The sequence below is a fragment of the Notamacropus eugenii genome, chromosome 2, assembly GCF_028372415.1.
Source record: "Notamacropus eugenii isolate mMacEug1 chromosome 2, mMacEug1.pri_v2, whole genome shotgun sequence".
Lineage (NCBI taxonomy): Eukaryota > Metazoa > Chordata > Mammalia > Diprotodontia > Macropodidae > Notamacropus > Notamacropus eugenii.
In genome coordinates this window covers 425,154,472-425,289,333 of record NC_092873.1, presented here as the reverse complement: position 1 = coordinate 425,289,333, position 134,862 = coordinate 425,154,472, and the positions used below count along the sequence as shown (strand labels likewise).

At 40.2% G+C, this 134,862-nt stretch overlaps 2 protein-coding genes across 13 annotated transcripts; one reads left to right on the top strand and one right to left on the bottom strand.

The window, feature by feature from the left end:
- The first annotated feature begins 54,347 nt into the window (after positions 1–54,347).
- VASH2 (vasohibin 2) lies at positions 54,348–105,844 on the top strand. Of its 4 annotated transcripts, none has more exons than XM_072647869.1 (9): positions 54,426–54,513; positions 55,143–55,622; positions 75,171–75,259; positions 80,860–80,916; positions 81,545–81,619; positions 89,620–90,001; positions 91,697–91,812; positions 96,640–96,693; positions 102,636–105,844. In XM_072647869.1, the coding sequence occupies exons 2-9, from the start codon at positions 55,347–55,349 to the stop codon at positions 102,703–102,705; spliced, it is 1,119 nt and encodes a 372-aa protein (XP_072503970.1). In that variant the 5' UTR covers positions 54,426–54,513; positions 55,143–55,346; the 3' UTR covers positions 102,706–105,844. The 4 variants fall into 4 exon arrangements, with proteins under 4 accessions (XP_072503973.1, XP_072503970.1, XP_072503971.1 ...); XM_072647870.1 differs by lacking the exon at positions 102,636–105,844 and adding an exon at positions 98,956–102,554; XM_072647872.1 differs by lacking the exon at positions 55,143–55,622 and having other exon boundaries at positions 54,348–54,513.
- A 2,623-nt stretch (positions 105,845–108,467) lies between these two features.
- On the bottom strand, positions 108,468–133,789 carry ANGEL2 (angel homolog 2). Of its 9 annotated transcripts, none has more exons than XM_072647862.1 (10): positions 133,575–133,781; positions 129,927–130,138; positions 126,806–127,134; positions 122,209–122,465; positions 118,438–118,507; positions 117,725–118,143; positions 112,063–112,189; positions 111,672–111,732; positions 111,008–111,171; positions 108,468–109,201 (listed from the first exon to the last, which is right to left on the bottom strand). In XM_072647862.1, exons 3-10 carry the CDS (start codon positions 127,125–127,127, stop codon positions 109,050–109,052), a joined length of 1,572 nt encoding a protein of 523 aa, XP_072503963.1. In that variant the 5' UTR covers positions 127,128–127,134; positions 129,927–130,138; positions 133,575–133,781; the 3' UTR covers positions 108,468–109,049. The 9 variants fall into 9 exon arrangements, 8 of the variants coding, with proteins under 8 accessions (XP_072503963.1, XP_072503968.1, XP_072503965.1 ...); XM_072647867.1 differs by having other exon boundaries at positions 126,806–126,861; positions 133,575–133,779; XM_072647864.1 differs by lacking the exon at positions 133,575–133,781 and adding an exon at positions 133,409–133,470.
- Between the last annotated feature and the right edge of the window lie 1,073 nt (positions 133,790–134,862).

Here is a 134,862-nt window from a genome sequence, read left to right as displayed (position 1 = left end):
TCTGCATTTTGAATAAATATTAAATATTTTGTTAAATATTCTCCAGTTACATTTTAACATGGCTCAGGCCATGCTGGCCACAGGTTACGTGCTAACACCTCACAGCCTCTCACTGAATCTCACCTTCATACATTCAGTTCAGTGCTCTCACTTGCCAAGATCCTTTTGGGTTCTGTCACCTAGGGTTAGCTGTCCCTCCAGCTTTATATTAATTGCCAATTTGATTCCATACCACCTATAGCTTTATCTCAGTCATTGATAAGAAATGTTAAACCATTAAGGTCTGAGCACAACCCCCTTGGAGTCTCCACTGCAGACCTACTACCTTGACATTGAACCATTAACTCGCTGTTCCCCAACCAGCTCTGAGCCCACTTACAATAACTGAGTGTTTATATAACACTTGAAGATTTGAAAGGCACTTTACAAACATTTTATCTTCCCAACAGCCCTGAGTGGTGGTTGCAATTATTTTCCCCATTTTACAAATGAGGAAACTGAGGCAGGGTTAAGTGGCTAGCCCTGGGTTACATGTAAGTGTTTGGGGCTAGATTTGAACTCAGATTATCTTAACTCCTGGTCTAGCACTCAGTTTGTCACCTAGCTGCATCATGCGTAATGTGAATGATAACCATAGCATTCCATTGATCTACCAGGTTACTAACCCTCTCTGAAAACGGAAAAGAGGTTAGTCTGTCATGAGTGGTTTTGGAGGAAGACAGGCTAATTGTCATTACCGCTTTTCTTTCTAGGTGTTCATCAACCTTCTCTAGTGATCCATCGCAGACTTTTCCCATGAATTGAAGACAAATTTACTGGTCTATAGTTTACAGAGTCTGTTTTCTTTTAAAATTGGGGCATTTAAGAATCAAAACCACTTGGTATTGGCTAAGAAACAGAGAGGTAGACAAGTGGAATAGACTTGGCACTCAAGACTCAGTAGGCAAGGAATATAGCAACCTCCTGTTTGATAAACCCAAGGACCCCAGCTTCTGGGATAAGAACTCACTGTTTGACAAAAATTGCTGGGAAAACTGGATAACAGTGTGGTGGAAATTAGGCATAGACCCATACACCGTACACAAGAATAAAGTCCAAATGGGTACATGATTTAAGTATAAAGATTGATACCATGAATAAACTGGAGAAGCAAGGAATAGTGTATTTATCAGATTTATGGAGAAGGGAAGAATTTTTTACTAAAGAAGAGACAGAAAGCATTATGAAATGCAAAATGGATAATTTTGATTACATTAAACTGAGAAGCTTTTGCACAACCAAACCCAATGCAACCAAAATCCGGAGGGATGTAGTAAATTGGGAAATAATTTTTACAGCTAAGCTCGGGGATAAAGGCCTCATTTCTAGAATATATAGAGAACTGTCTCAAATGTATAATCATACAAGTCATTCCCCAATTGATAAATGGTCAAAGGATATGAACAGGCAATTTTCAGAGGAAGAAATTAAAGATATCTATAATCATATGAAAAAATGCTCTAAATCACTTTTGATTAGAGAGATGCAAATCAAAACAACTCTGAGGTACCACATCACACCTATAAGATTGGCAAACATGACAGAACAAGAAAATGATAAATGCTAGAGAGGATGTGAGAGAGTTGGAACACTAATTCATTGTTGGTGGAGCTGCGAGCGCATCCAACCATTCTGGAGAGCAATTTGGAACTATGCCCAAAGGGCTACAAAAATGTGCATACCCTTTGACCCAGCAATAGCGCTACTAGGACTGTATCCACAAGAGATCATAAAAATGGGGAAGGGTCCCACATGTACAAAAATATTTATAGCAGCACTCTTTGTAGTTGCCAAAAACTGGAAGTCAAGGGGATGCCCATCAATTGGGGAATGGCTGAATAAATTATGGTATATGAATGTAATGGAGTACTATTGTGCCATAAGAAATGATGAACAAGAAGACTTCAGAGAGGCCTGGAAGGACTTATATGACCTGATGCTGAGTGAAAGGAGCAGAACCAGGAGAACTTTGTGCACAGCAACGACCACAGTGTGCGAGAGTTTTTTCTGGTAGACTTGGAATTTTGTAATAATGCAAGAACTTCTTAAAAAAAAAAAAATCCCAGTGGTGGTTCTCTAAGGCAAAATGCCTTCCACACTCAGAGAAAGAAATATGGAAGTCATTTGCAGAATGTAGCAGATCATGTTTGTGTGTGTGTGTGTTTTTGTGTATCATGTTTTGATTTGTTATATGATTTCTTCCATTTATTTTAGTTTGACTACATAGCATGACTATAGTGAAAATATACTCAATAGGAAAGTATATGTAGAACCTATACAGAATTGTATGCAGTTGTGGGGAGGGAGGGGGGTAGTGGGGGGTAGGTGTGGGGGGGATAAAATCTCAATTGTATGGCAGTGATTGTTAAACATTAAAAAATAATAATAATAAAAATGTTCAGTCACTTAAATAAAATAAAATAAATTAGTTAAAAAGAGAAAAAATAAATAAAAAATAAAATTGGGGCATTTGCCTTTCTCCAGTCTTGAAGTACAGATATCTTTTCTGTTCTCCATGATCTTTCAGGCATCACTGATAATGGCTCAGCAGTCACATCTGCCAACTCTTTCAGTACTTGAGAAATTAATTTTTGTAGGGTGGATTAATCTTTGAAACAGAAAATCTCGGATTTGGAAGGAACCTTGGAGGTTATTTAGTCAAGCTTTCACCAGACACATGAATCCTATGTATAATGCCCTTGACCAGAGGCATTCAGCCTCTATTTAAAGATTTCTAGTGATAAGAAAACCACTGCTGAAATAGCATGGTTCACTTTTGAACATCTCTAATTCCTAGGGAGTTTTAAGTTATACTGAACTGAAATCTATTTCCCTGTGCTTTTCTAATTTTTGTTGTTCAGTCACGTCCGACTCTTCATGATCCCATCTGGGATTTTCTTGGCAAAGATACTTGAGTGGTTTGCCATGTTCTTCTCCAGCTCTTTTTACAGATGAGGAAACTGAGGTAAATGAAGGTTAGGTGAATTGCCCAGGGTCACACAGCTAGTAACTGGTCTTTGGCCAATTTTGAATTCAGTCCTTCCAGACTCCAGGCCTGAGCTCTATCCACTGCACCACCTCATTGCCCCAATTTTCTAATTACCAATCTTAATTCCCTCCAGTGCCAAGCAGAACAGATGTGATCCCTCTCCAACCAGGTAACTCTGAAAAGCATTTGAAGAGATTTATGCACCTTCTAAGTCTTCTGCAAGCTAGATATTCTCTTGTTCTTTGCTTTCTGCAATTCATCCTGCAGGAGTCACTGAAAGAATTGGCAGGTCGGATTGCTGAGCCATTATCAGTGGTCTCTGAAAGATCATGAAACAGGCTACCCAGTGCTCACACTTATTGACTCATCACCCCCACCTTAGCTTCCAGAGGAAAGCTGCAAATTAAAGTTACAGTTAAGTGGGCCAGGTTGTGGGCTTGTGTGCCCCACAGCAAAGGGGCTGCTACCCACTAAATAGCATAGGGTTGTGATTACTATTAGTACACACTGTTGGGAGGTTAATCTTCAAGCTTCATTGGGACAAGCACTTTTGGCAAGGCTGCTAATTACCCATTTTGCATCTTGCCTCCACTGAGCACAGTCTAATCAAATGCCCAACAGGATCTTCTCTCTGATGCTAATTCTTTCCTCACCATCGGTCCACCGTCATGGGTGCCACAACCACAACCTCTCTAAAGGCTGCTTTTGCTGCTACCTTACTTTTGGCAGATACCTCTGCTGAGATAGATAGTCTCCAGACCTTTGTAGTAATCACAAGGCCATCTTCCAAAGGAAAGAAGTTAGGAAAGAAGGTAGTAACATCTCAGGCACAAACTTGCCTAGCTGGGACATGTTCTCAGGCTTGCAGTTGGATAGAGAAAAGGGCACCCCACCCTCTTCAGAAAGCTCATTCTTTAAAAAAAAAAAAACAACTATTTTTAACATTCATTAAAAATATTTTTTGAGTTCTAACTTCCCTCCCTCCTGGCTCTCCCCCACATTTTGAGAAAGGCAAGCAATATACCAATGATATATGTGAATTATATGTGTGAAGTCATGGAAAATGTATTTCCATATTAGCCATGTAACAAAAACGAAAACAATAAAAAAGCAGGAAACTAAAAAAAAAAAATATGCTTCAAGTTTATCAGTTCTCTCTCTGGAGGTAGATAGCAATTTTCACCATGGGTCCTTTCGAATTGTCTTGGATCACTGTCTTGATCAGAGTAGCTAAGTCTTTCATAGTTGATCATCATTACAATATGGCTGTTAACTATGTACAATTATCTGACTGCTCACTTTGCATCAGTTCATATAGGTCTTCCCATGTTTTTCTGAACCCATCCTTCTCATCATTTCTTAATACAACTTGTTCCGCCATTCCCCAATTGATGGGCATCCCCTCAATTTCAAATTCTTTTTCACCACAAAAAGTAACTGAGTCATTCCTACACTTTGGAGCCAGGTAGAAGAGGTGCCGGCTGAAGAGTTGAGTCCCCGCCCTCCATTAGTAGATCTGTGGAATTCTAGTTCAACAGCTAATCAAAACAACTCTAACCAGTAATAAGTCATCTATGCTGGAGGCCAGCCTCAATGCATGTTTCCGTATGATTACCAAGAATGGCTACCTCAGATATGCTCCAAGAGATGGGAAAAGGTCAGTTAAAGAACTTTTGCCTCAGTATAAATACAGGGACTCTCTGAACTAAACGGTGCCTGGAAGTGCCTTTCACAGCACAAGGATTGGAGGAGGGACTAGATTGGTCAATTTTATGATCCAGTAGGTGGCAATATGGTGCAGAAGTGTTGCAAACATAATAAAATCACCACAAAGCCCAATTTATGGCAACCTATCCCTATATATAATAATGTAAAATAATTTTGATCATCATCAAAATAGATTTCGATTCATTAAATAGGAATTTTCTTAAATAAACCCTTCCTTTTCAAAGCTGTTATTATAAAATGTTGACTCATAATACCCTAGAGAGGAGTCCAAGTTCATAGATTTAAATCTCCCCAGGACTCACTGATCTCTTTCTGTTCCTTGGTCACGGATTGTACCCCTATCCTTATCTAGCCCTATGTGAATGTATGCCCCACATCAGAGGGAAGACTGGTAAGAAGTCCTGGAAGAAGTCTAAAATAAAAGCACCTCAAACTCAACCTGTCCAAAACCAAAATTCATTTGTTATCTTTCCCTCAAACCACTGCACCCCCACTTTGTAACCTATTTCTGTTGAAGGTTCCACTCTATCCTTTCAATCCTCCAAGTTTGCAACCCTGAAACATTCCTGATTTTTCTTTTTTCTTTAGTATCTGTATTCAGTCAGTTGCTAAATACCATCAATGCTCCCATAACAATGTGTCTCATTCCCTTTCTAATATGATTTCTAACCCCCCAAGTCCCTTGCCTTCCTCATTCAGATTCTTGTCATCTCTCAGGCAGACCTCCTGGCTATGATGAATTGGAAATGAAAACATTTGACTCTAATAATCTGACAAAAAAATAACAAGATGGTTAGGAAGAAAAAAAACTTCTCAGTAATACTGAGAATACTCTGTTTCTACTCTGTCAGTTTCACAGGGCAGCTGGGGCTTTGTTCCAGGGTGCCAAATTCACTTGGTACTGATAGTACTTACAGTCCATCAGCAACCAAAAATAACATACTTTAGCATTTAGTAAGCAAGAATGATAAATAGAATTTTATGCCTGGTAAGGTACCTTAGCAAGCATTTAAGTCTAACTCTCATAAAGATGAGAAAACAATTTTTTTCCCATCTTGTTTTCTTTATATCATATCTATATAGGAAAAATGAAGATAAATATTTAATATTAAAATTTTATTTATTAAAATTAAATGTCAATACATAAATATACAATTTATATAAACATATTTAATTTATTGATATAAATATCTTATATTTATATAAACACTAAAATAGAAATAATTTATATATATTTATATAGATATATCGATTATAAAATTTATATACATATAAAATATAAATCTAAAAAATAAAAAATTTTAAGGCTCCCAACAGAACATGTCACCCTCCTACTCAATAGACTGATGACTCCAAGATCAAATGAAAAATCCTGTTTGGCATCCAAAGGCCTTCATAACCTTTTCTGTCCCTGACCTTCAGTCTTCCCAATCTTCTCAACACCTTACTACCCACTGTGTACCCTCTGATCCAGTGACACTGACCTCCTTGCTATTCCTCCACTCCAGGCATTTTCTCTGACTGTCCCCCATGCCTGAAATGCTCTCTCCCCACATCTCTGTGTCCTGGCTTCCTTTAAGTCTCCATTAAAACCTCATCTTCTATAGGAAGTTTTTCCCATCCCCTCTTAATTCTAAAGCGATCCCTCAGTTAATTACCTCCTAGTTATCTTGTACATAGTTTGTATGTACCTATCGGGTTGGTCATCGTCTCTCACATTAAATTGTGAGCTTCTTGGGAGCAGAGATTGTTTTTTACCTCTCCTTGTATCCCCAGTGCTCAGCATTAGTACCTGGAACATAGTAGGTGCTCAATAAATGTTTATTGAATGACTGATGGACTGAAATATATTGTGTCATAGACACTATACAAATCCTTTTAGTCAAAATGGTTCTGGACCTCTGACCAATATATATAACCACATAAAACAGAAACAGAAAAATTACCAAACTTCCTTGTCTCAATCTGCTCCTTTTCCCTGAGTTCAAGCAAGGTATAGTTTGTGATACTTTCCACCGTGTAAAACTCCCCAGTTACAGCTTTAGCTGTCAAAACCTGCTCCCAGGTCCTTCATCACATCAAGATACAAAGGACTGAACTCTCAAAGCCTCATCTCTTCCAGGAGAGTGGCATTTTCACAAGGGTTATGACCTTAAGGTAAAAGGGTATCAGCCAATGGAAAGGAGGTAATTGGGCAAGGCAAAGAGCCCTCCTGTTCGCAGTCACTGACTTCATCTAAGTGCAAGGGCCGGGCTGCCCAAGAGTGTAGTGACTTCATTCTCTAGGGCACTATAATCCTTGGAACCAAATGACAAGTATTAGAACTTAATAAAATACAAGGCTTAATATCCTAATGAAATGTGTCAGTTTAAAAGAGACTAAAATGAAATGGATTATAGTAATCTGAATAGGCCAAGTGAAACTGACTCTCGGAGCTCTATCTTCAATGGTGGAACTGTGAACCAGGCTGTGGCAAATAAAGACAGGTGCAGGTCAGCAGCTGTGAGCGGCAACAAATGTGAACTGTGTGTGGTGGTGAGACTATGGTTTTTAGGAAGATAGCTCTCTAAGATCTCGAGATGAGAAGTTGTTTCCTCTCTGAGGGGGCTGCTAAAAGCTAGCTAGCTCATTTCAGAGGAGAACTGGTCTTCACCCTGGCAGAGGGGAATTGACAATAGGCTGGGGTCCAGGCATAGGAGCTGAGTTCAGGCACCCATGAAGGAGCTCGGAGGCCAAGGTCAAACCATTTCTAATGTCAATTTTACATTTAATTTGGAACCTTCATGCTGAAGGGAGCTAGGCCCTCAAATGGACACAGCCACCAAGTGCATGATCTACAGGGTCTGAAACTGTTTTCCTGTCAGTTTTGATTCCATCTGTCCACAGGAAAGGACATTTTTACATATAGAAAATTTTTATACACACACAGATGTTTACGTATATATATGCATGGGGTGGGAGTACCTAAGTGGTGCAGTGAATAAAGCATTAGGAGTGGAATCAGGAAAACATCTTCCTGAGTTCAAATTCAGCCTCAAACACTAGCTGTGTGACCCTGGGAAACCCACTTGAACCTAACTGCTCAGTTTCTTATCTGTAAAAATGAGCTGGAGAAGGAAATGGCAAACCATTCCAGGATCTCAAGAAAACCCCAAAATAGGGTCATGAAGAGTCAGACACAACTGAAAACACCAAAAACCATATATATACATAATGAACCCTTCGATAAACACTAGCTATGAAAACTAAAAAACAAAACCCTCATCTAGAATAAATGAATGAATGAATGAACTAGTGAATGAATTAACAAACAAGCCAATAAATGGATGAATAGATTAATAAAAGAAATGCAGGTTTTTTAGCCTTCTTGGTTAAAAAAAATGGGCAAAGGGCCCCATCTGCTGGTCATTTCATATATTCATTTATCTGTTGATGACACCATCATGCTCTTACCCTATAATTGGTTGCACCAGTGGGAGTTAGTGTGTCTAGAGGAATTACCTTCAGTTGTAGACCTTAGAGAGGCATCATGGAATAAATAGAGAACTAGTCTTGGAGTCAGGAAGATTTGGGCTCAAATTCCACCTTGGACACAACTAACTGATCCTGGGCAAATCATGTCATTTCTCAGTGACCCAGGCAACTCTGTAAATTGGAAAGAAAGTGCCAGTCTGCATTGGTAGAGGAAATCTCTCAGCCAGAACTTTTCACCAATGGAACTGCAAGTCTGGTACCACCCCCATAGATCTTTATACCTCCCATTTACATTGAACTGATCTTGTATGTACATAGCTATCTGCATATTATCTCTCCCATTAGAATGTAAGCTGACTGTCGCTCTCCCTACTTCTCATGGCTTCCAGTTCAGTGCTTTTTGGTTTTATTTAAAGGACACCTTCCATATGACTCCTTATTTGGGGCCTTTCTTCACAAGTTACTTTACATCCTCTTCAGCTAGCACTCACAGTCTTAGCATATGGTTAACTTTGGGCAAGTCATTTAACCTCTCTAAGATCTCAGTCTCACTTCTAAAATGAAGGGGCAGGTCCAGGTAAATATTGGCAAATATTGTTGGTAAATATTCAACAATCAGATCTCACAGGGGTGTGTGGGAGGGGGTGTATATACAACACATTTTGAAATTTAATCTCCATTATTAACATTTTCTCCATCACTTTCTTAAGTCCAAATAATCAATAAGACAATATCAAGCCCTGATTTTGTTTGAGTATTTCTGAGATATAAAAGCTTCCAATGAAATCTTAGCAATCAATTGTCCTGATCAGGTTCAAGGTAGCCCACACCCCTGGGTAGGAATAGATCATCTCCCATAGCTCTATATTTGCCACTCAGAGAATATAATCAGAGTTGATCCCCATTTCAGTCCTATATACAGAATGTAGCAGTAAGCTCAGAGCGCATATAATATGTGTGATGGATACAATTCCCACCTGGAAGAAGTAGGGGAGCTGGCTTCCAGAAAAGCATGATAACACGTAACAGAAGTGTCTTGCTCTGCAGACCTTCTGTAACTGGTTCCCATCTGCTAACGATGTGATAAAGAGATAAATCTCTTGATTGGCTGCATAGCCAGAACTGGGGTGCATTTAGAAGGCCCTCACTGGACAAAACCAAGGGCAGTCCTCATTCCTGCCTGGGTATGTCCCAGTGAAGAAGCAAGAAATGTTGAAAGTCCTTGATGCTCCCGAGAGAGAAACCTCAGGCTTTCATCTCCCTACTGGGATTGCTACAATGTTGCCCACGAGTGCAGAGCATAGTCCAGATGCTGCATCTTTCTGTTTTATGTCCATTTTTCCAAATTTAAATGAACTTTTGGAGACAGCTATGATTTTGTGAGCTTTGAAAGGTCAGAAGGACAAGCCACCAGACACCTGGGAATCAATGTCCATGTTAGGATTTATCAGATGTCAAAAGGTAGAGTGAAATACTGAACATCCTACTTGACCCCATCCAGTAATAGTAGCCAAGATGCAAGATCCAGTGGCTGTGCTATATTTCATATTTTGAAGAGAACATGGTAGCGTAAATGCTTTGGAGACACCGTTTTATGTTTGAGCCCACTCTCCCAGGTGGCACAGAGGACAATGTGCCCCCAAGTCTTGGAGAAAATGGTTCTACTTATTATCTTGTTATATTTTTAAAGTAATTATCCCTTGGTAAGAATGAATTCATGTTAATTAGTTAAATCGAAGTGGCATGCTAATTACCTGCAGCTAACAGTGAAGGGAATATATTAGAATGAGGACTTGAGCTGCTAACATTAGAGAAAGAGTATTCCCTAGAATTCTGAGGGAGGAGATGTAGCCAGCCTAACTGGGAACTCAACCAGCCAGAGTACAAACCAATGTGGGAGAATTGTGGGAGAGTCCAGAGACTTGCTATGAAAATATCAAAGAATCACAGCTCGAAAGCTGGAAGAGACCTTAGAGATCATTCAGTCCAACACTCATTTAGTAGATGAGAAACTAAGGAATGGTGAGGGAAAATGATTTGTTAAAAGTTGCATGGTTAATAAGTAGCAAAACCAAGATTTGAACTTAAAATTTCTGATACCAAAACTAGTGTTCACCCTACCATACCATGTGGTTATAGGAATACTCAATCCATTCCCAAATAGCAGACATCAGCAGACATTTGTGTTCTTAAGCCAAGCTTGCAAACTGGACTCCCACCCAAATGCTTCTATTCAACAGGACTGTTCTTACCTGAGAAATCTCTGCCATTGAAATTGATCTGCTATATGGTAGTGATTGTAGAACACTGAAAATTTTTTAAAAAAAAGAAAAGAAAATGTTAATAGCTGCCTTAAGAGGACGAAAAAAAAAAAAAAGAAAGAAAGAAATTGATTTGCTCAGGATCAACAGGGCTCAGAGCTATTCCCCCTCTAAAATGGAAATGACCATGGTGATTCATCACTGATCTCAGAGGTGCTGAGTGGATTCATGAGTAATGGATCTGAATCTGCCAAGGAGAAGAGTGTTAACTCTTTCTTTAGAATTGTATTAACCAAGCACACTTTCTAGGTTCTCTTCTCACCTTGTCTTCCTCCATTGCCCTAAACATTTCTTTGTTGTTCAGATATGGTATCCCTTCATAAAAATTAACCATCTATGACAGACACTTTCATTCTCCATTCCTACTTGTGAAATAAAAAGAAGAAATGGTCATTAATTGCCCATTTAGGTTAGATATTCTTCTGTTCAGGATTGAAAGCTCTTTATAACCTATTCCCTTTCTCCCTTTCCAGTCTTCTTCTACTCTATGATCTGACTGCACTGGCTTACTTGGGATTCCTCAAACATGACACTCCTCCCAATTCCATGTATTTGTACTGGCTGTCCTTTACACATGGAATGTTCTTCCCCCTTTTGGTTTCCTTAGCTTCCTTTAAGACTCAACTTAGGTCCTATCTTCTTCACGAAGCCCCTTCTAATCTCCCTGGCTGCTATTGCCTTCCCCTCTCAGATTATCTTCCATCTGCTCTGAATATATTTTGTCTTTTCTTTTGAAAAAAAAATTGTTTGCTTTAATCAGCCAAGATTCACCTTCTTCCTCACTCTAACCCCCACCATTGAGGGCATAAGACAATGAAACCTATTATAAATATGTATAGCCAAACAAAACAAATTTCCACTTGGGCTATGTCCAAAAGAAAGAAAATGTTTCATTTTGCATTCTGAATCCTTCACTTCTCAACTAGGAGGTGGGGTAGGATAATCTTCTGGAACTCTGGCTGGTCACTATGATAAGAGAGTTCAGTATAATAGTATTCTATCTTACTTATGTACCATAACTTGTTCATCCATCCCCCAATTTATAGGCATCCCCTCAGATTTCCATTCTTTGCCATCTCAAAAATGATAATTTTGTACATCCTTAGTTTGTTTTGCTCAGGACCAATCCCTCCCTTAATTTGTCCTTCTCCCCTTCTCTCTTTCCCCTTCTGTTCCCCTATTGAGTACTAAGTATTTTCTCTTCCTAACTCTCTGTGCACTTGATCAATCAAACAGTAAATTTTAAGTGCCTACTATGTGCCAATCACTGTGCATACAAAAAGAAGCAAAAGACAATTCCCGTCCTCAAAAAGGTTACAATCCAGTGAGGGAGACGCAGTGGAAACAAATATATACAAAACAAGCTGTTAACAAGATAAGTAGGAAATCATTAACAAAGGGAAAGCAACAGGATTAAGAAGGGTTGGGGAAGGCTTGAAATAAAAGATGGGATTTTATTTGGGACTCAGGAGGCCCGGTCAGCTTGTTGGTTGTTGTCCTTCGTCTTTGAAGAGCACCAAAATGACATCACCATTGTAAAGTAAAATTTCAGCGTGTCCGACTGTGGCTGATCAGACCAATACAAACTCGGAATGCTCTACCACAGGTTGGGCACAGATAGTCTGTATGAATATTTGGGGTGGATATCCTAAATCCATCCTGCATTTCCTTTGTGCTGTCTCAATTCTGCTTTCCTCAAAGAGCACAGCACCTTTTCTTATGTGGGCACACCATGCTGAGCAGTCCTGTGCCAGTGTCTCTCATGTTGCACAGACAAATCCAAAGTTCTTGAAAGAGACCTTAAAAATGTCCTTGTATCGTTTCTTCTGACCACCATGTAATCTCTTGCCCCACGCAAGTTCTCCATAAAATAGTCTTTTGGGCAAGCGTATATTTTGCATTTGAACAACGTGGCCAGCCCATTGGAGTTGCGCTCTCTGAAGCATAGTTTGAAAATTTGGCAGTTCAGCTCGAGCAAGGACTTCAGTATCTGGTACCTTATGCTGCCAGGTGATCCTCAGAATCTTCCTAAGACAGTTCAAATGGAAGCGATTCAGTTTCTTGGCATGGCGCTGGTAGACTGTCCATGTTTCACAAGCATATAACAATGAGTTCAGCACAATGGCTCTGTAGACCTTCAATCTGGTAGTCAGTCTAATACCTCTTCTCTCCCAAACCTTTCTTCGGAGCCTCCCAAACACTAAGCTAGTTCTGGCAATGCATGCATCAGCCTCATTGTTAACATGTACATCCTGGAAAGTACACTACCAAGGTAAGTGAACTTATCCACAGCATTCAAAACTTCTCCATTTGTTGTAACCGATGGCACATGGAACATGAGCACGCTAATAGACAACGCAAAATCCAATAGACATGAAAGAAGAACTGCTCTTGTTAAAAGAGAACTCAACAAGTATCGAATCCAAATAGCAGCCCTGGGTGAAACAAGGTTGGCAAAAGAAGGTCAGCTTACTGAACGTGGAGCTGGATACACCTTTTTCTGGAGTGGGCACAGTGAAGGGGAGTGCCGTGAAGCTGGCATGGGTTTTGCAATCAAAACTAATCTAATCAGCAATCTGGTTTGCCTGACAAAAGGAGTGAATGACAGGCTCATGATAATGCTATTGCCACTTGCAGGAAAATGCCATGCCACCATCATCAGTGCCTATGCTCCCACCACGACAAACCCTGATGAAGTCAAAGAAAAATTGTATGAGGACCTAGAGACTATTGCCGATGTGCCAAAAGAGGACAAACTTATTTTATGAAAGTAAGCTTGTAGGTGAGATGAGAAGGCAGAACATTCCAGGAATGGGAGATAACCAGAGAAAATACCTGGAAGTCAAAATATGGAATGTCTTATTCATGGAATAGTGAAAATGTCAGTGTTTCTGGGGAGTAAAGGTATAAGAACAGTGGAAAGATAGGAAGGGGCTAGGTTATGAAGGATTTTGAATGCTAAACAGCATTTTGTGCTGGGATCTTGGATCAGTAAGAAGCCACTGGAGTATTCTTCCTTCTTTTGACTAGTTCAAATGAAAGACACTTCTCACAACCCCTTTCTCCTTGTTTGTATAGATGTCTGCTAGTATACTCAAATTATGTGAGATAATTTTCCCTAACATCTCCTTCTTTCCTACAAATGTGTTCCTCTTCCCCCTCTCTTTCCATATTTTTCTTGACATCATTAAGATATAACAGAACCACTGCCAGGCCTTATCCAATTGGACTGTCTCAATGAATGCTGAAGATTTTAGGGATCAGAAGGGACACGTATATCATTTCCTTGAATATAAGCAGTTTATGCTTGTTTAGTTTTTGATCATTGTTTGTCATTCATAGTCTTTTATCATTCATCTTTACCTTTACGTATTCTTCTTCACTCCTATGTTTCAAATTTAAAGTTTCTCTCCTGCTCTGGTCTTTTCATCAGGAATACTCGGAGTCCTCCATTTTACTAAAGATTCGTTTTCCCTCCAATAGAATTATACTCAGTTTCACTGGGTAAGTTAATCTTGGTTATAAACCCCATATCCTTTGCCTTCTGGAATATTATACTAGAAACTCTCCATTTCTTTATGGTAAAAGCTGCTAAATAGTGTATGATCCTGATTGTGGTTCCTTGGTACTTGAATTCTTTCTCTCTAGCAATATTTTAACTTTGACTTGGAAATTCTAAATTTGATATATAATGTTCCTGGTAGTTTTCATGTTGCACTTTCTTTCAGGAGGTGACCAGTAGATTTTTTTCTGTTTCCTTTTTGCCCTCTCATTCTAAGAGATCTAGGCAATTTTCTCATAAAATTTCTTGAAATATAATGTCTCAGCTTGATTTTGGTCATGATCTTCAGATATGATTCTTCAATTTTGTTTCTCTTCAATCTGTTTTCCAACTCAGTAGTTTTTGCTATGAGGTAACCACACATTTTCTTCTAATTCCTCAGTCTTTGAACTTTTTTTTTTTGTTTAATATTTCTTGTTGCCTCATAGAGGCATTGGGTTCTATTTGGTCCATTCTAATTTTCAGGGAGTTTGTAGCTTGCACAAGGTTTTATATTTCTTGTACCATACGGTTAATTCCCTTTCTGTTTCTTTCTTCCATAGCTCCCATTTCTCTTCCAATTTTCCCCTTAGGTGTTCTCATTACATTTATAAAAATATTTTTTGACTCTTTTTAAACTTTTGCTCCATTTCTTCCAGAAATTCTAGTTGAATTTGTTCCCAGACTGTGTTTTCCTCTGAGGCTTTGCTTGTAGATGTTTTGGAGCCATTCTCCTTTACTGGGTTTGTTTAGAGCATATCTGTACCATAATGGTTCTTTATGATAGGGTTGTTTTTCTATTTGTCCATTCTTCCAGTCTATTTCTTGTCTTTGGATTTTATGTTAGCGTTAGGTTCTCCCCTAACAACTTCCCTTCCTAGAGGGAAAGTCTGGACTGGTTCTATTGTTGTTTTCTTGGGATGCTAAGTATTGTATTATTCCAGGATCTCAGGGACAGGTTGGAGGTCTGCAAGCTTTCACTGCTTCCCAAGTGATCTGGTCCAGGGCAAAATCTAATTGCTGTCTCCTGTTAAGAATTTTGCAAATTCCTGACCTGGGTTTGGGGTTAAGCAAGAATAGATTGCTGCTGGATTCTGCCCCTATTAGTCAGCTGGAAAGCTCTATTAGTTCAGAGTAGCAGAGGTGTAAACTACCCTTTGGTCTGGGATTCCTGCCCCAGTTATTCCTCAGCAGAAGAGCAAGATATAACAAGTGAGACCCTGCTCTAAGCTTGCCATCTAAACTACATCACTGCTGTTGCTGCAGGCTTCTGAACCTCCTTTCTCAACACTGCCGAAGTCTTGCTACCCTGAATGCCGTCTCTGTGCACAGGTTCCCTTCTCCCTCGCTGACCCTGAATCACGTAGTGAGCAACAAAGCTGCCACTGGTGTTTATCCCCATAATAGTGTTCCAGCATGGGTCTGATGGATTTCCAGTATGTTCTGGAACTTCATCTTGTACTGGTACAAAACCTCTCGCTAGGCACTGGAGTGTTCTGCACAGCGTGCTTCTACTCCAATCCAGTCCACAGTGTCCATAGATTTCTCTGTCTGCCTCTCTATACCAAGCTAATCTAGAAAAATGACTCATTGTTATTTTTTTTCTGGATGCCCCTCCACCTCAGGATATAGTCTGGTGCGTTTTCTAGATCTGTTTGGAGGAGTTTGTAGAGGAAAGCTCACTTTAACATTTCCTGTCACTCTGCCATCTTGGTCCTGCCTTTCTCTCTCTCTCTCTCATTCTCTCTCCGTATATGTGCATGCCTACATGTATGTAGTATGTAATGTGTGTAAAATGTATGCATAAACATACACATATACATAACTAGAATGTACCTAGGTATTTTCATGTGGTTGCCTCCATTAGAATGTAGAGGCTGTTTCTGCCTTTATTGGTATCTCCAGCACTGTCCGGGTATTCCAGGCCACACCTAGCTCAGGCCAGCCCAATGATTCAGGCTAGAGATTAGAATACAATGAAATCCTCCTAACCCATAAAATTCAGTTAAAATTAAAATTGTCTTATAAGATAAAAAATGAAACAGTTTCTGTTTAAATTCAAATAAAGCTACTGCACTCTGAATTCATCGCTATGTGACAATCTGCAATACTATGAAGAAAGATTTTCTCTTAGGGTACTAGATAATTCCATAAAGATAATAATTCCTTCCACCCCGTGCTGAGCCTTTTATACTTCAATCATCCAAGAAGCCAAACCAATGATGCTCCTGAGAAGGACTTACCAATCTCATTAAAGGGAAACCAGGCAGCCTTCTTATAACACGTCCCGACAACACTTTAAACGTATTAGTTGCAAGAAGATGATGACCTGAATTTGTAGAAGAAATCTTGCACCAGAAATATCAGCTGAAGAAATTATATATCTACTGGAAAGGAATTATTAAGCTGTAGGACAGATTTCTGAGGAATACGATAGACTCTTTGTAAATGAGATGGTTTAAAAGTAATCCTTTTTTTGAAGGCATGACTATGTATGACCTCTCAAAGTCCCCTCCTGCCCTATGACTATGAATATCTGTAGGCCTGTTTGCAACTCTTACCTTGACTTTAAGAACGATGTATCTTTAACATGATGACCAACCACAATTCCAAAGGACTTGTGATGAAACATGCTATCCACCCCCAGAGTGAGAGAGGATAGACCCAGAGTGAGGACAAAAGCGTGTTTTCATCTCTCTCTCACTCTCTCTTTTTCCCTTGGCTAATTTGGTTATTTGTTTTGAATGACCACATATTTGTAATGTGTTTGTTTTTCTTGCTTTTTCCATGAGTGGAGGAGAATAATGAAGGAGAGAGAGAATTCAGAAAATAAAATCAAATTGAATTTTTTAGAAAGACTATTAAGAATAATGATGTATCATTTAAATTACTTCTGAGTTGTTCGATATCATTAATGTTAATTAGTCCCCGCATACAAATCTGTAGGAATGAGAAGGAGCCAGACAATGGGCAGAAGCAAATGAGGAGGTCCATTCTACTCCCTCTTAAATATCCCTGCGATTCTTCAGTCCCCTGCCACTTTGGCTTCTGACTTTCCTGACTTTAAATCCATGATTCATCTGCCTTCCTCAGTGTCTGGGGACTCCTCACCCTGGACCATCCATCAACATCTATGACCTCACTCTAAACCATCCTTCCACCATGCCAGCCTCCTTTTCCCATCGATAAGCTCTTCTCAGAGCCTCCATTTTGAGGAGGTGCATAGGTCAGGGCATCCTTAATTCCTTCCAAGCTTTGCTTCTGACTTTCCAGAGCTTAACACCATGCACCCACCTACCCCACCACCCACACTGTCCAGCTCCCCTTTGTGTGTTGTCTTCTTCCATTGGGGTATAATCTCCTTGTGGACAGAGATTGTCTTTTTTCTGGTACTTGTATCCCTAGTGCTTAGCATAATGTCTGGTGCATAAGCATTTACAGAATGCTGGTTTCATTTCTTCTTTCCTAATAGGATCCTCTCCAGCATTCTCTGTTCTCATCTCTCTAAGAGAATCAAATGGTCTCCATGTCCCTTTCTGTCCCACATTCACTGCACTCCAAATTCACTCACCCACACCCAAGACAGAAGCTCTTGTAGCAACCAAAAATGAATGTCAAATAAGAGAAGTAGAGGGATTGGACTTTCTACCTGCCAGAGACCTGTTCCTGCACCCCAGTCACCCTATAATTGGATTCCTGCTATGCCCACTTCACACACTATGTTTAAGCCAAATCTGTCCACTTGGGATGTTCCTTCTCTTGTCTCCATGCTTTTCCAAAGGGCCTGTGCACAATGCTTACTGTCTCTATTGCATTATTTCTATTGCTGGAATTCTCTCCCTCTTCACCTTTACCTCTTGTCATCTCTAACTCCTTTTTAGGCTCAGCTCAAATGTCAACTCCTACATAAGAACTTTCCTGATACCCCAAATTGGTAGTACACTTCCTTCCTCCCTGGAAACTTTTATTTGTAACCAGTATCCAGAGCCACAATCTCTAGACTCACATTGACCAAGCCCAGTCAGTCCTCTAAAATCAACTCTGACTCACTTTGTTTCCACCTAGATGGACTTCTGGAAAGTCTTAGAATATGGTCCAAATACAACCCCTATCTTGATCAGTCATGTCAAACCCAGCTTGCAACACTCCAGAGTATAGCCCCAAGCAAATTAAAATGTAATTGGGAAATTAACAAAAATAACAACGTGAATACAAATGCAATAGAACATAGATAATGTTAATGTGTGATTTTCTAAATATGCTATCCTGCCTGCAAGGAGGCATTTCTATTTGAGTTGAATATCACTGTTCTAGGTCTCTTTAGATGCACATCATTCCAAAGAAGAGTTAAAGGAGTCCTCAGATCCTGTGTCAGCACTGAAATGAATGAATTTTATAAGAAAAATTTGCCAGGTACAGTGCTTAGTTCTGGGGATACAAGTACAAAGCAAGACTGCTCCTGCCCTCGAGCAGAATCTTTTCAGGAATTTTTCAGGAATTCATTTAATTACTATTCAAGCAGTTACATGATACAGCAGATAGAGAGGTGAGCCTATAAGTCAGGAAGATATTTACTAACTATATGATATCATGCAAGACACAACCTGTTTGCCTCAGTTTCCTCAACTGCAAAATGGGGACAATAATAGCATCTATCTCACAGAGGTGTTTTGAAGATCATATGAGATAATATCTATAAAGCACTTAGTGTGGTGCCTGGAACATTAGTAGGCACTTGTTCCCTTCCTTTTCTTCTGTTCTGAGAGCAAGAGGTAGAAAGGTAGGAGAGTGAGGAGTACTGAGGAGAGGTATTTATATGATGAATATAGAAAGCTGGCCAGAGTAAGTGGGATTGTTCTGGCACCACTAGATATGGTGATGAACTCTCACCCATTAGGAGAGCATGATCCCAGAGCAGAATTAGGAGGACTTGGTCAAAGGCAGATAGAACAGGGGCAATGTTAACGTGGGAAGTACAATTACTCAAACTTGTAATACACGCCAAGTACAGGGCAGTTTTTACCCCTCCTCCCCCATGGGAAATACAGAAAACATGTAACAGACTCATAGTAACCCCAAAATGATCAGTCTAATTCTCCTTCCTCTCTGAGGAGTCCCATTTTGACCTCCCTCAATTAGTGTCTTTCTTCTTTCTCCCCTTCCTGAGGCCACAGGGTCCTATACAGTCCCTAAGACTCATTGTACCACCCCCATGGTTTAGACATCCCTCAGAAGGGAGACTGAGTTAGGGTTGCTAGAGAAGCAATATTCCAATATTCTCTGCATTTCACTCTAAAAATTTCTATCTTTTGGTACTGCCCTAAGGATTTATACTACTCTGCAAGGAAAACTAACTTAAGGTTAGCACAGAGGGATCTCCCTCTTTGCATCAGACCTGCGCTCTCCAAATGACTCACATTAATAATGGAGGGTAAATCCCAGTTTTTTGTTCCCTCATATCAAGATCTATCTGGTCCCTTACTGTTCCCCTATCTCTGGAAGCCATGGGAGTAATTCTCTTCTATCCTTTTCTCTCCCAAGAGGCTGATGGGGAACTTGCCTTCTTCCCCACTTTTTCTTCAGAAGTTTGGAATCTCTAACTACTGAACTTGGAACTACTAGAGAATCAAGTCCAAGCTAGTAGCCAGGTGGCACTGGAGAGAAAGTACAGGACTAAGAATTAGGAAGACCTGAGTTCAAATCTAGCTCAGACACTAGCTATATGACCCTGGGCACTTAAATCTCAATTTCCCCAACTGTAAAATGAGATAATAATAGAACCAGAGTTGTTATGAGAATTAAATTAAATAATATTTGTAAAAATTGCTTAGCAAAGTACCTCGCACATAGTAGCTGATATATAAATGCTTATTCCCATTTCCCTGAGATACAAGCTGTGTGACTTTAGGAAAGTTACTTTTTAACCTCTCTGACCTCAGTTTCCCCATCTGTAAAATGAGAATAGCACCTATAGCACAGGATTGTTGTGAGGATCAAATAAGTTGACATGTAAAACGTTTTATAAATGCTAAAAGTGCTAACTAGCACTTCCCAGGAAATCTGACTTCTCTGGCTGTGGAAGGCTGGATTTTGCAACTTGAGATCCAAGGACTCCCTTCTTAGGGTTCATAGAAGACAGTGTATGCAAGTCTGATTCATGTTTGTCCCAAGGCAGCCATTAAACTGTTTGACCCCACTTGATGAGAAGTCCCCAAAGCTCCCAACCCAGTAAGCTGGTCAGATCAGTCAGAATCAGCAAAGAAGTCATCTCTTGGGGAGAGAGAAGGAAATCAAACATCATGATCAAGGCCCGTAACATATTTGCTTCATGGACATTAGTTATTTACTTATCTGTGCCCGAGTTGTTTGTTCCTATAGCCTGCAAGTTCCTTGAATGCAGGGACTATTTCATTTCAGTGTTTGAATTCCCACTGTCTAGTACTGTGCCAAGCCTGAGGTAAGCATTTCATACATGATGAATAAACTTAAAGAATTTAATTGAATTGACAAATTTCTCCTGCTTATCTGCCTGAGTCTCAGTTAATTGCCTTCCCTGTCTCAGATTTGAGAAATAGCCTAGATCCTGCAGTTTTGACTTTTAACTAACCCTCTTCACAGACCAACTTCTCACTCTCATTCCCCATATTCAAGCTGTTGCCACAGCCTGGAGATTTCACCTTTACAACATCTCTTGAACCTCTGAGAGTACCATGCTTCTAAGTGCAGGCCCTGATCACCTCACGTCAGAAGTACCACAATAGGATGCTGGTGGATCTAGCTACCTGGAGTCTCTCCCCACTCCGATCCATTTCTATTCTGCCACCAAAGTGATTTTCCTATAGCTCAGGTCTGACCTTATCACCCTCCTACTTGATAAATTCCAGTGGTTCCCTGTCACCCCGGAATCAAATGCAAAATTCTCTGGCATTCAAAGTCCTTTATAACCTACCCTTTTCCAGTCTTTTTATACCATCCTCCCTAACAGGTACTTTTCCAGTGACAGTGGACATTTGCATGGACAAGGCACTCCACCTCTCAGCTCCAGGTATTATCTCTGACTGGTCCCCATGACAAGAATGCTCTGCCTCCTCCACTCCAATTACTGACCTTGCTGACCTCCTCTAAGTCCCAACAAAAATTCCACCTCAATTGAGGGGATGCCCATCAATTGGAGAATGACTGAACAAGTTGTGATATATGAATGTAATGGAATACTGTTGTGCTATAAGAAATGATGAACAGGAAGACTTCAGAGAGGCCTGGAAGGACTTATATGAACTGATGCTGAGTGAAAGGAGCAGAACCAGGAGAACACTGTACACACTAATAGCCACAGTGTGCGAGGCATTTTTCTGGTAGACTTAGCCCTTCACAGCAATACAAGGACTTAAAACATTCCCAAAGGACTGTTGAGGCAAAATGCCTTCCACATTCAAAGAAAGAACTATGGAACTTGAATGCAGAATGAAACAGAATATTTTTCTTGTACTATGTTTTGTTTTGTTTGGGTTTTTTCTCATGGCTTCTCCCACTCATTTTAATTCTTCTATGCAACATGACTAATGTGAAAATGTGTTTAATAAGAATGTATGTGTAGAACTCATATAAGATTGCATGCCTTCTCAGGGATGGAGGGGAGGGAGGAGGAGAAAATCTAAGACTTATAGACGTGATTATAGAAAACTGAAAACAAATAAATTAATAATAAAAAAATCATAAAACTACTTAACAAAAAATTCCACCGCCAACAAAAAGACTTTCCCAACCCATCTTAATTCTAGTGACTTCTTTTTGTTAACTATTTCCTATTTATCTGATATATTTATCTCATATGCTTGTTTGCATATATTTGTTTGCTTATTGTGTCTCCCACATGAGCTCCTTGAGAGCAGGGACTGTAATTATTGCCTCTCTTTTTATCCCCTGAACTCAGCACAGGGTCTGGCACATGACAGGTGCTTAATAAATGCTACTGATTGACTAACGTCCTTTTCCTTGCTGAATGCTCTCCTGGTTGTCCACATGCCCATACCTAGAATGACTGACTCCAGGTCTTGTTCTAATGTTTAGATCCTAGCCTTTTTTCAGCTCTGTTATTTTCCTAGCACCGTCCATCCTGGCCTGGGGTCCACTCTGTCACAACTTGAGCCCTGATTATGACATTTCCAATCAGACAGAACAGCAACATAAATTTATCATGGCTGATAACAGGGAAATGCCCTGGGACTCTCAGATGCAGAAATCCAGTGGGAAGTAAACACATCTTTTTTGGTTTAGCAGGAGCCATTCTCTAATCATAGGCACTGCAACTAGTTAGCTTCCTCTAAAGACAGGTGGAAGGTTTAGACACCTAGCATGGAAAGGGCAGCCTTGCTGTTGGTATAGCTGTAACCATTTCCTCATCAGCTGTTACTCTTACTGGAACCTGATAACATACATACACGTACTCATGTCAGGGACTTCCCAGATGACTGTGATCTGGTTGACTTTGTTCCTCAGATTACTAAAAGAAGTATTTTCAGAACAGAAACTATGAGTTTTAAAGTTAGAACATTTGTTCAAGCACTCTGCTCTTGGAAATTCCCATTCTATAGTGTGTCTGGGATCCTTCCTTCAACTGACCTAGTTTGAGTTTTCATATCTCTCTGGGTCAGTTCATTTGGGATTGACACAAAGGATACTTATTTCCAGAACAAGGACCTTATCCCTATCACCCTGATCTTCACCTTTGAGGAATGAGAAGAAACTGGAGAATGAGCCTGAGATAATCAGATTTCTAAGGAGCATGGCCACTGATGAGACCCAACTCCGATACTAGACTTCTGACTGAGAGTAATGAAGTTCCTCTTGCCTTATTCCTAAAGGACAACACTCAGTGAAGAAGGTGGTCACCCTTTCACTGCATCTCAGTCTGGGTGTTCTCATTGTATGAATAGGTCATCTTTACTTTTCCCCATGAAAGAGAAACGATATCCAGATACCCTGGATAGATGAAGTTTCTTAGATCCACTGAAAGTTAAAATGCCAAAGGAAAAGCCCTTTGGGCTGATCTTCCACTTTGATATAGAAAAGAATTCAGACAACAGCTCTGATTGTTTCTGTCTACTAGAGGAACCTAATACCTGGGCAGTTGCTTCTGTGGAAAAAACAAATTAGAAATGAATTTCTAAAGCTTGTAAAAGCCTAAAAGACATATGAGGCTGAATTCTAAAAGGATGCTCTGGTCTGTCTGAGTTTGAGGATCCCCCTGAGACCATCCCTTTTCTTCCTCTCCTGTTTTCTCATGAATTGTTGCAGGGATAGTCCTTAGAAAAGGAAAACTGAGTGGAGTTTGGGAAGGAAGCCGAGGAGTCAGCCAGTCATTTGGGAGACTGGGGAGAACCAGCACCTAGAAACAACACCTTTCTTCTCAGTAAAATCAGTTTCTAAAGAGGGAAACAGACAACATTAACACCTACCTGTCTGACAGTGGCAGCAACATGTCTGTCACCCAAGAGGGGAAAAGCAACACAGTGGTTCAGGAGTCAGAGACAACAGCTGGCTGAAGGGGAGAAGATTCCTCATCCAGAAATTAAGCTGGAAAGTCATGAAGCCTCACAGGGACCTGAGGTAGGGCCCTGAGCACCCTTACCTTTGGGTAGTGGGAAGAAACTGGAGCATGAGCATGAAATGATCAGATTGCTAAGGGTCATGGACATTGACGAAATCTGATCCTAAAATAGGCAAACTAGACTTCTGACTGACAGTACCATTCTTTTTTTTCCCTTAATGGTATTTTATTTTTTCTTATTGCATGTAAAGACAGTTTTCAACATTCAACATTTTTGTAAAATTTTGAGTTCCAAATTTTTCTTCTCTCCCTTCCCTCCCCACTCCCCAAGATGGCAAGTAATCTGATATAGGCCATATATACTAAATAGAAATTGTTTCTCTTTTACCCAGGAATCCTTCCTGATGAATATCAGACTACTGGACTCAGATGGTTCAGGAGAAGAAAGCGAAGTTAATGACCTTGCACTGCCCTCCCTCACTCAAATCAGCCAACTGCAAGTCATGTCATCATCTTGATGTCATGGTCCTCTTTGAGAGCAAAGGACAAACACAACCTGTGAGTGAATGGCAGCTCTCCTCCTCTTCCTCCTCTGTTCCACCCCCAAAAGCTACCTTTTTTCCTCTGGGTTTACTGGCTACATCTCTGGCTCAAAGATCAAGCCTCAACCCAATTCACTCTGGAGCTCATGGACTGTACAACAAGTCCCCTCCCACTCAGCACAGAGTGGATTTAAATACTAAATAGTAATTGTTTCTCTTTTACCCAGGAACCTGAGGGTCTTCCCCTCCCAGTGTGATTTTTTTTTTTATTAAAGGCACCATCCCTTGAGTAATTACTTAAAGAAGCCTATTCATTGAATGAGTGTATCTCACTCAAAGTAAGAATATGATAAGACCTTAGCCTGAAAGGGCCAAGGTTTCACATTGTGTCCTTGGCCATCTCCAGCCTTCCTGATGAATATCTGGTCACTGGATCCAGATGGCTCAGGAGAAGAAAGTGAGGTTGGTGACTTTGCACAGCCCTCCCTCACTCAAATCAAAATCAGCTGCAAGTCATGCCATCATCTTGATGTCATGGTGCTCTTCGAGAGCTAAGGAGAAACACAACACAGTATGTACAACTGATTAAACATATTTCCACATTAATCATATTGTGAAAGAAAAATCAGAAAAAAAGGGAAAAACCGTAAGAAAGGGGAAAAAAGTGAAAACTGGATGCTTCGATCTACATTCAGACTCCATAGTTCTTTCTCTGGATGTGGTTAGTATTTTCCATCATGAGTCTTTTGGAATTGTCTTGGATCATTATATTGGGGAGAAGAGCTAAATCTATCATAGTTAATCATCCCACAATGTTACTGTTGCTGTATACAATGTTCTCTGAGTTCCTCTCACTTCATTCAGCCAGCATCAGTTCATATAAGTCTTTCCAGATTTTTCTGAAATCTGCATGCCCATCATTTCTTATGGAACAATAGTATTCCATTCTTAAATTCTTCTTGACCTATTTATTCCTACATGACAACACTCAGTGAAGAAGGTGGGTACCCTTTCCATTGTATCTCAATCTGGGTGCAGCCTTAGTCAGAGAAAAATCTCTCAAATCCAAATATTTCTTCCCTTCCTGAGGTTGTCAGAAAGGCACTTTCTCCTTCTGTTGACTGCTTTCATTTTCTAGAAATTATGAACATGTCATGTCAGAAATGTCACACTGAGTTAGGTATTCATTTAGCTTGTCATTATGTCTTTGACAGTGAGCCCTGGGGAGATACTCCAGACATCTCTAACTTCCAACAATTATTCATTCATGGGGCTAACTTTCTCAAAGTAATCTAGGCCCTTTCAAATACTTGTTTATATTTTTAAGCCTGCATTGTCTCAGAGGATACTGGATTTGTTTATTTTACCTGCTAGATAAAGTTAAACTATACTGCATTGATCCTAAAATTCCAATCTTAAAATTTAGGAAGTTAGGACAAAACCCCTAAGTCCAGTATCCTGGGATTTGATTAAGTTTATAGTCAACTTATTCTGAATTTTATATGCTTGATTCTATTTGACTTTATGAACTAGAGACTTCATCCTTCTAATCTCTCCCACATGGCAGCTTCTCCAACGCCCTGAGTTAGCTGTTTACCCTTCCCTGGGTCATGCTTCATTATGTCTCAGGTTGGAGATACATGAGATACATGTCTGATGTTGGATACCTGGAAAAGGACTTTTTTCACTTATCTTTCCCAAACACAATACGCCTTTGAAATGCACATTTCCTTAGCCCTCCCAAAAAGAAGGAACTTGATCATCCTCTATTGTCCTGTTGCTCCAAACAGTGAAGGTCCTCTTTCCAAAGGGATAAAGAGGGTGAATTCTTGTTTTTTTCCATTTTCACCATAGTCATATTGTATAGAAGAATTAAAATGAATGGGAGAAATCATATAACAAATTAAAACATAATACAAAAGAAAATAATCTGCTACAATCTGCGATTGAATTCCATAGTTCTTTCTCTGGATATGGAAGGCATTTTGCCTTAAAAGTCCATTGGGAATTTTTTAAGTCCTTGCATTGCAATGAAGTTCTAAGTCTACCAGAAAAAGTCCTCGCATACTATGGTTGTTGCTGTGTACAAAGTTCTCCTGGTTCTGCTCTTTTTGCTCGGCATCAGATCATGTAAGTCTTTCCAGGACTCTCTGAAGTCTTCCTGTTCATCATTTCTCATAGCACAATAGTATTCCATTACATTCGTATACCATAATTTATTCAGTCATTCCCCAATTGATGGGCATCCCTTTGATTTCCAGTTTTTGGCCACCACAAAATGTGCTGCTACAAATATTTTTGTACATGTGGGACCTGAATTCTTTAAAAGTAGAAAATGCTATTCTATTCCTCACCTGAGATGGTTCAGATAAAGCTTGCCTAGAGGCAGGGGTGATATTTCTGATCTCCTTCTAGTCCTGGGTGTCAAAGTCAGGATGGAATACAACTGGAGTGCCATGACAGAAGGAACATTAACCTTGGAGTCAGAGAGAGTCATGGGAATATCTGATCATTAGTTGGAAAGAACCTCAGAACCATCTAGTCCAATCTGTTTATTTTACAGATGAGGAAAATGGGGCATAGAAAAGGTTAAACCATTTGCCCAAAAGCATACAGGTAGTTAGGAGAAGAGCCAGGATCAGTCAGAAAACCGAGATTTGAGTCTGCCATTTTCCCATCTCTGTAACATTGGGTTAGTCACTTAACAAGTCAACAAGTCAAGTTAACTAGAACTTATTGAGTGTTTACTATGTTTCAGTCATAGTGGTAAGTGCTGGGAATATAAATATAAACAGAGAAAAAGACAGACCCTGCCTTCAAGAAGTTTACATTCTAATGGAGGAAGATAATACATAAAAGGAAGTTGAAAATGATGAAGGTGTCCAGTGTAGGGATGTAATAGAGAAAGTCCAGACAATCAGGAATGTAGCTTGGAGAGAAATGAAGATGTGGTTGGTCTGGGAGTCCTTCCAAAGATATGGAAAGGCACCAGGAGAGGAGGCTACCTCCAATTTAAGAAGTCCAGGGATAGAGTGAAAGTTCCAGGGTAAAGAGATTTCTGGGGTGTGGTAGAAAAAAATCTGAAGAGTTAACCTAGCTCCCTCCTACCTTTCCAGGCTACACCTTGCTTCCAAACATATTTTCTGCCATCTAGTGACACTGGCATCCTACCTGTTCCACAACCAAGGCACTCCACCTCTCAGTTCCAGGTATTCTCTCTGGCTGGTCTCCCTCTTCTACTTTGACTACTGACCTTTCTGGCTTCCTTTAAGTTCCAGCTAAAATGTCACCTTCTACAAGAAGCTTTCCCCAACTCCTCTTAATTTCAATGCCTTGCCTCTGTTAATTATTTCCTATTTATCCTGTATCTAACTTTCTTTGAATATATTTGCTTGCCTATTGCTTCCTATATTTGATTATAAGCTCCTCTAGGACAAGAACTGTCTTTTGCCTCTTTTTGTACCCTAGCACTTAGCAGTGTCTGGCACTTGGTAGGTGCTTAATGAATTTTTATTGAATTGAATTGAGAGTTAGGAGTGAAACCTGAAAGGAATGTCACTGGGTCTGAAGTCTGGGTGACTGGGTAGATGGGGATGCCCCTGATAGTAATTGAAAGAAAGAATATTCTCAGGCAGAGTGGTAGGATTGGGAGGGGAATGTATATGAGGAGGGAGGAAAGGTAATGAGTTTGCTTTTGGATCCAGTTTAAGATGTCTAAAAAGAGTTGATGATGCAGCTCTAGACCTCAGAAGAGATATTTGTGCTGGATATACTGATCTGGGGAATCATCCTAACATGTCGTAGATTTGTTTCATTAACTTGATTGCCATAAAATTGTCAAACTGCCAAAAAAATAATCTTTTTGTTAACAATTTTCTATTTATCCTGTATATAACTTATTTGTATATATCTGTTTGCTTATTGTCTCTCCCACATGACCTCCTTGAGAGCAGGGAGTGTTATTACTGCCTCTTTTTTATCCCCTGTTCTCAGCACAGGGGCTGGCACATAGTAGGTGCTTAATAAATGCTTCTTGACTGGCTTGACTTCTTGACTTATCCTTTCCTTTGTAGAATGCTCTCCTGGTTGCCCATATACCCATCCCTAGAAAGACTGACACCTGTATTGTTCCCATGTTTAGATCCTAGCTTTTGTCAGCCCTGTTAATTTGCCAGTACTGTCCATCCTGGCCTGAGATCCACTCTACTACAATCATTACTATCTTGGACAACTATTGCTATCTTCAAGTATTGAATTATGCAAGTCTTGGAAAAGGTAACTTCTTTAGGCTTCCTCCTATTGTTTCTTCCTATGTAAAACAAAGGAGTTGGACCAGCCAGCCTCTAAGGTCCTTTCTTCTAAACCATTGGTGGGGAACCTTCAACCTCAAGGCCACATGTGGCCCTCTAGGTCCTTAAGTGCCACCCTTTGAATGAATCCAAATTTCACAGAGCAAATTGGTTCTGTAAAGTTTGGATTCATTCAAAGGGCTGCACTTTAGGACCTAAAGGGCCACATATAGCCATGAGGCCACAGATTCCCCACCCCACCTAAACCCATGACAAGTAAGAGAAGGGAACACGATTATAACTCCCCTGTCTAAATAGAAGTTACAGCTACATTGAAGACGAATTTGTAAAACCCTTGCTTCTGACTCCTGTGATTTCATGGGTCCTTTCTGCCTCTATTTGATTCCTCCTTAATCTAGTTAATTCTCCTGTAGCCTCTTCCTAGATATCCCTCTTTGCTCCTAGATTTTCCTTATTGATACCACTGTTTTATAAGCCCAAATGCTTTGCCCATCTTGCCTCTAGCTGGGAAGTCTATGGATTATCTCACCTCCCTGAACCAGACTTTCTTTATCTCCCTCCTGGTCTCAACTTCTCTAAGACCTTTCTCTCACCTCTTGCCTCAGAGGACATTGTGATTACATCACCGTCAAATCAGTCATCACCATCAGCAAACATATCAAAATTGCTGAAGTCGGACAGGACTGGAACAACTGAATAAAAAACCCCATATTTTAGGATAATTAACAACAATAACAACAGTGACATTAATAAATGGCTAACACATATAATGCTTTAGGATTTGTAAAACACTTTACAAATTATCATCTCATTTTATTATCTTGACAACTCTGTGAGGTAGGTGCTGTCATTATCACCAAGGAAACTGAGGTAGATAGAGGTTAACAGCTGGTGTCTGAGGCAGGATTTGAATTCATGTCTTGACAACTAAATTTGGATGTTTTTCCACTTTGGGAAGTAACAGTTGAAGGGGAAAAAGAGGGGAAAATGCTATTTCTTTGGTCAGTTTGAGCATCCTCCTCAACAGGGATAGAAACTACGTAGGTAGGAATGAAAGGCAGAATTTCTGGTTGCTTCATAGTGGGTACCTCCAAAAGAGATCACTACCAATGGACTCATATAGTGGCAGTAATTAGGAAGTCTCATGGGGAGATATCAGATTGAAGAGTCTGGGCTCATCCTTAAGGATCTTGAGGATGGGTGAGGACTTAAGAACAAATCCAGAGAAAAGGCTTGGAGGACACTGGTGCCCAAGAGAAAGAGGTCATTCATGGGAGTATGAACAACTCAAGTGGCATGTTCCCTTAATGCAGAGGAAAATGACTAATAAAAACCAGATGATCATTAGCCATGAGGGATATTAGCTGATCAAATCTCTTGAAAATCATGAGAATAATAAGAATAACACATAATGCCAAGCTTTCATCCCAATAATTCTGTGAGGTAGGATATTATGGGTTTTTGTAATGAGACCTTCCATACCTCTTCCAAGAGGTGATTGTTAGCTAGGGTCCCTGAGCTGTTCCATGGGAGATATAGTTGGTACATACCCACAAACCTGAGAGACTATCAGGTTCTCTTCTCTACCCTTCCTTAACTCTGATTAGCTCAGATAGTATGACATATAAAAAGTTTGAGAGACAGTGTTCTCTTCTCTACCCTTCCTTAACTCTGATTAGCTCAGATAGTATGACATATAAAAAGTTTGAGAGACAGTGTTTCTGGGTATTTAATCATTTTATTAATCATGCTAGTAATTAATAAAAGGGGTCAATGACACTTTCAAAGAGACATCAAAGACCCCTCATAGAACCCACTCAGTGCTTATATATCCTTGGAAAAGTCAGTGTTCCTGGGGGTGGCAAATGATTATGATTGGTTAACAATTAATGAGGAGAATGAATATTATAATCAAAGGTGAACCTATTTTAATGAGGGTCTGGGGAAATGTGACTCTGATCACTCAGTCTTGGTCAGAGATTTATCTATACTCATATTGCCCCATCTAGGGCAATCTAGACAAGAGGGGGTCCATCTCTGCTCACACCTAGCTAAGTGGAACACAATGGGCTGGAATTTACTTTAGATTTAATTCTTTGTAAGGTTCTCTAGTTGGATGGATTGAAAGGCATGTACCCCAAGGATTTGGGTAATCTCATCCATCTACAATACCCTTCAGAGATTAAACAACCTACAGACTTCTGAAAAAAAAACAACCTGGTCCTAATTCAATAATTGATTATTAATATAGGAAAGAAATAATCATTTCTCTCAGTAGAGAGCAGTGACTTAAGTGGAGCTTGTTGGTGACTTTCTTCATGCCTCTCTAGTCCTTGTTCCAAACCCTTAGAGATTCTGTGTCAGCCTCCTCTTTGCTATATGTATGTGCATGAGGTTAAGGCTCCTCACCAGTGAAAGTGAGGGGTGAGTAGATACTCAAGTCAGAGCAGCAAACATTTCTTAAGGTAACTATGGGCAGGACACTGTGCTAAATGCTGGGAATATACATAAAAGCAGAAAGAAAGACAGTCGTTGCCCTCAAAGAGCTTACATTTCAATGGGGAAGGGAGAGAGACAACGAATAAAAGGAAGCTGAAAGGGGACAGGGGAGGGGAGGGAAGAATGAAGGGGATGAGGTAGAGAAAGTCCAGAGAATCAGGACTGCAGACTGGAGGACGAATGAAGACATGGTTGTCCTGGGCATTCTTCTGAAAGTACAGGTTCTAAGAAGAATCATCAAATCAGAGGGAGAGCCAAAGGAGCAAAAGGCACTTCCAACGTGAGATGCCCAGGGGTAGAGTGAGCTTTCAGGGTGAAAGGGTTTCTGAGATTTGCATGGTAGAGAAAGCTGAGAGAGTCAGGAAGCAAGGTAGAAGAGGAAGACCATTTAGAGAGAGCCTTTTGGTCCTTTTCATGCCAGTGATGATGATGATGATGATGATGAAGAAGAAGAAGAACTCTGCTGTTGGGACTTCTTCTGAGAGATTAGGTGTGTCTTGGTGTGTGTGTGTGTGTGTGTGTATGTGTGTGTGTGTGTGTGTTCATCCTTCGTTGTCGAAGAAGACCATGCCATCAGAGAAGTAATGACATGACTTGCACTTGACTTTGTTTTGAGTGAGGGAGGGCTGTGTAGGTCACCAGCCTCACTTCTCCTCCAGAGCCATCTGAATCCAGTGACCAGATATTCATCAGGATGACTAGAGATGACCCAGGATGAGACAATTGGGGTTAAGTGACTTGTCCAGGGTCACACAGTTAGTGAGTGTCAAGTGTCTGAGCGGAGATTTGAACTCAGGTCCTCCTGACTCCTGCACTAGTGCTCTATCCACTGCACCACCTAGCTGCCCCAAGTGTGTATCTTGGTAGAGGAGTCAAGAAGACCTGGGTTCAAATTTGACCTAGCTGTGTGACCTTGGGTTCTTCCTCTCTCAACCTCTGTTTCCTCAACTGTAAAATGAAGATAAAACAACACCTACCCCATGCAGTTGCTGTTAGGATAAAAAAAATATGAGTGAAGCATTTTGTAACCCTTAAAGTGCTATCTATAAAGTCAGTTGTTATTGTCTTTATTTTGTGAGAAGACTTTTTTTTTTGTATATGCTTATGTATGTATAGATTCCTTCTCGAGAGAAGGGATTTTTCCTTTCTTCCTTCTTCCTTTCTCCCTCCTTCCCTCCTTTCCTTCCTTCCTTCCTTCCATCCTTTTTTTTTTTTTTTTTTTTTTGCATCCCCCATGGTTATCTCAGTAACTGGCATATAGCAAGTGCCTAACAAATGTTTACTGGCTGATTAAGTAGTTGGGTAGATTAAAAAAATCGCAAGGATTACCTATCCCAACAACGCCCACATCACAAAAAAAAAAAAAAAAGAGAGAGAGAGAGAGAACTGGAAGATAAACACAGAGATCTGACATTTGCCGCAAGGTGGTTCATTCGATGGAGCTCTGGACTGGGAGTCAGGAAGAGCCAAGTTCAAATGTGGTCTTCAACACTTCCTGGCCTAGTGACCCTGGACAAATTACTTAATCTCTGATTGCCTTAGTTTCCTCATCTCTAAAATAAGGACAATAATAGCATCTACCTCCTAGGGTTATTGTGAGGATTAAGGGAAATAATACTTATAAAGCACTTTTCAAATCTTAAAACATTATTATTTTTCAAGTGTTGATAATATTCATGTTCCATAATGTAATTCAAGTGTGTAGGAGGAAATGAACTTTTTGGGGAAAAAAGAAACTTTTTTTTTGGCATCACTTGTATTTTGGAGCAGCCTATGGAACACAGAGAATCCTCAAGGACCAAATGATGACCACTGACCCCAAAAGAGAAAATCCTAAGTAAGACAAAGCACCACTAGCTGATATAGACAGACAAGGAGCTTCTAACTGGTGAGTACTGGGCTTTGGGATTTCTTCTACTGTCTTAGTCAATCGTTTCCCATTTTACCTGGGACTTTTAAGACAACATGAGTCTAACTTTGCTATTTATTTACTGTGTGACCTCCTAAGAGCCTTAGTTGCCTGCTCTATAAAATGAGGGTGTTATAATTCTCCTGGGATGGGAAGTTCTAGCCCCAGGCTAGAGGGAAAAGGCTGCATCCGTGGGCGATTCAACCAAAAATAAACCCTAATGACTGGGTTCTGCCGAGCCTGCTGGAGATCTTCCAGGGTGTTTGTTTGCATTCAGGGTGGCAGTCAGAGGCTCAATGTGAGGCCTGGCACAGTGAACATCCCCTGTTCTCAAACTTATACCTGCAGTTCCAGTTTGCAACTGTGCCTGCAAACGGTCATTGACAGCCTGGCAAAGGGCTTCTTCCACTCCTTGATTTGGGAGGACATGTGTAGGGACACAAGGTCTAATGAGTTTCCTTCTAACCTAATTCACCTTTGATGCCTCTAACTCCCCAGTACAGGGAGAGGGCACAGTCACTATATCAGCTCCTTGGGTGGGGGAGACTCATCATGGGGCCCAGTCTCCTCTTTGGAATCTTCTCTAGGATTTCCTTAGGCAGGATGGAGAGTGGCTGGAAGTCCTTGGCACAACTCTTTAGACTCCCCCATAATGGTTCCCCATTAAACTGTGAGCTTCTTGAAAGCAGAGACTAAATGCATGCATGCATGTGTGTGTGCATGTGCATGCATGTGTGTGTACGTGTGTGTGTGTGTGCTGGGGCTTTGCCCTTCTTTGTATCCTTATCTCTGAGCACATTGCCTGACACGGAATTGGTGCTTAATAAATTCTTATTGACTAAGGTAGATAAGATCCTGCAGTTCAGGACACTATACCTGCTACCATTGACTGATGCAACGGCTTTCACTTTTAAACTTTCTAACTTCTGGGGCTAAATCAGGAGTTCTTAAACTAGGGTCCTTCTGGGGTTAGATTTCTGGGGGTCTGTGAATTTAGATGGAAAAAAATCACATCTTTATTTCAATATAATTGGTTCCCTTTGTAATTGTATGTATTTTATTTCATGCATTTTAAAAATATTTTGAGAAGGGGTTCATAGACTTCATCAGACTGCTCAAGGGGTCTGTGACTCACAAATGGGTAAGAATCACTGGTCTAGGGCCTCTATTATAACTAAAGTCTTCACCTAATAATACTATAGGTTCTACGCTATAGGGTCATGCACAGCCCAAGTATACTGTAAGAATACTTACCTTGTCTTATTCACTGAATAGGTGTTGCCTCAGACAAACTGAGGCCTGGGAAAGACCTTATTAAAAAGGTCAAAATCTCCCTCTGCATCAGGGCCATCTCCAGTTGTTCTGATACATATCTGGCCAGTGGACCCAGATGGCTGCAGAGGAGAAAGTAAGGCTAGTGACTTTGTACAGCCCTGACTCACTTAAATTCAATTCATTAGCATGTCATGACATCACCTTCCTGATGATCACCTCTTCCAGAACAAAGGACAAACTACAATAAGTATACTGGAAAATGAAGTCCACTGAAAATATACCTTATGCCTAAAAATAGGGATAAGGACAGAACCTGATATTTCAGTGGCATAAGGAACTCTCAGGTGAGGAAACTCCATTTACCAATATAGGTTGGCACTTTCATACAACTCAGGAAGATGCTCAGAACACTGAGGGTTAAATGCCTTGCCATCAATCACACAGCCAGTATGTGTCAGAACCTAGACTAGAACCCAAGTCTTCTATCTCCAAGGCCCTGGCTCTATCCACGACTCTACCTAGCTAATAATTTTTGTCCCACACCTCCATGTTTTGTCTAGCTGCTGACCGCATTGTGCCTAGAAGGAATAAGTTTATCATTTCCATCTCACAACTTCTCCTTCCTGTCCTCCTCTTCCTTTTCCTCCTCCTTTTTCTCCCTCTCCTCTCTTCTCCTATCTGTATGCTTGCTTCTGTGTCTCTCCATCTTTTTTCTTTGTCTTTCTCTGTATATCTGTCTTTCATGTTCTGTCTCTGCCTCTCTGCCCTTTTTCTCTCTCTCCTCTGATACAGGACCTGAGAATGATCAATTCTGCTCCTCGGGGATTCTCTGGGGACCCTGGGGGCCTATATGGGAGGAAGCACCAGCTGGCACTCTGTTTTTAGATCCCAAGAGAAGGAAATAGTGCTCTACTCAGAGGCTGCTGCCCTTAAATCGCCTGATCTCTTGACGCTTCCATTAATATTTTGAAGCCTGGAACTGAAGATGAAAAGCAGCACTTCATTATGAAGGCTTATTCCTACTCACTTTAACTGGTACAGTAGACTAGCTAAGCAATGAAGTGACTAAAGCACTAGACTGGGCCTGAAATCAGGAAGACCTGAGTTCAAATCTATACTCAGATACTAGCTGGGTGACCCTAGACAAGTCACTTAACCACTGCCTGCCTCAGTTTCATCAACTGTAAAAATTAAGATAATATTAGCATCGACTTTGTAGGATCATTGTGAGAATCAAACAAGACTGCATTTGTAAAGTACTTAGCATAGTACCTGGCACACAGTAGGCTCTTAATCAGTGCTTGTTCCCTCTCTCCCTCCATTACGTCTGTCCACTTAGCTCAGATGCTTGTGTGTGTGTGTGTGTGTGTGTGTGTGTGTGTGTGTCGAAGTGGAGGGAATCTTTCAACTAGAGTTTGCATTAGGCAGAACACTCCTGAATTTATCAGAAGAATAAATCATATTTTATAACGTTTAAGGCTTCTCCAAATGTTTTCCTCACAATCACACTCTGAAATAAGAGTGCAAACATTCTTCTCCCTATTGTTTAAGTGAAGAAATTAAAGCTCAGAGATAAATCATTGAAATGACTTATCCAAAGTCACACAGCAAGTAAGTGTTAAAGGTGGAACTAGAGCTAGTGAATTCTGAGTCAAGGTCCAAGGCTCTCCATGACTGCAACCTCACACTTTCTGGGTGCCTTCATGTAACCTCTACACCACACCGAAGATTGCTGGATTTGCCCTTGTCCATGCTGCTGCTCCTGCTTTCCTCAGCCCCTGCCTCCTCCACTTCCTTGGGTAGTTTAGGCACCCGAAACTGAGCATACAAAACCGGCCAGGCTAGTCCCTGACCTGGCCTTTGGACTGATGTGAGGGGGAATGTCCAGTGGGCTGGATGAGTGGGATCACTGGGGAGCTGAGAGTTACAAGGAAACATAGGAATGGATTCTGCCTCCCTGAGGAGGCGGGAGCTGGAGGCAGGAATTCCCACTCCCCCATCTAGTTATTCGATTTCTTTCTCTGTCAAGGAGATCTATCTCTATTGCACCTTTCCGCCCAAGTACTCAAACAGTCAAACAATGAACCTTTCTCAGGCCACAAAAGCCAAAGGAGAGCCAGAGCTGGAATGGCAGGGGGCGGGGGAAGAGGAGGAAGGGAGGAATGGAAAGAAGTAACAGGAGAAGGACAGAGAGGAAGGAAGGAGGGTGACAAGGGCAAGGAGGATTCTATACATGACTGTTCTTAGCCGTTGTGCGGCTGTCTCTCAGCTCTGGGACTTCCTGAGGCATGGGATAACTCAGGGCTAGAACTGGGGGTTGGAGTGGGGGGAGCTATGGAGGCAAGGTAGGGAGCTGCCTAGGGTAAAATATGTGGGGTAGGGTGAGGAGGTGCATAATGTGAGACCTTCAAACAGTTGTAATTAACGCATATATTTGTAAAGCCAGAACATCCACTCTCCAGGGGTCCTGGATGATAAATCAATTTGCATGTGTTAATGGTCACAGCTGAAAACCCTTGATGGACAGTTATACACAGATGGCACAATTTTCCAGACTTGTCCAAGGCATGCATACGGCTTTTCTCAACGTAGAGAAACCTCTTCTAAACCAACTGGTGGGCTGTGTATTCCGTGGTTCAGACCAGCTTCTGTTTCTCCTAGGAATGCCCAAGGAGGGCAGGATTTTCCCTAGATTACCCAGGGGTATATGCCCCATGGCCTTCTGGGAAAGTCCTCTATCTGCAGGGAGGTGACTAGAGGACTGAGAGCCAGCATCTTTGACTCCCGTCGCCCACTAACACATCATTTCTCTTTCCACCTTGAGTCTAACTCAAAGGTGAGAAAGAGCCTGTGCTTAGATATTTTCTTTTTCATCCATGATTGACAGATTCCATGTTGAAGTGAGGAAGCAGCTGACCCCATGACCTGAAGGACTAAAAGAAATTGAAATGAAGATTCAAGGAGAGAGGCAGATTAAGGTCTTCTGGGACCCCTAGGCACCAAGACATCCCCCTTGATCCCCGAGCTATGGCCACAGCTCTCATTTAGCCTATTTCACTCTTAAGCCTGTCTGCTTAATTCATGTAGTAACACTCTGAGATCTTTGTGTCATACATAGTTTATAATATTTAAAAATAAATAAAATATGAGATTGTACTGAGAAAATTTTTATATTTATATTATATTATGTATTCATAGCATATACATCTATTTAAAACATACTTTTTAAATGGAATAATTGTAATGTTCTGTTTTATTCATAAGTTCTTTAAAATATTTTAATTCACATTTTTAGGAAGAAATATAACACTAAGCTATGGATAGTGAGAGGGTAAGTACCCTTCCCTGGGGGTCTTCATTCAGAGTCTGTTAGTCATATTATAGTGGGGACTCTTTTTGGATCTAGGTTGGGCAAGATAGTTGCTGAGGCTTCTTCTGACTTTCAGATTCTATGATTTTGGGATTCTATTTCAAATCAAGTCAAGTTAACAACTTTAGAAACTGAAATTATTAAACAATAACTGCATGTCAACAGTGTGCCCGGTACTATGTTAAGGGTTGGGGATATAAAAGTAATCAGGAAGAAAAGACAGTACCTGCTCCCAAGGCACTCATAATCCATATGGGGGAAACAACATGCAGTAATTAGGTGGAAATAAGACATATCCAGGCAGGATAAATTGGAGATAATCCAAAGGGAGGGAACTAACATGAAAGGGGCTCAGAAAAGGCTTCTTGCAGCAGAAGACAGAGGTGAGGAGGAAAAGAATTCCAGGCCTAAGGAGGGACCTTGTGCTCCTATGCCTCACTTTCAGGTGGCAGTAACATCCCTCCCTGCCCTTTTTTTTTAAACCAGACCAAGAGAGCATAGGCTCTGGTAGATGTTACCAAGCTGGAAAGGTTTTACCTATGATCCTAATAAGACTGTCACCCGAGTGGTTAAGGGACAAGAGGCCCTTAGCAGGGAGTTTGCCATGAAAGCTCTTTGAAAGAAAGGTTTATTTTAATTTTTTGTCTTTGAATCCCCAGTGCCCAGGTGAAAATCTAGGGCTGTTACTACCACATAACACTGGATTCCTAACTGCTTTACTTAGAGAGCCCTTAATATACATTTTTATGCCTCTTGGATAATCTGGCCCTAAACAGCCCTTGAGAATGCACTAACCCTGGCTTGTCCTTTTTTTTGTTGGATTTCCCAGTGCCTAAGGGAATCAGCAAATATTTATTTTCCATTGGGCCTAACCCTAGGATCTCTTGGAAATGCAGAAAAAAGGAAAAGGCAAGGTCTCTGCTATGAAGAAATTTATACTTCAGTTGGGAGATGTCATAGAAGTAAAAGTAACAAGATTTGGCAAAGGATTAGATATATGGTACAAATGAGAGTGAAGAGTTAAGGATAAGAGCAGTGACTGGGAAGATGGTGGTGACTGCAACATTAATAACTATAACACTTTCAGAATAGTTCAGAATAAGGGTGGACTTAGGGGAAAAATAGTAAACTCAGTTTGTTGAGTGTAAGATGCCTGTCCAGTCTGAAATGTCTGATCGGCAGTTGGTGATTTCAGGAATGGAGTTCAGGAGAGAGGCTAAGGCTGAATATACAGAGCTGGGAATTATCGATATGGACACAATAATAGCACCCTTGGGAACAGAGGAGATCACTAAATGAGATACCAAACAAGGAAAAGAGAAGTTGGTCCAAGAGATAGCCTTGGGGGACACCCACAGGTAGTTAGTGATTGAGCCCAGGACACTGAAAAGCAGTCAGACAAGTAGGAGGAGAATCAAATGAGAGGGGAGACAACAAGAAATAAATGAACTCTTTAGTTGTTCTGCCTCCTGTCTTTTGAGCAGTTCCATTGTCCCATCTATTATGAAAAGGAGTCTAGCTTTCATCATCTTCCTTTTCCTTGCATAAAAAAGAATTTGTGTTCGGGGAACTTCTAGGACATATAGAAATTAAGTGATTAGTCACTGTAGAGTTCTTGGTTGGTTATGTGTTGTAGACTACCATGTGCCTCTCCACTGCCCTTTGGGTGACTTTCAACTTTATTTCTCCAGAAGTTGGTCCTTCATGACTCATAGCCATACAAGACATCCTGAAGATGTTAGCTGGTATCATGATCTCAATCATTATTATTGCTTAAGCTACCCTGTGATAGATATAGCATTATTCGGTTATCCTGGTCCCCATTCCATGACCTGTCTGTCCTAGCTTCACTGGTTTTGCCTTCCCACTCAAACAATTCCATGCCACAAGCCACCATCTCTTGCTGCATCAATACTGCAGCCTCTCCAGTGACGCCTGGCTCCCTTCCATCTCTGTCTCTCTCTTTCCTCACCAGCGTTTATCATTCCCCCTCCTTTCCCCACCTCTCTTGTTCTTTAGATTAAATCATTCCTCTTTTCCCCAAAGAGCCAGCCCCGACCCACTCCTCTCACTAAGCTCCCACCCCACTAAGGGGAGACAATGGGGTTTTGCCATCTCCTGTTTCATTTCTCTCCACTTGCTGCTGAGATTCTGAATGGGGAGGAATGTCCCCAAGGGGGTTACGCAGGCTCTTATCCTTGCTGGGATTCAAAGTGAGGCAACCAGCTAATTTCACTCACCCTGCTAGATCACAAAAAATTGCCCTGGTTTTAAAATGATAAAATAAAATGAAGTCTTCAGCGAAAGACGATGCTAACAGATAAGTTGCTCTTTAATCTGAGAGGAGCCAATAAAGTCCCAATGGGAGAGTCTCACCCAGAGGTTTGGGGGCAAGATGGAATCCTTTCTACCCTCATTGGCTCTAAGTAGATATGGACCCACTGGAATTTTTATAAACAGCTATAAAATATTGGAGTTGCATTTCCAATGAGTTATAACAATCCCATTCACTAATTATGCCTTCCAGTTCTACAAAGATGCAGAAGAGGCTCTTTCATCTGTAATCACCGCTGTTATCCTTTGATATTTCCCAAGTAATAATATTATTATTATTACTACTCCAAGTATTATTGTTTGTGATTATTTAATTATATCAATTAAGTCAAGGTTAAATAATAGTGTATAACAATTAATACTATAACAATCATTATTACATGTTTTTACAATGTTTCTGATGATGTAATAATTATCATGAGCAATACTTGTAAAATGTAATAAGTAATATGAATATAACTGGTAGTGGTAGTAGTAGCAGTAGTAGTAGTAGCAGTAGTAGTGGCAGTGGTAGTAGTGATACTTGGAGTATTGTCCTCTACCCCCTGGAGAAGTCTTCATTTCTTTTTCTAAGGTAATCTAAAAAGCATCAATGAAATATTTTTGAAAATACAAACAAAAGGGGCAGGTAGATGGCAGAGTTGGTAGATCACAGGTCCTCAAGACACATCTAGCCTCAGACACTTACTAGCTGTGTCACTTAATTCCAATTGCCTCCAACAAGGAAAAAAGATATAAAGAAGATGGCAGAAAGAAGTTTAGAAGTGGACACAAACAAACAGGACAGTGTTGTTGCTACTATGTTAAACTTAATACATGCCTTAATAAAAACAACTGTATGTGCTGTAACAGAAGATCACAGTTTCATACACAACCCTGTTTTTGTCTTTTGTTAATAAAATGTACATATTTCTTAAGTTCATAATAAAGAGGAAAAAAATTTAAATAAAAGTTTTCTAAATAATTCTCATTTAGTGAATTTCGTGGTGGTTCTTTCTTTTTTTAGTCCAGACCTGTGATTTCAAATTGTAGGGAACTCCTAAATGTAAACTTCCCTCATCAAAATGCAGTTAGCCAGCACATCTGCCTGTTATAGAGACTTGCCTAAGACATGGAGAGGTGAAGTGACTTGTTCATATTACAGCCAACAAAACCTTGTTAGCCATGGTTAGTGCATTCAAATCTCTATACATTCATCCTGAATGGTTTAGGTCAGAGATGGGGAATCTTCGGCCTCAAGGTCACATGTGGCCCTCTAGATTCTCAAGTGCCACCCTTTCACTGAATGGGATTCTGTCAAAGGGCTGAACTTAAGGACCCAGAGTGCCACATGTGGCCCCAAGGCCTCAAGTTCCCCACTCCTGGTTTAGGTATTCAGTGTCCTTTCAAGCTCTTCCATCTCAAGATTCTAACGTTGGCTCTGTGCAATTTCAGGGCCCCCACATCCTTTCTCAAGGTCTTAGTCTCCTCATCTGTAGACTAAAGGGCTGGGCTAGATTGTTTGTTAGACCTCTTCTAGCTTTAAATCCTATGAATCTACAAACAAAACCATATTATATTGAATTGATGGAAGGGACCTCAGAGCTATGTACACCTGGTTTACAGCTGGATGCCCCCGAACTTCTACCTGCAGCAATTTAGATTCTCCTTAATGCTAGGACAAACATGTCATGAAGTGGGAATCTAGATGATACTGTATCACAGATAACAGCCTTTTTGTATTCTAAATACTCAAGTGAGCATGTCGTTTCTCTGAGCCTTAGTTCAAATCCAGACTCGGACACTTACTAGCCGAGTGAATCTAGGCAAGTCTCTTAACCTGTTTGCCTCAGTTTTTTCATCTGTAAAATAGGGTTAATAATAGCACCTGTCTCCCAGGATTGTTGCAAGGATCAAATGAGGTAATTGTAAAGTACTTAGCATACTGCCTAACACATAGTAAGTGCTATAATGTTAGTTATTGTTGTCATGAGGAAAGGATTTTGTAAAACCTTAAAGGCCCATGTAAGTGTGAATTGTTATTGGATAGTGATTTATTGCTACTGATGAGAGGCAGCATGGTATAGAGCATGGAGCCTGGGTTTAGTTCCAGCCTCTGAAGAATCCTGGCTCAGTCAGCCTGGGCAAGTCTTACCTCTCAACTCATATCTAGGCAATTCTCAAAATCTATAACCTGGAGAACTGAAATATTGGTAGAGTATTTCCCCACCCAGCTGTTCCATATACCAATGAGATCACTGGTCCAATCCTTATCCTGTCATTCCTATATGTCCAAATTCTTCATTTTGCAGATGGGGAAACTGAGGCCCACGATCTTCATAGAAAGAGACAACCATTTGGGAAGAAGCCAACCACACAGTAATGATGTCAGACAACTAGACTGCATTCCAAGGGCTTATGTTCCCTTTCAGTCAGCCTCCTTCAAAGAGTGCTGGTTTTAAACTACCACATGCCAGATCCTCCAGGCATATGTCTCATTGTCCCGTGGGGGAGGCCTCTCCCTTGACTCTTCCCCTATGGAATGTTTATACACACACATCATGAGAGACAGTGTGATGTAATGATGGGGAAAGGGGGGAGGGAAGGAGAGAGAGAAGCAGAGAGAAAGAGACAGACACAGAGATTGAGGGGGGGAAGAGAGAGGGAGAGACAGAGGAGAGCGACACAGAGAGACACAGGGAGAGAGGGAGAGGAAGAGAGAGAGTCAAGATAATTGAGTTTTAGTCTGGGCTCTGCTTAAAACTAGCGGTATGACTCTGAACTGATAATTAACTATGTGCCTCTAATGTGATGGATTTGGAGTCAGAGGTCCTAAGTTTTAACTTAGGGATAGTGCTGAACCTTCAAGACCTAAGTTAAAATCCTACTTCTGACTCTAACTATGGGATACAGATTGTTATTTATCATTTATGATTTTGTTCAGAAAACTCATTATACTGTTTAAATCTAACTTTGTGTGACTAGAGATTATTTGAATCCAAAATGTCACCCTGATCTCAGGAACTCTCCAGGAATGACAGAGATGAATACACAGAATTTTAGGTTTCTCCAGGTCCTTTTTGTTGTTTAGTCACTTTTCAGTCACGTCCAACTTTTCATGACCCCATGTGGAGTTTTCTTGGCATAGATACCAGAGTAGTTTGCCATTTCCTTCTTCAGCTCATTTGACAGATAAGGAAACCAAGGCAAACAGGGTTGAGTGACTTGTCCAAGGTCACACAGCTAGTAAATGCCTGAGGCTAGATTTGAACTCAGGTCTTTCTGACTCCAGGCACACTGCTATATACACTGAGCCACCTAGCTGCCCATCTCTAGGTCCTACATCCATCCAAAATATTCTTGTTTTGGGTTCCCACATCTGGGTCTTATTTTGGGTCCACCTGAGCTTGTATTGTGTGTTTTGGCTTCTATCTCAGTTGACCTTGTTTACAGGCTGTCTCCTCAGCAAGATTACCCAACTGAGTACATATAGTTGGTTGATACCTCTTGTCAAAATTTTGGAAATAAACTTTCCAGAGCCTGAAGGAGAGGGAGCTACCCCTTTTTTCTGACTCCCTCTCCCTACCATATGACCTAATATACTTCTTTCTGAAACTATTTTAGATTTAGAAGTTTATTCTCATGAACAACAGTGACCATAGGTGAGTCACTTTAATCTTGATATGCCTCAGTTTCCCCATCTGTAAGATGATAACACCACCTATTGTAGCTACCTCATAGAGTTGTTGGGAGGTTCAAATGAAATAATTTATGCAAACACCTTGCAAACTTTAAAGCACCCTATGTCAGTTATTAAATGATCCTCAGCTACTTATAACTGACCTCTTTGGACTTCAAGCTTCTTATTTGTCAGGTGAAGAGGTCATATCATTTATTAATTTAATGAACATTTATTATATCTTCATGGCATGGTGTTAGGCAATAGTGCTTGGATGATTGAAAGTCCTTTCCAGCTCTCAAATTCTATGGTTCAATGACTGCACCTACAAAAGCCATTCAGGTATGCACGAGTCACCTGTGTAAGCTTCATTATAACTTTCTGGCTTATTCCACCTCCCCCTGAAAAAGATTGGTCTCCTTAAGGGAAAAAAAAGATAGCACATTTATAATTGTCTTCATTTCTAGATTTCATCTTTCTTGCTTTAATTTAAGAACTCAAGATAGAATCACAGCTATAGAGACTTACTCTGGCTCACCTGGTACGGGGAAAGATGAACTGAGGTTCAGAATCTGCCAACACAATCCTAAGCTCAGTTTCCTTGCTCAGCTTACTCTCTGGACACAGTTGTTGTGATTATCTGGGCAGGTGCCTATTTTGTCTTCTTTATTAGACCTTTCTTTGTGGGGAGAGGAGGAAGGTGGATATTCTTTATTCTGAACTTCCAATAGGATGGGATTTCCCCTGAGGGCAAAGAGGCATGGATTCAGTTCCCTGAATATATGACTCATTATGCATTTTTCCAGGGGAAAGGGAAGTAACAATGACCTCCCACTCTAAGAGTAAGCCTGGCCTACTGTGGAGATTTTCCCACCTGTTCCCATAAACCCTACTACACATGGTATGCACCCTGTAAGGATTCACTAACTATTTTGATGACTGTGAGCAGAAGTTAGACATAGAGATGCTGAATCTTAGAACTGGAAGGGATTTGAATTGTCACATAGGTCAACCCTCTCACCTGACAGATGGGGAAACTGAGACCCGGCAAGGTTAAATGACTTACCTAAGACTGCACAGCTAGTGGCACAGCCAGGATTAGAATCTGGATTTGGGGAATTTTTGAGTCCAAGGCTCTTTACATTACATCAAGCTGGTTCCTCTAGGACAGGGATTCTTAACCTGAACTTGATTTTTAAAATTTTTTAACGTAATATTCAATTTTTTCCCCAATTACATGTTGAAACAATTTTTTCTAAGTTTTGAGTTCCAAATTCTACCTCTCCCTCCCTATCTCCCCTCCCCTCAATCCCTGAACTTGATTTTAAAAATATTCTAATAACTATTTCAAAAATTGTTTTCCTTTACCATCTTGTGTTTTTTTTACATATTTAAAAGCATTCTGAGAAGAGGTCCATGGGCTTCATATCAAAGTGGTCTATGACACCAAAAAAGCTTGAACTTCTCTGCTCTAGGCATAACACAGATGAGAACTCACAGGTTCCTTAATGCTACAGACCTCTTTTGGACCTTTAGAGCCCTCACAAACAACTACTCCCCCAGGAAATGGATTTGGGGAATGATTCATGAAGGCAGCTCAATTCTGAACCTGAGCTGTAACCAATGTTATATTATGTTTATCTGCCTGCATAAGCCTGAGTCAGTGTTTCTATTTTCCTCTAGAACACAGATGATTTCTTGTTAAACTTACTTGACTACTGTATTCCCAAAGTGCCAAAAAGCCAAAAGGGGAGCATTTTTGAGGTGTCCCTGGCTGTCCCAAAGTCACCCCCACTCTCGCTCCTTTTTCTGGGCTCTGCTTGATTAAGCACCACACCGCCCAAGTATTTGCAAGATGCCTGATTTCCTCAGGAGGGAAGGGGAGGCGACGGAGAGGCTACAGGAAAGTAGACAAAAGATTCCTCACTAAAGGCTGTCATTGTAATAGAATGCGGTAAAATTACATACAGATGCTCAGCTCCTACTCCAGGCAGAAAGTTGCTGTAAATCAAGAAAGTCTTAAATTTCTGCTCCTGATGGCCAACTGTCCTTAAAGAGCCCTGAAACTCGAAACCCCGGGCAAAAAGGCAACTCTCAGTTATGCAGGGCTGAGGCTCCAGCTGGTGGATTATCCAAACCCTCTGTCCCTCCCAAACTCTGAACTTATTTTGTTCATTTCCCAGACATTAGCACCCCTGTGAGAGGCTGATGATCAGAAAATCACAGAAAGTTAGAGCTACAAGGGACCATGAGGACTGAAAACCTGTCTCTTCATTTTGAGGTTCTTAAGGTTTAGAAAAATGAAGCAATTTGACTAAGCTTGTTTGTGACAGAAGAGAATCTGTGTCTTTCCTGGACCACTTTTTTTTTTTTTTTTGCTTCATTCAATTGATGAAATTCTAATTCCTTTAAATCAGAGGTTCTTAACCTGAGGTACCAGAACCCCCCAAGTGCTCTAAGAATAGATTTCAGGGTTTCACTAACTTGAATGGGAAAAGTATACCTTTTTGGTACTTTTTTGGGACAAAGCATATTTCCATTAAGCGCTAAAATTTAGTATTTCCTTCAACTGTGAATGTTGACAGCAAATATGATTCTAAAATAGGGTCCAAAAGCTTCCCAAGACTTCCAAAGGGGTCTCCAATGCAAAAAGAACCTCTGAACTTTAAAGAGTCTATCAAGCACTAACTGTGTGCATAGCATTGTAAGAAAATCTACACTGTCCCTGCCCTCAAGGAGCTTACGATTTGTAGGGAGATATAGCAATTACAAATAACTAAAATACAAAATAACAAGAACAAAAAAGAATATAAGAGTGAAATTCCTTGAAATCCAAGGAGGCAAAGGTTATTACTGCCTTGGGAAATCAAGGATAACTTCACAGAGGAGTTGACCTTTGAACTGGGCTTTAAAGGATGGATAAGAAAACAAGAGATGGGAAGTAGGAAGAGGATGGGTGGTTATTCCCAAGCATAGGGAATTGTGTCAGCAAAAACTTAAATACAAACAAGTATATGAAAAGTTATTATTTGGCCCCAGTTTAAAGTACATAAATAGGGATAAAGAGATAAAGCTGCAAGATGGTCAGGGGTAGAAATTATTACTAGGAATTCTTAAATCCAAAGAAAATTCGGATGGAGCAGAGGTTGTTTAGTAGCCAGATCTTACCACAGAATGAGGGACTGACTGTGCCCCTGGAGAGCTGTCCATACTCTTGTGGATCTTTCAACCCCTGAGAAGAGGACAGAGGGTAGAGATGGGAGGTGGGAGAGAGGAGACGACAATAAAGCAGTCTTTGGAAAGAGATACCACAGTGAGAGAACCCTAGGAAAAATGGTTTGAGTAGGCAAGGGAGCAGCCATCTCACTTTGTAACATAGTGACCCACTAGGTTTGAGGGAGAATAAGCATAACCCAGTCAAAAATTGGTACTCTGAGGAAAAGCTCTGTTTGTTTTGGTTCCAATTTGTTATGAAGGGGCTTGAGTGTTAGGCTAAAGAATCTGAACCTTGATCAGTAGAGTTTTGATAGAGTTGTGTGACATGACCAGATTTTAGCATAAAGAAGAACAGTAGTGGCATGAAAGAAGGATTGAAAGGAGGGGAGGTATTGGAGTAAGGAAGGTACATTTAAGGGCTATTTCAGCTGCCAAGTTCAGTGGCTGTGAATATTTTGTCTAGAGTGGTAGCAGTGGGAATGGAGAAGGACTAGGCTGAATAAACATTGCCAAGGTAAGTCCCAAAGACCTTAGAGCAGTGCCTGGCACATCTAAGGCTTAATAAATGTTTGACTTGCTAACTAAGTAGATTCAAGAGATGACAAAAGAGGGACAAGTCGAAATAAGTTTTCCTAGCCGGAAAACTGGTTGAACAGTGGTACCACCACCAGAAATAATGGAGTCAGAAGGAAGAGAAGGTCAAGGGACAATGGTAGCAATAAACTTGGTCTGGGGCATGTTGAGATTAAGTGTTGGTGGGATATCTCTTATTTTTCAATGGGGGGAAAGATGAAAACACAAAGTTTGGAATGCATATTGTTTTTCTTGTGAAATAAAAAGTGGGAGAAGGAAATAGAAATGTTTCAGTTAAAATGAGATTTTAAGGATTATCTGTAATTACAATTGAATTCCAGATTCTCTCTGATTCTCCTCACCATGGAGGGACATGAATGGTCTATAACATTTCTTTCCCCTTGAAGTAGTTTTGCAAACAATGACACAAATGGACCTCCCTCCTTCCTCTCTTTCTTCTTCCCTCCCTCTCTTCTTCCCTCCCTTCCTTTCTTTTTTCTTTCTTCCTCCCTTTCTCCTTTTTCCTTCATTCTTCCTTCCTTGAACATTTATTAAAATAACTACTGGACGTAAAATAATTTGCTCAGCATTGGTGAGATACAAAGTTTAGATAATATATGATCCCCATGGAGCCTATAGTTTAGGAGGAGGATGACACATAGATAATTTTAATATTCAATATTACCCAGTGACTACACTAGAAAGTTCTAAAGTACCATATAAGGCCCAAGGAGGAAGAACGTCATGAGCTAAGGGAATTAAGAAAGGCTTCGTTATGGAGAAGGTGACATTTCAGTTTGGATTTTAAAAATAATAAAAATAGAATGGAGGCAGAGAATGGAAAGGAACATTTTAGCATATGGAACAAAATCTTGGTATAGAAAGACCTCTCTGGTGTACCATATTTCACCACATAATCATCACTGATTTTATGCCAAAATTTTACATAAAAGTAGGGTGCAACCATTACTTTTAAGAAAATTTGTGCCAATATTACTTGTCTTTTAGTTTCCACCAGTCTCACACTTAACTTTTTACTCACTGAAAACTGTCTTTCCACAGCTGTTTCCATGCTGTTCAGTGAACACAATCACTTTCACTTGAAGCCCACAGAAGAGTTTTTATATTTACCCATAATCAGAAAGAAATGCTTCACACATTAATGTATCACTGGCAGATGAACTGTACAGTTTAGTTAGAGCGGGAAGATGCCAGTCTTACCATATCATGTGACTTACTCATGCCCGCTCCCCGAGCACCTACAGGCTCTTCATTGGGTTGAGTGACAATACCATTAGTACTGCAGCACTGTAAGCAAACCACGCAAGTTGGCTTTCAGAAATATACTCTGACAATGCATGTGCACTGAGAATTGTAGGCTAGAGGTTCACGATGCACAAAAGATAAATGCGTATTCCTATGCCACTTGTGAATACATTGCTGCTCTGTTTACCTGTTAAGCAGCATGACAAACAGAATCATATATGTGATAATTACTCAATGAAAGGTTATTAACCAATTTTTATACTGAAAAAACAGTGCAATAATTATGCCGAGGCAACCATTATGTGTTGAAATACAGGATTCCATGAGGTACTGTGTTCTAATATTGTAGCGATGGTGACTCTGTAAGCTAGTTTGTGTTTTTTCTCTCTCTGTCTCTTTCTCTCTGTTTCTGTCTCTCTGTCTCTCTCTATCTCTCTCCATTCTGGACTTGTTTCTCACCAAAAAAATAAATGATGGGACCTCAGGAAAGGGACACGGAAATGACTTCTTTATCATAAAGTCTGTAACAGAAAAAAGGAAAACTTCCATGTACCCTAGGTTTTGTTAAGATGAGATTCAGAAGTTTCAAAGAAAAGGGTAGTTGGAACCCAGTAGTCTAATATTCTGCAGGGAAACTCAATCGAAGAGGAGTAGGAAGCTCTCAAGAGAGAAATTCTGAAGCACAAGCAGAGATGATTTTAATGAGGAGGATAGAGGAAAGTTGTCAAGAGAAATGAAAGTGGGTACACAGGAAATTCATTAACAAACTCAGAGTTTAAAGAAATATATAGAGAAATTGGAAATAAGGGCAAATAACTGAGGATGAATGAATGAATGAAGCAGCATGTATTAAGCATTTACTATGTGTCAGGCACTGTATACTAAGTACTAAGAACACAAATAGCAGCAAGCAAAACGGGCCCTGCTCTCAAGAAGCTTATGTTCTACAGGGGAGCTAGACTGATGGTGACCTGGTTCTGGGCCAGATAAGGCAAGAGCTTCCGCATAAGAGTCCAGGGTCCCAGAAGCAAAGTCTGAATTCCAGTGCAAGGGGAATGGGGAGGATGGCCCAAGGGTAGAGGAATGATTTAGAAATGTCTTGAAAGGATGAATCCAAGAGAGTCCACCAAGAACTGTGTGAGGAGTGTTAATGACCAGACCAAGAGGAGGCTGATGATGGAGCTGAGCAAAAAATATCTATATCTATCTACATATGTATGTGTATACACACATATATACATACATGCACATATATATACACATATACATACATACATGTATATGTATATGTATATACATATATATATACATATGAGTAAGTGACATGTTGAGGGTAAGAAATAGTACACACAAGACAGTGAGACGTTGACTCAGCATCTAGTAGTTCAATAGACAATGCCGAAGTATGTAAAGTTAGTCAGTCAAGAAACATTTATTAAGCACCTACTATGTGGGAGCAGCTAGGTGGCACACTGGATAAAGCACTGAGCCTGGAGTTAGGAAGACCTGAGTTCAAATGTGGCCTCAGTCACTTACTAGCTATGTGACTGGGTAAGTCGTTTCGCCTCACTTACCTCAATTTCCTCATCTGTAAAATGAGCTGGAGAAAGAAATGGTAAACCATTCTAGTATCTTTCCCAAGAAAACCCTTAATGGGGTCATGAAGCGGTAGACACAACTGCACAACAACATGAACAAAAGGCAAAAGATAGTCCTTGCTCCAGAGAAGCTCATCAGTAATGTGGGAGACAGCTTGCAAACAATTGTAAAAACAATCTATATGCAGAAAAATTAGAAATAATCCACAGAGAGAAGTGACTAAGATTAAGATCGATCAGGAAAGGCTTCCTGTAATAGTTGGGATTTTATCTGGCACTTGGAGGAAACCAAGGAAACCAAGACGTAGAAATGAGGATGGAGAGTATTCCAGGCAGACGGACAGCCAGGGAAAATGTCCGGGGTGGGGGTGGGGGGAGGGAGTCTTGATCAAAGAACAGCAAGGAAACCAGTGTCACTATGTGGCGAAGTGGAGAGAGGACTAGGTCTGGAGTCAGGAAGATTCATCTTCTTGAGTTCAAATCTGGCCTCAGACACTACCTGTATGGCCCTGAACAAGTCAATTCACCCTGTTAGCCTCAGTTTCCTCATCTGTAAAATGAGCTGGAGAAGGAAATGGCAAACCATCCCAGTATCTCTGCCAAGAAAACCCAGAATGGGCCCATAAAGAGTCGAACACGACTAAACAACAACAACCTGACACATGCTGTCTACGTGTCCCTTCCCCTCTAGGCACTCCATATAGACCATTCTGTAAGATTATAAGTGGAAGAGCAGATGCTGCCCTTGGAGAGGGCATTTCCTTACCTGGGAGATCCCTATACCAATGGAGGGAAACATATTTGTCCATGTTTGGTTGTATATGTTTCCTATTCCCCTTTTTAGGTTAGAAGATCTTTGAGGACAGGGGTTATTGTTTTGCATCATTGTCTGAGCAGCACCGAATCCAGGACTTTTGTATCATAGGTGCTTAGTTTGTTGAATTGAACTGAATTTCAGAGAACAAGCATTGTGCCACAAAAGTCTCCATCTGAAGAGAATAACCCAATTTCATCTAAATGCGTATAAATGTGATCCTGTCACTCATATTAAAAGCAGTGTGGTAGAATGGAAAAAGCATTGGATTGGGAGCTAGAAAATCTGGGTTCATATCCTGTGTGACGCAACTCTCTGGGCTTCACTTTCAACATCTGCAAAATGGGGACACTGGTACTTGCCCCTCTACATACCTCACAAGTAGGAGTACACTGCTGAGGGGAATATGCTTTCTCAACTTTAAAGTACCTCATAGACATGAGATGTTCTTACCAGAGTCTGGGACAGCTGGTTCTAGTCTTGGTTCACCTGAATATTGTTTAATAAAAATACCTTAAGATATCAACACTATATCTGGGTGACTTCACAATAAAGGGACATTTCTACCTTGTTCTCCAGACTTAAATGGTTTCTGAGGCTTCCCTTTCCACCTCCTTTGCAAAGCTGTCAAATCCTATTTCTGCACTCAGTCACCAGATTTACATGGCTCCAAAGATTTCTGGTTAGTGTAGACACTGTCATATGAATCATTTGTCAGGTTAAGTGAACACACCTTTATTAAGTACCTATCACTGTGCTATGCACTGAGAATACCAAGAAAAGCCAAAAAAAGTTATTGGAAGGAGTAGTGCTAAGCTGTCTCTTCAGATCCTTTCTAGCCCTAGGGTTTTCATTCAGGCACAGTCCTGAGTTACAAGGACAAGAACAGTTGTTTAGAGCTAGGTTAAAAGGGTACTCCAAAACATGGCCTTTGCCAGGGATCCTTCAGTATTCACAGATGGGTTTGACCACTTGTGATTAAGAGGCTTGATTTTCTTGTAAGAAGTTCTTGTGCCAAGTTTCTGATTACGGCTTTCAGGTCTTTAGCCATATACCCTTAGACCCTCCCCATCTAGGATTTCCTGATAATATATTGGTAGGGGGTGAGTGAGAGAGAATGGAAGGACAAAGGGGAATTGGGCAAAGAGAAACTGCTAAATAAGGGAGAAATGAATGTTTTCACTGAGAAAGGGCACTATGGAAGTTTGAAGCCTGGGACCTTATCTAAACTTTGTCATCTTCCCCAGGGTCTAATGAAGTGCTCTGCACATAGCAGCCTCTGAAATTGATTGAAATACATTGTTTCCCTCAATCCTCATTACAACACTGTGTGGTGGGAAAGGGAAATACCAGGGCAGCAGTTTTACAGGTGAAGAGATAAGAAAAGGTAAATGATTTACCCAAATTCACACAAATGACAAATGACAGAACCAATGACTGAAACCCATTGCTTCTGACCAGTGTTCTTTTCGACACACTACATTGCCTCTCTGTGGGAACTCCCTTGTCTTTCTCATTGAACTTCTGCCAATGACTGGTAACAGTATACCCATTTTAGAGACGGGAAAACTGAGACCCAATAGCAAAAATGACTTGCCCAAGGTTGTTCTTTTGGCTAGGACAAAGAACTAGAATCTAGTTTTCCTTACTCTCGAGTCCAGTGCACTTTCTACTTAGCCAACAGCTGATCTTATTAAAGATATATATCCAATAGGGGACCCTTAGAAAGGCATCTAGTATACTGGCAGGAATATTGTCACTACTTTGGGCTTTGAAGACAGCATTTTGGGGGGTGTCTACTATATGCAAAACAGTCATTCAATAATAGTCCCCTTTTAAATGTATACCTGACTAGGATCAAGATTTCTATCCTCCTGGGAAGTTATTAGCTTCATTAGCTTCATTCCTTGTAAAGTCCTTGGAGGATTTTACACATCACCTGTGCTGCATCCTTTTGTAATGTTGCAAATTTGTTTTCTGCAATGTGTCTTATACCCCATTAAACTGTAAAGTCCATAAAGGTGGGGTCCAGATCTTATCAAAACTTTGTGCCTGCCTGCAAGGATTTAACACACGTCGTCAGGGGTGTGTAATTTATATCCTCTACCAAAGCAGATAGAAATCTTCGAACTCAGAGAAACTTTTGGAAGTTACCTGAGAGGTAAGTGACTTGCCCAAGGTCACATAGTGCCTACCGGATGCAGACTAATAGTTGTTGGTGACTCCAACTTCACCATTTAATCTACTCTGCCTCTCTGCTTCTTATGCAGCAAACATTTAGAATTAGTTGAATCCCTTCATTCACATTCACTCACATTCATTCACTCCTGTATGTTTCTCTCTGTCCTCCCTTCCCAATTCCCCTTTGTTCTTCCATTCTGTCCCACTCACCTCCTACCAATATATCGTAAGAAAATCCTAGGTGTGGAGGGTCTAAGGGTATATGGCTAAAGACCTGAAAGCTGTCATCAGAAACTTGGCACAAGAACCTCTTACTGTGTGTAAGATACTGTGCTAGGCACATTTGGGGATATTCCTTTGGCATCAATTCCGGAAGACTGTGCAGGTAACGGAAGGAGACATCCCATTTGACTTTGGTGAGGGCAGAAGATAGATTGAACTCTTAAAAAAAAAAAAAAAAAGACAAAAGTTAAAATGAAAGGGTCTAATTTACCGTGAGGTTCAGAACTTCAGTGAGAAGCTCCGTAGTCCCCTTTGGGGAGGAGGGAGGCCGACAAACCCAGTTAGAAGAGCGAGGCACCTACCAAGCTGGCTGATGATCCTTATGGCTGATTTCCCGGGATTGAATGCGGGCCTATAAACTCAGATTTAAAGGACTTTAATCCTTAATAGTCTCTTAGATATCATTCCCCATGACTTCTTGGATGGTTTTAGGTATCTAAACATATGATATGAAAATTATAATAATGAACTTGTTTACACATATCTTTTAAAGGGCCACCTGCCAGAACCTTCATCCCTGGTGGGGTCAGGGTCTCCTCCAATGCATACAACAATATTGCCAATCCCTCCGCCACCTTTTCGGAAGCCCAGGGAATCCCTTCTCGCATGCTGCTTTTCTCCCCTCCCGTGGACTGCAGTCCACAGGGAAAAACTCAGCAGTAAGTACATCAGCCCCACGATCCCGCCTTCCATCCACACGAACTAGGAGATGAATGTCCAGCGTACGAAAGCGATCCGATTTCGCGTGGAGGCCCGGCTCTCCTTCTTTTACTCCCTCCCTCCCGGGGATCTCCCTGAGCCAATCAGAGCACCCCGAAGCGTCCGGTTGTAGAGCTGTGGACCAGGGGATCCGCCCCTCTTTGTTGCGCGGGCCAATGGGCACATTCGGAACATCGGCGGCGGCCGGGTGACATGGTTATATGTCACAAAATAACATTCGATAATGGAACATGGAATAAAGCGACATCCTCAGCAGCAGCAGCTGCAGCAACAGCCCCAGCCGCCCGGAGAGGCTTTGCTGCAATGAACCCCCACTATCCAGAGGTAAGAGATTAGAGAGGCTTTTTCTCCTCCACTCGGCCATTCCCTCCGAGCCTTCTGCATTGGAATTGGGAGGTAAGGGGGTGGGGCGGGGAGCGATTCGGTGCTTCAGCAGGAGACCGGCTCTTCATTTCACCTGCAGGGACTGGGGAGGGGTCCTTGGGAGAAAGAAGGGGTGTCCGAGGCTACCGCGCCTCTGCTCTGCGGTCCGGGGCGCTCACGCGCTGTTGCCTTGGCTTCGCGGTGGGGTTTGAAACCGTGCACTTGGACTCCCGGGTGTTCCTCGTTCACTTTCCGTGGACCTCCTTTATTTTTCCTGTCCTTTCCCATCTCCCTCCGTCTCCGTCCAGGTCTGTCTGTCTGTCCACATATGTGGGGCGGGGAAAGGGGGCGCGGTGCATTGTGTCGATTGTAGAGAGGACCCTCTCGGTGATGCAGGGGAGGTTGTGTTCAAGTCCCCTCCACCCCCACCCCATTCCCCTGCCTGTCAGCTTTTCGAAAATGCAAGGATGCTTGGACCCAGGGCAAGGACGCCGAGCATAGTACAGTCCCCGCCCCCCTGACAAAACAAATCTACCCTTCGCCTCCTTCTCCACTTGACGGTATGTCTCTTCTGTCTCTGCTGATTTTAGGCACAGTCCCTAAGAGAAGAGGTCCAGCTGCCATCTCTCTGTTAATAGTAGTGTCTCCTTTGCCTGCTTCCTGCGGCAGCCAAGAGTGCAATGGAGAAAGCTTCCTTATTTATGGGGCACTGATATCGGTGACCAGAAATATCCTGAGGGGCTCACTTTCTCACTTCTTCCCACACTCTCCCCCAATCTTCCTCCCATCCCATCATGACTGGCTCCACATCCAGCGCTCACCACTGCCCCCACCCCAAGGGTGGCAAAGGAACGAGGTCCAGGAGCACTCACGCACGATCCATGTGCCTCACCAGCAATGGGGGGTCAGAGGAGGAAGACAAAGAAGGAGGGGTGCTGTTCCATGTCAACAAGAGCGGCTTCCCGATTGACAGCCACACCTGGGAAAGGATGTGGATGCACGTGGCAAAGGTACACCCCAAGGGAGGAGAAATGGTGGGGTCCATCAGGAATGCTGTCTTCCTGGCAAAAGTAAGTAACCTTCCTCGCAGCATCCTTTCCCTCTCCCCTCCACCTCCCCAACTGGTTGGATCTATCTGGAACCTTTTGAAGTGACTTTCCTTCTCCACCCACCTTCTCCCCTCTCCCCCAACTCTTTTACTCACTGAGGTGGATGTCATGGAAAATGTAGAAATTGGGAAGAGAAGAAAGGACGCTTTCAATTCAGGAATTTCAGTTCCGGAAAGACTATGCCTGGGCATTCGTGAGTGTTGAGCAGGAGGCTGTATTCCTCAACACGTACCTTCACTCTCTACTTCCATTCCCCCTCCCCCTCCCCCCAAGGAGAGCGAATAAGCTACGGACATCACTCAGTACCGCCTAAGCCAATAACACGTAGCGCTCCCCTCCCCCCAAGGAGAGACAGCCCTACCGCTATTCGTCCTTCTTTCCTCCCTCTTGCAAGTGATTTAACAGGAGATGAATGAATTTGTAGTCACTCAGTCAGGTTTCCCCAGCGTGAATCATTTCTATGCTCAGTGCCAATTTTGCATGACAGTGGCATTCACCCTCGAAATTAGAAAAGAGCAGTCCTCATCTTCCTAGCTCCTCTGGGTAATCTGGGATGAAGTTATTGCCTGTTAATTGGCATTTGGGCTGTAGATAAAAGGATTTTTCAATTAAATACCAGGATATAGTCTTACTGAATAGAGGGGACAGAGTGAGGTGGGTAAAAATGCCTGCTAACAAGCCTGAAGATCAATCAACCAACAAGCATTTATTAAATACTTAAATGTCAGGCACGATACTAGGCACTAGAAATACAGAGAAAAGTAAAAATCGTCCCTGCTTTCAAGAAACTCACCTATGGGGAGAGGAGGGAGGGAGATAACATGTGAATAACTAGGTAAATACAAAATATATACAGATTAGATAAAAGGTGACTGAATGGGTATGTCAGAGGCCAGAGACCTGGAGTGGACCAATGATGCCCTAGTAATATTAAACCACTTGCAAGAGAATAGTGTTGGTGAAGGCTTGGGTGAAAGGCAGCAAATGACTGTACTGTGAGTGTTTTGTGGGCCTATCAGATTGTCCACTCCCTGCCCTCCCCTCTCCTTGAGAATGTGCTGTTAACTCCAATGGAGCCTAAGTAAAGGTTAAGGTATGGTGTTTGTTTTCTGTGTCCTCAACCTCCCATACCTGAGCCTGGAGGAAGGATGGAAGGACACCACCACTAGAACAAGCCTAGGGTTTGATCCTAGGATTCATTAAGTTCCTCCACTTTTTGTCATGGAATTATAGAAGCTTTGGAAAGAATCTTAGAACCCCGGCGTTTCATTCTAATAGCATCACTGACAGGTTGAATGTCTTCAAATGGTAGGGAGTACACTACTTCAAAGACAGCCCTGTCTTTGTTCCACTGTTCAGTAGCTAATGGTGATGTTTTATAACTCTGATGGTCAATTTAATTCAACCTGAGTGCCCAGTTTGTGCTGGGCACTGAAGATCTGGGTTCAAATACCAGCTCTACCATTTAATACCTATGTAACCTTGCACAAATCACTTAACCTCTTCTTGTTGTCGGTTTCCTGATATGAAAAATGTGGGAATTGTACTAGATGGCCTCTAAGGTCTCTTCTAGCTCTAAATTTATGATCCTATGATATTCTGATATTTTGATGGATTTACAGTCTTATCAATGTGAATATTCCTTCCAACAGTTGAGATTACAATACATTTATACTTTGTGATCCCAAGAAATTCTTATACATGATGTCCTCCCATAGATCCTCTACTGGGAGATCCATTCTACATCCTGGGAGCCTTCTTCTAGATTTTTTAAATTGGATAGACACCATCCAATTTAACATTATTTGACCTTCACTCTTTCTACTTCACCCATTCAGCTTTCCCTTTCTGATAATACATCTCTCTACTGGCATTTTTACTGTTTCTCTCGTGCAACTCCTTTGGTAAGATGCTTCGACCAACTCATACCTACCATATTCCTCTCCACTACCCTTTGTGCAACTGACAGCTTTAATTCTTCAAAGATTGTGGTCTTCCATTAGGGACTGGGGAGACAATGGACATGCTTGCTACCCTCAAGGAGCTTATATTCTACTGGAGGAACTATGACATGTGTATAGACAAATACAATACAAAGATTATGATAGGAGCAAGGGAGAGATCTGTTCTAGACAAAGTGCTCTAGGAACATTAGAGGAAGGGGAAGAAGACTTTTCACTGAAGGAATCTGAAGTGGCTACCTGAAAAAAGGCATCTCAACTGACTCATGGAGGTTTCTAAAAAGAGGGGATGAGGAAGCTGTACATTCTAGGCAGGGGGAATGTCTATTGGAGGTCAGAGAACAATTTAGTAGTTCAGGCTGGCAGGAACGTGCATAAAGGGGAAACAGACTAATATGAAACGAGTCTGGAAAGGTAAGTTGCAGTTTCCTTAAAAGTTGGGTTAAAGATCTTATATTGTCTCCTAAAAGTAATGGGCAGAACTTTTTATGCTTTAGGCAAAGTTGAGATGTTAAAAAACTCATATTTTATGTTTACTTTGCATATATTTTGTTTTCACTGTATACACTGCATATCAATTTCACGAAATATGGTTCTCAGGAACTTCCAATCATTGGTTCTTCTAATCTCCAGTCTATTTGCCACTCAGCTGTCCAACTAATCTTCCAAAATTCAAGTCCTGACCATATCACCCCCATAATTCAATTAATTCCAGTGACTCATTATTGCCTCCAGGATCAAATATAAAATCCTGTGCTTGACTTTTAAAGTTCTTCATAACTTGGGCCCCTTCTACCTTAAGTCTTTTTATGTTTTACTCTGCAATTCAGTGGCTTCTTTGCTGTTCCTTACCCAAGACACTCCATCTGCCAACTCTCTAAATTTTCACTGACCATGCCCCATGCCTGGTAATCTCTTTATTCTTATAGCTTCCTTCTCACTTCCTTCAAGTACCAGTTAAAATTCCATTTTCTACAAGAAGCGTTTCCTAGTCCTCCTTAATCTTAGTGTTTTCCCTCTGCAGCTATCTGCATTTTATCCTGTCCTTGTCTTGTTTGTATATAGCTGTTTACATGTTGTCTCCAACAGTGGAGTGTAAGCTCCTTGAAGGCAGAGTCTGTTTTTTTCCTTTCTTTGTGTTCCCATTACTTAGCATAGTGCCTGGCATATAGTAGGTGCTTAAGAAATGCTTGCTGACTGACTGTCACACCTCTCACCTGATTCTCTTATTCGTTTGATTGCTTCTTCTCAGTTTCCTTGGCTGGGTCACCATTCATCTCCCCTTCCCCAAAAGGTTTTTGTACCCAAGGCTGTATCTCAGGCCCTCTGATCTCAACTACTTCCATCAGTTCAATGATCTATAAGGAGATGATTTCTGCATCTGTAGAATTCACTCTAATCTTTCTCCTGAACCCCATTTATCCATCAACAACTGTCTGCTGGACATATCTACCTAGATATACCAGAAAAATCTCCAACTCAATATGTCCAAAACACAGTAGATCACTTTCCCTCCTCAAAATTTTCTTTCTTCTGTTGAGAACACCACTAAGACCTCAGAATCATCCTTGACTCCTTTCCCTCCATCATCAAGCAGTTGTCAAGTTTTTGTCAATTCTTTCTTCACATCATCTGTCACTCTTCTCTGCTAACATAGACATTACCTAGTTCTAGATTTCTTCCCCTCTTGTCTGGGCTTTTGCAACAGCCTTTCAGTTGGTTTTTCTGCTTCTCACCTCTTTCCTCTCAAATCCAAAACAACCTTTCTAACGTACAGGTCTGACCATGTCACTCATCTTGATTCTTCAGTGGCCCCCTCTTGCCTCTAAGATAAAACACAAATGTTTCAGCCTAGCATTTAAAGTCCTTCACAGAGTGGTACCAGCCTGCCTTACCAGCCTTATGTATTGAGCATTACTTTCCTTCATGTACTCTATGGGCCAGCCAAACTGGCCTGTTTGTGTAATATTTCATTTATTTTTTAAAATTTTAATCAATTTGTTTTCACTTTTCAACAATCACTTCCATAAGTTTTAAATTTCTAGTTCTTGGCCACCACAAAAAGAGCTGTTATAAATATTTTTGTACATGTGGGACCTTTTCCCATTTTTATGATCTCTTTGGTATACAGACCTAGAAGCGATATTTGCCAGCTGACGTTTCATTTCTTGTCGCCATATTTTTGAACCAAATGCATCCCTCCCCAGCTAGAACACCCAGCCCCCCTCCCCCACTTACTTGGTTAGTTTTCTTCAAAGTTCAATTCAGATGACACCTCCTACATGAGACCCTCCCGTGATTCCCTTGGCTGCCTCCATCTACCCGTGGACTCAGATATTTACTGGTTGTATGATCATGGACAAGTTGCTTAAGCTCTGTTTGCTGTAAAATCCTGCCTTCCAGGGTTGTTGTGAGAATCAAATGAGACATTTGGAAAACCCTGAAAACAGTGAATGCAAATACTTAAGAAATGTTTATTTTCTTCCTTCCTTCTCCACTCCCTCACCCCCTCCCAACAAATAACTTTGTATTTGCTTTTCATATATTTTGCAAATAGTTACATATGCTCATGTAGCCTCTCCAAATAGAACCTAAGCTTCTTTGTTTCATTCGTGACTCTGTATCCCTAGTGCCCAGCACAATGACTGACACAAAGTAGGCATTTAATTCAGTTAAATGGTTGAGCAGATGATCTCCGCTGCCCCCTTCCAGCTATGAAATTTAACATTTCATAATTATATTTCTTCCTTTCAGAGCAAATGTCAAACTCAAATAGAAAGGGACCTCTAAACCATCTTGAGGACCACATATTGACTTAGAAAACCACAAATTGACATTATCTATATTCTCTTGTATCTTCAGCTTGTTAAATATTTTCTAGTAATCCATTAGGTTGTAGCCATATTCAAGGGGAGTGTTGTGGGTTTCGTTCAGGCTGTGTCTGATGTCCCAGTTCTAGCACAACACAAAAAAATATTTGAAGACAGCTTTTACTCAGTGTAGTAACTGGAAAAGGATGCAAGCTAAGAATTGGGACTACAGATTTAAAGCTCAAAGGACTTCAGCCTCACCCATACACTTGACAGAGAAGGAAAGTGAAAAGTTGTGACTTGGCAGAGATCACCCAGATGTGAATAACAGAGTTGGGATTTGAATCTAGCTTTTCTAACTTGAAATCCACCAATCCTCCTCCATCCAAGATGCCTAGGTTCTAATCTTCACTCTGTCCTACAACAGAGGTGTCAAACACACTTCCCACAACACTCCTGAGTGCTGCCCGAACTAAATTAAGACATTGTTCCTACCTGATTTTAGTGTGTTGATATATTTTTTTAAAAAAAGAAATACATAAATATATATGATTTTTTAAGTCAATATGTGACTTGTAAGGATCTCATGTAAGATTTAGTGACCCCCACTGATATACAACAAAAATCTTACAGGACCTGAAGCCAGGCCTGCCTTTAACCAGCCTTGCAAGTTATCAGCTGTAGGACTCACTCTGTGTCACTTAGCTTATCCAATTCTCAATATCCTCTGATATAAATATGAGGATGATAATATTTGCACTACTCCACCTTACAGAGTTATTTTGAGGATTGAAGGAGATAATATATGTAAAGAGCTATGGAAATGTCAGCTATTTTTAACTCCATAACCTCAGGCAAGTCGCTTAAGCTCTTTAGGACTCATCTGGAAAATGTAAAGGTTTTACTAGATGATTTCTAAAGTTCTTTACAGCTCTTAAATATTCTAGTTTATACCCCTGTCTGCTTTTAAACATCCCCACTTCCTCCAGTGCCTCTTGCATGATGGAGTTTCTAGATGCCTTACCATCCTATTTACCTTTGTCTGGATGCAATCAATTTTTTATTACTTCTTCTTCTTGTCAGTCATGTCTGACTTTTATGACCCCATTGAGGTTTTCTGGATAAAAATACTGGAGTAGTTTGCTGTTTCCTTCTCCAGCTCATTTTACAAATGAAGAAACTGAGGCAAACAGAATTAAGTAATTTGCCCAGGGTCCCACAACTAGTAATTGTCTGAGGGCAGATCTGAACTCAGGAAGATAAATCTTTCTGACCTGAAGCCTTTCTCTCTATCCACTGTTCTACTTAGTGAAGATTAATTGATTGTGTGTTTACTTTGCTCATCAAAAGTTGCATCCTCAAAGAGGTCTAGCCTCAAGTCTTGTGTGTGACTTGTGACCATGGGCAAGTCATTTGGCATAGATCAATTCAGTGCCCTAGGTTATTGCTGATCTGCATGAAGTGAAAGGTGTTTCCTTACCAAGAACTTCCCATATAATAACAATGAAATCACAAATCTGAACCAATAAATTAAAAATTTTAAATGCCAAAAGAAAAGTCACAGCTTCCCTGGGCCTAGGTGGATGATATCCTGACTTGCTGTGACTTAAACAATCCATAACTTCACGTGCAGCCTTCTGACCTCTCCAAACTGAGCCAGGCTAAACGATAGAGAGACCTTTTGTGAGCCCATCCTTGCAGCCTTTCCAGCTTGGTAAGAGCTGCCAGAGTTTGTTCTTTGCCTGCATAGTCTTCAAGGTCTCATCTATGCTATGGTAAGGCATGGAAGGATTGGTTTTTTTCTTCTGAAAATGCAGCCCCCAAACTGAACACAGTACTCAAAATGTGGTTTGACCAGTGGGATTATTACATATCATGACCTGAATGCTAGACTTCAGTTAATGCAGCTTAAGATCAAATTAACTTCCTCTTCTCCACTCCCAACCCTAACAGTTTAATCAATAATACTTTTGGCTCAGAAAAAAAACCCACTTTTTGTCTATCAAAGACCATTTGGGGGCACTGGAACATACAATCTGCCTGCCTTTTGGCAGGAGCCTGACAAGTATAGGACAGAGAGGACAAGACTTGGCTGCAGTCTGGAGTTCAGTTATTCCTTACTGGGTATTTCCCCATGAATCAGCGAGACACTGACCTGTTTGTCTCAGGCTACACACTAGTCTGAGTCTCTCCTAAGCTGGGACAAATAGTTCTGAGCCTAAGACTTCACCTTGAATTCTCACTTAAAATTCTAAAGGACCAGAGTCGTAGAATTTCAGACTTGAATGAGATCTGAGGTCTTTTCTCCCTTCATTCTTCCTTGACCTCTTTCCCTAAATGCGCTAAACCATCCCTCCTTCTAGATGTCCCTTCTTCTCATGACTTCTGTAACACTGATTGCCCTGACATAGTTCTCCTCCTTGCTCTCTAACCGAATCTTCTCTGTCTACCTGGTCAATTTCTTGTCTTCCTTCTACCCCTTACATGTGGATATCTCCGAGGTCCTGTCTTTGACCTTCTTTTCTTCTCTATCTTTTCTCCTTCAGTGATTATAGCCATTCTCATGGCTTCAATGATCATTACCTTTACACAGGCATAGGGACTGGACCTGTGATTTTGCTGGTATAGAGGAATCCCTGGTGAGAAAACTCCCTCTACCAATTCAGGTTGGCTTTTTCTAGTCTTAGAAAGTTGCCTTGGGTAGTGAGAGGTGTAAATGACATCCCCAGCCTTCCTGCACTGCCATGTCTACATCCCTTCCTGAGCACCTAGCAAGAGCAGCCACTGTGGAAAGCACTTCCTGACTCCTCTGTCAATGATTCTTTACCCTTTTCTTCCTTGTTGGCTGGATATTGATCCCTACATCCTATCATCTGTCAGAATCCTGTCTCTGTTTCAACCCTCTGATCCACTCTTCTCTCTTCAAAGATGGTAAGCCAAGCCTCTCAATGTCAACCCCCTTGCTGCCCAGACTTGGCTGGCGTATCGCAATGATTACATGAGCTGGGAATCACCAACTCTAACTACAGTCCTTCCTGTAAGATGGACACCCTTATGTCAGAAGCTGAACTTGAATTCTGATCTTCCTGATACTAAAGGCAGCCTTTTATCTACTGTGCCATGATTCTTCTCTCTTATTTGATATTTTCAATCCAATGACCCATAGGTGCCTCACATTCAGCAGGTCCTAAATGGAAATCACCTCCCTGAAATAGACTTCTTTATTCTTACTGATGGTACCACCCTCATCCCAGCCGCTCACACTAGTAACTTTGGAGTTAGTTTTTTACTCCTTCCTCTCTCTCATCTCATTCATACAACCAGTTTCTAAAACTGCTAAGGATTTTACTTCCACAATTGCTTTTGTATTCCTTCCCTCTTTTAATTTTCCATTCTAATCACTTTTCAAGTCCTTGTCTCTTTCACCTAAACTATTACAAAGCTATCTATTCTTCTTGCCTCCTTCTTTCATCCATCCTTCATATTATTGCCTGAAAAAAATCTTCCAAATGCTCCTCCCAAAGTGGCATCGATCATGCCATTCTTTTATTAAAAAATTTCAGTGGTTCCCTATTACCTTCTAGATTAAATATAAATTCCTGATGTTGGCATTCAAGGTCCTCCATGATGTGATTCCAGTTTACCTCTACAGTCTTAGTTAGCTTTTACTACCCCCACTTGACATACTCTACATTATAGTTAAACTGGAATTCTCTTTGTTCCCAGTTCTTGTCCTACCTGTGGTCTCTGTGTCTTTGCCCATGTCATTGCCTATTGCCTTTGTCTTTCTTTGACAATCTTCCTATATACTATCAGGTCCACACCCCACCCCATGGAATGGCAAGAGCAGCCACTGTGGAAAGCACTTCCTGACTTTCTTATCAATGATTCTTTCCCCTTTATCCTCTGCTGACTGGATAATGACCCCTACATCCCATCCTCTGCCAGAGTCCTGACTCTGTTCCAACCCTCTGACCCACTCTTTTCTCTCCAAAGATGGTAAACCAGGCCCCTCAACATCAACCCACTTGCTGCCTGGACTTGGCTACTCACACTGATTAGATGAGCTGGGAATTGCCGACTCCTACTACACTCTTTGCTGTAAGATGGAAGACAATTTGCCCTTAACATCTGCTTTGCCTTTGCACCCTTTAGTCTCCCAGATACTGCCATCTAATGCCTCTTAGGACCCTTGGGCTTTGGCATCTGCCCTGCAGTTGAAACCCTTAGGACCAATAAGTCCTTCCATCTGCTCCTCAGCTGAACTCTCCTCTCTGTGTTGTCTCCCCCAATTACAGCATCAGCTCTTTGAAAGCAGGAACTGTTTGACTTTTCTATTTGTATCCCTAGCATTTAACACAGTGTTTGACAAACCTGAAGTATTTAATATATATTTTTTCATTCATTTGTTCACATATTCATTCATTTCTTTGCCTGAAATGGACACCCACCCCCTTCAGATCTCTATATGTTACAGTCTTTTCCTTCCTTCAAAAATCACTTTAGGTCCTGTGTTTTCCATGACCTCTCCCTTCCCCTAAGTGAAAGTGATTTCTCTTTCCTCAAATTTCTGTTAGCATGTTGCTTACACTTTGCTTTTACTCTTACCTTACTGTCCCTTGTAGCGTAGTTACTAGTGTACATGGAGTTCTCCCTTGTACACTTCTGTAAACTTCTTGAGAGTAAAGTCTACGTTTTAGATATCTTCATATCCTCAGAACTTAGCACAATATTAGTTGAATGGGTGACTGAATGAATCACAGAATCAAAATTCTCTCCAATCTTCTAGTTGGAGGAGCCAGAGAATCAATCTAATCCAACTCCCAACTAAAGAGAAATCTCTCTGCTACAAAATGGCTATCCCATTGGAGGCTTCTAGCAGTTAGAAACTCACTCCTTCCAGAGGCAGACCAGTCCACCTTTGGGCACTTCTAATTATCAGGAAGATTTTCTTTATCTTGAGCTAAAATCCTTATCTCTATGATTTCCAGCCTCCACTGTTCTCTGGGGCCAAGAAGAATAAGACTATTCTTTCTGCCTCATGCTGCCCTTCAAATTCTTTCATTCCCCACTTCTGGTCCCCTAGTCTCCAACATCTTAAGTATCTTCTATCCTCTGACTATCCCTAATTCCATCATCCATTCTTATGTGGCTTCATTTCTTTTTTTTTTTAATGTATTTCTTTTTAGTTTACAACATTCAGTTCCACAAGCTTTTGAGTTCCAAATTTTCTCCCCGTCCCTCCCCTACCCACTTCCCAAGACAGCATGCAATCTGATATAGGCTCTACATATACATTCACATTAAACATATTTTCACCTTAGTCATGTTGCAAAGAAGAATTAGAACCGACAGAATGAACTATGAGAAAGAAGAAACAAAATTATAAAGAGAGAGACAGCAGATAGTCTGTTTCAATCTGCATTCAGACTGTGTAATTCTTTTTCTGGATGTGGATAGCATTTTCCACATGAGTCATTTGGAGCTGTCTTAGAACCTTGCGTTGCTGAAAAGAGTCAAGTCTATCAAAGTTAATCATTGCATAGTGTGCCTGTAACTGTGTATAATGTTCTCTTGTTCTGCTCCCTTCACACAACATCAGTTCATGTAAGGCTTTCCAGGTTTTTCTGAAGTCTGTGTGGCTTCATGTCTAACTCCCACCGCCACCACCCTAGTTACCCCCTGCTGGATAATGCTCTTTAGCTTGTCTTATTAAAATATGACTCTCAGAACACAGTCCTCCAGAAGTGATCTGCTCAAGGGAAGGCTAACAGGACCATCAGTGACCTCCTTCAGGACATTATGTTTCCATTAATGGAATCTAAGAGCCCATTGAATGATCATTCCTATTTTTGAGGGGTGAGCTCTGCCTCTCTGGGTAGCAGTGGAGACAAAGCCATTCTCTTCAAGGCCTCTCATTCCTTCAGCCTCTCCCTATTACTCACTTGCTGGTTCAGTTTGGCCCCGTTTCTGCCAGCAGCTGTGGTAGCACCAGCTCCAGTTGCTACCAGATTATCTTTGTCAGAGGCTCAGATTCCTGACTGCCCCGGGGCCAGAAACCTGGTCTAGCCTAAGCATGTGGTCATAATAGATATTCTCCAGCTGTCTTCCCAGGCTTCCAGAGATGACTCTTTTTCCTTGTCTCTTGTTTTCTTTCTCAGGGTGAGGATGCCAAAGACTTTGTTTTCTTTACTCTTTTTAAAAGAATTCCAGTTTTCCCCTCGGAAAGCATCCACCATTGTTTGGCCATGATGCACACACACCACTTAGGCTTGAGATGGTTTTTCCTTGTATTCTCCCAACAGGCCAGTTTGTGTTTGCCTGGACTGAAAGGAATTGGAGTCTGTCCCCATACGCTTGTTTATTTTCTTTTCTACAGGTCTTCCTGACCATGCCCCCTCAGTTCCAATCTTTGGGCTAGCGCAGCTCTCTTCCCCATGTCTTGGGCACAGGTTCACAGAGTTGAGATGTTGTGGTATGATGGGCACCTCCAGGTGCACTACATGCCCTGGGGCAGAGGTACCACATGCAGTCAGAGGACCACACATGATCCACAAAACTCCCAAGTACTGCCTGAACCAGATCAAAATGTAATTAGGAAATATTTAACAAAATAAATAAAAATACAAGGAAACGTAGATAATATTATATTTTGAAACTAGTATGTGGCCCATAGGACTCCTCATGTACAGATTTATTAGCTCCCATTTTTTAGTTATGTTTGCCCCTATTGCTATAATAGCAGGGGGTCACCTAAGGGTAAAGGGACCAGGCAACCTGGATACCATTTTTATCTGCATTTGAGTGCTGCAGCCTGGAAAGATCATCTGCAATGAAGAACTACTCAGTCACAGAAGAAGAGGGTGTGATTGGGAAATCGCTATTATTAGGGCCAATTAAGTTGTGCCCTCAACCATCCCTTTCTCAGTGACATTTAGGACACAGATGCACCGGGTTCCTGTCTGGTTGAAAGGAAATGGCTTTTTGCTCTCTGAAGATCCTCTCTTTGGGGTACAGCCCTACCTTCTCCCCTTCAGGTTCTGACAGAGAACTTACCTCTCTTCCCTAAGTCTGAGATTAAAGAATAATAAAAACAATAACTTCTTGAATTAATATAACTTTTATCTTCATAAAGTGTTCTTGTATCTAGGCTTATATTTTACCTCTATTCCATCCCTGAGAGGTAGGTAGGTGTACATGGCTTCTGTAAAGATTTGACAGTCACCACTTATGGTTCTGCTAATCTTCCCTGTGACTCCCCTACCCAAATTTCCTTGCCTAGCTAACAATCCACTAAATAAGTTATCCACCTTTATTAAAATATAAGTTCCCTGGGGGCAAGGACTGCCTTACTTTTATGTTTGTGCCCTCAGCATCTAGGATAGTGCCTGGCACATAGTAGGTGCTCAATAAATGTTTTTTCATTTATTTATATGCGGTTCAAGCTGTACTTGAATTACTATGCCATCACAGATACCCTTGGGTGGGTACCAAGTATGATCATGACACAAAAGATGTTTAGGCAGCTAGGTGGCAAAGTGGATAGAGTGGTCCTGGAGAGATCTGAGTTCAAATCCAGCCTCAGATAGTTATTCGCTGTGTGACCTTGGGTAAGTCACTTAACCTTAGTTTTCTTGTTTCCTTAGCTGCAAAATGGGGCTGATAAAAGCATCTACCTCCCAGGGTTGTTGGAAGGATCAAATGAGATAATAATTGTAAAGTGCTTAGCACAGTGCTTGACACACAGTAGGTGCCATAGAAATGTGAGGTGCTATTATTATTATTATTATTAAAAGGAATATAAAAAGCACACTTCACTGAAACGTTCCCCCTGCCCACCCTCCAGTCACCTGGAACACTTAGAAAAAGCAAGATTTCCTGGATTATAGCTGCACTCTGTCCTGAAGGCTCGCTCACTGGAGTCAGCTACTTGCTCCAGAGCTAAGGCAGAAGTAGAAGACGCAGCCAGTTTTAGAGCCCCTGGCCACGGGAGTCACTCTCTCTTCTCCTTAAATATCTCTTTAAAATCCCACCTTCACACCCCAAAAGATGGCAGTTATTTGTACCATCCAGGGATGTTTCAAAGCTTAAATGAGATAATGGACATAAAGCACTCTGCACCCCTTAAAACACTGTATAAATGCCTGCTGTTGCTGTTGCGTTAACCTCATCACGATGACTTCATTGCCTGAGCCTTCTACTGCCTAGAAATAAGGCTGTGCACCCGCTGGACTACTCAGCCACGTGTCCATGCTGCTCATGGGGTTGGCACAGGACACCAGGCACCAGAGCAGGTTGGATATCTCATTTCTCTTCACCCCTCAATGAATAGAAGACTAATGAAAACATCAATGCCCACCGTTGTGTCTTCTTATAGACTAAGGGTTCAATTTCCTATCTTTCTGATAACTGAAACAGAGACTTCTCTTCTCACTTCCACCAGCCTCTCCTCTGTTCCCCCAACCTCTAAGTACAGAGACAGATAGACAGACAAAAATAGAGAGAGACAGAGACAGAGAGAGAGAGGATGAAAATTAGAATGTCTTCTCTTGGCACCAATCAGAATGCCAGGAAAAGAATTTCAGGAATGTTTTTGCGTTTGCTCGTGAAATCCTACCCTTTGCGAGGGCAGGGAGTCCCTACAGTGGGGGCTTGCTCTCAGCGAGGGAAAGGGACGTAATTAGTCATCTTCTCCCAACAAGGGTGAGACAGCTGTTCCCAAAATAGTCCTGCCCCTTCCTTCCATTGCTAACTGAGAAGCTAGCCCTGCCTCTGAGCTCCAGCCTGTTGTTCCAGATGTCAGTGTAAATTGCAACAAGATGAGATAATTCCGCTCTTCCGTCATGTCCCTCCACCACCCTCACCAAGGACCCTGCCACGCAGGAGGTTTTTGAGATGGATACCTCGATGAGAAGCATTAGTCTGTCCCACAGAATAGAATGTGTTGACCCAAAACCTGTCTTTTACTCTCCTTCCTTCCTCAAGCTTCACTCTCCCTAATTTACGCCATCCAATTCCGCAAGAATTTATCAAACACCTACTATGTGCCAGACGCTACAAAAAATAAAATAATTTCTCTCCTCCAAGAGCTTGCATTCTGTGTGGAGGAAATGTAACCATATAAGTAAATGTAAAATATATGCAATGAAATTTCCAGGGAGAGAACACCGATCTAATACCGTGGGATACTTGTCAGCAGTAGAAAGAAGGTTTCAGAGGATACATTGAAATGATCATAATAGTCATCATCGATATAGTGCTTTAAGGTTTGCTAAATGATATATAAATATGTGTGCATACATTTACATGAACGCACACGTTTATAAATACAATGATAGTGATAGCTAACGTGTATATAGCGCTTACTGTGCGCTAGGAACTGGGCTAACTGCTCTGAACTTATTCTCTTATTTGATCCTTACAACAACCCTTCAAGGTAGGTGCTGTTATTATCTCCGTTATATAGATGAGGAAAGTAAGACAAGGGGGGGGGGGGGGTGTTGTCAGGGGGCGGGGATGGGGTGTTAGTTAATTTCCCAGGATCACACAGTTACCAAGCGTCTGAGGCCAAATTTGAACTCAGGTCTTTCTGACTCCAGGATGGACAGATCCTCACAATGATTCTGTCATTATTACAACCATTTTGTAGATGAGGAAATTGAGACTGAGACAGTTTAAATATAAATTCCCCAGAGTCATAGCACCCGAAGCAGGAGGAAAGAGTGGGATGAACACACTGGAAGAATGGAGTTCACATGGATGAGTATGAGGAAGGGTGGAGTGGTGTTGAGACAAGGGAGATTTTGCCTCTGCTTTCTGTGATTGAATCACAAATATTTTGAGTAAAACATCATGTAGTAGTGATAATAATAATGGCTACCTTTTGTATAACTCTTAAAGGTTTACAAAGAGCTTTTCATGTTACCTGCTTTCGTCCTCACAACAACTTTGTAAGGTAAAGGTCATTATTATCCCCATTTAATAGATGAGGTAACTGAGGCTGAGAGAGGTTGAGTAACCTGCTCAGGGTCACATAGCTAGTAGATTGTCACCCTCTCCATAATGGCAAAGGTCATATTGATTTTATTGTTATCCCTGAGAAAGAGGTAGAAAGTGAAGGGATGGTTAAGGTAAGAGTCAATGAAATGCTGAGACCTTATTGGTTATTGAGGGAAAGGCAAATTTGAGGTTTTCATCCTTGGCCAGGTCTGCTCTACTGTAAGATTTATTCCATTCTCCCCTAGAGTTTGTGGTGTGTGTGTGTGTGTGTGTGTGTGTGTGTGTGTGTGTGTGTGTAAAAGTGATGTCCAAAAAGATGGCGTGTGTATGGTTTGGTTTGGTTTTTTAATTCCTGAACTGGTGGCTGATGTGGCATAGGAGAGGGTATGAGAGATATCTAGTCCCTGGTCCTGACTAATGACATCACCTGTGTCAGGAAAAGTCTTGAGGCCAGGCCTGTTATAGAGGCATGAAACCTGTTTGAGGTGATCTTATCCATGTCACCTCTGCCCCATGATTCATTCCAGTGTCCTGTACTGATTGACTAGGGGATTAGCTAAAGGAACAACTAGGGATGTTAGCAGAAAAGATTCAAGGGAGACATGATAATAATCTTCAAGTATATGAAAGGCTATCCCATGGAAAAAGGAATACACCTTTTCTTCTTGGTCCCAGAAAGCATAATTAGGAGTAATGACTGAAAATTGTAAAGAGATGAATTTAAGCTTAAGATGATAGAACAACTTTCTTACAAATGGAGTTGTCTAAAAAATGAAATGAACTGACTCAGTAACAGAAGGTTTTCCCTCACTGGAGGATTTACTTTGAAGAAGAGTGGCTTGACCACCTGTTGCATGTATTAGAGGGAGAGAATTTTTGTGTATTTATGGAACTTCTGAGGTCCCTTCCAATTCTGGAATTATGTAATCATATTAAACCTCTGGAATCCTAGCACTGTTTCAAGGTCCTTTCATTTTCCTTAATTCCATCTCCTCTCACTTCTTGCTGGGTTCTGGTTAGACTGTTGGAAAGGTTCAGCCTGGGTCATTAACCAGTCAATTACCCACTGAAATCAGGGTTTGAGTGTGCTTACTATTTGGTGCTGAGTGAGATTTGGTCATGCCTGTCCCACTCTCTAAGGAGTCTACTGTTTTATGGAGAAAATGGGTTCCCTGCCTTTAAGGAACTCCCATTTGGTCTTTGGATTAATTTATTCCTAATGGTGCCCTTCACATTTTCCTACTTTTCTTCAAGGCAAGAGTTAGGATAAATCAGATACTGGCTCCTTAACCAAGAAATGAGGAAGTTTCACAACCATCCTTGAATGGATACATTATGAGTTCATGTTATCCAGCTTCAATTGGACCCTCACTGCTGCAAGGCAACCTTTTTATTCCTTCCTAATTGATTTCTTATTTCACCATCCCCATCTTCCCAGACCTCCATTTCTTCTATACTTTCCTATTACTATTGAGAGTATCACCATCCTCTCAATCACCCCCATTCATAACCTTAGTATCATCCTCAAGTCTTTGCTCACACAGACCACAAATTCAGTCTATTGTTAAGTCTTGTTTTTGCCTTCCAGCATCTCATATATACATCTTCTCTCCTCTCATGCAGTTGCCAGTCTTGTACAGTCCCTCATCACCTCATGCCTGGACTATTGTTATAGCCTGTTGGTTGGTCTCTCTGTCACAAATTTCTCTCCATTCCAGTCCATCCCTGATAAAATCCATTCAGCTGCCAAACTGATTTTCCTAAGGTATAGGTCCGACTAGGTCACCCTCCTATTCAGTAAACTTCAGTGGTTTTCCATTACCTCTAGGATCAAATATTAAATCTTTTGTTTGCATTCAAAGACTTTCACAACCCAAGCCTTTTCTAGTCTTTCTTACTTTCCTTCATGTACTTTTGGATCCAGTGACACTGTCCTTCTTGCAGACATGATATTCCATCTCCCAAGGTCATGTCTTGTGTTAGTTGTTCCCCATGCCTTTCATGCTCTCCCTTCTCACCCCAGCCTCTTGACTTCCTTTAAGGCTCAGCTCAAACCTTACCTTTTGCAAGCATCTTTGTTGATTTTTTCCCCACTACTAGTGGATTCACTCTGAAATTACCTTCCATATTCACTCTGCATATCTTGTATGTACATATTTTTATGTATTGTCTTCATTAGAATGTGAGCTCCTTGAGGGCAAGAATTGTATTTTTGTCTTTTAAAAAAAAATATTCCCAGCATTTAGAACTGTGCCTAGCACATAATAAGCACTTAGTAAATTTTGACTGATTGAAACAGGAAATGTTAAAGATGAAAGAGCAAGGACCTGGAAGAACTAGAATCCAGACCTACCTCATTTGAAAAATGTCCCAGAAGATAAGTTGGGCAGCTAGGTGGTCTAGGGTCAGGAATACCTGAGTTCAGTTCTGGCATTAGACATTTACTAGCTGTGTGACCCTGGGCAAGTCACTTAAAACCTGAGGTCAAGTCCTAGCTCTGACACACCTTGTTCCTGGTCAGTTCACTGAACTTCTCAGTCCTCTAGACTAGGGCTTCTTACACTTTTGCTTCTTGTGACCCCTTTTCGCATTTTGACAGTGTTTGTTGGTGTTGCATGGTGTGATGGCATGTGCAGTGCAAAGAGTGCATGCTGTGTGTTCAGAACCAGGGCTGCAGTGAAGTTCCGTGATGCTGTATGGTCAAGCACTGCCAGAAACACCTCCGATTCATTACACATTTGGTTTTTAATTAATTTTGATTGTTGAACGTTCAGAAACCTTTTACTGTTGCCAAATTTTTCCCAATCCCGTATTAAGAAGCATTGGTCTAGGCGACTCTTTAGCAATGTATGCTGCAGAGAAGGTGCTGACTTTCCTTATATCAATATAATCAAAGATCACGCCCATCTTTATCCCTATTCCTGCTTTTATGGACTGTCTTCTGAACCCTGAGGAAAGACTTCATTCCCACTATGGCTTCTCTCTGAGGGAAGGATCTTACATGTTTTGCTTTTACTGAGCTTTTTCTTTTCTTTCTTTCTTTTTTCTTTAAGGCTCCATGTGGTCCACTCACACAAGAGCCATTCACTTCCCATGTACCCAAGGAACACCACAGTCGGCATTTATCTGAGCTTTTATCAGATGCTTCGGGTTTGCCAGATAAGGCATTTCGCCCTATCCAAGAGGTGTACCAGTCTTATGGAACCAGTCAGATGGAGACTACCCAGAGGAATACAAAACAAAAAGCGTTTTGAGCTCTTTTCTATTTGGCATTCCTTACCGTCCAGGCATGTTTGGAGTTAGTGTCAATGTTGCTGTCAATGATGTGCTGTACATGTATCGGCTCTGTTGAATGTTGAACTGTTTACTGGATTATTGAACTGGACATGCGGGTACTTGCACGTGTGAGTGTCTGTGTGTCCGTGGTTGTTCTGCAGCCTTCAGTGCCCCCAGTTCCAACAACTATAACTTGGTTATAGTTCAGATTCCCTGAAGATCTTGTATTCTCTTTTCTCTGCCTTCTCCACATATTCTCCACTCTTCCTAGGAGAGGGTCTGTATAGGTGGTAACCTCAGTGACTATTGGCTGGTAAAGAAATGGAGATCTGAGGATAGGCAGACAAGGTAGAGAGATGAGGTGGAAGGAGAAGCCAGAGGGGATTTCCTTCCTTGAGACAGGAGAAAGAGACCCTTTCTAACTTCTCTTGGAATGAGAAAACAAAAAGGTGAAGGACTTAGGGGAGGAAACCATTCCCCAGCAGCTTCAAGTTGCTCATGAATGACCCAGTCCTATCTCATGTCTAGGTGCTATGGGAGATAGAAACAAAAATGTAAGACGTGATCTGAGCCCTCAAGAAGTTCACAGTCTCACTGAGGAGAGATTATGAATTTTCACCAAGTAGTCAGAGAATGAGAACAAGACAGTGGTGGTACAGTAGAAGGAACATTAGTGGACCTGGATTTAAATCCCATCTGACAATCACCCTAGACAAGTCATTCAACATCCCTGGGCCTCAGTTTCTCTGTCTGTAAAAATAGGGTTGAACTAGATTACCTCTGAGGTCTCTTCTACCTGTAGAGTTATGATCAGATAAGTGTGGAATTTGGTGCTAGTTGGAATATTAAGGACTGCAAATATGATAAGGATCCTGAGGACTGGGGTAAGTTGTAAAATAGTAGGTACTTAATAAATGCTTATTGATTGATTAAAATAGGTGGGGAAGGAAGTAGGGCTTGGGCAGGTATATGGGGAACTTTCACTCTTTGCCCCCCTTTTGTGATGGCAATCAGCAGTAAACCAAGTCCTGGGACATCTTGCCTGAGGATCTTTCTGTGTAGTTTGCTGTTGTACGGAAGTCATGTGCCCATGTTCTCCTGTCTCTGAACCTGTTCTGGGATACCTTACCTTCTCCTTCTTTCCTTGCTGACAGACCTGCAGAGGCACTGGACCAAATCCATCAGTGGACTTAACTGACATACACTCATTTGGTTTCCTCAGGCTTTCCATCCCATACTTTCCGTCTTTGATTCCCATGCCACACCCCTCAAGTACTTACTTTAGCCCCTCTTCCTAAGTCCATGTGTGGTGAAACAGAGAATACAGCAATAGCCACCTTCTCTCATCTCTCAGAAGTTCCTAGTTCCTGTCTCTTACTTGAGAGCTGGACCCCAGAGCTGCCCTTTGGTATAATTTTTTTCTCTCCAGCTTTTCCTTTGTATCTCTCTTTCTTTCTCTGCAGCCTTCAGTGCCCCCAGTTCCAAACTACAAGATATCCATGTCAATCCCGGAATGGCTTCATGCAATCCAGAATTACATGAAGACTCTACAGTATCCTTCTGACCACAGACTGGGAGCCTGCTGAGTAAGGGAACAAGGGAAATGGGTGAAAGGCTGTCTGATCATTAAAGAAAAACTTCATGGAAATTGATGAAGTCAACCAAGAAGGCCTTATGGATTCACTAACTGGATTCACTGATACTTCAGGAGAATAGAATTGAAGTGAAATATTCATTCCTTTGGGTCAGGGCTAGGCTATTGGAGAGGAGGGTCACTTCAGCCCTCCTGAGGTAATTGTTGGTGACCCTCTACCCCTCCCCACCATAGGCCCCTCTCCTTTTTCTCTTCCTCTTCTTCCTGATATCCTTCTTCTCTCATTTCCCCCTTTCTCAACTTCTGCTTTGGTTGTAGGTCCATCAGTGGTATCTAGCATTTATTATTTGGCTCCATCCTTGGCCTTCAAAATCACGGAGGTTGATCTGACCTCTGCTCTAGGGTATGGACAACTCTGAATGAAGGGAGCCAGAGGTCTATAGTTTGAGGGTCTTCTGAATTAGGGAAAAAACAGTTCAGAATGGCAGATGTTTAGTGTCAGATATAAAATCCAGTCACCTCTGTCCCTCCGATTGCTACGTTAGGAAGCTGATATGTAGGCTGTCTCTTGGAGAGATGTACTTAGGTAAAATCTAGGTGAGTTTAGAAATGGCTAAGCACTCATATACAAAGAATGGTGGTTCAAGGATTGGAGTTAACCTAGAGGAGATCTCTAATGGAGTGTCCTATGGATCTTTCCTTGGCTTTGTCCTTTTCAACATTTTCTTAGTGACTTGGATAGTGGCATAGTTAGCATGCTCATCAAGTTTAGAGATAATAAAATGTTTGGACTGATAGTTAATGTGTCCAGTGACAGAATCAGGAATCAAAAAGATCTCAAGAGACTGGAAGAGTGGACCATATTTAATTAGGTGAAATTTCTAAATTCAGTACCTAAAAAGAGCTAGGTGGTACAATGGATCTCAGAGCACTGGTCAGGAAGACCCAAGTTCAAATCCAGCCTCAGATATTTATTAACTGTGTGACTCATCTCTGTCTACCTCAATTTCTTTATCTGTAAAATAGGATAATAATCTCATATACCTAATAACAGTACCGACCTCTCAGGGTTGTTGTGAAAATCAGATGGGACAGTATTTATAAAGTGCTTTGCAAACTGTGAAGTGCTATGTAAATACTAGCTGTTACTAGTATCTGTGTGAATACTTCCTATAGTAATGCCTTAACAGGCAGTTTTTTTAGGTGCTATGGCCAAAAAATAACTGTTGCCTGCTGACCAAACTTCTGATGAAAAGCCTTTCCAAATTTGACTGCTCTAGGATATCATCCACACATATTGTCACTAGGTCTCTACTCAAAACTTTTCTAATTTGATGTTGTTTGTTGTAGAATCTTTCAGTCCTGTCCAACTCTTTTGTGACCCCATTTGGGGTTTTCTTGGCAAAGATACTGGAGTAGTTTGCCATTTCCTTCTCCAGCTCATTTTACAGATGAGGAAACTGAGGCAAACAAGGTTAAGTGAATTGGCCAGGATCACACAGCAAGTAAGTGTCTGAGGTCAGATTTGAACTCAGGAAGATGAATCTTTTTGACTCTAGGTCTGGCACTCAATCCACTGCACCACCTCACTGCCCCCAAACTCCTTGAACTTAGGTTCAAAAAATCAGCCACACAATTACAGAACTAGGGAGACCTATATCTATAGCAGTTTATGTGAGAAAAATGTGTTTTTTAAAAAATTAATTTCAAATCTAGAAGTCAGAAGAGTTAATGTCTTCATAGGTATGAGATGATAAAGTCAGGGTACCTGCTGAATTTTATATATGTATATATAGATATGTATATATACACACATGCATGTATGTGTATGTATACATATACATATATAGATATGTATACATAATATATGGATATGTACATATAAAATATATGGATTATATATGGATATATATGTAGATTATATATGGAATATTATATCAACATTCTGATGGCAAATTTTTAGAGACACATGGACAAACTACAGTGTGTTCAAAGAAAGGATATGATCATAAGAAGATCTGAAATATGCCCTAAGTAGATTAATTCAAGGAACTCTGCATAATTAGCTTAGGGAAGAGCAGAAATGCGAAAACACAGGCTATTAGTCTTCAGATGTTTGAAGGGCTCTCTTATCTGGGGAAAGGACTACTTACTTTGTTTGGATCCAAAGAGCAGAATTAGGATGAATGGGGGGAGGGGGAGAGTCTGTGAGAGGCAAATGTTGCCTCTGTATCAGAAGGAGCTTCCCAACAATTCCAAGTATCCAAAAATGGAACAGGCTGCCTCATGGATCAGTGAGCTCTTTGTTCCTAGAGGTGTTCAAGCTGAAGCTCTGTGACCAAGGAAGCTAAAGAGGCCACAAGCTTCCATTAGGTATAACTGCAAATAGATGTGCATATAATATTCATAAACACCCTTAGGAGAGGCAACTTGGGTAGCAGATAAAAAGTTTGCCTCAGAGTCAAGCCAGCTTAAGTTCATGTCCTGCCCCTGCATATCTGGGCAAGTTACTTTTTTTCTGTAAGTCTCCAAAACTCTTAAATTACAGACAGTTGGCTAATCTGCATGGATGGAGGGAGTTTCCATGCCGGGACCTCCCCATATCCATAATCACACAGGTCTGCTGGGCCCCCTGGTTGAGGAGGGAAGGGAGTAATACCTAAACTATCTAGATCACAGGATTGCTGTAAGGAACCAGTAAGATACATGAGCACTTTGTAACCATAAACGTTCATGTAATGTAATTCTTAGGAAGCAAGCTGCCACATTTGATATTATTAAATAAAACCTTTCTCTGACCTTAAGCTTGGAGGGAAGACTACCCAGATTTTCTTCAGGAGTGAGAGATTTTGCATCCCTTGGAGCTCAAATGGATAATGGGACACTTTCCCCCTAGATAGCATCAGACACTACCTTGTCACTGAAAGAAGAAAAGTCACAAAGATGGGAGTGTGTCTTGCTTTATTTACATTTTTTTAAAAATAGGTTTTGGACTGGATTTTTGCAAGCTAAAATCTCTTTTAATTACCTTGCAAAGTCTCATATCTGACAAATTTTTGATAAAGTGAAGACTTCTTTTATAATCAAAATATTTATCCCCTCGTTTAACTTCTTTCTAAGCTTAAGAGTTTTTATAAATTGAATTCCCTTGAAGCTCAGTTCACTTGTAATTTTTGGCTTTGTATTGTGGCCCAGACCTGTGGTTTTGTTTGTGTTTGGATCTCTTTACCAGGAAAATTTCCTCCACTAATGTAAATTAACACCTGTTCTGAAACTTAGAGTTATAGGGAGTTGTTGTCTGAGGCACTGAAGTTAAGTGACTTGTCCAGGGTCACACAGTCAGTATAGGTAGAATTTGTTTTCTACCTTAGATAATAAGATCATTTATCTAGAGATGGAAGGGAACTTAGAGGCCATGAAGCCAAAGCCTCACATTATATAGAGAAGTTAAATGATTTGCAGCTACATAGTTTGTTTAGAATTTATTTTCTTAGCTTTGAGGACATCTTAATTCATTTAATAAGCTGTGCAGATCCAAATGACTAAGGACACATGACAGTTTGATAAGAGGATAGAAATCTCCTACTGTATGGGTTGTTGTGTTTATCCTTCGTTGCCGAAGAAGACCATGCCATCATAGAAATGATGACACGACTTGCACTTGACTTTGTTTTGAGGGAGGGAGGGATGTGCAGGTCACCAGCCTCACTTCTCCTCCAGAGCCATCTGAATCCCTGTGACCTGATATTCCTCAGAATGACTGGAGATGACCCAGGATGCACTGGAAGACCTTGGCTCCTTTAGGCTAAGGTCTTTGCAGGTACTCAGGTGTAGAGAAGGCCCATCCAAAAGCACCCTCTCCCCCAATTTTTCATGGCATGTGCTAATGGGGTCCAGTGCTCAGCTCAGTGCCTGGCATACAGTTGGTATTTAACAGATAACAGTTGACTGACCACAGAACATGAATGAGCAGCAACTTTAAGGATACCTGATAACTCCCTCATTACCTTCAGGAGAGTTTCCTACTGCAAGTGACATCAGTATTCTCAGCAACCACCTGTGCCACTGCTATAGACAAGCACCAGTTTTCATAATCTATGTCTAGGCAAAAAAAGCAGAATGAAAGAATTGAAAAAGACCTCAGAAGGCATCTCATAGAACTGGATCATCAATTTGTAGTCAGAAGGGAACCTTAGAGATTGTCTAGCCCAACTCTCTCATTTTACATTTTACAGGTGCAGAAACTGAGACTGAGTGCCTAAGGGACCTACCTAGTATTACATATATAGTAACACCTGGGAATTGAACCCAGGTCCTGTGACACCAAACCTAGGTCCTTTTCTGCTTAGCCATACCGCCTCTCAATATTTAAATAATCAAGACCCTTCACAATGTGCGCTGTGCTTTTGTCCAAAACATCCAGTCTTTGGCTGATCTTTAACTAACCTCCAGTGAGAGCGACTCCACTATCTTGCATTCTGTTTCCTAAGAGTTATAATTGTGAGGAAGTTTTTCCATACTTCAAGCCTAAATTTGCCTCCCTACAACTTTGTTTCTGATTCTAGAAAAAATTTTTAGGGCCAAGAAAAATGGGGTGAATCCCTCTTTCCCACAATAGTCCTTCAATTACTTGAAGACAATGGTCATATCTCTCTGTAAGTCTTCTTTTCTCAAGCTAAATTTCCCTAATTCCTTCAATACTTCTTGTGATGGTGTGATCTTGAGGACCTGAGAATCTTCCCCTGGATTCTCTCAAGCATTCCTAAGTATGGTACCCAGGACTGAACATAGTCTGCCAGATGTGGTCTGACCAGGGCAGAGTAGTTGTAATTGACATTTTCTCTGTGGGTGCACATGCTCTTCTTGGCTTTGAGAAAGAGAGGAGAAACACAAATGATTTCATATGTTTAGATTCAGAGAGAGAGACAGAAAGAGAGACAGAGAGAGAGAGACAGAGACAGAGAGAGAGAGAGAGAGAGAGAGAGAGAGAGAGAGAGAGAGAGAGAGAGAGAGAGAGAGAGAGAGAGAAAACAGGGTCCAGTCTTAAGCCCATAGCCAGGGATATTTGCTCGCTTCAGAGTACTACGGCCCATTTCTGCCAGTCTCTCACTGCCTCGCTCCCCAGAGAAACCAGCCAGTTAGTCAATGAGCATTTACTAAGCAGCGACTACATGTTAGATGCTGTGCTAAGTGCAGGGGATACAATGAAATGGCTGTCTCAAAGGGTTCAGGAATTTTCTCAGATTTAAGAATCAGTGCCATGCATGAAGCTAGAGACAACACTAACTCAGGTGTGGCTCACTGGGAGCTGTCCTGACTCTGCAGCACCAAATTCCACCAAGGCTTTACAGTCATCTTCAATCTCCAGGTCAGGACTGAGGCTGCCAGAAGCCACTGGGCAACCCTGCAGGATATCACCCCCTTCCCCAGTTACCTAATTCTGTTGTGGTGGTAGAATGAATAGCCTCCCTTGCTGAAATGAGAGATGTGCTTCCTTCTTTAGGATAGTAGAACTTTGGGGGGTTTGTCATCATTTTCCCTTTACTGACTCCACACAGATACAACCACACAGGGACGCAGTTCTTTGAAATTCGAAAAATGAGACCACTGAGTGGGTAAGTGGTATCTCCAGCCTCTAGGCCATCCCTCCTTTTTCTTTCTTTTAAAGCAGTCAACCAATCTTCATTGTACCCTGAACCCCTACTGAACCATCTGCCAAACTGTAAGGGGCAGCAGCATCCTTAGGGTGTGGGTAACTGCCTGGGACTCAGTTTCCTCTGCTTTAAAATGAGAAGGTTGGATGAGATCATCTCTAAAGTCCCTTCTAACTCTGAGACTATGAGGCCCCTGTATTCATGACTACAGCCCAAGTTTGAGGCAGGGGTGAAGCTACCCTGGGGGCTCAGAGTTTTTAAAGTGTGTTCATGGGTGTCTTCCTTTGCTTTCCATTGCTCCACTGCAAGCACTTGAAAAAACTTCCTGGCTTGTAGTGTATGCAGGAAGGGGGAAATCCCAGGAGTGCCAGTTACAAGAGCTAAGAATGGGTACAAATTCAGAAATACCCAGCACACTCCTGTGAAGACAAGTTAAGTATATGGTTAGGAAAACATCTTTCTTTGTCCCTCTGTATGTGGCTCTCTCCCTAGTACAGGACTTCCCACTCAGGACATGGTACTGAGGTTGACTTATCTGACTGGTTGAAGCAATGAATATTGAGACCCTTTGCTGTCCTTTGCACTACAGGTTGATGGAAACAGCAAAAGAAATGACTCGAGAATCTTTACCTATCAAATGTCTCGAAGCTGTAATCCTGGGCATGTATCCTTTCACTTGCATATACTTTACATCTGAAGAAAAGACCAGTGAAAGAAAGGAAACTCCAAAGATGATGGCATCAAACATGGTAAAAAATAAAATAAAAATAAAAAAATATATAAATGTATCATGTGCCAGTGGGCGTCCTGGATGGTGTAAAACAGTCATTGCAGCAATTGTTGGAATACCGTGGATTACACTTGCATAGTGTTCATAGTTAACAAATGTTTTCATTTGATTCTCAGTGATGCCTTCCCTGCCCCACCCCCTGGAGGGGAGTTTTAAACTTTTCTGGTGTTTTTCTTGACTTTAGTATCCAGTCAAAACAAATCCAAGGGAGTAGTTAATTACTTTGACCATTTCTATTAGCATCCTTCATCACCTAGACTAGTGCTAGAGCCAGTAACCAATGTACAGTTATCCCTTCCACATCGCAGGGGTTAGAAGTGCAGCACTCCCATGATCTGGAAAATCTATATAAAAATTTTTGGCCCTCATTTTGTACCAAAGAAGACTGAATTATTTTGGTATTAAAAGATAAAATATGATTATATTATATAATACTACATATATTTTTATGCATTTTTGAATTTCTAAACTTTTTCTGAAGCTGGCTTTCGTGTGTTGTCCATGGCTTCCACAAAACTCCCCCAAAATTCCTATTTAATTTCTTATGCTAATCTGTGATGTATCAAAACTGTCATGGGGAAAGTCAGTGTGGAAGGGATAACTGTAATTTTCTAGTTCCATAGGAGTAACATATATTTGCAGGACATCTTCAGTAATGAAAGTCTTGTGAGGGAGTCTGAGAGGGGAGCCAAGAGGTCATTGCTTCCATGCCTTTGGACTGGAAGCTCCCATAGCACAGGTGATCGTGTCTCACTATCACACTAGGAGCTCCTGGGCAGAGCCTTTTCTAGGGAACAATGAGCAGAACTTTGCCTCAAGGTGCTGAATTTAGAAGGTAATGACAGCACTTATCTTACCTCAACAATATAGAAACAAGAGTTTAGCACCTGGTTCGCAAAAGCAATTAGTTAAAATAGGAAGCTTCCAAATGGTTTCTGGGATTCAGTCCCAAGTTTTTGTCTCTGCCTATAAGGATGGTGTGCCAGCCCTAATCTGTTGTACCAACTGTCTCAGTTCTGGTTTATGATCCTCTACCCAGATTTTAAAATTCCTCGTTACAGTTCTGTTCCTAGGACAATGGCTGCGTCTCCTCCATGGCACTCAGAGCTCCCAAAAGCAGGGACTATGTCCTTCCCTATAAGTTCAGAGTTCTCTGAGGATAGGAACCTGTCTCCTTTTTCACAAGACAGGTTTCAGGAAGCTTCTAGAGGGTAGGACCATGGTTCTCTCGGGTTAATGGGAAATCATAGGACCTTAGATTTAGAGCTAGAAGGAATCTCAGAGACCATTTTGAATTCAACCCCTTCATTTTACAGACAATGAAACTGAGGCACAGAGAGGTTAAATAAGAAGACTTGCCTGGGGTAACATAGCTAGTAAATGTCTGAGGAAGATTTGAACTCAAGGCTTCCTGATTACGAGTCCAACACTCTAATCACTACAACAGAGCTGTCAGATATGCTGTCCTATATGGTTTGTAACAATTCCGAATGTGGCCTGAACCATATTAAAAATGTAATTGAGAAATATTTAACAAAATAAATAAAAATACAGTCACAGGTATATAACATTCTATTTTTAAACTAAGTTGATATGCACCCTGCAGAGATCCTTATATATATATACATAGTTTGGTGACCTGTATTGGTTTGAGTTTAATTGCACTACAGAAGCTTGCTGCCTTTCTCTCATGGCTCCCACTTCCTGTGAATCTTACATGTATCATGTGCTTGGTTCACGGTGTTTAGGACATGGAAGCTACTCACTCAAGACTTCTCATGACCTTTCCATTTGCCACTCCCTCCATTTTTCTTGGTTCTCTTGGATAGAGAATATACTCTGGTCTCAGCTCAGTGATGAGAAGTAGTGTCTAAGTTTCCGGTAAACCTCTAGGAAAGGAAGGAGGTATCATGTTATGGGAGAGGGACAACAAAAGACATTGGACTTAAGAGTTCAAGGAGACCTGGTCTCATCTCTGGAAATTATTATGTGACCATGGATGAGTTAGCCTCTCTGAGCCTCAGTCTGTTCTTCCGTAAAATAGGAAAAATTATATTTACGTTACTTACTTCACAAGGTTGTTGGGAAATAGCATTTTGTAAATTTTAAAGCCTTATCTAAATAGGATGTATTGCTATAATGATGGAGCAAGAGATAAAGGACCATGAAGAGGAAGAGAAAAAAAGATGACCATCATATGGATATGAAGCATTTGGAAATGCCCTGAGCCTGTATGAGCAAATCAGATATGAGTTTTTATGCAAATCAGATTCATTTCAACACTTATTAACCACCTGCTGTGTGGAAAGCATTTTGTTAGTCAGTAAGGACAATGATATGAAAAATAACACAGTCCTTGCCCTTGAGGAAATTATAATAAAATTGGGCTGGAGGGGGGATTGGCTCTGTGTATGAATGAGTTTGAATTTTACATGGAATCATAGATTTTGAGTTGGAAAGGAACTCAGAGGTCATCTTGTCTGATCCTCTCAGTTTATAGATAAGAGGATGGAGGTCAAAAGAAATTAAGTGATTTGTCCTAGATCACATGGGCAATAATTGACAGAGTCAAGATCCAAACCCAGATCTTCTGACCCCTGTTGTTTCCAGTCTCCAGTGATACCTCTTGAAGTGCAGGAGAAAGAACACTAGATGTCAATCTGGGGGTCAGAAGACCTGGGTTCTGCCTCTTACTGTCCATATGACCTTGGGCAGTCATGTCACCTGTCGGAGCCTAAATGAGAGGGCTGGGCTATGTTATCTCTAAATCTTCCTGCTCTTAGTCCTATGATAAACGTCCCTATATACTTTTGGTTTGTCCTCCTGGATGTGGCTACTCTGAAAATTCTAATGGAACCCAAGATCATCATGCCAAACAAGAATTCTTAATGTGCCTGGAGAAATTAATGCTAAACAATACCTGATAGGAGCACAAGGAGGGAATTCATCCTTACTTATTCTGTCTCAGTGTGACCAAGTTCACCAGGATCCTAAGTCAAGCTTACTGGTCTAATTTAGTTTAGCTTGTCACCACCACCACCACCCTTTTTTTGAAAACAGAATTATTTGCCCCGTTTTCCAGTCCAGGAGCACCTCTCCCATTTTTCACCAATCATAGCTCAACAGTCATATCCAGCAATTCTTTCCTTACCCTGTGATAGAATTCATCCCATAAACCAATCAAGTATTTATTAAATGCCTATTTTGTGCCAGGCATTGTCATAGACCCTGGGGATACAAAGACAACATGAATCTTTCTGCTCTCAAAGACATCTCCTTTTATAGGAGAAAACAGTACATATTTAAATAGATACTAAATACACAGGAAGTAAATAAATACAAGGTACATATTTAAATACATACTATATATGTAGGAAGTAAATATATATGAGGTAATTGGTTTGGGGTGGCACTAGCAGTTGAGGGGATCAGGGAAAGCCTTCTGTGTCGTTTGAACAGAGCTTTGAAGGTGGGTAGGAATTTTAAGAGGAAGATGTGAGGATGGAATGGTCCAGACATGGGGGACAGCCAGTACCTACGCTGGGACTTAATCATCAGAATGTCATATATGAGGGACAGTCTGACTGGTCTATCTAGTTTTCAAAGGGGAGCAATGTATATAATGAGCTGAAAAGGAAAGATTGGAGACAAGTTATGGAGGGTTTCCACTCCCTGTTTACCATGTTTGTTCTCTCTTTGCCAATATGAAGATCATTCTAAGAGAACAAACAAGCAAAACAAGAGACAGCTCTTCTTGCTCCTACCCCTCCCCTTTTAAAAGTGAATTTAAAAGACAGCTCCCACATGGCTGAGGAAGATAGCAGCCAGGCAGCAGTGATAGATTGGGACTGAGGAGGCAGCAGCAGATGGCTTTGGGACCCTACCCTTTTGTGCTAAGTGAGGACCCAACTACAGCTGCTTAGCATAGCCTCATGTAAAATTGATGGGTGTGAACAATTAGGGGTGGGGGAAGAACATGAGATCTAGTTCATTTCCTACACAAGGTAACCAATTCTAGACTTTCTAGGTTGTTGGAAGAACAAACAAACCCAGATACAAGTGTGTCTTGAAATTATGAATTTGGTCACCCAAATCCTTAGAATCTCTTGGAAGTGTGGATGATCAATGTGTTGGCACCTTCCAGAGGTGCACATACATACACACCCATGGGAGCACCCTGACACCCCATACACATACGCATAGGGTCAAAAAACAATGGATAATTTGCTCCAGGATTCATAAACTCGTAATTCAGGTAACACTTAGACGGTACTGGGGCTGGGAGAGCTGTCAGGTTCAAAGGAAATTAACTCTTGGACAAAGACATCAAAGGCTCTGGTTACAAGACCCTTTTCTCTTTGCCCTTTGGTGGGCCTTGGTAGTCTTATATCCATCTGGGGATGTCAAGGGGTGAGGAAAAGGGTCCTGTAAGTAGCTCTATTATCAACAGCTTTTACCAGTCACTTTCTATCTGATGGGTGGGTCATTCAACCTCAGTTTTCTCATCTTTAAGAAGGAGATAATACCTCATTATTTCCTGACTGGGATATTATCTGGAAAGCACAGTGAGTTATTATTATTGAGCTTTTCTATATCTGACAGTGAGGTAATTTGTTTCCCTTTTTTTGGATTCAAGTCATAGGCTGGGTTACTGTAGCACAATAGTTTTTTACCTAATCTCTTTTTGGTCCTGTGGGTGTGCCCTGCGTAAATCTACACATGCCAGAGAGAGCTTTGATTCTCTATTATGTCTCAAATCATGGCAGCTGCCGTCAGACACCTCCTCTTGAACAGCTGAATGTCTTTCCTGATGGATGCAAGATCTAAGTAGGTTAGCACATTCCTGGGAGGTTAGGGATTTCTAGGCACTCAGGTCTCCCTTTTTTGGAAAAGTTGAAGTTGACTCCCAGGCTTGTAGGCACCAGGAGCCCCACTTTGATCTGAATGACTCTCTGGAGCAGGTGGACTTTTGCCATCAATGAGGCAATGAGGCAGAGAAGGACTGTGCCTAACAAAGGAACAAATCCTTTTAAAAACATCAGGGGATTCTAAAATGGTAAGGTTGAGCAACATTCAAGAGGTCTATTCCTCTGCCTCCTTGTTTTGACTCATCTGAGAATCTTTACCCAGCTAGCTGAGCAAACACAAGACTAGACATTTTCTCTGCTGGTGTAATCTCTTGTGGGTAAAAGTAGGCCAATTGCACAGCTGTGCACTAGAACCTACTCCCTTTGCAAAAAGAACATCGTGGGGACAGCTAGGTGGTGCAGAGAGTAGAATACCAGCCCTGGCGTCAGGAGAACTTGAGTTCAAATCTGGTCTCAGGCACTTGCCAAACTTACTAACTGTGTGACCTTGGGCAAGTCACTTAACCCTAATTGTCTTGTCTTCCCCACTAAAAAAAAAAAAAAAAAAAGAATATTATGATGAGGTACAGACTTGACATGTTAGTCACAGCCTATGTTAGCTCAAGTTTTGGTTGTATAAGATTAGGTTCTGAGGAGTGGATAACAACATTAAGAGAAGACCTTATCTGGTAGAAAGGACCCTGGACCCAGGGTTGGGAGATCTGAGTTCTAATCTTGGCTGTGCCACTAATTGAATGATGAGTAAGCAAATCTCTTGCCCTGTCTGGGTCTCAGTTTCCTCAACCACTAGATGAAGAGATTGGATTAGATAAATTCTAAGGCTCCTTCCAGCTGTAAATCCAATGACCTTGGGACCCATAATGTAACTAAATGATCAGCAATACTGAACTGTTTTAACAGGATTTGAGTTTTAATTATTTTTTTGGTGAGAAACTTTGATTTCATCAATGTTAAGAACTCTAAATATGGAAAATCCTTCTATCTACACAGATCAGCAAATGGTCTGTAACTTGAGTCTTAAAGACATAGGTAATAGGTCAGAGGCCACCTTTGAACATGTAACTTCCTGCCTTCAAGGCTGGCTCCCTATCCACTTCACCAGGCTGTATCTTATAATAGGGCTATTCTGTACTTCATAGTTATAAGGCTGGTGAAGTCCATCGCTAGAGTCCTTCCTGGGAAAGGTGGCTTCTGTAACCATTCATCTCTCACTCTTGGATTCTGAAGCCCATCTTAAGCCTCAGTTTCATCCCTGCCACACGAGGAAGGAGTTGTTGGGTATGTCCAGCCTCTTTTCAGGGGTCTCTGTGCTGCTCCTCTAAAGCTGACATCTTTTATCTAACCAGGCAGGTATGTGGCATAGTGGATAGAGTGCTGGCCTTGGAGTTAGGAAGATACAGGTTCAAATGCTGCCTCAGATAATTTCTAGCTATCTGGCTCTGGACAAGTCACTCAATGTCTTTGTGCCTCAGTCTTCCTCACCTGTAAAATGAGGATAATAATAGCACCTGACATACTAGGTTAGTTACAGGGAGGGATGCTGTGAAGATTAAATGAAATAATATTTGTAAACTGCTTTGCAAACTTTAAAGTACAAAGACACAATAGCAAAATGCCAGTAAACAAACATTACTTTTACAAGGTCTGGTGCTAGGGAAAACCTAGATCGATATGACATGAGTCCCGCTAGTAGAAAGCTTACGTGACATACAGGTTTGGGGGTTGTTTTGTGGGGTTTTTTTTAAAGATATCAACACTAGGTAGTATGTCAGAAGTGCCAGATGAATGGAACAGACAATATGTGCCCTGGTTCAGAGGTGGGAGGTGACAGTGGATAGGCATAGTTAGAAAGAGCTCTTTGAAGGAAGTGAGACCTGAACTGTCTCTTGAAGGATATCTTCAGCCTACATAGAGGTGAAAGAACATTCTAGACCAGGGTCTAGAACATTCGAGACCAGTGGGCCCACTTGAGGACCTAGGGGGCTGCACTTGAGAACTTAGAGGGCCTTGAGGCCAAAGGTTTCCTACCTCTGCTCTAGACTTTAGCTGCAACAGGAGAGAATTATATTAGACATGAAGAATAATTACAAGTAGTTGCTGAATGTCAGAATGGTTTTCGGTGGTAAGGAGGGGTTAAATCTGTTTACAAGAGGTATCGGAAAATGAGGGTAGCTTAGTAGAGAGAAAAATTTCCCTAAACTGTATCCCTAACCTCAGTGTGTGCCACAGGGAACTGATTAGGTAAGAGAGTTCTCATGGATGTACAGAGGCCAGTTCTTACATAGAACTCATGCTGAAAGCAGAAGCTTTTCCCACTTTTACAAGGTTTTGATCTTTTATAAAAAGAATGTATTCTTATTGGTCTGGAATGGTTTCTAGAAAGTCTGATGCAGTAGGAAAATCAATGGATTTGGGATTAGAACATGGAGGAAGCAGCATAGCATAATGGGAAGAATTTTTGGATGGGAGTCAGAAGACCTGGGTTCTCTTCTGACTTTCTCATTCATTAGCTGTGGGACCCTGGAAAAGTTGCTTCTCATTAGATCAGATGCTTTAAAGGTTCTCCTACCCACGATTATGTTCCATAAGATTCCAAGATTACAGGATCACAGATTGAAGACTGGGAGAGATCCCATACAGGCCTCATTAATCAACTCCCTCACTTTATATTTGAGGAAACAGAAGCTCTTAGAAGAGATATGACTTCTCCAAGGTCATAGGTAGCAGAGGAGCCAGAAGAACTGTGGCTTTTGGCAAATTCCTTCCTTTCTCTAGATTTCAATTTTATCATCTGTTATATAGGGATAATGTATACCTTTTCTACCTTCAGCATTGTTGTGAAGGATCGGAAGCTCTTTGTAAACTGTAAAATACTAAACAAGGGTGTGGTTTTAGCATTTAGATGTTGGCTAGCCTGGACTCAGAGATCTCATTGCCATCCTGAGACTTGATAGCTCTATGATTTTTCAAGATCATCATCCTCTTCCTTAACCTGGACCACTTAAGATACCTAACAAATGGGCAGCCTTCCATTGAGAGATTCCCCATTAGCTTTAAAACGCAATTCTCAGGAAATTACTTCCATCATGTTGTACTGGGGATCTATAGCAATGGCCGCTATGGCTCACTGGGCATGAGCCGGAGGTCTGACCTAATGGACAAACCTCTAACCTTTCGGACTCTGAGTGACCTCATCTTTGACTTTGAAGACTCCTACAAGAAATATCTACACACAGTCAAGAAAGTCAAGATTGGGCTGTATGTCCCCCATGAGCCCCACAGCTTCCAGCCCATTGAGTGGAAGCAACTGGTTCTCAATGTCGCAAAGATGATGAGGTCGGACCTAAGGAAAGAGCTGGAGAAATATGCCAGGGACTTGAGAATGAAGGTAGGTAAAGGGCAGGGGGCATGGTAGAAGAAGTCAGCCTGACTAGTGGAAGCAATTTATCCTAAGGAATAGAACTCAATTCTCCTACCCTTTACCAAAAGCAAATGCAGTGAGGACTTTGAAGCTTGCTGAGACAAACTAATGTGAGACACCCTGCTTTTTGGTGTTTCCCTATGGGATTAACCTCTCCAGTCTTTCCTACCAGACTGGCTGGTTGTAATATCCCACCTAGAATCCTAGTTCCAAGGTTGCTATGGCTCAAACTCTCAGGTCTGGTGGGATTTATTGCTGGCACCTGAAACTGAGGACAAACAAAACTTCCTGGTTCACTTCATGGTACCTGTGTGCAATCTTTAACTTCTGAAAGCAGGAAAGACCCCAGAGGAAAAGAGAGAGACTATTTTAGTCTGGCAGTTTTAAACATGCATCCTGTTATGGCTATGGAGGCAATCAAAGAAGGTTACTCCCACTCATGTGGTAGGCACAATGCCTCCAGGTTAGGCAATCTGGGCATGCTCCAAGACACTAGTGGGGAACCTGCAGGTTTGAGGTCATATGTGGCCCTCTAGGTCCTCAAGTGTAGGACTTTGAATCTGAACTTCACAGAACAAATCCCCTTACCTAAATGACTCCCTCTCTATCCCTAATCCTAATTCTAAATGTCTCCAACTCTAACTCTAAATGCCTCTGACTCTAACCCTAAACCTAAATGGTCACACTTGAGCACCTAGAGGGTCACATGTGGCCTGGAGGCTACAGGTTCCCCACCCCTACTCCAAGGCCTCATTACACAAAAACAAAACAAAAATCTCTCACAAAACCTTACTCTTTGCTCTATGTCTTGCAATGGCATTTGGCTTAATGCAATATATTTCTGACCTGATGTGACAAGATCAAAAAAAAAAAAAAAAAGAGCACCATATCTTCACAAAACTTTGGAAATCATTGTGCTGAGTTCCATTCAGACCACACACAAACAGGATTTTTTTCTCTAGAAGACTGCATTCTACAACATGATGCCTCCATCATGTTTGTCTTGCCTTTTTTATGAGAACGTCTAGGTCAGGGGCTATGTTCAAATCCTTCCCCAGACATTTATTAGCTGGGTGATCCTGGGCAAGTCACTCAGCCTACTTGTGCTTCAGGCATCTCCCTAAGACTGAGCTACTAAGTAAATTACAGGTTATAGAGGAGCTCCCATATCTATCCTTTCATGAGCTGATTTCTGTGTATTCACTATCTGTATAAAAACTAGGCTCTAAGAGGGAAAGGAGCAATGCCCATCAGAGGTTTTGTTATGATTATTACTTCGGGAGCTGATGTCTCATGTCTGGGAGAAAATGGGGAGTGAGGTTCTTGAGTATTTGGAACTATATTGCTTGTCAAGAACACTGTAAAAGTGATTCCTCCTCCTGGAAGTGGAAGAACTCCTCAACGTTGGGAACCAAATGTCCAGGGCTTCAAGCCTGTGGTATCTGGAGCTAAGGGAAAAGAGCAAAAAGTGACATGTATGAAGTGATGCATCCTCTTCCTGACATGCTAAGCCATCTTTCTTGGAAACTCCCAGGCTGTATGTAGTCTTGGAGACAATCACCGATGCTATAGAAAAATATGCTTTGGGGGTAGGGAGATGTTCCTGAGGGAAAATGCTCTTGGGATCAATGATGCCAATAACTTTTATCCTCTCTCTCTTAGATCTTGAAACCCACAAATGCCCACTCTCCTCCCCTGGAGAGAAGTCGAGGAAAGTCACTGTCTCCCCGGCGGAGACAATCAAGCCCTACAAGACGGCTTGGGAGGCGAGACAAATCGTGAGTAATGTCTCCCCTGGTCCTACCCATAGGACTTGAATACCTCAAAATCTGGTACTTTAATAGTCCACAGGGACAATGGTAGCATTTAAATCAGATGGTGATCTCTGTAAGCAGAGATGAATGAAAGAGGAATGTATCTCCTTTAATTGACATTGCATCCTGGGCCATCTCCAGCCATCCTGATGAATATCAGGCTACTGGACCCAGATGGCTCAGAAGAAGTGAGGTTGGTGACCTTGCACAGCCCTCCCTCACTCAAATCAAAGTCAGGCTCAAGTCATGTCATCATCTTGATGTCGTGGTCCTCTTCAAGAACAAAGGACAAACACAACAACAATTGACACAATGTAGAGTAAACACCATTTATTATCATTATACATGACCACACAAACATGAACCACATTACAGTATGAACAATAGCCAGCTCTCAGTCATATACACACATGGATGAAAGAGCAGTACAGGTAATACTGGGGAAAAAAGGATAACTTGTATAACATTTCTGTTTGATTTGGAGAACTTCAGTCCAAGACCCACACCCAGATATTCACGGATTCATCCCTGTCCTGATTTACACCTTCTGGTTTAATCGTCTTTCAAGGAGGAGACAGAAGCCCGTAAGCCCATACCCATTTTTGGTTCAAGAGGACCTAAATGGGTGGAGGTGAGGGGCTAAAAGGGTATCCCACCATAGCTTATAAAATAAATGACAGATTGAAAGATAATAATCCAATATACTAGAAAAACAGTGTCACTAATACATTGTCACTAATGTGTTAGTGTCACAATGTCACTAATACACAATAACACAATAGACATAATATTTTATACTTTTTTCTTCTGTTATCTCATTAGATCCTCATAAGAACCCTAAGAGGCAGTTGGGCAGGGCTGGGATTATTCTTATTTTTAAATGAGGAAACCAACCGAGAGAAATGTAGTGTCTTGCTCATGATCACAAAACAGATCAGTAGAATATCCAGGCTTGCAACCTAGACCTCTAGACTTATAGTTCAGTGCTTGGAAAATATCTAAGGAGGTAATGGAAATGACTTCAGTATCATCATAATGGTCGAGGTCCCAGCATTAAACTCTAAGGAAGATACAATTCCTGATAAAAGTAGCTGATATCCCTTGCTTGAAGTCAAAGAAATAAGGAAAATGGATATCCTTTTAGTGAGAGAAATGAAAAAGAAAGACAGTTAATGTTAGTCCTTTTAAACAAGAATTTTTGAGGAAATCAGATTTCCAGCCCCTCAGGCAAGGAGTAAGATGGCCTCCTGAGCCAACCTCATTCTCTCCAACCATTACTAACCCTAACCATCTTCTGTTTTGGGTCACCTGGGAAACTAAATCTAAATGCATTTGTGAGCTAAACAAGGGGTCGGTTAAATCTAGTGATCTATGAACTAACTCAATCAGATAAGGTAGAGGGGAGAGACGTAGCATAGACATACAATTAGGCCATTAGGTCTGGTAGAAGTTATATCTGTTTACAGGGTCATGAGAAAACAAGGTATTTTTGATGGACAGAAGCATCATAAATTCAGATAATATCGTAAGGTCTGACCTGGGAGCGAAGTCATTAGGTCCAACTTGAGTGAGTAGCAGGGAGAGGGTGAAGGAACAGAAAAAATAACTCTAGTTTCTTTGGCATGTTCCTACTAAAGATGCTGATGGATTGAGTTCAAGTTTTCATTCTCCTTTTAGAGTCCAGAGAGTGAAATTCTTGAGACTAGTGTTAGAATCTTTAGCCCAGTCTCCATCCTCTAACTTCTAACTACTTTGTCCTACAGCAAAAGTGGATCATGCCTAGGCCTACTGAAGACACAAGTTAGCATGCCAGCATCATTGTGAGTCCCATTTGAGCTTTTAGTGGCAGGAGAAACACCAGTTCTTCCTTTTCCTACCTCCCTTACCTGAAGAAGGTTGGGTCCTAAGGACAAGAGGAAAGACAGAGAAAAGGCAGAAATATTAGGTACAAGGATGGGAAAGTAAGACCAGAAGAAAGATTTGATGTTACGTTCCATTCATTATCTGATTCTCAAGACAGGTAGATGCTAGAGGTATTATTATTCCACTTTTACAGATGAGGAAACTGAGGTGTAGAGGAATTAAATACTTTGCCTATGATTTCAAATCTCGTAAATCCCAGAGGCAAGATTCCAACCAGACTTTTCCTGATTCCAAATCCAGTGTTCTTCCCATTATACTGTGCTGCATCTCACAGAAATCTCCTCCCATTGACTGAAGATGATGGGAGATTTTCCCATCCAAAAGTTTGCTGACCTTGGCCACAGTTGGATAATCAAAATGATGCTTAGCCCCACTACTTACTGGGAGAGGAAGCTTTTGGTGAATATGAAGCAGGTCAAAGCAGAGTCAATGCTGTAGGAACCCCTAACCTCACCTTTTATCTATCACTGAAGGAATTTTTAAATCCAATGCCTTGCCTAATTTAGTTTTCAATTTAAGTCAACAAACACTGGTTTAGCATCTATTATGCAGCAAAGCATTGTACTAAGCTCTGGAGATACAAAGATACAAAAACAGTTGGTGAGGCATCAGGGTACTTGAGTACAGTGAAAAGAGCCTTAGATTTGGAGTTCGAGAATCTGGAGTCAAATCCCAGCTCTGCTACCTGTGGGAACTTGGGCAAGTCACTCTACCCCTGTGAGTCTAAAAGGAAATAAATGTTAGTAGGGTCAAACTTGTTGACCTCTAGGACCTTTCCAGCTTAATGTCTATTATTTATGACCTGATAACCCTGTCTCTACCCTCAATGAATATATGGATACAATATAGGCTCAGATAAGTAAATACAAGGTAATTTGAGGAGGAAGACCATATTAACAGTTTGGGGTTGGGGGGAGAGGGAGGATTAGGAAAGGCTTCATGGTCAAAGTTTACTGATGAGGGCATGAAGTCAATAGAAAAATGGAACTAAAATGATTCTTTCCCCAATTCCTGCCAAACTACACATGTGAGCTTGGGCAACTGGTTTAATCTCTCTGGGCTTCCATCTCCTCAACTGTAAAATAATTGGACTAGATGACCTCTAAGGTTAATTACAGTTCTAAAATTCATCTAATGTTAAATCCTGCTTTGGGTTTTAGGGTGGTAAAAAGAGGTGAGGGATACATAAGGAAGAGAGATGAAAAGCAAGGGTGGCAGGAGAGGTATGGGTCAGAATAAAAGAAACCAAGCATCCCTTTCCCATGACTGCATCAACAGCTCCTCCATCTCTAGCACTGCCACAGAGTGAGCTATAATTAAAACCGAGGACTTTCTTGTTCCTAACAGTATGTCTAGGGAAATAGTCATTTCTCAGCTTCTTCATCAAGCAGGATTTTCTCCAGGGACGGTTGCTTCTGATGAGACAAAATAATATAACACCTTATATGCATTCTCTCATTTGATCTTCACAACCACCCTGTAAGGTGGGCAGGGTAGGTATTATTTGCCCTATTTTACTGATAAGGAAACTGAGGCTCAGGTTTATGTGACTTGTGTTAGCCATATCACTTTCTGACCCAGCTTTTTGCCCAGGGTTCTGAGCCCCACTGCAACGTTCAGGTCCAGAGGGGGTTGGGCACATTTTCATGGCTAATTATTTTAGTAATTCATAGACCATTTCATCATTTTTAAATGTCAGAGTCTATACTGAGGATTAAAAATGGCCAGGACAGAACCCATTTGTTACATGCCTTATTTCCAGTAAGGGTATGTAAATAATACAAATGGTTCCAGATCCCCATCCAGCTGGGGCTATTTCCACTCCATATCCTTTGCCCTTTCCACAGTTGTCTGAGTGCTCATTCTGGAAAGTGGTATCAATGTCCCATTCTTGACACAGGAGGTCAGATGACTGGGAGGTTTGTTAGCAACTGCCCGGCTGGCATTAGCAGGTTGAAAGAAAGAAGCTAAGATCACTCTCATCATATCTTCTGTCCCCTCAACTCTTCAATTTTCCCTCCTTGCCCTCACCCCCTTGAAGTGTTCTTAACCTTTTTCTACACCAAATAGAAGGTTTCACCCTATAGCTCATAGGATCACAGATTTAGAGTCGGAAGAAACCTTAGAGATTCATCTAGTCCAATCCCATCATTTTGCAATTCCTAAAGGAGGCAAAGAAAAGTTATAGAAATACGTATTTCAAAAGTACCAAATGTTTCCTCTTTACGATTATCCTTCTTGGCCAGTGATGCCTGTGACATGGGTCTGAGTGCTAATTAGAGCTCCCCTCCCAGTTAGGGGATAGAGGAGATGCTCTAGCCACCCCTGGCCAAAACAAGACATGCTCTCTAGAATGAGCAAATGGGTATTTCTTTTAGGATGCAGTGAACAATTTATGGTAATTGCCATCAGAACTATGGGAATTTTGTTTTCACTTCCTCTTTTCTTTCTTCTACCCTTTCTCCCATATGGCTGCCAGTCACCTCATTCTTCCCCCTCCATTCAAAATGTGATTAAAGATCTCAGAGGTTACTGAACTCTAAGCTAAGGTAAAGCCTCCAACCATAATATAGCCTAAGGCTTTCATTCAGTAAGATGGGATAATAAAGTTCATAGATTCCACTATCAGCTCTAACTTCAACTCAGTATCTTCAGGCTTTGAGTCTAGTGGGGCTTAAGGGGCTGTTGAAGCTTATCAATGAGGTCAAATGGAATGACCTTGCCTTTCATAGTCTGATCCTAGTGAAGGCCCCTTGTCCTTGATGGCCCAAGTTGCCATCCTCCGTTGTGGGCCCAGAAGCAGAAATGTCCTCAGACCAGGGTTTCTTTAAGTTTAATTCCTTAATCTCTGGCTACTTTGTTGCGCAGCCAAATGGAAGGACCATGCCTACAGAAGACAGAAGTTAGCATTCCATCATCATTGTAAGTGCAATGTTTACTCTCAGTGCCAGGGGAAACTTTGGCCACTCTTCCTTGCTGTTTACCATTCCAAAAAGCAAACCATGTACCTGAAGAATTAAGAGATCAGGAGGAAGGGAAAATAGAAAGGGGAGAGAACTTTGGCAAGATAGGGAATTCTTTCCCAACAGTACCCAGAAAAAGCATTGTCCTGGCTCAGATCCTCTGCCAAGCCCTGACTGGCTAAATGGTCCAGAGGTCGAGTGATGATGGAAGGATAATGAATATTTGAAGGGCCCAAGGGAATAACTACCATTCAGCGCCATGCTAGAGAGGTGGCTCATGATGACAAGTTGAATAGAGGAGTAAGTTGAACCCTGGCTCTGGCCATAAAAGTTGCCATGCACTCTGATAACTCTAACCAGAGGCCTGCCATCTGAGCTAGTGACAAGCTGAAGAGACAAAGATTGGGGCATGTGACCGAGGCCAAACCTGGCCTGGCTAAGGTCTGTCTGTTTACATAGCAACTTCAGCTGTTGGCCTTAACAGCTGGTCAGCTGCCTATTGTGCTTGTAATCATAGGGGGTAAGGAATGGGAGGGAAGGAGATTGGCTTTCAATGAGTGATTAGTGTGAATGAAATCTCCCTCATCAAGCATCTGCCCCAGTTGAGGCTGCTCTCTATATTCTCCTTTCCCCCAAAAGCATATAACACTTTAAATTTAGAACTTAGACACTGCCAATTTCCCATTGGACCCAATAACAGAAGAGGGGCTAGGGTTGGGACCACAACCTAGTTCCCTATTACCGATAATATCTTTAGTTTAATCTGTTCCCCTTGATGAACAGCAAGGGCTAAAAAGTTATGTTAGAAACTTACCTTATGGCCTTTCTTCCCAAATCCCTGAAGACAGGACCAGACTTTTCAGTAAAACGAGTCTTTTCTATTAAATAGCAACCAGAGGGTTTAAAAATTATCTCAGGCACAATTCTGAAAAAGGAGGAAGAGTAATAAGGGTGGGAAGGTAGGGGTGAGGAAGCTAGAATTCTTAGCGTCACCTCCTTACCCTAAAATTACCTCATATCCACTCTACCAACTTTTCTCATCCCACCCCAACCTAGAATCAGGAAATCAGAATGTCATCAGAAGTGCCCTTGACATGACTTCCTAGTTCTGAAGCTTCTTTGATGCTCAGAACCCTTATTCTTCTCCAAAGTCTCCTGTCTGAGTATAATAATAACGGTAACTTTACTCAAGCTTGTGAAGTGTTTTACTTATATTGTTTCATTTACCAGAATGCTTTTTCTCACTAGAGAAATCTTGATAGGATGGCATACCTAAGAATACCTTTTCAGTCCCCACTCATACCCTAGGACAAACTCTGTATCTGACATTTCAGAATCAAAGAATGTTAGGGCTGTACTAGTCCAACCCATTGTAATGGTAGCAGTGGGTTTGAGATCGATGGGGAGTTGGCCAAAGAGGTGCCAGATCACAGTGATTTTATCCAAGTTCATTCGAGGGTGACTGCCTCTGTGATGTCCTCTTTACCACAGCAGAAGGCAGGGTTGATCTTGTTCAACTTGTTTAGTAATGGCTGCATTTTGTCTGATGTCCTTTCAGCCAGTTACTTCCCTCCTCCCTCCATATTTCTAAAGCTCCCTAGAAAATTATCCACCTAGTACTACAAATATCCGAAAACTGATCAGCTTGTCCTGCAGCAAGGGGAAAAAAATGAAAACTCCTTTGCTCTTTTCTCCAAATAAAATGAGTAAAAGGAAATAGTTTAAAAGAGGCAGTTTTCTTCTATTTTCCCCATGAACGCAAGACATAAGAAATCTCTGATCCCCATTTTTAGAGGGTGAGGGTGGAGAAGGGGTTTGGAAAACGGGTATTCAGACTGATCCCTAAAAATACTCTGGATCTAATGAAAGGTTCTTGGCTAAGTACAAACCCAGCTAAAGTCATCATCTCAACACTTGTGATTCTTAAAAATAAATCTATTTGTAATCTTTCTAATTATATTTAAGGGAGGAACTAGAGGAGGCCTTCACACATAATAGCTTACTCTCTCAGGTTTGGCATAGCAAATTAGATAGCAAAAATTGAAGAGCAATGTGTCTCAATTTGGGCAGAGCCTCACTTGCAGTGGCAATCTGTCATAATCCAACTTCCCTCATTCATGAAGGAAACTATAGGTGTAGCTAGGAGGAAAAATCTTTCATTACTCACCAATAAATTTTGTGATTAAATCATCACTTAATTTTACTTTAACTTCCCTCACAGAGATAGCATTACAAGTAGCCAAATATAAGCCATACTGCTACATTCAGCCAGGCAAGAACTATCCTTTGTGGGTAAGTCATCATAATGCAAACCCCGGGAAGGATCAAGAGGAAAAGGACCACAACTTCTGCCGCGGGGGAGCTCCTAGGAAGCCTGGGAGACTGCTTCGTTTGAATTGTAACTTAAGGGGTGCTAAAAAAAAAAAAGGCTCTCCTGCCAAGAAAATAATAAGCTTCCTTTATTATTCTTATGCTTGAAATTTTACCATTAGATTTCATTTCTTTGACTCAATGAAAGTTACCTATGAGACAACTACGCAGCTACATAAAACCACATCAATTTATACTGAATTGTAAAATGACTCAGACCACTTCTTGACAACTGGTTTAGTTAGGCAGAGCGGAGAGGAGCTTAAGAATATCAGGTGGCAGAAAGAACCTCCATTAACAAAGAGTTGAAATAGGTTAGATAGTGACAGCTGAGACTGCAAATAGAAATTCTATGTACTTCACAGTTGGCCTAGGGCCAGCCCTGGCAGAGGAGATGTGGGAATCTACGCCATACCAAACATGGCCTCGCTCTCTCTCTCTGACACGGACTTCCAGAACACAGCACCATGTAGCAGAAGTTAATGTAATGCTAAGGGAGAAAAGCATAAAGATGCTATAAAAGGCAGGTGAAGTTAGCTGGGAACTTCATGAAGGATGTATGTCTGCAGGCCACCTTAGCTTGTTAGGGCATGCAACTAGTAAAGCCGTGGTTATAGGAATGGAGTTTTTAGTTTCTCCTCTTACTCCCCTTGGCTTTAGATTATACTCATTTGACCCTGTCTTCTTACAGATATGCGCTGCTGGCCACAAGGGCAGCTAGGTGGTGCAGTGGCTAGAGCACCAGTGCAGGAGTCAGGAGGGCCTGAGTTCTAATCTCACCGCAGACACTTGACACTAACTAGTTGTGTGACCTTGGGCAAGCTTCTTGACCCCAATTGCCTCATCTTGGGTCATCTCTAGTCATCCTGATGAATATCTGGTCACTGGATTCAGATAGCTCTGGAGGAGAAGTGAGGCGGGTGACCTGCACAGCCCTCCCTCACTCAAAACAAAGTCAAGTGCAAGTCATGTCATTATTTCTCTGATGGCATGGTTTTCTTCATTAATGAAAGATGAACACACACTGGCCACAAAAAAACCAGAGTGGATGATGTATATAAATTTATTGCTGCTGCTGGAAAAACAATTGGTAGTTCATTTTGTATTGATGGCAAGTCCCTAGGTCACTACTTCTTATGCAAAGAGCAGCAAATTCCAAGTATGGCACAGGGTTTGGCAGGAGGAAAGTTATATTCAGAATTGTTTATCCATGCAAGGTGTCTTCACATTACTTAAAGGGTTTAACAGACAAACTGTAGCTACGGTTTGACAGAAACAGGCAAAGCAAAGTTAGCACATTCCAGGCCAGGAATGTGCCATGTGGCAGCTGGTGATGCACCGGATAGAGCACTAGACCCTGGAACTGGTAAGATCCAAGTTCATATCTGGCCTGAGACAGTGTCTACCTATGTGGCCCTAGGCAAATCACTTAACTTCTGTTTGCTTCAGTTTTCTCAACTGTAAAATGGGGAAAAAATGGCACCTACTCCTCAGGATTGCTGTGAGGCTCAAGTGAGATATTTGTAAAAAGTGCTTAGTATACAAGGCCTGACACATAATAGGTGCCATATGAATGAATATGCCTTTTCCCCTCCCCACTGTGTGTGAAAGTTCCACAGGAAAGGTGAACAAATTTAGAGGCCTATAGGGAATCTTGTGCTGAATCACAAAAGAAACCAAGAATGTGCTTAGAAAGGAGACAGAGACCAAGGAGACAAAGTGACTCCTGCAGAGCTTGAAGTCACAAGTTGCCTTACCAAGGAAAAGTATTAAGAGCAGCAATCTCAATGGAATACACGGACCCCCAAATCTGAGTAATTTAAGAGGGCCACATGTCCTTACTCAAGTAAATTATAAAGGATTTGCCAAAATGTGCTTATTTTTGTATTGACACTAATTCACAATGTTAATGAATAGCTTTGAAATATGGTCAACTGTCATCTAAGTTAATGGAAGGGAGTTGGAGGCTTAGATAATTCAAAACATTAGATAATACAAAGGCCATTTATATCTGAATAAGGAATGGATACTTTACAGGTGTACCTTGGTTAACACTCACGGATCTCTGCTGCTGGAAAAAGAAATTGCAAGTTGATGTCCTATTACTGGGCATGTTCCTACATCACTTTTTTTTTTTTAATGTGAAATATAACAGACATCTGTGACTCTTGCAAGGCACAATTTATCAAGCATTTTCACATTCATTGTTTCATTTGATCTTTTTAATAACCCTGTGAGGTAGGGTAGTTAATGACAAACACAGGAAGCTGATATTACATAACATGTCAATAAATAGAAGTTATTGTAACAAGATGGAAAAGTAGACAGTTGGGATGGGGTCAAATTAGGGAGATTTTCCAAGGGAGTGAATTTTTTAGTTACTTTGAAGGATAAATTGTTGACAAGCTTTCCTGCCTCTTTGCCTCCCCAACCTTTCAGTGGACAGGTAAGATTCTACTTCAAGAAGTCCATGACCTTTGGATCAAGCAGTGGTGAGGCCTGGTTTCTTACCTGTCTCTAGTTCCATCAACATGAAATTATATCACCCATGTTCATACCAGAGAAAACCATTCACTGTAAGGAAGAATGCCTTAAAAGGTATAAATCAAGGAACTCTTTTAACAACATCACACTTTCATTTTGGGCTTCCTTTAGCATTTGTGGAATATCCACAAAAAGTACAGAATCCACTGAAATAGAATCAATCAACAAAATTCATGGAAAACTTTATTGAGCTTTGATGTCAGTGGGTGAAAGGGGCCTCAACATCTTTTAGCTGGACAATGGTAGGAATGCTGAGGTTTGGTCTAAATACTAGGAAGGGATTGATGTTTTTAGGAAAGGATTGTGGTAGATCCATCAAATAAATACTCTTCCCATCTCATGCTTTCTCAGTGCACATTCTGCTCAGTGTATGAGCATTCAGAGAGAAGCACAATGAAAAGAAAATTATACTTCTTCCAAACTGCAACATTTAAATCTCTCTTGTTCAGTATTACTTGTGAGTTTATGTTGCAGGGGTGGGAGGGCAATGAGTACATGATTTTTAAACACAGGAAAATTCACAGCACCATATTTTTTTCCCTCGTGATCTCATATAAAGCATTCACTTTGATTTTGTTTCTAAATCTAGAAAATTAAGCATGCCTCGATGATAAGAACATTGGACACATATATTTTTCTCTTTTTGTTGTTTCCCTAAACAATATCAGGAATATCTGAAAGTGATGCTCATTTTCTTAAGAAAAATTTGGCTCATTCTGTAATTTTCACAAAAAATCCATTTTATTATTAAGGTTTTTATAAGTCTTTTAGCCAGAGCTATGCTTTAGCTAGTGTGACTAGTCTTAGAAGTAGGACTATCAACTTTGAAAATGTGTAACTGGACAATGAAAGTATGTCCCCCAAATCTGTGGTAGGTACTAAGTATTAATGGGGAGAGCGTGTAGATAATTGCCTGAGGGCCTCAAGAACAGAGCCCTGTTCAAAGATGCTAACTACCTTTCTCCCCCTTCCTTCTTTTATTCTTAGACCCGCACTCTCAAATAAGGTGGCTGACCTCAGCACTCTGAATGAAGTAGGCTATCAGATTCGAATTTAATTAAGCCATAAAGGCCAGCGGTGCTTCTGTCTGCACTTTACCCAGCACATGGCATCTTCGGGAGGTTTTGCAACTCTTTATCAAGATCCTGTGAATTTCATTTTTAAGGAGTCGCCTATAAACAGTATAAGTGGGTGATATTTACTTTTTAGAAAAACACTTATCAAGTGGTAACCATGAAAAGACAAAAAATAATAATGATGATGATAAGCCCTACCTGGGGCCGAACTATTTTCTTTACTCCAAAATGAGGACAATTACTTCAATGGTGGATTCATATAATTTATTTCTCTTTTCTTTAACTGGCGCTGAATGCTGTGCTACACTGGTAATCTTAGAGACAAGTTTATGAAGTCTCTTCTCCCTTTTTTGGTGTTTGGACCACTACTGGCACACACATAGAAGGGTTAACTCATGATCAGTATTAGCAATATTCAGCAATAACTGAAGCAGAGGTGGGTATGATTTTTAAAAGCATTTATATTACCTCAATACCTGATAGATATGCAAACTTGATGATATTCAAATTTTTCTGACAATTGATTTGTATTGTTTCCCTAACATTTATATAGTAGGAATTTCCTTGTATTCAGAGGCTCTCATGCATGCCTGTGTTGAAATTTAAGGTATTATATGCACGTATTTTCTTCAAAAGCAATGGAACTCTACTGGCATCATTGGAAACCATCTCCAGGACTATCCTGTCTCTCTTCCTTAAAGGCATTCCCTGACAGATGGGTTAAAAAAAAAACAAACACATTGTTCTATTTTCTGTCACTAACATTTAAATGTTATAGATTCCAGCAAAAAGCCCATGTCTGAGAACTCTTTGAGGTAGAGTCGGTGCTGTTAGGATTGTCTCTGACAGTGGCATATACTCTTAGCAGGCCAAGGCCAAGAATGAGTTAATGGGTTTGAGTACCATTTGACCTTTCTGTTCATGTTTTACCTAATTTAGATATTGAGCCAGGCCTTATCTCCAAAGGATTTACTGCTGTTAAATGAACAGATTTTTTTTTTCCTGATGTCTTATATTAAGACTAGACATGACAATATGATCTTTTGTCATCCTTGCTCATAAATGCCGTTCCATCTATTTACTCAACGTAGAATGAATTTAGGAATGTGATTGAAACAATCCTTTGAGGATAGAAATGAAGAACATTTGCGAAGTTTTTATGTCCCAGTACAGCAAAACAACTGATAGCTCTATCTTTACCCATTAAATTCAGCACTATCCATTAACTTTTGGCCTTAAGATCAGGATTACCATGTAACTTCTGGCTACAGAATATAGTTCTTGCAGCACAATGACACATAGAGTACTTCTAAGTAATTTGTTAGAACTTACATACGATACTAGTAGGTCAAAGCTAAAGATGGATTTTGCTGCTGCAAAAAGTAGAAGGCAAAGTTTATTTTTTAGTAAAAGGGCTTTTTCCCCTTCTGCTTTCTTTCACTTGGCCAGAAGAGTAAGAAAGTAGGTAAAATGAGAACCTGTCAGTCCTTTATCAACATAAACCTTAATTATGACTTGGAGAATGTGATAGAAATTAATATATACCTTAATTCATCAAAGCACAGATAAGATTACTTTCAACAAACTGGAATTAATAGCAATTTTTGATTGGTAGGGCTACATCACATGGCATGATATAATCACAAAACTCAATATTATTAGAAAGTAGTAGAGCCAGCGAAATAAAACCAGTCTTCTAAAATACCTATCAGGTTGAATACCTTAAAATGTTACTCTTCCATACCCTTTAAAAGACAAGTTTATGGCCTTAAGGGCCCTTGAAATTCAGATTATAGTCATCAGTAACTAGATCATAAACAATGCTGTAAAACTGGCACCTCATATTTGCACAACTGCCTTTGTACATTCATCAACATTATTTGAAGGTTTGTAGGATGGTGAGTATGTTGCAAGCCATTCTTCTTGAATTTATAATAAGATTTATTGTAACTTTGTTAAAGTGTCAACTCATATTAAGATGGGGGGAGGGGTATATGAAGCGATACCAAATTGTGGCACAGCTTGTCATTTGTGATAGAAGGGGAAAAAACAAGCAAGAATGTATTCTGATTCTAATGAAATGAAAGGAAATCCTTAAAACTGCCAACTTTAGTCAAATGATAAATTATGTAGTACACGTTCATTCCTTCCTTTGAGGATTCACTCCTCCAAAGTAAGGGTTAAGTAGTCATGTAAATGTGTAAGTGGTACATACATTTAAAATGTTCTTTAATCAGCAGTATATTTTAAATCAATATATCACTGTGATTTTCTATTATATTCCGCTCTTTTCTAAAAGACGGAATTCAAAAATAGGTTGGATTGAACTTATAGGTTTTTCTTTTTATGAGTTATGGAATGAGGCTTGAACAAAGCACAAGTCTCAATAGCTTAAACCACCAAACCTGTATATATATATTCCAAGATCAAAGATGAAAATTAATTTACATTTAGAAAACATTAAAATGGGTAAGAAAAATCATGTTGTTTTACCTCAGATTGATCAAGTTTTATTTAATTGCCTACAACCTAAGGTATGGCAAAATATCTTTCTCAAGGCTTTGTAATCTTGTAAACAAAACCAATTATTAATCCAGAGAGAAATTTATCAAAATGTATCACGGAAATACATGTAAAGTTTAAATGTGTACCAGAAACCTTGATTTTAAATATGGTTTGTGCTGTTTTGAGTGCACTTGATTTCAATAAGTGATATTTAGTATTTTCTATTATTCTAAAATTATGTGTATTTCACTTTTTCTAAGTCAATTATTTCTTAAAAATGTTATTAATACTGGTAAATAAAGCTTTTAAAATTTAATTCAGTCTTCTTACACCTGACATTTTATAAGCTGTATAGCCATGTGAAAACTTGTATTATTTTTTTTAAGTACAATCAGAATCTTGTTTATTCTCTTGGACTTTGTTCTGGCAAATGCATTTTTTAATACTTAAGAAAAACTGTGATTGTTTCAGTGAATATTTTTCTAGGTATATGAAAACCTGTACAATGGTATTTTAGGGAATACCAGACAGGTGCATGTTTTAGGTTTTGCTTTTATTATCACTTGTATGTTTCTACTCAGCATGGAACTTTAATAAAAATGTCTTGGAAGTTCAGGGGTTTAGTTCTTATAAAAATATGAATTGGTGTGATATGTTCTTGTCCAACTGCAGAGCATAATTCAGTATCCTTTAAACTTCATGTGAAATTCAAATATCCAGTCAATTTTCAAACTCCTTTACACGTACTTTTATCCATCCCACCTGCTCTTTACATGCAAGTCATATTTCCAACTAAATATTCTAATAGTTCACCTATCTCTTGGCATCATATTAGATCTTAAAACCTGAGAGGACAAGAGAATAATGGGCTCATGGGAAAGCTGGCTGGCCTACTACATTCACAAAGTCCATACTTGCTCTAGTGGTGCTGCCACCACACAGGTGTTAAGAATCCAACTGTGGTGTCAACAGACCCCTTGAAAACCAATGACCTTTCAGGTTGGGGCACAATATAGTTCAACAGGTTATCTAAATTGTTTTAGTGGGACAGTCAAGCATTAAGAACGATGACTATTGTTAATTTTTAATTGAAAATTTAATTGTTAATTTTTAATTTAATTTTAATATCTTGATATACAAAAGTAAAAGCCTAAAGATTTTTTTTAAGTCATGACTTTCCTCTTCACTTAAAAACTGTATATTGTGTTTCATAGTCTCTTCTTCTTAATGAAACATACAGAACAGAAACAATCTAGTAGAATTTTGTTTCAGTATTTTCAGGTTTTGCTGCTATTAGCTGGTAGAGACAAGGCCCCATTTCTAGAAACTGAAACGTCCATTTACCAAAAGAGTCAGGATAATCCAAAAAAGCAGATAATTAGTTCTTCCTACTCAAGTTAAAATAATTAATAAGAATGTTATTGAGAGCCTTTGGCTTGAGTCCAAAAATAAGAGTTAGTTCATTCTGCAGTGAGACTACTAAAGTTAAGTGCAATTCTATATCTTAAATCTGCCAAAGTAAAGTATTATATGAAAAAATGCCTAAAGCCATATTATTTTGAAGAACAATGAAAATTGTATTATCACAATTTGAGTTATGCTTAATTTAGTAGCAAAACAGTAAGAAATCTAGTAAGATGTCCTTGTTAGTTTATTCATATACAATAATCAATGATGAGTCAAATTGATTTCCATTATTTTCCCAAAACCAAAATGAGATTTTGATTTCATTTTGATTTAATATTTACTGTATTTAACTTGCATAAAATGGAGTATGTCGGTAGTGCTGAAGTTGACGGCAAAAAAGAAATGTAGAAAACCCAAGAAATGCAGTTAATATATTACTTCAAAACCCAATAAATTTATAAACATGAACAAGTAGTAGTTTGGTAAAATTTTTGCTGAGCAAATCCTTATATGCCATCAAAGATTCCCTAAGGCCTACTTCCTTTGGGTATATCTTTGACTTAATTTCTAAAAACTCATTGAACTCAGTGGTTTTTAAGAGCATTAACTTTGTCCCTACTGCTTTCATCTTTTGGCAGAAGTACCCTATATAAAGGAAATTTATTGTTAATTCATTTTTATAACAAGTACAAAACGACTACTTAATATAAAAGTATAGGATCTTGTGGTTGATACGTTAGTTGGTTTTGCCAGAATACTTATTTCCCCTCTTCCTTTTTTAATTATATTACAAGATATTCTTCAGTGGGTAAGGGAGTGAGAAAGGATACATTTGGAAATAAAGGTGATGATTAAAAAGAAAGTCATAAAAATAAGATTAAAAGAACCAGTTTTTTAAAAAAGTGCTGGTGTTTTGATTTAGATTCTCAAACAAGGAGATTTTCTCTTCAATGGTTATACATATACATATACACACATATATGTAACTTATTTCCTCCTTATTTCCTTATGGAGGAAATAAGAAATAATAAATCCAACAGTCCGAGAAAAATATTTTCAGCAATCATTTGATATGATCCAAAAATGTATGCAATAAACATGGCTTTTTTAAAAAAGCAGATGCATGGTTCATCAAACAAAAACAAAAACCCAAGAACTTAGAAATGAGTAAACAACAACTAAAATAATTAAAGATAGCAATGAAAAATTATTAGGTCACAAAGTTGTCACCACCCACAGAACCACAGGTTTCCTCAATTTTCTGAGGCAGCAGTTAAGAAAAAGCAATCTGTTCAGTAGCTGCAACAGTTCTGCTTAAGGCAGAAGCTGCAATTCTGCTTGTAAGAGGAATGTGTACTGAATGTTGAGCTAGTTGAATAAGCAAGTGTTCCTCCTAAAAGAGAAGGGGGGATAGGCTGATCCTTCCCTGAGAAACCAGGACAAAAAAACACCTGGAACACCTCAACAGCAGGTAAGTGCCTGCAGCCTTGGTCTGTCTGGCGTGAGGCTGACTACTCTGTTCCAGAGATAAGCACAAAACAGGGGTGTGGAACTTGCAGACTCAAGGCCACATGTGGTCCTCTAGGTCCTCAAGTGTGGCCCTCTGACTGAATCCAGCCTTTACAGAACAAATCCCCTTAATAAAAGGATTTGTTCTGTAAAACTTAGACTCAAAGGCTGCACCCAAGCACCTAGAAGGCCATGTGTGGCCCCAAGGCTGCAGGTTCTCCACCCCCAGTGTAAAAGAATGAACACCTGCAAAGCAATTGGTCCTTTTAGGAGTTTTCCAAGCCTTTCCTCAGCAAAATGAAGGCATACTGAAGACTAAGAATGGTAATAAAAGAATTAGATTTTGTATTTTTAAGAAAAAAAAAATTTCAAGCCCTTTTTAAAACAAAAGCTGCTTTACATGTTTTGTTAGACATCAGTAAATACAACTTCCCCACACAACAATTTCAGACCTCAACTAATCAGTGCCCTATGATCATGAGATCCTGTGAATAAAATTTAGGGCACCTGGAAAGGTAGCTAGTTGTATTCTGAAAGAACATTGCTCACCAAAATCAAAGGAAAGCTACTTGGAGCCCAAAGTAAAACTTGCTTCAAATGTGTACAATTTTTTTTTTTACTGAAAGAACTAAAGAAAGTGAATTGTTTTTAAGAACTAGTCAATTTTACTGAAATTTACATTAACAAAACATTTACATCTCTGGAAAAATGCCATTTTCTTATCTGGCAAATAGTTTATAAAAAAGGAATTAATGTAAAACTTTAGATCTATATTTTGTTAAATCACAAATTACTATAATTACTTAACACCATCTCTGTAGAAACTATACACACAAAATCAGCATGCAAACTGTTATTCCTTGAATGGAATAATAAGGAACAAGACTGCATGAAAGAAACAGTGTCAGAGCTCAAGCCTGAACTTGGCCAATAAAGGCAGATGATCTGAAGAATTATTTTCATTAGGAAGTCCATTAACAGTCCATAAGTCTTCTTCTGTAAGAAGTGACAGTCTACCTAGAAGTTTCAAGCCACCAACCAAAGCGACTTCTGTTCCTACATAAGAAAAAAAACAACTGATCAGACTGCATAAAAATAATTATGAACTATTTCATATCCTAAATAATCCTAATATTCTAGTAACAGAGACAAGTGAAATCTGAGCTACCATCAAAAGATCAGTATGATAAGTTTCTCAAGTATTAATATATTATTACTGGATAATTATTAACACAGCTAATTATATTTTATACTCCTATGATTTTAAAGTTTTTCCTATAACAGGCTCTGCAAATAATCTTCAGTACAGAATGCTTATATACAGCAAATTTTTTTAAAATCATTTAAGATGGACAACAACATAAAAGTGTCACTCACTAACCATTCTGTCATTCCACAAAACAAAGTTTAGTAGCACAAGTCAGAGCAGAAGGCTCTTTTTCTTTTATCCTAAGGTGTGGAATTTTATGCCACAATCCTCTTGTGCCACCTAGTGGCATTCTGCTGAAGTGGCAAGGCCCATAAAGCCAAAGGAGGTCAGAGCGAATCACAAAGGGGAGAAGCGTTAGTGCTAACAGAATTCAACAACAGTCACACAGGACAAAACGGAGAGGGGCAAAGAGAGAGATGGACCAAAATCCTTAGAATGAATGGCTACCTACCTCTGATCTGGACAGGCATTTTCTATGCTTTAAAGATAAGTGTTTTAAAAAACACTAGTTATTCTATAGATTAATACAGGTCTAGAAGAGAATTTGGAAGGTCCTTAATCCTCCTTCACACTTCTGAAAAGTGGTTGGATTCTTCTCTAGGTGAACACATTTATTGATCGAGACTGATTACCTTAGAAAGCAGACTATTCCACTTTTTAGACAGCCCTCAACATTAGAAAATTATTCCTCATAATGAAATGAATTTTGCTTCTTTCCCAACCAGATACGACTGCCTTCCAGAGATACAAAGAATTAGTTTAACTGCTTTTCCGTATGACAATCTTTTAAATATTTGAAAACAATCTCATCTTCTCTAAGTTAAACATATTAGGTCCTATTCCTCATGTGACAGGATTTAAGAACACTTCCTCTCCACTTTCTTTGTTAGTTTCCTCTAAGCATGTCTATGTTCAACTTAAAATGTAGCACCTAGAAGTAAACATGATACTATAGACAATGTTGTCATGCGGAGTACAAAGATTTTTTCCCACGTAAAATGTGATTCGTGGTTTCAGTGCTCTGATGGATCTGTCAGATCATCTATGTAGTTATGATTTCTGCTAGTGCAAATTTCTAAGTTTTCACATTATACGCAATTTATTTCTATCACCTTCTATAAATTCTTCAGAAAACATCCATTCAATACGTTAGGAGGCCCTCCTCTGTTTCTTTTCATCCCTTGATGGTACCAGTGTTAACACTCAAACTGACCATAAATTACCTGTCATGCCCACAGCTGGGGCTATGTTACCTTGACAGTCACCACGGTTATTGTTCCTCTAACCCGTTACTTAAGTACTTTAATCAAATGGTCCTTAGCAAACTCCAATTCCCTCTCCTTCAAATCTCTTTTCTCTGTTACCTCTCCCAGGAATACTCAACCCTATCTTCACCTAACCCCAGCCTTTACTTTTCTCATTTGGTAAGAAAGAAACCAAAATGATCATCTGTTTTGCACTTCTCTATAACCCACGTAACCAGTATGTAATTAAATCAAAAATGAATATTCAAGCAACATAAATGAACACTCTGTGTCAAATCTTGAATCATTTAATTTCTAAACCCAGAACCTTTTTTTCTAGGTATTATTAAAAAACAACTAACCATTATGCTTCTTTAGTGAAAACATTAGTAGATACACCTTTTTTACCTTGCTGTGTGTTAATAGCTTCCTTTTCTGTTGAATAGAAAATGTAATCCACTGTTACAGCATTTTTTGAATGACAAGTTGTCACTTCTGGAACTCCAGTATTGGGAAGGTAATGTGAATATACAGATGACAAGCTAAAATGGTGGTGCAAGTTTGAAGATAATCTAAATAAAAAAAATTGCGTCCAACATGATTTATGTCCATCATAACTTTTCCAATTTAAATTGATATTTATATAACTTACAATTGAGGATATACATGTCTAAACGCTAAGCACCCAACAACCCCTAAATTCATTAAAGAAATTATCTTCAGAAATACCAAACTCTCACTGATAACAATAAAAGAGTATGTGCTTACACATAATTACTAACTGAAATCTAGTTTATTTCTAATCAAAATATCTTCAGTAGTCAGTTTCAGTGTCAATATGCTAAATCAACTTTAGTTATTTAAACATGGCAAGTAAATGATAGTGAATTTCAATGAACATCTCTCCTTGTTCAGTTTTATCCATAAGTTTTTTCTTTATTCTTTAAGCATAACATCAACTACAAGAGTTTTATGTGGCAAGATTTAAAAAAATACATATTTTAACTCTAGTAATCCCAAGCCTTCAGATGAACAGAAGTCAATAAATTGTTCATCATTTTTCAGAACTCACTTTTTAGCTGCCACCAGGACCTCTGTTTTTTCCAACTGTTTTTGTGTCACATCATCCTCTTCTATAAAAGCAAGAGAAACATTAAAATCTGAGTGTGCTGATTTAAATGTTCTTAGATCATTCTTTTCACATATATCTAGTATATTTAAGTGATATTTTAGATAGATATTATGTGTTTCATCCAAGGAGCTATATATCATTGATGCTCAAAAAAAGGTTAAAGAATAGCATAAAATACACACACAACCAAAATCACATGCAATTTATTATGGACTTCTTGAAGCTCAACTTTTTACTGTTAAAGATAATTTAGAAATCTCTAAGAAAGAAAAATATGTTTCTATATTTTCTATCACACACAAAGAAGGCCTAATGTATGGTCAAAACTCACCTGGCTTTTCTACTCCTGTTACCTGCGGTAGCTCATAGACACAATTCTGTGAAATACCCAAGCTTGGAGGCCATATTGGAATAGACAAAATTCTCTGTCCCCGAGGAGACTGTTCCTGACCAGAAACCTAAAACAAAATTCCAACAAACTATACTTGAATAAAGATCTGAGGCCTCAACAGTGTAGGTACTCCCTCAACTAATGGAGATGGCAACCTCCATCCCCTATGCCTCAGCAAACAGTAAATATTTCATGAGTTTTTATGGCCAAAATATTTCACCAACTGTTGGCCAATCTTCCGGTGATGAGCCTCTCTGAATTTAGCTAGGCTGATTTTAGGATGACAGATACATAATCTATCACCAAAACCAGAGTAAAAGCCTAAATGGTTCAGATCTGAAAAAATTTTTGTTTAGCAGATTCCTTTAAGAACTATGGATAATCAAGTCAGGATGAGGTATAAGGTCTTTTAAGACTTTAGTGAAGGCTCTCAAATACACAGTTATTTTTTTTTTTATTTCAAAGAAATTGCTATATGAAGTATGGAACATGAAACTGAATCTCAGAATAGAAAAAGCAACCTTTATTAAATAATTAGGGAAATGGCGTAACACCTCAAAACTCAAAAAAATTAAGAAATAATTTAAAACTTTACATTTGAAAAGTCAACATTTTCCTCTATCTCATGTAATGTTTTCTTTAAATATGAGAATGATTAAAAAAAGATATAAACAGTGGTTTTGTCTATAGAATGCCTTTTCTTTCCACATTATAACTTCCATTCTTAATTCCTGAGGATTTACTCAAAGTTGATTTGCCATCTTTCAAAATGTACAACTAAAAGAGTTTTTTGAAGAGTTAAATGTTCCTTTTTGCTTACTTATCAACCTCTGTAGTACAGTTTCCAATCTCATCACTCAGCTATGAAATGTCTCTCTTTAAAGTTACCAAAGATATCATAATTGGTTTATTTGATGAACTTTTCTCAGTTCTAAAGCTTTGACCCCTCCACAACATTTGTCATTACTTTCTCCTCTCCTTTTCAAGCCTACTTTGCTGAAAGACCATCTATAGCCCACTCTCTGTGTGCCTTCTTCTCTTCTCTTTTCTTTTCTTCTCTGTGACTCCATTAGCTCTCATGGATACAATTATTTTTTATGTTGATCCTCAGATCTATATATCTAGCTAGGCCTAGTCTTCTTCCTGAATTTCAGAGTCCCTTATCACCAACTGCCTATTGTACATTTCCAACTGGATGTCACATCATATCTTCAAACTCAATATGTTGAAAATAAAATTCATTAGCTTTTCCCCAAAACCAAATCCTCTTCCAAACTTCCTTACTTCTACTGAAGGTAGTACCATCCTTCCAGTCATCCAGATTCATATGTTCAACTCCTCATTCTTTATCCACAATGCTAGAGTTCCAATTCACCCAGGTAAGGGATTTTACTTCTCAACATACTTTGCATCTGTCCCTTTTCTCCGCTTCTATCACAATTACCCTAGTTCAGAACTTTATCGCTCTCCTGATCAATAAGTTCCAGTAGACATTATCTCTAGGATCACATACAAACTCCTCTGTTTGGCATATGAAGGCCATCACACAAAGCCTCTACCCTACTCTTCCAGTCTACTATCCACTACTTCTTTCTCATGCACTTTCTAGGACAGTCAATCTGCACCTCTTACTGTTTTCACTCACGACATTCTATCACAGGCTATCTCTCATGCCTAGATTGCATTCTCTCCTCCCTTCCACCTTAGAATCCCTAATTTCTTTCAAAACTCATCTTTAGGATGAAGAATATCAAACTAACCAATCTGGCTACTTGTTAACAATTGTGGTGAAGGGTTAAAACTGTTGACAAGAAAACTACTCGATTATCAGTGGTTTTCAAGACATATTGACTCTGTCCTCACACTGAAGTAATGTAAAAGGAATAGAATTAAATGCCCTCTCCAGGAACTTGGTACCAACTCTTTATGATACAACAAATAAGTTACCAGCCAAGATGGTACACGAAGGGCAAGTCATACAGCTGAAGTCTCCCAACATTCCTTGTCAAACAACTTTAAAATAATACCTCAAATCAAATATTGGAATAGCAAAGCAGAGTCAGGGTGAGACTTTTTTTTGGTCTAAAAAAACTTAAAGAGACTGGCAAGAGAAATCTGTGACACTGGGGTAGAAGACAGTCTGAAGCCCCCCCACATAACAGCAGCTTTGGGAGTTCACAGCCCAGAGATGGTAAGAGGGTTGAACAACTGGTCAGAAAGATTACAGGGGATCCTTTGCTGGCAATGGGTACAACTGACTGGCAACTCTACTACCCATACATAGTTCTGGGTCACAGTTATAGGGCAGAGAGGAGCACTGGTGGTTGGCCACAAGGGAGCAGGGGCCCTGGTCACAGCTGCAAAGCAAAGATGAGCACCAACACCCATGGCTGCAGGGAACCAGGGACCCTTCATGGGCAAAGACCAAAGTATAGATCAGAGACCATACCTCTCCCAGGATCACACTATCATGGAAACACCAAAAACTTGCAGAACCCCAAAACTAGTTCTGAAAACAGCAACACAAAAATGCCTGAAGCTTGGGACAGTGCCTCCCTACTTTCAAGGTAGCAGAACCCAACTTTAACAAAAAGTCCACAGTCAAGGAATAGGCTGGGAAAATGAGCAAACAACAACAAAAAAAGAATTTGGCCACAAAAAGCTAACAGTGACAGAAAAGACCAAGACATAAATTCAGAAGAAGACAACAATGTAAAAACAGCTACCAAAATGTAAGCCTCAAAGAAAAATAATAATTGGACCCACAGCCAATAGGAATTCCTGGAAAAGTTTATAAAAAGAGATGAGTGGTAGAGAAAAAATTGGAAAAAGAAATAAGAATGATGCAAGAAAATTGTGAAAAGAGAATTAACAGTCTGGTAAAAGAGATACAAAAAAATACTGAGGAAAATAACACCTTAAAAAACAGGATTTGCCAAATGGTAAAAGCAGTACAAAAATCCAGTGAAGATGAGAACTCCTTAAAAAGGAGAACTGGCCAAATGGAAAAAGAGGTTCAAAAGTTCACTGAAGAAAATAATTCCTTAAAAATTAGAATTGGACAACTGCCATGAGACATCAAGAGACAATAAAACAAAGTCAAAAGAATGAAAAAATAGAATTGTGAAATGCCTCATTGAAAAAAACAAACAAAATAGATAATTCAAGAATTACTGGATCACCTGCAAGTCACAATCAAAAAAATAACACAGACATCATATATCAAGAGATTGTCAAGGAAGTCACCCTGATATTTTAGATCCAGAGGTAAAATAGAAATTGAAAGAATTCACCAATCACCTTCTGAAAAAGATCCCAAAATGACAACTCTTGGGAATATTACAGTCAAATTCCAGAGCTCTCATGTCAAAAAGAAAGTACATCAAACAGCAAAAAAGAAAACAAAATATCATGGAGCCACAGTCAGGATCACCCAAGATTTAGCCTTTCTACATTAAAGAAGCAGGGCTTGGAATATGACATTCCAGAAGGCAGAGGAGCTAGGATTACTACCAAAAATAACCTATCTAGATATTTAATAACCTAGATATTTAATGAAATAAAGGACTTCCAAGCATTCTTACTGAAAAGATCAAAACTGAATAGAAAATATGACATTCAAACAGAAGATTCAAGAGAAGCATAAAAAGGTAAACATGAAAGAGTAATCATAAGGGACTCAATAAAGTTAAACTGTTCACATTTCTACATGGGAAAATGATACATGTAACTCCTAAGAAATTTATAATTAGGGCAATTAGGAGTCTACATAGACAGTAGGTAAAATTCTGAGTCAATTATGTTGGGATGATCTTCCACAAAAGAACGTAGGGGTGAGAAAGAGGGATGTACTGGGAGAAGGGGGAAGGGAGAGTAGAATGGGGAAAATTTTCTCACATAAAAGAGGCACACAAAGAAAAGCTTTTACAATGAAGGGGAAAATTAGGTGGGGGGGCAATATGCTTGAATCTCACTCTCACTGGAATTGGTTCAATGAGGGAAGAATATACACTCAGCTGTGTATAGAAATGTAATATACCCACAATAAAGTGACAGGGGACAGGGATAAGAGAAAAGGGAGTAGGGAAATGATAAAAGGGAGGGTAGATTACAGAACACAGTGGTTACAGGTAATTTTGAGGACAGACAGGATAAAAATGGGGGAGAGAAAGAGAGAGAGACAGAGAGAGAGAGAGGAAGAAACAGAACAAACTTGGATAAAGGAAATACAATTAGTAATCATAACTGAATGGGAATGGGATGAGTTCACCCACAAAACAGAAACAGGTAGCAGAAAGGATTAGAAACCAGAATCAAACCAGAATCCAACAATATACGGTAGACATGTGACACACTTGAAACAGAAAGGTACCTACGCAGTTAAAATAAAGGGCAGGAGCAGAATCTAATATGCTTCAGCTGAAGTAAAAAAAAAAAAAAAGTAGGGATAGCAGTCAGGATCTTGGACAAAGTAAAAGCAAAAACAGACCTACTTCAAAGAGATAATGGGAGAAACTACATTATGCTAAAAGGTACCACAGACAATGAAGTATATAAAATATGTTTTTACAGTCAGTTTCTCTGATAAGGTCTCATTTCTTAAATACATACTGAGTATATACTGAGTCAAATTTGTAAAAAATAAGAGTTATTTCCCAACTGATAAATGGTCAAAGGATATAAATGGGCATTTTTCAGAGGAAGAAGTCAAAGCTATTTATAGTCAAATGAAAAAATCTTCTACATCACTATTGATTAGACAAATGCAAATTCGAACAGCTCTGAGGTACTACATCATACCTATCAGAAACGAAAAATGCTAGAGGGGATGAGGGGGAAAAAAGGTACACTAATGAGTTGTTGGTGCAATGAACTGATCTAATCATTCTAGAGAACAATTTAGAACTATGCCCAAAGGGTTACAGAACTACGTATACCCTTTGACCCAGCAAGGCCACTGCTGAGTCTGTATCTCAAGGAGATCAAAGAAAATGAAAAATGTACAAAAATATTTAGAGACGCTGTTTTTGTAGTGGCAAAGAATTCGAAATCAAGGAGTTGCTCATCAACTGGGGAATGGTTGAACACGTTGTGGCACATGATTATAATGGGGTACTATCGTGCTATGAGAAATGACAAGGGGTGCCTTCAGAAAAACATAGCAAGAATGATGAACTGATGCAAAGTGAAATGAGAAGAACTGGGAGATCATCATATATAGTAACAACATTGTAATAATGATCAACAATAACTTGGTTACCCTGATCAATACAATGACCCAAGACAATTCTAAAGGATTCATGATGAGAAAATGTTATCCACCTCCAGAGAGAGAAGTGATGAACTCTGAGTGCAAACTGAAGTATAATTTTCTCACTCTATTTTTCTTTTTTTAAAAATATGGCTAACATGGGAATATGCTTTCCATGATTTCACATGTATAATTAACATTCTAATCCTTGCCTTCTCAATGGGTCTGGGAGGATGAAGAAGGGAGGAAGAGAATTTGGAAATCAAAATACAGAAAGAAAATAATGCTTAAAATAAATAATAAAATTTTATAAAAAATATAGTTAGCAAAAAAATGATATAGAGTACTTACTTTTCCTATGGCAAGTCCTTCATAATTCAATTTTCCTTCCTTTATAAAACTGTAGAGTGGAGAGCCAGGAACTGAATTAAAGTCACCACAAATAATGATGGGACAGACAGTGCCATCTTTCTGATGGGCAACACTGGAAATCTCTGCTAATAACATAGCCAGCTGAGTCAATTTAATATCACCTCGCCTTGGATTATACAATAGATGTGTATTAGCTACACATATAGGAGAGACAGTACAATGAAATTTGGGTTGCAGGAGTAATACCAGTCCAACATTGTCTCTGTCCAACAAGGGTATATCACGGCGGTAAAATTCTACAGGGTTTGCTGATAGTAGTGTAAATTTGGAACATTTGAAGCAAATGGCACAGCCATCAGGTTTCCTTCCTGTCCTCATTTTATATTCACAATGATATCCTATGAAAAATAAAGTTTAATTAGTATTGCTAGCTTTAATCATAGAAAACTGTGCTATTCCACTATTTTTAAGATTAATGCAGACCTTTCAATTTGAAAAATGGAAATTAGTATAACACTCTCACCTTGATATACTTAATGTTTCAAATCTCTCTTAAATAAATGGTACCACAGTTTTGAAAATCTGGAGTGCTTTTTTGCCCAAGCATGCTATGTACAACTCTATTTTGACTGTTATAATTTAATATTTCTAAATTATTGGAAGTATAAATTTAGCTAAACATTATACCATACCTAATGATTCCAAATTTGGCTTGATCTCTTTTCTATAATGATCTTCTTGTACTTCCTGTAAACAAAGAATCTGAAAAGAAAATAAAACAAAGTAACATATGAATTTAGCACATCAGTAAAGATGCTGAAAGAAATTTTTACGTTTCTTTGATCATTAAAAATAAGTTTCCAAAGTGTTATGTTTGCCGTATTAGGGTTTTTTTTAAAGCTCTAATCATTTTTTTTATTTTTATTTCCAAAGTGCTCCCTTCCTTCCTTTCTAGCTCTCATTCATTGAGATTGCAAGAAAAATTTAAAAAAACCAAAACACTAACATGTATAGACATGCACAATAAATTTCTACATTAGCCATGTTTCAAGAAAAAAAAGAAAAAGAAAATATGCTTCAATCTGCACTGAGTCCATTAGTTCTCTCTCTGGAGAAAGATCGCATGTTTCATCATGAGTCCTTTGGAACTGTGCTGATTGTGTTGACCAATGTTACTAAGTCTTTCAAAGTTGATTAACTTTACAATATTGCTGCTTCTGTATAAAGTGTAGTCCTGGTTCTGCTCCCTTCACTTTGCATTACCTCAAATAAGTCTTCCTACGTCTCTCTGAAACCATATCTTTCTTCATTTCTTACAGCACAATAGTATTCCATCATATTCCTATAACATAACTTGTTCAGCCACTCCCCAGTTGATGGACATCTCTTCAGTTTCTAATTCTTTGCTGCTACAAAAAGAGCTGTCATAAATATTCTTGTACATACAGATCCTTTCTTCTTTTTTTGATCTCTTTGGGGGTATAGACCTAGTGGCCATATCTCTGGGCCAAAAGGTACATACAGTTTAATGGCTTTTTGGGCACAGTTCCAAACTGTTTTCTGTAACAGTTGGACTAGTTTACAGCTCCACCAAACAGTACATTATTATAGCCCACATCTCCTCCAGTAACTATCATTTTCCTCTTTTTGTCATCGTAGTCAATCCAAATGGGTATGAGGTACCCCAGCTGTTTTCATTCAAATTTCTCAAATTATTTAGAGCATTTTTTCATATGGCTATTGATAGTTTTGGTTTCTTCCTCCTAAAACTGTCTAGTCATAATCCTTTGAACATTAAACAATTGAGGAATAGCTCTTATTCTTGCAAATTTGCCTCAGTTCCCCGTGTATTTTAGAAATGAGACCTTTCTCAGAGAACCAAAGTGTTTTGATGATTACAGCCTTTTAGCATAATCTGAGATCTAGGACTGCTAGGCCCCCTTCCTTCTCATGTTTTTGTTTCTGAGTTGTTTTTTCCACTACATCCTTGTAGTAATTCCTCTGACATCCTTGACCTTCTGTTTCTTCAGATGAATTTTGTCATGAACTTTTTTCTAGCTCTATAAAGTAATCATTTGGTAATTGGCACAATACTAAATAGGTAAATTCATTTAGACAGTATTGTCATTTGTGTTATATTGGCTCAGTACGCTCATGAGCAATTAATATTCCTCCAGTTACTTAAATCTGTGTTTATTTGTTTTGTAATTGTGTTCACTAAGTTCTCTCCCTTGGCAAGAAGATTCTTAATTATTTTATAATTGTACATATTTTACATGGAATTTCTCATTCTATCTCTTTTTGCTGAGTTTTGTTGGTAATATATAAAACCACCTATTTGTGTGGGTGTACTTTATTTCCTGCAACTTTACTAAAGTTGTTCATTGTTGATTAGTTTTTAATTCTTTGGGTTCTCTACATCCGCAGAATGACAGTTTTGTTTCCTCATTGCCCATGCTAATTCCTTCAATATCTTTTTGTCTTATTGCTTATAGCGATTATTTCTAGCAAAATATTGAACAGAAATGCTGATAATGGACATCCTTGTCCTTGAATTTACTGTAAGGACTTCTAGCTTATCTTTATTACAGATAACGTTTGCTTTGGTTTAAGACAGACACTACTTATCATTTTAAGGAAAGCTATTTATTATTGTGCTTTCTAGTGTTTTCTTTTATAGGAACAAATATTACATATTGTCAAAAGCTTTTTCTGCATCTATTGATCAATATGTTTTTGGTGCTTTTGTTGTTAATAAGGTCAATATTATGCTTAACTTTTTAAAACACTGAACCAGCCTTGTATTTCTGGCATAAATCCAGCTTGGTCATAGTGTATGATCTTTGTGATATACTGTGATAATCTTCTTGCTAGTATTTTATTTTAAAATTCTGCATCAATATTCATTAGGGAAATTGATCTATAGTTTTATTTCTCTGTTTTGACTCTCTGGTTTAGGTATCAAGACCAAATTCGCATCATAAAAAGATTCTGGTGGAACTCTTAAAAAAACAAAAACAGCTTCGGCAGCATTATAATTAATTGTTCTTTAAGTGTCTGTTAGAAATCACTTGTTAATCCATCTGGTCCTATGATTCTTTTCTTAGGGAGTTCATTTATGGCCAGTCCAATTTATTTTTATGTGATAGGGCTATTCAAGCATTCTACTTCCTATTCTAGAATCTGGGCAATTTATATCTGTGTAAATATTCATCCATTCCATTAAACTGTCAGTTTACAATTATGTCATAATTCCTTTTATTTATCTCTATTGGTTGTGGATTTACCTTTTTAATCATTAGAAGTTAACAGGCAGATTTCAGAGGTTTGGCTGTTTTTTTGGCTTTTTTGGGGGAGGGGAGGGTTGCTTGAAGAGTCAAATTTAAGATTATATGAACCAAAAAATACACTTAAATGATTCACTCACTATTAAAAATTAAGACTTAACAAAGAAAATGCTTTGGTTTTAAAAGATATTAAAATGCGAATACATTCATTTTTCAAATAAAATATAATATTTTTGATTACTACTGTGCATGCCCCAAATCTTAAAAAATAAAATTCTTACCATTGCTATGTCATGTTATACTAAAGTCTCTAAAAGCAAATCAACTATTTTAACATAAAAATCTAGAATTATACCTATGTGAAAATCCCAATCCTCCAATCATTCTGATCTTTGGCTTTCAAAATCCTTCTATTTGGTTTTTAATCCTGTGTTTGGCTTTCAAAGCCCTTCATAACCTGGTCTCTTCCTACCTTTCCAGTCTTCTCACACTTTACTGCCCCCCAGGTACTCTGTGATCCAGTGACACTGGCCTCCTTGCTGTTTCTTGAACACAGCGTTCTATCTCCCACCTCCAATCAGTTTCACTGGTTGTCTCCCATGCCTGGAATGCTCTCCCTCCTCATCCTCTGCTTCTTAACTTCCTGGCTTCTTTCAAATATCAACTCAAGTCCCACCTTCAACAAGAAGCCTTCCCTCTGAGATTACTTCTAATTTACATATATATCTTATTGTCTCCTCCATTAGACGGTGTCCTTAAGAACAGGGACTATTTTTCACTTTTCTTAATATTCTCAATAAGCATGGTGCCTGGTACATAGTAGGTACTTATTAAGTGCTAGCTGACTAATGTATTATTGAACATATGTGCTCAGTACCCCTTAACATTTTTTAATTGTTCCCTGCCAAAAATGTCATTTCTTTTTTGAGTATACTTATTTCCTAAATCCCTTCTAGAAAACGCATATGGCTAAGTATATAAATATGTCATTAATATCTTTCTGCAAGTCTCATATCTTTTAAAAAATCAGTTTTATAACTGTAATTAAACTTCTTCCTTTCCCATTTCAAGAATGATTTTATGTGGGCAAAACAATTTAAGTAATTAAATTATTTATAAAGTTTAGAATTCAAATTTTTCTTGTATGAGGCATGTTCAATGATATTGTGCACTTACATCTGCATCCATGTGTTTAATTTCTCTTAGGATATTGGGAAACCTAAAGCCCCAGATCAAGACTGGCTTTCGGCAGTGTCTATAGAGATATGAGTTATCCTCCAATAAATCCTGTGAAAGGATATTATAGGACATGACTGAAAACTCAAATTTTTCTTTCTCATCTTTATAGTTTTGGTCAACTTGTTTATCTCCTAGGATCTTCATGTTTTCTTTATTATGGTGACAGAGGTATTCCCAATGCCGCTTTATCACGCCTGTCAAAATACAGTAGACAGAATATAAAGAATTAATCTTATAAGCATAAATACAATTACCTATCTATATATATATAAACTTTCTGCTTTTTGAGAATTCTAACTTAAGTGCAGGCATCCTCATCACTAGAATAACACTACATAGAGCCAAGAGTCTTCTCTGACACTAGAGAAAGCTGTTACCAAATTCAATCACTTAGGCAGCCCCTAGTCCAATGATGTTCTGAAGAAGAAAAGACGTCTGAGGATCTTTCAGGGACACAGGTCCTTTAGGCACCATGCACCCTGGAAAAATTAAAAGTCTAGAAATAATAGTACCAGCCATTATGTAGCACTCTAAAGAGTTAGCAAAGATTCTTACAGACATCATCTCAGTTGATGTTCACAACAACCCTGGGAGGTAGGCAGTGTCAAAACAACGCCCACTTTACAGATGAAGAAAAACCAAAGCTCAGAGAATGTGTGATCACACAACTCGTTTCAGAGACAGTATCCCTTTTTTTTTTTTTTTAATTTTAACCCACCCCATTGCAACCCTACCCGCAAATTTCCTCAGGACAAGATCTACAAGTGATTTCATGCCAGAATGGCTCTGGGCCTGGCATCCTGGGAGAGATACAAAGAAAGAAGGGGTCAAAGATGAAAACACTGAGGCAGTAGCTATTTGCTAAGCTGAAGCAGAATAACTCTGATCAGTCCAGGCAGAAGAAAGGTTATCAGACACACCAATGCAAAAGTCAAGCGATGTGGCATGGCTGCAGGGTGGTGGTTTAACAACCACGGTTGGCAGATCAATCTGGCATGAAGCAAACAGAAGTTCAATAAAGTCATCAGGCAACCTGCAAGATGAAGAGGCATAGCCTCAAACAGCAGCAGTTACAGGCACATCCCACCTAATATTATTATTTGGCTCCAGTGTTAGAAGAAATAACATATTCAGGACAAATTTAGTTCCTTAAGAAGGAACATTATAATAATTTGGAAATTATAGTCCTAGAAATCCAACATTCAGACTCTGAACACTCAGTAGAATTCTCTTCAAGATTTTTCCCCATAAGGGATAGAGGTCCTGAGATCATAGCCTGGAGGGTGTTTGGTAGATACTGTCTAAACCCATCCCTGCTGGGCCTGTGCTTATAGCATGCATGGACACCTCAAGGGCATTATGTCCAACAAGTGAAGAGGAAAGATGATTCCTTTAAGTTTTACGGTACCACCTTGGACTTGCTCATCTGACAAACATTTATTATACACCTATGTGTAAAACAACATCCTTGGGGCCAGGGGAGATAGAGATAATTTAGAGAAGGTTCCTGGCCCAGTAACTATTTTTAATATTGACATGAATATTAAAAATGCCTGGGCATATACTGCCTGTTTTCCACCAGTCAAAGGGACAAGGGAATTGATAGTTATAGGGATTGAATGCCTTCATGACTATAGTGGGACTTAGTTATAATGTATTACTAACATGATCTTAAGACAAAATTAATCAGAGATAACTTATACAGTGTATGCCTTATTACAAATAAAGGCAGTCACTGACTTACAATCTGACAAAAGTCTACCTCTGTTTTTGACCTGTTTTCCACATTAGTGGAGGCCTGCTGCCACAAAAGTTGTTATGAAAGAATTTTTTAAAAATTTCAAATTTTTAGAGAATCTGAGTTCAAAAGCAAAGAAAGGGTAGAAGCTCTAGAACATCTTAGAACAGCTAACACTAGAGGAATACTTAGCAACAACATAAGAATATGAAAGGATGTACTACTTCAACCCCTTCCCAAAACATTAATCAGTTTCTGCAACATCCCAAATAAGTGATCTTCCAACCTGTGGATGTTACCTCCAATAACATGGTATTAACAAACTCACAAAACAGCCCATTCCATTTTCAGACAATTCTTTAGGAAATTCTTATTGATACTGATCCTAAATCTTCCTCCCTCTAATTTCCACAAAGTCATTTCTGGTAGAAGGGGGGGGAATATGATTCTCCTTTTCCAACCTTCCCAATCTTTCCCCCACACTAGTTTTTTTCTTTTACTTTACTATTCCACTGCCTAAAATTTCAACAATTCATTAAAAGGCCTTTAATAAGCACCCTCTCTTTAAACTACAAATATTTCTGGGTGGGTTATGGGTTAATCATGCACATTAGGAGAATAGTTTACATCATTTTTTCCCTTAATGTGAGATGAAATGTGCAAGGTATCTCTTTTTGTTTTGTTTTTAGGGGGGTTTTGGAGACGGGGAGGGATGAGGTAAACAAGTTTTGAATATGGAACATTTTAGGGTGAGGGGGAGAGTAGATCTGGATGAAATCCAAAAGTAGAATTTAGGAATGTGAAGGGGCATTAGAGAGCAAGAGGAAACCACCACAATGGGAAGCTTGAGAAGTAGAGAGAGGGAAGGATGAATAACTTTATTATTATACACTGAAAAATCTCATATCTCAAGTAGCATATGCTTTGAACATCAAGAGCTCCATTACAGAAATATTCAAGTATATTTGCTTCTTTTGGATTAAAATTAAAATTAAATTAAATTAAAAATTTATGCAATCGCAGAACAGGATATCAGAAACAAATTGTGCCTATTTAAAATCTGCCTAGAGTACTGCACCTCAGAACAAAGGAATCAACTCCCTTCTTTTTCCCTACTCTTTGGATCCATAATTTGAACTATTAAAATTAGAATTTACCTATATTATTAGTTAAATAGTATACTTACTTATATCAATACATGCTGTCTCCTCTAATAGAATGCAAGCTCCTTGGGGGCAGGGATTGTTTTATGTTTGTCTTTGTATCTTTCCCTCCCTAGTGATAGCAGTACAGTTCTAGGTATATAATAAATGCTTGTTGATTGATTAAAATAGGCTTTTGTGGTTACCATTTTAAATTTTGTTTCTGTGGAAAAGTGTCTTCAAATGTCAAACAATTATTTTAAAAATGAACTTCTGGAATTCTATTCATTCATATACTGGGCACTGCCTATGGTTCATTTAGCCACAGACCAACCACAAAAACTCTGCATATGTATATAATATGTAAAGAGCAAAACTCTACAGTCATGCAAGAATATCATAACCTGTAGTCATACAAATGGATAGCCACTGTTGAAATGCCTTATCAAAATATGAAGGACAATGGTGCACATACAGATGCAGATCTATGTGCACATGCTGTACATTTAATAAGGATTTTACAATTCATAAATTCATAAAGTTTACAAACTCACTTTCATAACCTCTTGTTAGCACTACCTGGGGATCTATGGTGGTGATTTTGAAGCCTTCAGAATTTGTGGAACCCTCCTACATTTTTTTCATGCAATCTGTTCCAACCCCTGGTATAATATTAGAGAAAGACTCGAGTCAGGCACAGTTTATACAAGTTGATTTTGAGCATGTTTTTTCATCTAGCCTTTCAAAGTGACTCATGGAATGTTCAGGTTCCAAACTTGTGATGAGAACCATTGTGATATAGTAGCCTTGGTTCTCAGACTTGATATGCTCTCTAATAAAGTCATATAACAAAAGTTTATATACCCTATATATGTCAGGAGAAATACCATGATCAGAGGAAAATCAGTGGAAGGCTTGATCCAATTTTAGGGTGTCAATTAGTCATAATTGTTATGCAAATTTCTCCAAATTTTACCTCAAAGTAAGTCATATTAACACTGTGGTTTTCTTGACTGAGAGCACTTATCCATAATGCCATGAAATATCTGATAGGATAAAAACAGTCTTTCTACTCTGAGACCTTGGGCAAGTTAGCTAATTTCCCTGGGCTTCAAGTAAAAGGAGGGGGTTAGACAAGATCATCTCTAAATCTACTGCACAAGAAATATTTCCTTAATCAGGCCTCTTGGGGAAATGTGATCAGACAAAACGAGTCAAGTTGTAATAAAATACTTCCAAAATTTAACTGACTTTCCCAATAGGGAATATGTGCACAAATGAAATTAAATGACAATCCCTAAATGCAATTTAGGAAATACATGCAGATAAAAGATGCGAGTCTACAAATTCAAAGGCTAAAATATTAAGTTATCTTGTTATGCTAATTTTTCTTTTCATCCTCAAATATATCTCATCCATGGAATCATAGGCTTCCACTTTTACTCCAGGTAGTTATTTTTAAATGAACATAAAAATAAAAACAATTTTGGAAAGAAAGGCATTCTATACGGTTAAAATCAGTGGGAAACAAGTACCAGTTGCCCCCAACACCTAAAAGAGTTAATTTTTTTCCAAGGTAAAATGTAAAAATCTCAAGTTTCATTCTAATGGCTAAAGGTCATTTTTGCACCAAGACACAATGTATCAACTTTACCTTGGGTTTTTTGACGTTTTGGTGATGGCTTATCTTCTTCTGAGTCCATGATGTAGCTAGAAAGGTGAAACAAAGATGTATGTGCAAAGTTGTCAGGTCTCCAATTCCAGAGCTGAAACTGACTTCTATTAGGTAGAAATAAACAAGGTGGCCTCCAATTTAGTGGGCAATGTTGACTGCTGAAGTATGGATAAGGAACCCAAGAATAATTTCCAGGCCACCTCATACAACTAGAGATGTGTCTGTTCCAGCAAAATCTTTGAGAAAGATCCCATGGCGTTATCCTGTCTCTGCCCAGACTCTGAAGGTGATAGGGTAACATGGGATATCTAAAAGAAATAAATACTGTAGTTAAGGTACCATTTTGGTAAGTCACAATTAAGAGATTCAAAATATCAAATTATCAAGTGATCCCCTTTCATCTAGTCTTCTCCAATTGACTGATCCCTCTGTCATCTCTACTCATCACTCATTTTCAATCCCTCCCTGTCTACCGATTCATTTCCTATTGCCTTCATGTCCATGTCTCCCCATATCCTGCAAAAAACCTCACTTCATCCTTCCCTACCCTATATCTCCATCTACAACACATGCCTCCACTTTCCTCTCTCTCTCTCCTAAACCTTTTACAATCTGGCTTCTGACCTTATCATTCTACTAAAACTCCACTCTCCAAGGTTACAAAAGATCACTTGGTTGCCTTTACTCAATCCTTATTCTCCCTGACCTCTCTGCAGCTTCCTCACACTGTTGGTTACTCTCTCCTTCTTGACACTTTCTTCTCTCTTAAGTTCTTAGGACAGTACTCTCTCCTGGTTCTCCTATCTAGTCATTCTTCTTTCTCCTTTGCTGGATCCTTCTCCAAGATCATGCCTTGTAACAATTGGCGTCCCTCAGGATTCTGTCCTGGACCCTCTTCTGTTCTCTCTCTGTACTACTTCACTGGATAATTTCATCAGTTCCCAGGGATTTAATTTCCATCTCGATGTTGACAATTCTCAAATCTACCTTTCCTGCCCCAACCTCTCCGCTGACTTCTAATCTCACATCTCCAACTATCTTTCAGAAATCTCAAACTAGATATCCAGTAGATATTTAAAATCAGTATGTTCAAAACAGAACTTACTATCTTCCCCCCTAACACTCTCTCCCTACCCCCTACTCCCCCCCACAGATACTTTCTCTATTACTGTGGAGGACAATGCTATCTTCCCAGTCCCTCAGGCTCAAAACCTAGGAATCATCCTGGATTCCTCCCTATCTCTAACCTCCACATCCAAGCTGTGGTCACCTCTGCATCTCTTAAATATGCCTCCTTCTCTCCTCTGACACTGCCATCACTCTGGTGCAGTCCCTCATCACCTCATCAATGCTGTGATTATTGCAATATCCTGCTCAGGGGTCTGCCTGTCTCAAGTCTTTCTCCAATTCAATCCATCCTCCATTCAGCCACTCTTTGATCCAGTGACACTGAGTTCCTTACTATCCCATGGACAAGACATTCTATCTCTCAACTGCAGGCATTTTCTCTGGTTGTTCTCCATGTCTGAAACACTCTCCCTCCTCAGAGCTTCCACTACTGACCTTCCTTGCTTCTTTTAAGTCCCAACTAAAATCCCACCTTCAACAGGAAGGCTTCTCCAACCCCTCTTAACTCTAGTGCTTTCACTCTATTAATTATTTCCTATTTATCTTGAATATAGTTTGTCTTGTATATACTGTTTTCATGTTGTCTCCCCCATTAGACTGTAAGCTCCTTGAGAGTGGGATAGTAATCTGATAAGGAAGCTGTAGAAGGATTGCCTTGAAGCAGCGAAGGGTTGTGTAACATAAATTTGTAGTGGACCCAGTCATAACAGTTCTGTGATTTTTCTATATCTTCATTCAGTGGCACATGTGTATGTAGGAATGAAGGCAGTAGATGGTGGCAACGATTAGCTAAGATTTGTTGAGGTGCAACTGATAATATAATAGGGGGACCAGGGACTCAAGAGGACAGTATATAGTCAAACTGGTTCACCATGGGGTCAAAATAGGAAAAAGAGGAGAGAGTAGCAAGTGAAAGGGAGATGGCCTGGGAGAGAACTGAAAGGTCAAGGAATGGAGGTCACAGTATAGATAAAGAATAGGGTTTAGTAAAGGAAGGCAGAGGGAGAGGTGGAAAGCCAATTCATTATGGTCAGATAGGTGGATTTTGGAATTCTTAAAGATGGAGGTGGTGTATTTGTACGTAATGACAAGAAAAAAAGGTTATGACTATCTTTGTGTGTGGCTGAGATGGGGAGAAAAATAGATCATGGGAAGTGAATAGACTGAGAAACTGAATGATTGAAGGTTTGAGGAAAAGTCAGTATTTATGCTGAAGTCCCAAGTATGAGGGCAGGAGTCAGAAGGCAGAGAAAAATTGTGATCTATGTACCAAACATGTTGAAGAAGGAATGGGAGTGACCAGGAAGTCTGTAGACAACAGCTATACCAGGGCTTTAATTGGGTTGTAAATATAAACTACATGAACCTCAAAGAAGGAGAGGTTACCAATGACAAAGTTAGGAGGAGAACCTGGAAGTGGCAAAAGGTAGTGAGAAGTATTTCAACTCCCCCAACCAATGAGCTAAGAAAAATGAGTGAAGTTATAACCAGTACTGGAAAGAGTAGCCAAGGAGGCAGTTTCATCAGTGGGAAGTCAGGTCTTGGTGACTGTAGAAAACAGAATTAACAGAAGATGAGAAGATTTAGGATGAAGAGTAATGTGTTGCCTATAGAATAGGCATTCTAGAGGGCATAGTGGAAGGTGCGGCAAATGGTTGGGACTTTGGGGTGGGAGGATTGAGGGGGATGGGAATAAGAAATCAAGTGGTGGAAGATGGGCAATGAAGTTTAGATGAAGATCTACAGGAGTTTAGAATCACTATAATGTGTAAGGCATGACCAACTGTAAGAATGTTCATCACTGAGTGGAAGGTGCCACTCCTCTGCCCAGAGGAGGCTGAAGATCAAGCAGGAGACAAGCACAGAGCAATATGGTGCAGAAGATGGAGGACAAACGATCAGATGGGAGGTCCTGCTTCACTACTCTTCTCTCAAAGGCTGGAGATTAGGCAAGGGGAGATGGAAGTCGAACCTGCTCAACAGGAGACGGAAGGCCTGAGGTCAAAGGGAAGCTTGATCCTCTTCTCACAGGAGGCTCTTCACATCCAAGCTGGGAGGTCAGGCTGGCAGCAGGAGACGGAAGTTGTGAAGCAGGCTCCAAGTAGCCTTCCTCAGCAGACATGTGCAGCAGGAGATGGAGGGTTCAAAGTCTGAGCAAGGCCTTGCTCTTCTTCTCACCTGAAGCTGGAGACCAGGAATCTTCGACGATGACAACGCAGAGACTCACAAATACCTCCATCTAAACCAGCCCTCCCACTAAAATTCACTTTGACATTTCCAGTTGTCTGACTAGATATTTCAATTGCATTTCAAATTCAACATGTCCAAAATAGAATTCATCTTCCCCCTAAAACTCATCCCTCCTCCAACTTACTTATTTCTACTGACACTATTAAATTACTACAATCCAATTACCAAATTCAAAATTTCAGAATTTTGAATTGTTCTCTCTGTATACTGCCCCCTTCATTCAACTACTTATGACGTCCTGTCACCTTTACCTCCACACAATTTCTCAAGCCATTCCCTTTCTCTCTACTCACCCTATATCACCTTATCACACACATCAATTTCTAACTGGTCTCCCTGACACTACTCTCTTATTTCTCCAAGGCATCCTTTACATAAATGCAAAAATAATATCCAATGCCTGGCACACAGATGATTAATAAATGTTTATGTTTATTTATTGATTCAAGTATAGGTGTGACCATGTAATTCTCCTGCTCAAAAATCTTTAATTATCAAATCAGAGCACAGATTCCTTGACTTACCATCAAAGGCCAATTACAATTTAATGTCAACTTACTTTTCCAATCTTACCATACTCCCTTTTTGGAATATAAGTTGGAAGGTACCTCAGAAGCCCTCTAGTCCAACCTATACTTCTATAGGAATCCTATAACATCCCCAAACAAGTAGTCAGTCATATCTAACCTTCACTGAAGACGAGTTAGGAGACAGTATCATAGAATCACAGAATCTGAGAGCTGGAAGGGACCTCAGACCTCAGCTCATCTACTCCAACCCTGTACAAGACAATCCATTTCACCTTCAGCTGATCCTCACAAAATTAACACACTCTACATTCTGGTCACACTGGAGGACTGCTAGCAAGTTACTCAGCTCTCTCTGCCCTTTACCACCTTTGTGCATTTGCATGGGCCAGCACAACTAGAATAAAGTCCTATCATAAAAATCTCCACTTGCTGTCATTCTGCTCTTCTTTCAAAGTCTAAGTTGCCTTTTCCACTCAAAGGAATTGATAGCTCCTTAAATATATTATAGTATTTTATCTAGATTTCACTCATTACATTCTATCTTTTATCATACTTTATGGACTTGCTTGATTCTCCCATTAGATAAAAAACTCCTTGAGGTAAAGGAACGTGGGTGGATGGGTTTTTTACCCTTCCTGTGAATCCCCTGTACTCAAAACAATGATATAAAAGTTTGTTTAATTTGAATTTTTAGACTGGAAGGTACATTATATATAACTAACCTCCTTCTTTTACAAGTAAGAAAACAGAAGTCCAAAGAAGTTACATGATTTACTAAGATTCACATTATCTATACACTGAAGCAACTAGGTGGTACAGTGGACGGGATGCTGAGCCTAGAACCATGAAGACCTAATTTCAAATCTGGCCTCAGAAACTTACTAGCTGTGTAAGTAACCAAGGGCAAGCCACTTAACTGTATATTAGGGATCATAATAGCACCTATTTCCCAGAGTTGTTACGAGGATCAAATGAGATTTGGAAAGTACTTAACACAGCTCTACACATAGTAGGTACTACATAAAGGATATTATTGCCAGGGTTCTTGAACATGTTGTGTTTGGCTGGTTACTTTACATTTATTTCCCTCCTCTCCTCAACTAAATATAAATTTCTTGACCACAGAGGCTTCTTGCATTCCCCATAATGCAAAGCAATGTTAGACATACATCAGGGACTCCTGAATTACTGAAAGAACTGGTCACAGAATACATAAATTTAGAAATGGAAAGGACCTTAAAGTTGTAGTGTCAAACTCAAATAGAAACAGATCCCTGTGGGCTACATATTGACTTAGAAAATAATAATTTAACATGTATGTTGTACTGTATTCTTATTTATTGTATTAAACCTTTCCCAAATACATTTTAATCTGGAGAGCCCCATTCTGGAGTTGCCTAGCTATGTGTCTGACACCTCTACCTTACAGGTAATTTAGTTCAAACAAGTTCTGGGGATTTTTCATGAGCTGGCCAAAATCATACTGGTAGTAAACAGCAGCCACAACACAAACTCAGGTCCTCAGACTCTAAATCCAATACTCTTTCCACTCCACCAAGGTGGTGCTAGGGCTCCCAGATGGTTGTAACAGCAATAATCCTAAGAAGTTTCTTTAAAAATAAAACAAACGTAGATCATAATAAACACAATTGTAACAACTGAAACAAAGGAATCTATCCTTCTTCGGAAACTACTTAGAAAGCAGCTTTTCTAAAAGTAATCTGATATACCATGCCAGTCAAAATCCCATCATGGCCACCCTCTGGCTGTTGTGACCCTGGGTAAGTACTTTAGCTTCTCAATTTCCTCATAATTCTCTGAGTAGAAATTTGGAAGTAACGAGTTGGGGCAGTGGACAGAGTATTATTAGACTTACTTGAGGTCAGAGACCTAAATTCAAACCACCACCTGAGGCTACTACCTGTGGGACCTATTAACTAGCTATTTCTAGGCACTGCAAAATAGATGCTGCTTCGTGTGCAAACAACTTGGCAAATATCTCATTTGATCCTCACGACCACCTGGGGAGCTAGGTGCTATTCCAGTCCCCAATGGACAGGTGAGGAAACTGAGGCTGACAGCAGTGAAGTCATTTGCCCAGGGTCACACACTCATTTTTTAACTCAAGGCATGTTTCCAGACCACATACACAGAGAAACGAAACGTTCCCCCCCACAAACACCCCAACAACCTGCAGACGAGACTTAGACTTTTATCCCTACCACCACAAGTTTTCTGTGCCAGAAACAAATGAACAGATTTAATGTTAATAATCAAGTAACAGGGTGAGGTGTCACTCCAAAACCAGAGTTTCTATTTAATTTAACGGGCACCCGCTCAGGCAGGGCTGGGGGAGGGGGGAGAGGCTTTCAAGGCAAAATAACAGCAACGGCCCCGACCCTCCCGGAGCTAAAGTTTTTGGGGGGCCGGGGAGGAGGAGGGGGCGTCACGAAGACGAGTAAACAGAGTGATTTCACCCCTGCGCCCCTTCCTCCTCCTCCTTTCCAGGCGGACCGGAGGTGGTGAGGAGGCGCCGCAGGGGGTCTGGGGAAGCGGGCCGCGGAGGAAGCGGATCGGACAGGAAGGTCTGAGGCCTGAGGCAGACCGGGCGCCTGTCGGGACTTCTGCCTCCCTCCACCCCACTCCCAGCTCCCGCGGGTCTGTCTGTATTCACCTCGTCCAGTTCCCGCGCCGGCCGCGACCTCCACCTTTCTGCCCTTCCTCCTCCTCCTCCTCCTCCTCCTCCTGCCCCTGCCCCTGCCCCTGCCCCTGCCCCTGCCCCGCCTCAGGTTACACACCGCGGGCCGCCCCCGCCCCCGCCTCCTCCCCGCCACACTGACCGGCCTCTTCCCACCGCACAGCGGCTGTAGCCCCTCCTCACACAGCGCCACGCTTCCATCCTCCTCCTTCCGGAGGCCTGCTGCCTCTGGCCGCTCTCCCTGACTCGGCCTCGGTAGCCAACTCAGCCCCATCACCCACCGGCCCAGCTCGGGCCCGAGCTTCAAAGCACGCCGGGAAATGTAGTTGTGACTGGCTTCAAAGCCGCCATCTTGTGACGCTACCAACCCCCCCCTTCTCCACCAATCTTGTTGTCCCGTTTGGAACACATGCGCAAAGACTGCCGGATATGAGAAGTCCGAGTGGCCATGTTTGAAGCTGGTAAAGTGCCAAGGCCTCTGCTTTAAAGAGACAGAGACGAGATTTTGTCCAGGGAACTGAGACCTCAGGCGCAGAGCATGAAAGAAACAGAGTAATAAATAAAAAAGAAATAGACTTATTTTCCTTCGTTTCCTAAATTCCCCTACCAGTTGTCATCGAACGCAGTCACTTAGCACTTTGGCAATGCCCCGTCCCACAGGGAGGGTGATGAGTCCTGGGTTTTGTCCCGAACTGACCAAGGCTGAAATGGGCTCTCTGTGTTCCTAGGATCGGCATAGCCGTGGGAACATGGGCTCATCACCAGAAAACGGGCCACCTGGTGACGGAATTTCTGACCGCGGTCATTCATGAGTACCATCATTAGTAGTTTTTTTTTTTAATATTAATGTACGTATTTGCCCGTCTGTAGTTACAGGGAAGGGAAAGAGCCACATGGCAACTTTGTAACCCTTCCCTGCTAGCAGTTACAGGAAGCCCTTCGGCTCTGGCAAGCATTTAAGAGGCGGCTGGGTGGTACGGTGGTCAGAACGGTGCCACAGGATTCAGGGACTTTCTAGGTGAATTGCCCTGGATAAGTCTCTTAATCTTTGCTTCAATTTCCTCAGCTGTGAAATAAGGTTAATAAATAACACCTACCTCGAAGAATTATTGTGAGAATCAGTGGAGATGGTACTTGTAAAGTGCTTAACCAGTCCCTAAGCATTCAATAAAAGTTTGTTTCCTGCCTTCAAGAAGTAATTGTTTAAATGAGTGTTTAAAGGTGGTGATGCTAGCAGTATTTGACAATTGGTTGGATACTGGGGAGGCGGGGAGCTGAGATGATGAAAGAAGATATAGGATGAGATAGCTAAGAGTTGAGGATAATATTTTGGTTTTGAGCCTGGGCAACTGGGAGGGTGGTGTTCCCCTGCAGAGTATAGGAAAGTTTGGAAAAGGGACGCGTTTGGAGGAAAAAGCTAATGAGTTCCG

What these genes read in the sequence shown, in the direction of transcription:
- VASH2 (XM_072647869.1), top strand. Translation starts at nt 55,347, where the DNA reads ATGACTGGCTCCACATCCAGCGCTCACCACTGCCCCCACCCCAAGGGT. An exon ending in ATGCTGTCTTCCTGGCAAAA is followed by an intron (nt 55,623 to 75,170) that starts GTAAGTAACCTT and finishes CTTTCTCTGCAG; the next exon opens with CCTTCAGTGCCCCCAGTTCC. An exon ending in CTTGGGAGGCGAGACAAATC is followed by an intron (nt 91,813 to 96,639) that starts GTGAGTAATGTC and finishes TTTGTTGCGCAG; the next exon opens with CCAAATGGAAGGACCATGCC.
- ANGEL2 (XM_072647861.1), bottom strand. Translation starts at nt 133,633, where the DNA reads ATGGAAGCGTGGCGCTGTGTGAGGAGGGGCTACAGCCGCTGTGCGGTG. An exon ending in GCCAAATTTGGAATCATTAG is followed by an intron (nt 118,144 to 118,437) that starts GTATGGTATAAT and finishes TATTTTTCATAG; the next exon opens with GATATCATTGTGAATATAAA. An exon ending in AAGGACTTGCCATAGGAAAA is followed by an intron (nt 112,190 to 117,724) that starts GTAAGTACTCTA and finishes ATTTTGTTTTAG; the next exon opens with GTTTCTGGTCAGGAACAGTC.